Genomic DNA, 121,896 nt, shown 5'->3' on the forward strand with positions numbered 1-121,896 from the left:
AGAAAGCTGGTGCTATGCTCTCTTTGGCCTTGATGTCAGTGAGAGACCAAGTGCAGCCTTTTTCTGGTCTTGGGCCCACTTCATGGTCAATAAAGTTCATCCACACAATCATTCATCAAGTGGCTACTATGTGCACATCTCTGTGTTAGGTGCTAAAGATGCAAATAGCATCTGCTTTCATGGAGCTTACATCCTGTGGGATATAATGCATCATCATCATCACCATCACAACCATCATCACCAATGAATATTTATTAAGTACCTGCTACATTCCTTGCACTATGCTAAGCACTGTGGATACAAAAAGAGGCAAAAGACAACATGTAAAGGGGTAAGTGTATATGCCTTGGGGACATATGAATCCTTCCACACGCTCTACCCCTGACTTTTTGCTAAGCAGCCTGTAAAGGAATTATTTATATACTATACTTGTTTAAAAGAAAGGTTTTTTTGTGTGCCATTAGTGTTAATTTATTTTTTTCTGCTTATAGTATGAATGATCAATTTGGCTTTGACCTTTAATAATCAAATACTACTCCTTATTTATATAGGGAAATTACCCATATTCTTTTCAGTGTACAGGCAACAACGAGGGAATGTGTTTACCAGCATCACATATTCCATTTTAATCCTGAATTATCACTGACCAGAAATGGAAAAAGTGGGTTGGACCTTTAGTCTTGTGAGCTATGGCTCACCTTACTTTATTGGCTCTGTCCTTGGAAGTAGTTTTATATTTAGACAGTAGAGCTAATGCCACAGTCCCGTACTCTCAGCTCCAGACCACAGAGGAGATCTGTGATCAAAACTCTTAACTCTCCACCGCAGTCACCAGAATGCTGAATACATAGCAGGCCTTGTTTCCTGACTCACTGACTTGAGGGTTTATTAAGCTAAGACCTTCCCCTACCAGAAGCTCCAAATCCATTTCCTGGACCCACCAAAGGTCATTAAGGATATAAAATTGAGCCCCGGGGCAGTTCCTTGAACCTCTTGCCCATGGCTCCTCCTGTGAGTCCTTGGTCCAACCAGCTTAGCTGTAAATTTAACGAGGGAACTGGAACTCAGACAATGGATTTTATTCTCTTCTATCTTTGAGCAACACTGGTGACTAAGGAAAAAACACAGACTGAGCTGACTGCTTCCAGCTAAAAGAGCTTTTGGGAGAAAAATTGAAAACAATGAACCAAATACATGATGCCAAAAACCATGCGCTTGTTCTTATGTTAAGCCAAGGGAAGTAGAGTACTTTCCTTGATTGTATCTACGCTACACCAAAACTCCTGGGGGATTCAGCTAAACTTCTAGATGCAAGCAGTCTGCTGGTTGTTGGGGGTAAAACGCCCCAGTGATAGACTGCACTTCGCACTTTTTTGAGGGCAGACTGAATATCTCTGAATATCAAAGAGGCAAATGACAAAACCATGGTGATGCAGCTAAAAAAAGTGTCAGAGAGATCTGAGAGCAACACATCAAAAAGTACAAGATAACATAATTGTACAAAATCAAACAAAGTGCGGAGGGCACAGAGAATAGGAATTACTTGTTCTGTTTGTTCAAACCTGTGGTTTCACCCAATTAAGGAGCTATTTCTTCATGGGAGGAAACTTCATCTCCCAGTATAGATGGGTACATTTTCTGTACCTTGTATTCCTAGAGAGTTGCCCTGGAACACCAAGTCACATCGCCAATATGTATAAGAGACCAGACTTGAACCCAAGCCACCTTGACTCTAAAGTTAGATAGCGCTCCAGAAGTATTCCATACTGCCTCTCAAGACTGCGTGAGACTCATCAGGGATAATTCTCACCATCCTCTGCATTAGGGGGCCTCCCAAGGAAAGTAGAGGATCGAGTCCTCCTTCCCCTTGACAAATCCTGCCTCCTGCGCTTACTACCTGTGTGATCCTGCTAGGATTCACTTAACCTCTCTGTGCTCAGCTTCCACATCTGTAAAATGAGGAGGTTGAGACTGTTGGCCTTTAAGGTCACTTCCAGTTCAAAATCTGTGATCCTATCCTCTATTTTACAGCTGAGCCTACAAATGAAGAATTTAATTAGTCCTGAATGCTATTTAGAAAATTTGAACCAAGTGTTGCATTGTGCTAGGAAAGGAAACGTTGGTCCTAATTTGTGATTCGACTGACGTTTCAATACAAGGAGAGCGTGTAACCAAAACTTTAGGGAGGCAAGTTGACTTCTACAAATGGTCCACTCCCTGACATATATCAGCCTGTCTCCAGGTAGGATACAATACTAGGGATTTACATGGGATTTATATATAATTTGACCAAGATGTTGTCTCTGCTCCTAAGGAAACATCCCATGTCAACAGGCATGGTAACCTGATGTCCCCTTCAAGTGAAAGGAGCAAATTTCTCCAACTTAAGAATTAGAGAGGGAAGAAAAGTTCTCTCCTCCCAACAAACTGGCTAAGAGTTTCTCTGCTTGGCTTAAGGACATGTTTGGGAGCAGGACACAAACATTCTCCCAAGTGGATAGTTCCTAAACATTCTGTAGGATAATTTTTTATGTAGCTGTCAGGTTAACAAATATTTATTAGGGATTGTCTGTATGCCAGGCACTGTGCTAAGCAATGGGAATAAAATACAAGCAGAAAAACATCCCCCACTCTCAAGAACTTAACATTCTAATGGAAAAAATCACATGTAAAAGACTAGCTAGAAATCAGGGGTACTAGTCACATCTGAGCCAGTGGCTAGACAGCCTTTGCCTGACCTCTAATGAGGTCTTCATTTCCCAAAGAAGCCCATTCCTCTTTCCGATAGCTCTAATTACTAGCAAGGTTTTTTTTGTCCTTTATATCAATCCTAAATTTACTTCTTTGCAACTTGCATTAATTGCTCCTAGCTCCACCCTGTGGGGCCATGACGGCCAAGTCCAATCCCTCTGACACGACTCCCCTTCAAATATTCAAAGATGGCTATTGTGCCGCAGCTCAAACTTCTCTTCTCCAAGATAAATATCCCTAGTTTTTTTCAACTAATCCTAATATGGCAGCTTTGCAGGCTGTTTACCATCTCCTTTGCCCTCTGCTGGATGCTGAGCTCAGAAAGCCCAAGTTCAAATATCAAATCACTATTTTCTTAGACTTTTATTTTCATATATGTAAAATGAAGGGGTGAGACTAGATGATCTCTAAGTTTCATTCAATTAAACATTTACTAAGCACCTATTATGTGCAAAGCACCCTGCTAGGCACTGGGGTTTACTGCTTTTGAAGCCCTCTCTAAAGAATTTACACTGTACAGAGGTAGTTAGGTGGCAGAGTGGTTAGAATGCTTGACTTGGAATCAAGAAGTCTTTAGTTTGAATCCTATTTCAAATGCTTTGTAGTTATATGACCCTGGGCAAGTCAGTTAACTTCTTTGCCTCAGTTTCCTCATCTATGAAATGGGGATAGTAACAGCTCTTCTCACTGAGGATTGCTGTAAGGATAAAAAAAATTAATACTTGTAAAGCATTTTACAAACCTAAGATACTATGTAAATGCTAGCTATTATTATTATTAATAGATAATATATACACAGATAAATATATAAAAAAGCAATTTGACAAAAAGAGAAAATCCTAATAACTAGAAGAATTGAGACAAATTTCTGGCAGCAAATTATCAATTACTTCTCATTATTTCTTCAGTCCAAGACCTCATTCTCAATTAGACAAAATGGGGAGGATTTAACAATGACCAAGATAGAGCGAATGAGATTTATATTTTTTTTCCAAGGGCAAATGACTACGTATGTTCAAACTTCAAAGTGGTTTCCTTCCTGGGAAAGAACGTTAGAAGCTCCAGAGATATCTCTCCTTTTTTGTAATTATCAGGAAGAACAAAATGTTTCTTTTTTTAAAATGTCAGAAAGGTTTCTATGATAAAAGAAAAGAATCTGAAGAGACAGAGGGGATTCTTGTCCTGGGTCAGGAGGCAGAGGATAGAGGAACATCATAGAGAAAAACAAATTTGAGGTTAGAATCAAATGCAAGACTCTTCTCAAAGTGGAGAAAACTGAACCTCTTAAAAAGAAAGCAACTGCTTGTCCTTCAAGAAATTGCCCTATTTGTCTATAGGGGCTGTCAGGAGTGAAATCATCCAAGAGAGTTCAAAAGAAGAAGGCACTAGGTTTAGGTAGGTTGCTAACTGAAAGATGATATCATCGGTCCCCTTGAAAACAAAGGACAAACAACTGAAGGTAACTTAATAAAGAAAAAATAGAGAGGTCTGCTATTTTCCTAGGAAAGATACCTGTGACCTGATAGAGACCCTAGCAAGAATCACCAAACCAGAGCACCTTCTTCTGATGGTTCACAAGGGAACAGATGACGCTTTCAGAAGCAATTTAGGAATTGTGTCTTTCTCACCTCCTTCCACCAAAGGCAAGGGATTTATTCAGAAGAGAAAGAGCTGAAAAATGAGCACTTGGTTAAGAGGATAATGTGTTTAATGGTGGTCATCACTAAGGTGGGGAGGGGGGAGCTAAGAAAAAAAGGGAAAAAAAATTTACATGATAACTATTACATACTTAAAAGGAATATCAAGTTGTACGTAACAGATTTGCAGTTTCATGTGCAGTCATCTTTTTTATTGTACTATGTTATGGAATTGATTGTTTTATTTCATAAATTAAAAATTAAATAAATAATTTTTTTAAAAGAAGAATAGTGTTGGAGAGTGTTATTCAGATTTCTGTTTAAAATACAGAAAGGACAAATTTCTGACCTGCAATGCTGTGAACTTGACAAGAGCTGGTATGATACAGTGTGATACAGAATCTAACCAAAGGGTTTTAAACCAAAAGGGAAGACACCCTAGATAACAATTATCAAGCTAAGAAAAATAGTAGCAGTAGAGATACTCAGAAGTGTACAAAAGTCAAAAGCCAAGAAAGGAGCCTATAAAACCTATGGCCTCAGAAGATCATACACAAATTCACAAAGTGCAGCTTATAAGCAAGCTGAACTAACAAGCCAGATGCAAGGAGAGGAATATGAGCTCACCAGTTTTGCTGAGACTTGATAGGATACTATCTTTACTTTTATGCTCTAAAACATTAAGAACCCACAGTTCTTAACCAAGGGATTGTGAGCTGGTTTGGTTTTTTTTTTTTTTTTTTTGAGGTCATCAGGATTAAATGACTTGCCTAGGGTCACACAGCTAGCAAGTATCTGAGGTGGGATTTGAACTCAGGTTCTTCTGATTCCAGGGACAGTGACCTATCTGTCCACTGGACCAACTAGCTGCTCCCATGTGAGCTTATTTTAAAAAATATATTTTTTGACAACTATATTTCATTATAATTTGTTTTCTTTGTAATCCTATGTATTTTATTTTGTTCAGTTAAAAACATTTTTACTGAAGAGACATCAGAAGACTTCACACATTCCCAAAGGGAGTTCTTTCACCACCCTGGTTACTCTCCTCTGCCTACTTGCTAGCTTATCAATATACTTCCCAAAATATGATGTTCAGAACTGAACATAATACTCAGATATAGTCTGGCCAGGGCAGAATACAATGTGTTGTCTCTATAGTCCAGGACACTTCTGTCTTCTTTTTTTCTGTTTCTAAGACTTAAAGTTTCATCGGCAGCTAGGAGGCATGGTGGATAGAGTCCCTGAGTTCAAAAACTGGTTCAGGCACTTACTAGCTGTGGGACTCTGGGCACGTCACTTAACTGTGTTTGCCTCAGCTTCCTTATCTGTAAAATGAGCTAGAGAAAGAAATGGCAAACCACTTCAGAATCTTTGCCAAGAAAACCCCAAATGGGATCACAAAGACTTGGACATGATTGAAGACAACTGAACAACGACAACAAAAGTTTCATTGGTGTAGGAAACTCCGAATGAAGAGTCACACTCTCCTACTTTATATTGTCAATTGCTGGAGCCCTGAGGAGTTATGACTTGCCCAAGGCTCATAGAGCCAAGAGATGACAAAGGTAAGATATGACCTCAGGTCCAAATTCCAAGACTACCCCTATCTACCACACCAGAAGTGTCAAGCCCATGAACAACAAGTGCCAAAGGAACTAGATAAAAATGTAATTGGGAAACATTTAACAAAAGAAATAAAAATATAATTGAGCATGGATAATGTTAATATGTCATTTTCTAAGTCAATAAGCAGCTGTAGGGATGTATCATTTCTATTTGGGTTTGATATCCCTTTATACTGACTCATACTCTTTTAGTTGCAGGTTAAGAATACTTGACCTTTCTTATCTGACATAGCATCCTATTAACACATATTGAGTCCATAAAACCCTTGGGTCTTTTTTAGGCAGACTTCTCTCTGTCCACTCCTCCTTGAAGTCTGCATTTCCAGAATTCACTTTTCATGTCAGACTATGCCAAACATTCCTCTCTATCTTGCTGTGCGAAGTTAATTTTTTTTACATAAATATGACATCATTTATCCCTTTTCAATTTTATCTTTTTTGATTTGGTTCAACTTTCTAGCCTGTTGATAGCTTTAGAATCTTGCCTCTGTTAGCCAGAAATATTAGATATCCTTCCCAACTTCGTGTCATCTGCAAATCTGACAGTTTATATCTTTATGCAAGTCATCAATAAAAAATGTTAAGCACTGGTCCCTGAAGTACTGCTGTGGGAATCTCTTTCCAAGTTGACATCAAGTCCTTAATACACACACACACACACACACACACGTGTGTATGTATGTATACATTGATATGTACATGTGTTGTTTATATATTCACACATGTGTGTATATGTATGTACGTATGTGTATGTATATATGCTTGGGTCTGGCCATTTAACCAATTCAAATCCACTTAACTCTCTAGTCTATATTGCTTCATCTTGTTCATGAAAGACTTTGTTAAAAGTTTTACTAAGATCTAGGCCAATTTTATTTATAGCATTCTCTTAATCTTAAGAAATATTTCAAAAAGGAATTCATATCCTGTCATCACCTGTTTTTTTTAAAAATTAATTTATTTAACTGTTAACATTCATTTTCATAAAATTTTTGGTTCCAAATTTTCTCCCCATTTTTCCCCTCCCCCACCCCAAAACACCAAGCATTCTAATTGCCCCTATCACCAATCTGCCCTCTCTTCTATCATCCCACCCTTCCCTTGTCCCCATCTTCTCTTTTGTCCTGTAGGGCCAGATAACTTTCTATATCCCTTTACCTGTTTCTTATTTCCTAGTACCAAGAACAGTACTCGACAGCTGTTCCTAAAACTTTGAGTTCCAACTTCTCTTCATCCCTCCCTCCCCACCCATTCCCTTTGGGAAGGCAAGCAATTCAATATAGGACATATCTGTGTAGTTTTGCAAATGACTTCCATAATAGTCGTGTTGTGTAAGACTAACTATATTTCCCTCCATCCTATCCTGCCCCCCATTGCTTCTATTCTCTCTTTTGATCCTGTCCCTCCCCAAGAGTGTTGACTTCAAATTGCTCCCTCCTCCCATTACCCTCCCTTCCATCCTCCCCCCCACCCTCCTTATCCCCTTCTCCTCCACTTTCCTGTATTGTAAGATAGGTTTTCATAACCAAAATGAGTGTGCATTTTATTCCTTCCTTTAGTGGAATGTGATGAGAGTAAACTTTGTGTTTTTCTTTCACTTCCCTTCTTTTTCCCTCCACTAAAAAGTCTTTTGCTTGCCTTTTATGAGAGATAATTTTGCCCCATTCCATTTCTCCCTTTCTCCTCCCAATATATTTCTCTCTCACCCCTTAATTTCATTTTTTTAAGATATGACCCCATCCTATTCAATTCACTCTGTGCTCTCTGTCTCTGCGTGTGTGTGTGCACGTGTGCATGTGTGTGTGTGTGTGTGTGTGTAATCCCACCCTGTACCCAGATACTGAAAAGTTTCAAGAGTTACAAATATTTTCTTTCCACGTAGGAATATAAACAGTTCAACTTTACTAAGTCTCTTATGACTTTTCTTTGCTGTTTACCTTTTCTTGCTTCTCTTCATTCTTGTGTTTGAAAGTCAAATTTTCTTTTCAGCTCTGGTCTTTTCATCAAGAATGCTTGAAAATCCTCTATTTCATTGAAAGACCAATTTTTCCCCTGAAGTATTATACTCAGTTTTGCTGGGTAGGTGATTCTTGGTTTTAGTCCTAGTTCCTTTGACTTCTGTAATATCATATTCCATGCCCTTTGATCCCTCAATGTAGAAGCTGCTAGATCTTGTGTTATCCTGATTGTATTTCCACAATACTTGAATTGTTTCTTTCTAGCTGCTTGCAATATTTTCTCCTTGACCTGGGAACTCTGGAATTTGGCCACAATGTTCCTAGGAGTTTCTCTTTTTGGATCTCTTTCAGGCAGTGATCAGTGGATTCCTTGGATACTTATTTTGCCCTCTGGTTCTAGAATCTCAGGGCAGTTTTCCTTGATAATTTCATGAAAGATGATGTCTAGGCTCTTTTTTTGATCCTGGCTTTCAGGGAGTCCCATAATTTTTAAATTGTCTCTCCTGGATCTATTCTCCAGGTCAGTTGTTTTTCCAATGAGATATATCACATTATCTTCCATTTTTTCATTCTTTTGGTTTTGTTTTGTGAGTTCTTGGTTTCTCATAAAGTCACTAGCCTCCATCTGTTCCATTCTAATTTTGAAAGAACTATGTTCTTCAGTGAGCTTTTGAACCTCCTTTTCCATTTGGCTAATTCTGCTTTTGAAAGCATTCTTCTCCTCATTGGCTTTTTGAACCTCTTTTGCCAATTGAGTTAGCCTATTTTTCAAGGTGTTATTTTCTTCAGCATTTTTTTGGGTCTTCTTTAGCAGGGTGTTTACTTGTTTTTCATGCTTTCCTTGCATGTCTCTCATTTCTCTTCCCAGTTTTTCCTCCACCTCTCTAACTTGATTTTCAAGATCCTTTTTGAGCTCTTCCATGGCCTGAGCCCATTGAGTGGGCTGGGATACAGAAGCCTTGACTTCTATGTCTTTCCCTGATGGTAAGCATTGTTCTTCCTCATCAGAAAGGAAGGGAAGAAACACCTGTTCACCAAGAAAGTAACCTTCTATAGTCATTTTTTTCCCTTTTTTGGGCATTTTCCCAGCCAGTGACTTGACTTCTGAATATTCTCTTCACACCCACTTTGCCTCCAGATCCGCCCAACCAGCGCTTGGGGTCTGAGATTCAAATGCTGCTTCCCAGTCTCCGGGCTTTTGGTGGGGACGGGGCTGCTATTCAATGTGAGATTAAGTTCAGGTGCTCAGGTGGGGCCAGGGCCATCACACAGGGCTCAGTTCCCTCAGGGGGTTTATGCTGAGACCTTCAACAATGGATCCTGGCTCCTGCCTGCTTTGGGAGCCCCTGTCTGTTGCTGCCTCCCGAGGGGGCCTGAGTTATGGAGACACCCCGCTCCCCTCTCAGGGAGCCAAAAAGACTCTCTCATTCACCCATGGCACCTGTGGGTGGAGGGACCTGCTCAGCCACTGGAGATTCCGTCCCTGAAGCCTGCTTGGATCTGCTCCTCTCAGTGCTGCGAGGCCAAGGCAGGGCTGGGCTCTGCTCCAGGTCTGGGGCTTGACGGCGACGGACTTTTCGCATCAGGTTTTCAGGTCTCTCTGGAACAGAAATCTCATCTGCTCTGTTGCTCTGTGGCTTCTGCTGCTCCAGAATTTGTTGGGAGTTCTTCTTTACAGATATTTTATGGGCTATGAGTTAGGAGCTAACATATGTGTATCTTTCTACTCTGCCATTGTGGCTCCTCCCCCTCCATCACCTGTTTTTTAAAAAATGTTTTGTAGATTGCTTTTGTTTTTATATCTGTTATTTCTGGATATTAATTTATATACCACATTTTGCTCAGCTATTGTACCCTGATGGTTCCTGTTTAGTCATTTCAGTCATGTCCAGCTCTTTGCAATGAACAACTACTTTAATTCTGGCTTTTGCTACTACAAAATGTGTTGCTATGACTGTTGGGATATATATAAATATAGGCATTTTCTGTCTTTGATGTCCTTGAGACATGGACCCAGTAGTGGCATCTAAAAGTCAGAGAGTTTAGTAATTTATCTTGAATGATCCCAGTTGTTTTCCAGACTGATTGTCCAGTTCACAGCTCCACCAACGGTATATTGTTATTCAGACATTTTCAGTCAACTCCGTTTGGGGTTTTCTTGGCAAAGATACTGGAATGGTTTGCACTTCCTTCTCCAGCTTATTTTACAGATGAGAAAACTGAGGCAAACAGGGTGAAGTGACTTACTTAGAATCACACAATAGATAGTAAATGTCTGAGACTCGATTTGAACTCATGAAGAAAACTATCCATTGTGTCACCTAGCTGTCAATATATTAGTATCCTTGTTTTCCCAAAACCTTTCCACTTTTTGTCATCTTGGTCAATTTACTGGGTGTGAGGTAAAACCTCACATTGCATTTATCATGTTATTAGTATTTTATTAGTAGAAGTATTTTAAGGTCATCATTTATCTGATTGTTGATAGTTTTCTGTTCTTTATTATGATCAATAAAATGATCATTCATGATTTCAGAGGATCAACGGTGATGAAAAATACTACCTACCTCCTGACAGAGAGGTAATAGATTCAGAGTGCAGAATTTATATATATATATATATGCATGTGTGTATGTATATGTATATGTACACACACACATATATGCACATATATCTATATATACACATACATGTATGTACATGTATGTATATAAATATATGTAAATATGTGTATGTATCTATGTATACAGTAAATGAAAGCAGTTTTGCTTTACTAAGCATATTCATTACAAGGAATTTTATTTTCTTTATCTTTTTTTTTAATAGGAGAGTGGAATGGAGAGAAAGTAGATGTCTATTAATTTTTTAAAAATGTAAAGTGGTAGTGGGAATTGAGGGGAGGGTGCTACAGGTGTGGAATATTCCAGGCACTTTCAGATGAGATCACTGAATTATTAGTTTTCTTAACTGATTTTTTTTTTGCAAGAGGCCTTTCACAAAGTGGGAGTAATGTGATATGAAAATAAACACCTCAATCAAACTTTAAAAAAAACCCCAAAAAATCCTGTTGCAGTCCTTTGACTACTCCTTACCTATTTACGATGAAGTCAAGCTGTATCTTTTTTGAGCATGCTTCCTTTTTGCCTTTACTAATACATTCTAAAATCTGAGCCAGGAATGGAAATCATGCTCTCTAACCCAAGGTTTGTGGCTATAATCTCCTCTAGGAGTAGGTTACAGCCAGTTTATCACAGCTCTCAAATTTTCAGTGGGAGCATTTACACCTTAGAAATCTGCACATGCTACAAATGAGAGCTCATGGAGACTTAAGAATGTGATGGCAAATGTATTAATAACGATGATTAAACTTTAAAATGTACCCTCCAGATTTTTTTTCAAACAATTGGTTGTTAAACATTTACAAGCACATCCCTGCTCTCTTTCCTCTTAAAAATCATGGATTCCTTTTCTGTGTCATCTCTCAAACTCTCTCTGATCTTTCAAAAATGAATGACAGTGACTTAGAAATTCCATCTGTTGGTTCTTTTATTATCCTGGGATATAGTTTATTTTAACCTGATGTAATATTGAGGTTGTCTAGGTGTCCTCTTAACTAATTCCTTGCTTAACTTAGATTTCAACTCCCTTTTAGCTCCCTATTCCTTCTTTTTTCATTCCTGAGATAAACTTGCTTGGAAAAGGAAACAGAAAACTAATAATTACATGGCTCATTCTTCTCTTTATTGCCTATTACCATCATCCTCCCTTCCACATTGGTCAACAGTTCTATCTTCAATCAGTATGGTTTTAAAAAAAAAAAGACTTTAATTGTAGTTCTCCTTTCCAACCTTATTCTGAGGTTTAGTGTTTTTGGCACTATTCTTTCAATCCTATACCACACTTTTATATTCATCCTTTGTTACTTGATACTTTTTGTTTATTTTCATTTTTAAACAATATAAGTTGGACAATTAGTTCCCTGTGCACCCACATCGATTTCTTAGACAATTCCCTTTTTCCCTCTCAATGAATTTATTTCTCTTTTGTCTTCAGAGTGTTTTTTTTCTTGAAATCTTCCCATCTTTCCTGGGCATAATTCTCCTGTAGAATTTTAGTCCCTAGGATCTTGCCTCAGAATCCTTTGAAGTCTCATTCCTAAAATCTAGGATTTATGATTGATGAAGTCAAGTTTTCCTCCTCTGTGTTACAAATTCTAAGATAGAACAGCGACTTCTCCCCCAAGGTTGTAATTTTTATAATAAAATTTTGTTGATAGCTCTTATTTTTACATTTCATAAATTTCCCCCATATGTTTTCCCCTTGCTTCTTCTAGAGGTATCCAATGTGGCAAAGTTTTTTTTAAGAAAAAAAGAAAAAGAAGAAGAGGAAAAAATAAACAAAACTGATCAATATGGTGAAAAAAATTTGATAATAAACGCAATGTTTCACATCAGTGGACCTCTTATCTCTTCAAAGGAGTGGGAGGAGATGTGTTCCCATATCTTTTCTTTGAGCCAATGTTTGTTCTTTGCAATTTTGCTATATTCATTGTTATTCTTTTCATTTATATTGTGTAGTCATTTTATGTATTGTTTTCTTGGCTTCTCTCTTTACTTTGAATCAACTCATGTTTGCATCATTTCTTACAGTAAAATAATTTTTCATTACATTTATGTACCACAATTTGTTTAGTCCTTCCCAATCCATAGACATCTACTTTGTTTTTAGTGTTTTACTACCACAAAAATTGCTGTTGTAAATATTTTTCTCAATACAAAGCTTTTCTTTTTATGAATGATATCTCGGGTATGTGCCCAGTAGTGGAACCTCAGGGTCAAAAGCAATGTACATTTTAGTAATTTTATTTGCATAATTCCTAATTATTTCCCAAAATTCAAAGTTCCATCAACAATACATTAGTGTGTCCGTCTTTCCATAGCCCCTCCAATTGACCTCTCCAGTCTTTTGTCATCTTTGTCAATTTGCTGGGTGTGCAATGAAGCCTCAGCATTATTTCAATTTGCATTTCTTTTATTATTGGTGATTTAGAGTCAGATTTCCATTATTTCTGAATTTGCCACTAGCTCTTCCTTACTGGCAAGAATCACATAAAAAAATAATTCTTTGGTTCATCTACCTTTTATGGAATGACATTGTAATTCAGGCAAGCCGACAAATTATCACTTCACTGCTTTGGGTAAAAACAGAGCTCCAGTTGATATGTCAGTAATTAAAATCCCCCCTTACTACTACAATGCCCTTCAGTGCGAAGCTTGTGACTAACTTTTCAAATTTCTCCGTCTCCTTTTTGTTGTCCAAATAGTCTTTATTAACTTTTGTGACTGTATCATTTCTCTTCTACCTCAGTTGATCATCCAAATTCACTTCACCAACTCCACTCTCCTCAAATTCCTGTATTTCTTCTCTAACACCAGGTGTTGCTTTGTAGCCCTGAAACCCCACTGTCCTTAATGTGTTAGGCTCCTGAGTTACACAGAAAAACAATAGATTAGGCTCCTAGTCTGTTGGGGTGGAATGAAAGGTTCAGGTTCATATTCATTCTTTTCTTGGGATTTATTAAACATATGAATCGTTATGTCCACAATTAGAGGAAGATATAGAGATTCTCCAACAAAAGACTGGAGTCAGGATCTCAACTCTTCACTAGGAAAGGGTCTTCTGTGCATCTGCCAGAGCTATCCCTTGTACACTCATGCCATGAACCAGTGGACACAAGGAATATACATGCCTAGTCAATCATAGGAGTTTGTGAGGGTTAAAACCTATTTTGTAAAACACGTGTTTAACAGAGTAATGGAACATGCTTTAAAACAGGCTCCAATTGTATCAAGCTAAAGGTGTAGTGAATAGGGATTCAGTTTGTGATGGGCCACCATCAATCAGAGCAGTCTATACCTCTTTGGCTAACTATCCATATCTTGCATTTTTTTCCCCTCCATACCCTGGTAAGAGAAAACCTATGTTAGGTTGCTTTCCAAACTGCCATCCTAATTCACTCATTGCCAAATCATGTTGGATGCCATGAGAAAAACACTAAGCCCTCTCTTGTCTGGATGTGTTCCTGCCCTCACTTCTGGTCCCACCACCCTTCCAAAACCACGTGATTATTCCAGGACATGAGAGAAACTCCAAATCCAAGCAATCCATATGTGTCCAGGACATTTTCCCTCTCTCTAAAAGATTTATTACACCATTTTACCACCATTCCTTTCGCATAAGAAATCATATTCCAGATTCTGTCCCTCAGTCCAATGTTATTAAATCTCAGGGATATTTATGAGATCAAATGTGTTTCTTTGCTTTAAGATCTCTAGTGTTTATCTTAATAGTTTCCTATTCTGTGTAGATTTATGTATAGGCATCTGAAGCCAAAGTTTCTTTTTTTTTAGATTTTTCTCATAAATTTCAGTCACATGCAACTTTTCATGACCCTATCAGGGACTTTCTTGACAAAGGTACTGGAGTAGTTTACCATTTCCTTTTCCAGCTCATTTTACAGATGAGGAAACTGAGGCAAACAGGGTTAAGTGACTTGTCCAGGGTTGTTGAGGTCAGGGAACCTTGATGTTGAGGTTTGGGTGCTTGGGACCTCAAAATACCAACACCCCAGATGCTGTCCGAATGAATTTGACCCAAGCCTTCTTTCAGCCAAACTAAAACTAAGTTTATTAAAGATTCATCATATTGGTTTGACTCTTAAGAAGCTTCACCATTTTTGATGCTTGTATTGACAAGCAGGCCAGATAGAATCTGAGCTAGGTAGAATCTATGCACCTTCAGGGAGGTAAGACTTATATACAGAAAGACTGTGGGAGGGGTCTGGGGGTGATCTAGGAGTAGTCTAGTAGTCCAGGGTGATGGGAGGAAGGGTTTAGGGAGTGTCTTGAAGAGGAGTCCAAAGAGGATCTTAATGGGACTGGGGTGACTGATTAAGGGTGGGAAACAGATGGAGGCAATTGGGGAGGTATCAGACAATGGAGAGCTTGAGTAGGAAGCAGGTGGGGCAATCCAGAGGTAACATAATAGAGGACCAGGCTAGGTTAATGGTAATAGATCTAGGTATGAAAAGCCAGATTAAGTGGGAAGATTCAAGAAGGTTCCCAGAGTCTACACACCATTAGGGTCACACAGCTAAGTGTCTGAGGCTACATCTGAACTCAGGAAGATGAATCCTCCTGCCTCCAGGCCTGGTACTTTATCCACTGTGCCACCTAACTGCCTCTAGTTATCTCTACGGCTCTTTTTTTTTTTTTTTAATGTCCTAGTGACTCTATGATATCTCTCTAGATAGCTATACACAGGCAGTTCAGAAGAAACTTTCCTAAAATCACATAACTATTAAGTAGTAAGACTCAAATCCAAATCTCCTGACTCCATGCCCAGGGTTCTTTACTATGTTTCCCTTTTTTTTTCTTTTCCCAGTTTTCAATATAACTATGCCTAAGTCTCTGAAAAGTAAGAGGAAAGAGAATCTGACGTCTCCCAACACCTTAGTGTAAATTTTTTCCTTATTTTACACACACCCTTCTGAGAGTATTTACATAATAAAAGACAACCCAAAGGGCTACTGGAGCCAAAAGGAATTATAGAGAGGGAAGGGAAGAATGATCAACACCAACCCTCTTGTTTTACAGATGAGGATCTGAGGCAAATAGAGTTAAGTAACTTGCCCAGGGCCACACAGCTAGTAAGTGTCTGAGGTCAGATATGAACTTATAAAAATGAGTTGGCCTGGCTGCAGGCCCAGCACTCTGACCACTGACCAGCCTAGCTGCCCTAGTAAGTAAATGAAGTGGTATTGATCTCACATTTTCCTGATTCCACATGCACTGCCTCTCTTAATACCATGTTTCTTAGTGACACAAGCATGAAGAAAATAGTAGTAGATAGAAGACAAAGCCCTTACACATTCCCCTAAATCACCCTGCATAGGCTACCATATACTCTACTTAAGTATAAGACCAGATCTGGTGCTGTTTGGAAAGTCAAGTTGTAAAAGTAGGAGCAATCAGTTTATAAATGAAACCTTATAAGTGACTCTTGCAAGCTAACAAAATCCACTCATTGATCCTAATCATTGAACATTTTAGTGCAGAAATTTGGTGGTCAAGCATCAAAACATCTGCATTATCTGGAAACCAGGACTCCACATCTGTGTTCTGCAAAGGAATTCAAGCATTTCAGTGGTGGACTAGTTCTTTTCTTTAGATACAAACAATATCAGAAAACATAACAAAGCAGCAAGGGTCTGGTAGCAATTATGCAATAAATAAGGAAAAGTTGTTTCTTCTGGAATAAACTTTTCAAATACACATTATTTGGCTTAGAAATTGAAGCTTGCATACTATGTACTCCTGGCAACAGGAGAGTTCAAGGCCTGATTGATCCTGTACTGTTCCTTGGAATTGCTATGAAATGATCTGAGGCAGGGAGGAGATAATTTGGAGAAAGGCTGCTCATTTAAGACTGTCCTACTTAACCATTGGATGTCATTCTTAATTGATTTTAAAAGTTTTTCAAGGAACACTAAAACAAGCATTTATACAATAAAAAATGATGAAGCCTCCACTGTCTGTACGGCACTGATGTTATCCAGATAGACTCAACATCAACCCTGATCTCAAGGAGTTTATAATTCTTCATTCTTTCCATTTGTATCCCCGTTGCCTGGCACAAAAGCACTTACTAAGTGTTTGTTGATTTGAATGAGTGTCAGTGGGGGAAGGACTAGTAAAAAAAATAACTATAATACAGGGGAACTTGAAATAGACACAAAGCAAAGATTTAGGCAAAGGTGCTAAGCAATTGAAAGAGGTTGTGATCATTTTCAGTTGAGTAGAATGAGTAAGAGGAGAGTATGGAAAGCTTCATGGAGGATGTGGTACTTAAGCTGGATCTTGAAGGAAGAAAAGGATATCAACAGTTAGAAATGGTGGGTGCCAGGGGTAGGGACAAAGGCCAAAGTCCAACAGTTCTGTTACCTTTCCCTTTAGGGAGTTTAAGACTTATTAAAAAGCCCTAGTACCTTTTGAAAATCTAGTTTCGCCCTAGGTATAAGCAAGTGCATTTATGAAAGAGATGGTGTTCACTTAGTACTAGCTAATAATAGAGGGGTAGATCAGTGGAATAGGTTAGGTACTCAAGACACAATAGTCAATGAATATAGCAGTCTCTTGTTAGATAAACTCAAGGACCCCCAGGTTTTGAGATAAGAACTCACTGTTTGACAAAAACTGCTGGGAAAACTGAAAAATAGTGTGGTGGAAACTGGGCATACACCAGTGCCTGACACCATACACAAGCATGAAGTCTAAATGGGTACATGATCTTGGTGTAAAGGCTGATACTATAAACAAATTAGGAGAGCAAGGGATAGTATGTTTTTAAGACTTACGGAGAATAAAGAAAGTTATGACCAACCGAGAGAGAGAACATTATGGATGGATCATTTTGAGTACATGAAATTGAGAAATTTTTGCACAAACAAAGCCAATGCAACCAAGATTAGAAGGGAAGCAGAAAACTGGGAAAGAATTTTTACAAGTAATGTCTGTGATAGAAGTCTCATTTCTAAAATATATAGAGAACTGAGTCAAATGTACAAGAATACTAGTCATTCCCCAATTGATAAATGGTCAAAGGATATGAACAGGCAGTTTTCAGAGGAAAAAATTAAAGCTATCTATAGTCATATGAAAAAATGCTCTAAATCACTATGTATTAGAGAGATGCAAATCAAAACAACTCTGAGGTACCACATTACACCTATCAGATTGGCTAGCATGACAAAACAGGAAGATGAGAAATGTTGGAGAAGATGTGGGAAAGTTGGAACACTAATTCATTGTTGGTGGAGCTGTGAGATGATAGAACCATTCCAGAGAGCAATTCAGAACTACGCCCAAAGGGCTACAAAAATCTGTATATACCCTTTGACCCAGCAATATAGCTTCTAGAACTATATCCCAAATGGGAAAAGGTACCCCATGTACAAAAATATTTATATGAGATCACTTTGTAGTGGCAAAGAACTTAAAATCCAGGGAATGTCCATCAACTAGGGAATGGCTGAACGAGTTGTGGTATATGAATGTAATGGAATACTATTGTACTATAAGAAATGATGAACAGGAGGACTTCAGAAAAACCTGGAAAGACTTATATGAACTGATGCTGAGTGAAATGAACAGAACCAGAAGAATATCATACACAGTAACAGCCACAGTGTACAAGGACTATTTCTGATAGACTTAGCCCTTCACAGCAATGCAAGGACCCAAAACATTCCCAAAGGACTATTTAGGCAAAATTGCCATCCACATCCAGAGAAAGAAATATGGAAATGGAATACAGAATGAAGAAGCCTATTTTTCTCTTGTGTTATGTTTTGTTTTGTTTTGTTTTCTCACAGTTTCTCCCATTCTTTTTAATTCCTCTATGCAACAAGACTAATGTGAAAATATGTTTAATAAGAATGTATGTGTAGAAGCCATATAAGATTGCATGCAGGAGGGAGAGAAAATGTAAAACTTATGGAAGTGATTGTTGAAAATTGAAAGCAAATAAACCAATTTTGAAAAAAAAAAAAGAGAGAGAAAGAAATGGTATAAATGAGTGCTCCCTGAGAGATAAACCAAACCAATGATTGGCCATTGAACATCCTAATCCCAGACTTACAAGACAAGGAACCCAGATTCCTGTGTTACTCTGCAAATGATACAGGTAATCTAAATGAATAAAAATGCATTAAATGTGAATTAGGGATTTAGAATTTTGGACAAATGAGGCTCATGTTATAGTTCCACTAACAATTGTGCAACTTTTGGGAGGAGGTAGTAAAATCTGTATTCAAGAAACTAGATAATTCTTGAGCAGAGTAGTACAGTGGAATGAGTAGTGCTATGGAGTCAAAGGACCTGGGTTCAAATCCCACCTCCAATGGTTATTAACTGTGTGACCTTGGGTCAGTCACTTAATTTTCTGGTCTTCAGTTTCCTTATCTGTAAGGGAGGGAATTTAGAGCAGATGTCGCTTCCAGATGCTGATCTACGATCCTTTCTCAAATTTTCCTAGAGCACTTTTTTTCTGGACTTCTTCCTTTTCCTAATCACAATCTACTTTGTGTTGTACTTAATAGTGTACTTATTCTAACCCCTCCCCTCAGAAGACTGTAAGCTTTTTGAGGCCAAGGATTGTTTCATTTTTGTCTTTGTATTTCCATAGTAGGTGCTTAATAAATGCTCATTAAATAAATAAATAAATGGTTTGAGTATCCCCAAAATGGAGCAATGCCCCTCAGTTCTTCAGTGTAGCTATAACTCTGATAGCACTCCTTGACATTTAAATATTTCAATGATTCTATAATCTCAACTAGTGCTTACTAAGCACCTAACATGTGCCAGGCACTGTGTTTGATATTAGGGAACAAAGATGTAAAAATGTAAAAGATAAATGTAAAATAGTAGCTACTTTTGAGGAGTTCCCAGTTTTAGCAAGGGGCCATAATACATACATACACATATATACATGTGTGTATGTATGTGTGTATGCAACATCTAAAAATGTAGCAAATGAGTACTAGACAATATGGGGAGGGAATATGGAAAAGCCTCCTGTAGAAGGTAGCGGTTGAGTTGAACCTTGAAGGAAATAAAGGATACTAACAGGCAAAGGTGTGAAGGGAATGCATTACAGTTATGGGGGACTTCCAGTGCAAAGGTATGGAGACAGGAGATGGGATGTTTTGGATAAGGAACAGTAACATCCTTTTGGCTGAATCATTAAGCATGTAGGTTAATAATTATAATAAGTCTGGAGGAGTCTATTGGGACGAGCATATGAAGGACTTTTGGTGCCAAACAGAATTTATATTTGGTCCTGGAAGTAATGGTAGGTCAATAAACATTTAGTAATGTGCCAGGCACTGTGCTAAACACTGGGATACAAAGAAAGAGAAAAGCACAGTCTCTGGTCTCAAGAAGCTTATTGTCTAAGGGGGAGACAATATGCAAACAACTATAACCAAACAAGTTATATACAGGATAAGTTGAAGACAACAGAGGGAAAGAATTAGAAATAAAAGGGATTGGAAAAGGCATAGAAGGTGTGATTTTTTAACCAAGATTTGAAGGAAGCCAGAGAAGCCAGGAGACAAAGATGAAAAAGAGCATTTTGAGTGTGGAGAATGGTTAGCAAAAATGCCTGGAGTCAGGAGCTTAAGGGGACCAGTGTCCCAGAGTATGTGGTGCTATCTAAGGTAGAATAGTCCATTGAACAGGAGGGTGACATGATAAAACTTGTACTTTAGGAAAATCATTTTGACAATGCATAGAGAATGGACTGGAATGAGGAAAGACCCGAGGGAAGTAGATTTATGAGGAAATGATTGCTTTAGACTAGAATAGAAGTGATGAGGGAGGCCTTGAACCAGAGTGGTGGTCGAGTGAAGGTGGAGATAAGGGGACACGTGAAGGATGTCATGTAGGTAGAATCAACACGACTTGGTAATTAGTTAAATGTAAGGGATGACAGAAAGGAAAGAATCAAGGATGACTCTAAAGGTGTAAGCTTGAGTAACTATTGAACAAAATATAGGAAGCTGGTATCTTAATGGCTAAAACTGGGCTTGGAGTCAGGAAGACCTGAGTTCAAATCTAACCTCAGACAGTAACTAGCTGTGTGACCCTGGGCAAGTTACTTAATTTCCATTTGCTTCATTTTTCTTACTGTAAAATGGGGGTAATAATAGAACTTACCTCACAGAGTTGATGTGAGGATCAAATGTGATAATATTTATAGAAGTGCTGAAAGCCACGAGGCCTCATCCATAGTATGCACTGCATACTTGCTTATTGTTCTTCAACCCAACAGGAATCAGGAAATAAGGTAGCTTTGGGCTGAACAGTGAGTTCCATTTTGGATATGTTCAGTTTGAGATGTCTCTGGGACATCCAATTGGAGACATCCTATTTCAGAGGGAAGCTTGGGGTCATTAAAACGCTGTGCCATTTCCTAAAGAGAAAAGCATGTTCTCTTTCTCATCCTCTACTCTGGACCTAGTTCATTGCTCATCCCTAGTATAGCATGTCTCAAAAGTCTCAGTGTACTTTTAAGCTATTAAATATAAAAGCTTAATATATACCAATATACCACACTCTCAATATCAGTCAACAGTGTGATACAATAGCCAAGAAAGTTAGTGAGCTACACTAAGAGAAATTTAACTTCTAGGAATAAGGAGGAGACAGTTTTCCTGTACCCTTCCCTAGTCAGACTATATCTGGAATATTATAGTCAGCTCTGGGTAGTACATTTTAGAAAGGACTTTGATAAATTGGAGAGTGTCTAAAGAAGGATGTAATGTTAATGGGATATAAGATCTTCCCAGTCCATTAATAGGTTTCACATGGAGCCCTGGAGCAGAGACAATTAAGCTCTGGGCCACAGGGATTCCCACATCTTCCCAATTAAGTGCTGATTTCCAAGCTTCTCTAAGGCAATCAAGTACCCAGTCTTTGATTGGAAACAGTATATACTGTATTGCTTGGAGGGAAAAGCATGAGCAGAGAGAGAAGCAGGGAGGGAAAGATTTGGGCTGAGAGAAAAACTTGCCTAGGGGAACTTACTTGCAATGTTGGCACTCCCTGGATTGGTGATGAGTACCTTGCTAAATCTTGCCTTCTCGTATCCCAATTGGGATGTTTCAAATAAATATTTTGGTTTGTCTTGGAGGAATAGAGTTTGTTATATTTTGTGAACCAACCATGGAGATATGCATGCATATTCACAGCAGTTGCTATGGCTATCACCTTGACATTACAAAGGAGAGTCAGGATGGAGAAGGGCCTCAATTTATACCAAATAAGGTAGAGTTGAAGGTAGTGGGAATTTATTACCCTGGAGAAAAGAAGAGTACATATAGGGGTGAAAGTAGGGGATGGGGTAACTACCTTCAGGTATTACACTTATTCTGCCTGGTCCAGGAGCCTGAAGTTGGAGCATTGAGTGAAAGTTGCAAAGAGGCAGATTTGTGCTTGAGGAAAAGAAAAGCTTGTCAACAATTAGAGCCATTTCTCAGTGGAATAGGCTGCTTTGGTAGGTGGTAGGTTCCTCCCTGTTGGAGATCCATTCAGAGGATGGATGAATATTTAGGGATTTGTAGAGAGAGTTCCTACTGAGGTTTGGGTTAGACTAAATGACCACTGAAGCCCCTTCCAATTCTGTGCATTGTTCTCCAATATATTACAGGCTCACAAAATGACCCCAAATGAGTATATATGAAAGAAAGCAAATAGATTCAAAATCTATTGAAAGTCACCACAAGTCATTGACTGCTTTGAAGCTGACTGAATTGCTGCTGCCAGATACAGACTAGGCAATTTTGCATCGTTCCTATATCAGGTCTAGACTTAAGCCAGAATCTATAGCCATTCTTAGATTAGAAATCAGCTTTCTTTGCCTATATCCCCCCAAATTTGCCTAATACCTTTTCATCCCTCCCCTCTCCCTCCCCCATGACCGCTTTGGAGGAGAAAGTGAGGCTGGTGACCTTGCACAGCTCTCCCTCACTCAAATCAAAGTCAACTGCAAGTCATGTCATCATCTCCCTGATGTCATGGTCCTCTTCGAGAATGAAGGACAAACACAACCTGTGAGTGAGTAGCCTCTCCTCTCCTCTCCTCTCCTCTCCTCTCTCTCCTCTCCTTTCTTTTTCTCTCCTCTCCTCTCCTCTCTTCTCTTCTCCTCTCCTCTCCTTACCTCTCCTCTCCTCTCCTCTCCTCTCCTTTCTTCTCCTCTCAGGACAGGAGATAAGGAGTTCAAGATCAAGACTTCACATATGAGGGTAACTGTAACGACATGTTTAGTGATCACCCCAGGAGCAGATCTCATGTCATTCTGTCCATATTTGGAAAGCAAGAAGACATAACACATGGAAAATGACTGAGCCATAAATACCATGAGTTTATTTACTTAGCAACATAATGTGGTTTCTACAGACTTCCTCATACAACTTTGTTGCTGCTAACTCATCTCTTTCTTGCCAGTATCAAACAGGAAACTGAACAGTTTCCATATGGACAATTGAGATCTCTGTCCTGTCTAGGAGACAATTCATCGCTGAAGCTTGAAAAATCCTGAAGAGTCCAAAATTACATGACTGTGTTCAGAATTGTACATGGCCTTGATTTTATGGGAAACACTTAGACTTAAGGAAAAACTTCCAGACCTCTAGGACTTCCCAAAATGGAATGGACTGCCCTAGGAATATTGTGAGGTCCCAAACATCATTGAAGGTTGTCAAGTAAAGAATGAATGGGTATGTTGTAATAGGACTACTTTTTCAAATATGGGTTGAACTCAAAGGAAGTCTTTTCCAACTTGGAAATTCTGTAATTCTGTGAACTTGCACCATGCAAAACGCATTTTTGTTTAAATGTATAAATCCCTCAGAGAATTACAGACATACCTCTTCCCTTCATACAAATTGTATTAGAGACTAAGTTTTTATAAAACTATAAAGGATAGTCCTCTAGAGGCAGCTAAGTGAAACTAGTGGATAGGGTGCTGGGCCGGGAGTCAGGAAGAACTGAGTTCAAATCTAGCTTCAGACACTACTAGCTGTACAACCATAGACAAGTTACTTAACCTCTGTCTCAGTTTCCTCAACTTTAGAATAGGGTTCAAATGTCATTTATAAAGTGATTATTTCCTGTTTATTTTAGTAATATATAGGGGATAATTCATGTGTATAACTAGGTCATGATATATTACTATTGATGACTTGTGCAAGAAGTGGAATAAAAAACATCAACCAGAATAGCACTCACTTGCAAGATTGTTGTGAAGATCCAATCCAATCTAATATACACTTATTAAGCACCTAATATGTGCCTGGCACTATACACAACACACGAGGAAAGTAGGGGCAGGGGGCAGGACTGGCATGAGGGCTTCTTGTTCTGTGAAATTGAAAGCAGGTAGAGAAGCAGATGCAAAGTGGAATGATCTGAAACTGCAATCCCTGCCTTCTATAAATGAAGGCATTGGGAGGAATATTGTAATCCATTCTCCAGCCCTGCAATCAGAAGGGAGAAGAGACTAAGAGGTGGTATCCTTCAAGGTTTAGATTAGCTGTATGGTGATGAGATTAGAAGTGAAGAATTTAATCCATGGAGGAGCAATTAAAACCAAATGCAAACTACCAAATGAGATAATATTTGTAAAAGCTCTTAGCACAGTGCCTAGCACATAACAGGAAATACATTAATGCTTCTCTCCATCCCTTTGTGGATTTGTACTGCTAAAGGGGTAGGGGGAGAGGGGAGACTTATGCATCTTCTACTTACTAGGAAAATGGTAACTCTCCTTCCACATCCTATACGATATTAAGGGGCCCACATAGTCCTGGGAAATTCTCCCAGTCTGTTTCCATATCATTTTTTTTTTTTAATGCTTAACAATCACTGCCATACAATTGCGATTTTATCCCTCCCCACCCACCCCCCCATCCATATCATTTTTAAGCACAAATATCATGGTGTGCTCATAAGTATCAAGAATAGTGAATGTGTGCACAAGGTCAGAGTGAATCTTTTCCTGAACTGAATAACCAAATAGAGAATCTGGAGTGTAGATCCTTTGCAATGCATAGCCCCAAAGGAAAGGCTAGAGAACGCTCATTTTTTCTCTTTGCAAAATCTCTTCATTTTGAAGACCTAGAGGTCCTCAGAGGTAACTAGGTGGCAAAGTGGACAGAATCCTGGGCCTGGAATCAGGAAGATACTTACTGGCTGAGTACTCAACAAATTACTTAACTTCTGTTTGTCTCGATTTCCTCAGCTGTAAAACGGGGATAATAATGACATCTACCTCCCAGGGTTGTTGCATCAAAAGAGAAAATATTTATAGAAGTGCTTAGCACAGTGCCTAATACATAGTAGGAGTTTAACAAATGCTTGTTTCCTTCATCTTTCTTAGCTTCACAATCTTTTTATTTCCAGCCCCTTATTCTCTTTCCTTTGGTATTAATTTCTTCTTACCTAAGGTTTCCAGAGAATCCCATGATACTCAATACAGGTGGACCCTACACAAACTTTCAAAAAATCTAATTAAAATAGCATAATCAAACTCTGTCAAAATATCCTCAACCTCACTCTCTTGATGTAAGACCAGTTGCCTGAGACTGATATAACTCAGTCCTCATTCTGGCTCCTCCCAGTAGGATTGAGATCATTGGATAGTTTGCCCTTCTACTCCACTAGTTCAGTGTTGTCTCTAGCCAGGCAGCTTCCACCCTTCCCAGTTAGAGATCTATGGGAGGCCTATATAAACTAACCATCCCCAATAATATTATTTCACCTAACGGAATATTTTTGTGGAACCAATAAATTATGCACAATTAAGTGTGCTTATACTTTTCAAAAAATATTGATGTAGGATGAAAGACTGGGAATTACACATCCAGTGTTCAAATGTCACTCGTAAAGTGACTATTTTCTATTTATTTTTGTGAAATATAGGTGATACTTCCTGTGTATAAATAGGCTGTGGTATATTATTAGTGATGGCTTTTGTGCAAGAAATGGAAAAATATCCACCAGAAAATAGGTGATTAGAAAAAGGTGAACAAGGGATGACAGATGGCTAGCCTGCATGATGTTTATGATCTAAAGGACAATCTGCAGTGTGCTAAAGCATTTATGGAAGGACATAGTTAAGAGTCACAGGATGAGAAGGTATGCATGGAGTACCTATGTTGATGAGATCATAGATCCATTCCATTGCTCATGAACTGGGGTATGTTATGCTCCTGTATGGCTCTCTGCTTTGTCCTCCTTTGTCTGCAAAATGCTTTGCCCATATTTTCAGAAGACTAGTCTTTACCTGATGGCATAGTCTAGAAATGATTTTTAAAAATTATGTAAACAGAAGCCCCTGCAGATGCACTGATACAGAGAGAGAATTTGGTCTATGCTTTCATCACTCAAGCTTTAATATTTAACATTTAAATTGGGGATTTGGTTTTGTTTTCTAACAGTTTCATTCAAATTACTCTAACTGTAGACTTGTTTAACAATGATCTTCATTTTCAGAAAGGCAGTATGGGAAAAAGGAAAGAGTGATGGACTTTGAGTAAGGAAGAATTTTATTTTGGAATTTGAGTTTGTAAGGATAAATTTCCTGACTATTCAATCCTTCTCAAAGAAGAATAGACTGTCTTGGGGAATAGTAGGAAGTCAGTGCTCTGCAAGCAGAATTGGCAGCAAAGTTGCAGAATATTTTTGATCGTGACCAGTTTGACTAGATTCTGAGGTTCGTTGGTTGGGGAGTATGGTCCCTACCTGTGTGACCTTGAATACAGTCTCTTTTAACCTCATCAAGTTACTCATCAGTGTAATAGGGACAGTGATAATTGCATTACTTCCCTCAAGTGATTGTGAAATTCATGAGATAATATATTGCACTATCAGAAATGAGGAAATAGATGATTTCAAAAAGACATGGAAAGATTTCTATGAACTCATGCAGAGTAAAGTAAGAAAAACCAGAAGAACAATATATTTGCACTATAACATCAGTATTATAAAAATGAACAATTTTGAGAACATTTATAAACCAAAAAAGAATGAAATGGGTAAAAGCGGAACAATTTATACAATGACAACACCGTAAAGGCAAATAACTTTGGAAGCTATCAGAGCTAAAATGAGCACAATGACCATTCATGATTCCAGAAGACTGAGGATGAAATATGCTACACATGACAGAGAAATGATAGATTTAGACTGCAGAACAAGGTCTTTATTTACACATATCGACATACAGATACACATATACATATACACATATTCACACATGCACAAAAGCACAAATATACATGCATATAGCCATTAGAAGAATTGATTTTTCTTGACTATGCATATTTATTTGTTACAAGGAATTTGTTGTTGTTTTTAAATGGAGTGGAGAGGTAAGAGTAAGCAGAAATAGATTTCTGTTCATGTTTAAAAATAGAGATATGGGAAGGTGCTGCAGATGTGAAATATTGCATATTCTTTCATATGAGGTTGTAATACTAGTTTTACTTAGCTATTTTACCTTTTTACAAAAGAACTTTCACAAAGTGGAAGTATTATAAAAAATATCAATAAAACTGAAAGTGACAAAAAAGAGATACAATATGCAAAGTGCTTTGTAACCAGAAAGCACTGCAAAAAAAAAAAGATATTGTTATTATAGTCTGACTAGAAATAATTGCTCTTTGACAGGTGTGAACAGGGATTAAACAAGTCATGCACAGAGCTGCCATCCTACATCTAGATAAGGGTGACTTAGCATTTGGGTATGTTGTGACGATGGACTCGTTGGCTCCTTCTCGTTCAGTGATCAATGAGAGGATTGCTCTGTCATCTCAGAAAGTAAAAATCCTTTAGCTTTGAAGTCACACTCATGGTCATTGGAATTAAGTCAGTGATTCCAGAATCTCCAGTGTGCCCTAGAGCTAAGTCACATATGGCAAGGAACAGGAATGGCAGTTTTGGGCATGCCTGGTTCAACTCCCAGTTACCTAAGTATTAATACAGAACAGTATCCAATCCTTTCCTCTCTTAAAAGCCTCTTTCTTCACCTCGAAAACTCCTACCCATAGTGTTGAGTGACAAGCTTGGAGTGGGGAGATGGACACAATTCTGGGAAAGATAACACAAAAGCAGTACTGAGAATGCCCCACTTGTTTCCAATAGAAGGTAAACTCCTTGAGAGGAGTCTGCTTTTCATTTTGCTTTCAAATCCTCAGCACCTAGCTCAGAAAGTCACACAGTAAGCACTTAAGAAATGCTTGTTGAGTTGAATTAAAATCCATAAACACCTCAAATCCTCCCTTCCCCCACAAAAATAGTGGGGATTGAGAGAACACCTTTTTTTTTAAAAGAATTCCAGAGATGCAGTCTTGTTTACTGTCCCGTAAATCTTCAATAAATACAAGTTTTGTATCCCAGCTGTATCCTACACACAAATATTTCAGATTTATTTCCCTGGCTGTGTTTTTTGGCAGGTATTTTTGTTACATAATAGTATAAACTAAACTTTAATCATGGGTTCCCTGAACAAATTGGTGATTCAGCTCCTACCATGGCTGACAAACCAGCCATTCTCCATCTTCCATATGTCTGGGGAGCTCTAGCCAATTGAAACTTCCTTATGTAGCTAAATTCGGTTAGGTAAACCTTAAGTCAACAGTAATGCCCCTTATTTCAGCCAAATGCCCATAAAAACAGTCATTTCGGAACATGTAAGAAGAAATCTTGGTTCCCGTGAATTCTTGATGGTGTTGGAGACAGAATGTCTGTCCTTGTGCCACAAAGAAATGTTCCCTTTTCCATTTCCATCAGTGGAGAGGATCTGAACAAAATCTCTCAGAATAGAATCCCCAAGTGAGTTCCCTCTTTTATCCATTCCACCACTTTTTGGATTCATCCCTTTGTATACTGGAGGTTGTTCTAGGCTTTACAGATTTCCTACAGCTAAGCATATAGATGATAAATTTTCACCCTTTTTTGTCACAGAAAGTTCATTTTAACCTTTCTCTGGTGGCTGAATCTTTTCTGGACTGGAAATTGGTAAAACAACAGAAAAGGCTGTGTTCCAGCAAAAAAGAATCAGAGAAGTTTCACTGATAAGAATTTCCTTCAAATATAATTATGTGTTTGATATTGTAAAAGAAAGGAGTAGAGGTATAACACTTCATTTCAAGCCACAGAGTGGTGAAATGGAAAGAACATTGAATCTGAAGTTGTGAGACTTAAGTTCAAATTCTGCCTATGCTAATGACTACCTGTGTGACCTTGGGTAAATTACTTAATCCCTCTCAGATCTTGATAGTCTCCATTTCCTCAACTATAAATTACACTGCCTATCCTGGCACCCACCTCCAGGTACATTACAACCCATACCTCTCCTAGAGTTCTTAAGTACCTTTAAGGGGGTGTGGGTTATGTGTCAATACTGCCAATGACTCCAGCCCCAACAGATGACATTCCTTAAGTAAGAGGATAGGTTGTTGATTTAACAGCTAAGTTTTAGAGTAGCTTTTACAAAGGGGTATTTATTTCAAAAAGCACACTAACAAATATATAGACCTACTTCCCCAGCAAGTGGGGTTCCCTCTCTCCATCCCCCTTCCCCTACCACCAACACTATATCAATCTCTGAGGAGGAGAGTGGTTTAAGTTCATTTATTAGCTTAATTTCTATATAGCACAGTCTCAAGTTTCAAGTCCATAATGTCCTTTGGGCTAAGATCCCAGACACCAAAGTTTCTCTGGATTTCCCTGCCAGGTTGACTGACTGCAACATCCTTTATACAATCTTAGCTTGAACTACTGGGTTAAGTAGGGATCATTTTTGGCCCTTGAAACAAGGAAGGATAAATGATACAGACTAGAAACAAATACCCCCAGACCAAGAGAAATCTCGGAGCCAAGAGGTAAGAGGAAAAAGAGAAGGAAATTCTTCCCCTTTCACTGGTTCAGTTCATGGAAACTACTATGGGTGAACTGTTATCTTCATCCTTTGAATGCAGTAGGAAACATCACCCAAAAGAGAGAAACTGTCTGTTTAGTCATTTTTAAAGCCTTACCAACTACACAGACAATCAAAACAGGCTGCTTCTACCCACACGGCAGGGGATGGTAAGCATGTCCATGTTAGGTAATTTGGGTGTGCCCACGACATGCCCCTCTACATGTAAAAACATAAAAGTTGGACTACATAAGCTCTAAGATCCCTTGGAAATCTGGATTCACCATCCTATGATCACACAAAGCAAGCTTCTAGATTCTCTCTTCTCATGTTTATACTTATTACTTAGGAGCAGGAATTTCTTCCATTATCCTGGTTTTTTAAATCTCCTCTTTTTACATTCCAGTTTTCCTTTTTCTTTTTTTAAAATTAATTTTAGTTTTCAACACTCATTCCAAAAGATTTTGAGTTCCAAGTTTTCTCCCCATCTCTCCCTTCCCCCTCAGTTTTTCTTTTTCTCCTTGACTCATAGGATCATAGAACTTCAGAGCTAGAAGGGATCTTAGAGATCCTCTAATCCAATCTACAACTTTTACAGATGAGCAAACTTGAGGCCCAGAGACAAGACTTGCTCAAGTTCACTCAGGTAGTAAGTAGATGAATAGGAATTCTGACTCAAATTTTTTTAATCCAAATGTAGTGATTCCATCCAATAGCCTGTGACTAAATAAATCGGTTATTACACACATGGGATAATTTGCAGACTCCTTAGCCACAACATTTTCTTCCACCCTTCCACAGGACTTGGATAACTCTGGAAAATCTCTCTTTCAGAGTGAGTGAGGCTGAGAACCTTGTGCAACTCTGCCTCACTTAAATTCAATTCACAAACAAGTCAAGACATCATCCATGATGTCACTAGTCCCCTTCAAAAATGAATGACAAACAACAACCCTTATAGAAGTCTTAAGAGCCTTAATAGTTCTTTATTCTTTATATTCAAACTTAATTAATAATTGGTTAGTTATAAGTTACCAACTCAAAAGAACTGAGATAGAAGATGGGTTAGAAGGTTGGAAGAGAGAAAACAAGAGGAAGGGGGGTCCCCACACCGCAACAACCTCCATTTTTAAATGTATCCTTTCTCCAGTCCAGCAAGCCATCTCTTTAAAAATGACTACCACAAAGAAAGAAGGGAAAAACACAATTCAGCAAAGTTAATCAATATGTCCCAACAGAGTATAATAAGAGTTTGAGAATTGACTGACTTTCTGGGATTTGGAGTTTAGTAGGACAAGTATTTTTTATATTCTTTCTCAGTCTTTACAGTGATTTGGACTCTCTCAGTCTTCAAGCTAGAAAATAGACTTGAATCATATCTAGGAGTTTTTAAAAGAGGAACTCAGCCTTAAAGAGAAAAGGTGAGGGAGAAAGTAAAGGGAAATGATGTCCCTGAGCAGGAAGAAGAGCTGAATCATAGAAGGGAAAGGAAAAGTTGAGGTGGGCCATCAGGTCCTGGACCAAGACAAATATACTCATGCTTCAAGGACCAATGAGAAGTTCCAAAAGCTCTATTCTTTCCCCTACCCTGTGAGTCCAGTACCAGGCACAATCATACATATTCTGCCCATTTTTTTTTTATCTAGGCATTTTCTGTATCCCGATTTTCCCCCAAATGTAAAGGAACTAGCTGAAAACAAACAAAATTTAAATTAGGGCAGAAAGCCAAACTTCTGTCTGAATAATAGGAATTTTGCTAACTAGGGGCTCTAAGCTATTATAATTGTATTACTAACTTTTTTGTCTGCTCTCAACTCTGTAAGACAGAACATAGACCCGAGAGCAATTATGTTGCTCTTAGACTCTCTAAATACAGTCATTCCACCAAACAATGCCTGAACAAGAAGTGAATTATTATAAAGGAGTGTGGCTAATTAAATATTCAGTACCCTGAGCCAGAAGAGATGGAGGAGAACACCAAGTTCTGAAAGATAAAGCCAGGATGAGATTAAGCTCCACCTCTGCCAGAAGGAAGGAGGAAAAGAAAGGATCTAGTAGCTTCTGCAGGACCAGTGTTACACAAGTCTAACAAAATATTAAATATTTCATACCTACAGTCTCTCACCTCTGCAAAGAAAGAGATGTACATCTTCTTATCTCTTCTTCAGGACCAAATCTTATTATTATAATTACATAGCATTGAGTTTTGGTAAAGATATAGTCCATTATTAAATATAATTTAATAAAGCCTAATTATTGACTACTAATATCCTCATTAAAAATATTCTAATTTGCATAGAGATGATTTTCCTAAAGATTTCATATTGATGGGAGAGTAGGCCTGAGTCAAAAGGGTGAGATACTTACTGGCTGTATGACCGGACAAATCACTTGGTCTCTTTTAACCTGCTTTCTCATCTTTATAGTGGGGCTAATGATAGTACCTACTTTAGAGGATTATTGTGAAGATCAGTTATGAAAGTACATGTAAAGAGCTTGGCAAATCTTAAAGCACTGGATAAATTTTAGCTGGCATTATTATTGTTGTTGTAAATATTCTCTTGGGGTGATTTTTTCAGTATTAAGATACAAGATTTTTACACCTTTGGTTTTTTCCCCCTTGACATGCTCACAATTGTGTCATCTCCAACAAAGATCTTTTCTACATCTACTTGGCTAAATCTGACTGTTTTTCATGTTTTGTTTTCTCTTTAGTGCCATTTCTACTAACATATACAGCACTGTGAGTTTTAGGGTCCAAATGCTGTAAGTCCTCTGTCTTTCATAGAAATGTTTCCTATAATGACTTTTGCGATTCTTTCCCATGTTTCTTCTTTTTGTAATTCTCCTTCAACTTTCATCCTTGAACGCTCTTAGTGGTAACTTCCTTTAGTGGTTGGGTTTCTTTCCAACTGTTCTTTAAACTGTTTTCCCCCTCCAATATTCTCCTCTTCTTTATAGAACCATGCCGTGCACGATTTCCTCTCTTTGTACATTTTTACAAACAAGTTCACATTAGAACTGGTTGTTGCCTCTCTTAATCTGATAGCTAAGTCAAAGTCTGCTAACTGAAGGACTTTCTGGGCTCTTTTGGCTTTTTTCATTGTAGTCATTTCTTTCCATTGGTTACACATCTGGATAAAGTTATTATATTTAGTACTAATGTCATTTCTATTGTATACTTCTCATTTTTTATTTTCAATTGCTTGTTTAAAGATTCAGAGTTAAATCTCCTTAACTCTATGTCATATTCTTTTCTCATTCTGATTGTTTTTGTTTTTCTTATTAATTTTGATCTTAGATCTGAGGTATGTCTGATGGGATGACTGCAAAGGGATATGTCAGTCAATAATAAGTCTTTTCATGTTAACTAAATTGTAATCTATTTTTATGGTGCTATTTGCTGCTCAATATACCTAGTGAGTACCAATTATTTGTCAAAGAATACAGAGGCTTGAGGCTTATGTGATCTACAAGTCTTTGGTCTCTCTTATCCCTTCTTTTTGAAAGATACTTTCTCATGTTTTTCTCTCACACCTCACCTTTTTTCACCTTTGCATTTAAGTAGCTATTAGAAGCTCATTTAATTTAGAGTATCTTCACAAGTTCTGCAAGGAATTTTCCTATCATTCCATTCTCAGCAATTGACAGAGTTGCTTAAGCTGCAATTATTTTCATGATGGTCTTCTTAAAAATATTCATCATTAGCTCTGCAATGTGTGATAACTAAATATTCCACAATATAATGTTTTTTTAATATCTATTCACAGTCAGAACAGAGAACATCTTGTCTAACTCCTCATTTTTTTTTTTTTGAATGAGGAAACTATTTCTCTAACCATGTTCTACAACTTTTTTTGGGGTTTATAAGAGTGGTCTTTCTGGGTCCACTAATTTGAAACATAAGAGGTCACATTCACTCTGGATAGTCAAGAGAAACACTATCAATTCAAAGGCAAATTCTTTCCCTCTAATATGCCACTTCCCAGCTCAATACTGCCTTTTCCTTCTCTCCCATAATCCGAGAACAAGAAAGCCACTTGGTTACCTCAATGGCAGTTGAATTCAGAGTCAGAGGGAAATTCCTCACACATACTGCATAGTCAATGCATCTCCATTCACAGCAGCAGGAAGTCGTGGATTCAGACACTATACCTGATTTTTTTTTCAATGTAGATGGTTAATTTTACCACCGCTACCAGTATATTAGACTGGGCAAAATGAAATAAGAGGGATCAACTGGCATAGTTCAGGCTATACTTTCATACTTCTCAAGGGATCAGGAAAGAATTTAAACTCTTTTTCCAGTCCAGCATTAACTTTGAGGCCTGCAAACATAATCAGACAAATTATCCCTTTCTTATTACATAGAAAACAGTAATATACAGTGGAGCCACAGAGAAAAGAAAGTACTGCCTTTCAAAGCCCCTGAAATGATGGGTTATATTCTCTCCTTCTCAAGCTGATCCTCTGAAGATTTTCATTTCTGGGAGTGAGTACTGAATCTGGTAGCAGAGCCAGTCAATCCACAAACGTCTATTAAGCACCTACTATGTGCCAGATACTATGCTAAATATTGAAGATAAAAATAAAAGCAAAAATAGTCCCTCCTTCAAGGATCACACATGCAAATATGTGAGATAATATGCAAATAACTATATACATACCAGTGGAAAGTAATACCATGGAGAAGACATGGGCCAGGAGGTGTGGAGGATAGGGCCAAATCCTGAGGTCAGCCGGTGAACCTCAGAGGTAGAAGTGAGGAGGGAGCAAATGCCAGGCATGGGGGACAGCCAGCTCAAAAGTATCAAGTATGAAGACGGAATGTATGCAGTTAATGAAGAACAGGAAGCAGACCAGAGTGTGGAGGGAACTAAAGTGTAAGAAGCCTGGAAAGGTAGAAAGGACTAAGTTGTGAAGGGCTTTAAACAGGAATTTATATTGAATCCTAGAGGTAACTGAAGTTTAGGAGAGTGGCACGGTTAGACCTACACTTTAAGAAAATTGTTTTGGCATCTGAGAGGAGGATGGATTGGAGCAGAGAGATATTTGAGGAACAGAGGCTAGTTAGATGCCTATTGCAACAGCCCTAGAGAGAGGCAATGAGGGTCTGTGCTAACTAAGGTGGTAGCTCTGTGAGTCAAAAGAAAGGGCCGTATGCAAGAGATGTTGGAAAAATAGAAGCAATAAGATTTGACAATAGATCAAATATGTGAGGAGAGTAAATCAAGAGTCAAGGATGACAATGAAGTTGCAGGCCTGGGTTACTAGGAATATGGTGTTACCATCTATGATAATAGGAAAGTTGAGAAAAGGGGAAGAATTTGGGGAAAGATAAATTCTGTTTTGGATCTGTTGAAGATTTTAATCCTTTGTCAATTATATAATGCCTGTGTGGCCTTGGGTAAATAACTTAATCCCTCTAGGTCTTGGTTCCTTCATCTATAAAATGAGAATGTTGAAGGAGATGAATATAAAGACCCTTTACATCTCTAAATCCTATGATCCTAAGATAGTTGGGTCTCTGACCTACCAGACAGAGAATCAAACCAATTACATTCTTCACCTTTACTAAAACAAAAATGGATTCAGAAGGAAGGGATCAAAAATGGTACTCTTGATCTTTATGTGATCAAGAAAAATCAGGAAGCTGGGTTATTCCATATGTTAATCAACTTTTAAAATATATTCAGACTTCCATAGGGACCCCTCATAAATATCTTTTATTTTCACTTTCCTCTTAGCATTTAGAAAAACAAAGCAGAAAAAAGATGATCAAAATAAAATAAGATTCAAAATACATAGGACAATAAAAAAACACATTATTCATCTCTCCTTGAAGACTCCCTATTTCTTCCTTCCTTTATTAAAAAAAAAGTTCAGGATTTTTTTCCCCCATCATCGAGACATTGCATTGTCAGTCTTTCCGAGACTCTTTTCCATGTTGCTCTCACTATCAGAACAGGTCTGAAGCAAATGTGACAGCATGATACAATGGAAAGAGTGAAGGATGTGGAATCAAAAGATGAGGATAAAACTCCATCTCATGATGCATGATGTGTGACCTTAGACTGGAGGAGTCACCCTCTCTGAGCCTCAGTTTCCTCATTGTAAGATGAGAGGGGGTTGACCTACATGATCTCTAAGGTTCCTTCCAGCTCTAAAGCTATGATAATGGCAAGACTTCAGTCAATGCTGGCATTTTTGAGGGTATCACCATCTTTCCCACCACCCAGGCTCACAACCTAGGTGTCATCCTCAGTTCCTCACTCTTTCTCACCTCCTATAACCAATTAGCTGCCAAGTTTTGGAATTTCTACCTTTGTAACAAGTCTTATATATGCCCCCTTCTCTTTTCAAGTGTCAGCACCATGGTGCAGACCTTCATTGCCTTAGGCCTGGATTATTGCAATAATATACTGGTAAGTCTGCCTGCCTCAAGTCTCTCTCCACACCAATCCTTCCTCCACTCAGCTTTCAAATTGATTTTTCTATTGCACAGGTCTGACCATATCATACTTCCACCCTAACCCCCATTCAAAAACCTCCAATGGTTCTCCATCACCTCCAGGATAAAATTTAAATTCTCTCTTTGGCTTTCAAAGCTCTTTATAACCTGATCCCTTCGTAGCTGTACCATATGGATGTACCTTATTCCCCTTCACTTACTCTGCAGTCCAGTGATGCTGGCCTTCTTGTGGGTCCTCATCCATGAAACTCCATCTCCCAACTCCAGACATTTCTTTTCACTGTCTTCCATGCCTGAAACTCTCTCTCTCCTCATCTCTGCCTCTTAGTTTCTCTGGTTCCCTTCAAGTCTCTACTAAAATCCCACCTTCTATAAGAAATTTTTCCCAGTCCTCACTTTTAGCACCCTCCATAGGAGAATCCCCCACATTTAACCTTGCATCTATGTTTTATGCATCATGTTTGTCCTTAATCATTTGCATATTATCTCCCCCTTTAGACAGTGAGCTCTTTGAATGAAGGAATTGTCTTTTGCTCTTCTTTATATCCCCAGCACAGTGCTCACACATACTAGGTGCTTAAAAAATGCTTTTTGATTGACTGGGAGAGCCATTCAGAAAAGAAAAGGTTCATTGGGTATGAGAAGGTCTTCAAAATTGTAAATTATTAACAGCTACATGAAAGAATGCTCCAAATCACTAATAGTAATAGAATTGCAAATCAAAACAACTCTGAAGTTTCAACACACCCAGCAAATTGTCAGATATGATAAGAGATAAGAATATTTGATCTTGAAAGTCAAAGATAGGGGAAGATAGGCACACTGGTGCATTATTGGCAGAACTCTGAACCAATAAATCTTTTTGGAAAGCAATTTGGAATTATGTAAAATGACTAAAATGTCCATATCCTTTGATCTAAGGCTACAAGACTTATAACCCAAGGAGGTCATTGACAAGAAGAAAATCCTCACATACACCAAAATATTTATGGCAGCACTTTTTTTGGTAGCAAAGAATTGGAAACAAAGTAGCATGAGCTTGGACCTCATCAGCACAGTATTATGATTCTTCCCCCTCACCTCCCATGCTCCAGTAGCGTAAGAACAGGAGAAGTCAATGAAAATGGAGAGTGTTGACCAGGACTAGGGTCTGGCAAAATGGCTATATGGGAATAAACAATTTTAGGCTGCTACTAAACTCATTGGTGAAATGGTTGACCAAGGCAGCTTGCTTAGTATCAAGGTATGAAATACAGTCAGAAAAGAGCTAATAGTTGGAGAGAATAGGAAGAGATTGTTATTCTTGATCTAATAAAGTTATTATAAAGGTAAAAATCAATTTCACTTGAAGTGAGGACAAGAGAATTGGAAAGATATGATAGTGTGGTGATTGAAATAATTTTAAGAGACAGTTTCTGGGTAATTTAATCATTTTATTAATAAGGCCAGAACATTATTTATAAAAGCATGGTCATCATAGTGGCTAGCTTCTATGTTCTTTAGGAAGAGGAGTGGCAATTAATTCTGTTTGGTAAACACAATGGGAAGTGGACTATGTTAAATGAGGGGATGACGGTGATATCCCTTGGACTCTCTCTCTCTCTCTTTTCCTTCCTTCCTTCCTTCCCCCCTTCCTCCCTCCCTCCCTTCCTTCCTTCCTTCCTTCCTTCCTTCCTTCCTTCCTTCTGTAGAGTATCATACCATTAACAAAGGAATGTATATTTTGATCACTGAAACCTTTTATCCTTCAGGACCACACCTTACACCCAAATCACTCTGGCTCTCATTGAATGGCCAACAATAGGTCCCAGGCCAAACTCCACTCAGTCATTGTTTGGCCCTGATTGGCTCAGAGTGAATGTAAATAGCAAATGTTTCTGTTCTGGCCAGAAATCACCCCCACCCCCTCCACGCCACCAGGGTCTTCCACTCCCAGATAGATTTTTTTTTGACTAGGAAAAGAGGTCATTCTCTGCCTCATTTCTTACCTAGCCTTAATCACTGAATGGGTATTGCCTCAATCAAACTGAGACCTGTTAAAGACCTTAGCTTAAAAAGGCCAAGGTGTCCTATTGCTTCCAGAGCAATATTCAGTTGTTCTAACCTGTATCTCTCCCCCACCAACCCACCCAGATGGCTCCAGAAGTGAAAGTGAGGCTGGTGACTTTGCATAGCCCTCCCTCACTTAAATCCAATTCACCTGCATGTCATGGCATCACTTCCCTAAAGTAATGATCCTCTTCCAGAACAAAGGACAGAAAACCACCACAATCACATGCAAGGAAGGCCTGGTGCTTGTTGCTGGGGATACAAAGACAAACTAAAACAAATAAACAAAAAAGCAATTTCTGCCCTCATAGAGCTTATATTCTACCTATTCAGTGGGTTGGATTGAATTGAGTGGAGTGGAATACATCTATTTAAAGGCCCACATGAATTCTGATTAGATTTTGCTGCTTGTGTTTCTGATGCAGGCTAGGGTACTTTAAGGATGTTTACCCAACTCCATCTTTGCAAAGACCTCCCATAAACTATTCCATAGCCTCTAACCTACTGATGAAGAATTTAATTTAATTCTCCATATGCCTTGTGGTAAAATGTCATACCCCGTTAAGGAGGCCACGTCCTAGAGAAGAGGGTTTAAGAGGACCACTCAGAGGTTTCTATTTTAGAAAGAGGATATTCATTGGCCTCACAAAAAAAGAGGAGCCCTGTCCATCTCTGTTAATATCTGCACCCATCCAGAAGACAGGGTTGTAAATTCATTCTGGATACAGAAATGAACCCAGGAACAAGGAGACTAAGGAACAACTGCTAAGCTTACAGTTATGGTAATTTCAAGGTAGAAAGACCTCTGTAGAGGACATTTGCAGAAAACAAAAATGATGGTGAACGCAGGCTTTCTTGAAATCATGGAATTCAGTGTTTGGCTCTGCCTAATAGGCAAGACACCATTCTTTGAAAGGGATAAGGTGAGATTTCTTGTTATTGATTACCAGTCCTCATGGAGAGAGGAACAGAACAGTGGAAGAATCTTGGTGAACTGACAACAATTCGCATTGTGTGAATATCAATAGACAACATACAGGCCATCAAATACAGATGCCACTGGACTTCCCTTGGATCCGAGAGTCATTGGGTCTGTTCTAACCCTGCAAGTGTGTGTGTTCCTGTGACAATGTTCCTTCCAGTTGGAAGTTTTCACATGTTCCTTGAGACGATTCATTGTTGAGCTTATGAAAACACTATTTTAATCCTTTTTGGATTCTGGAATACTGCTCATAAATATAAGTGTTAATTTGCTCAAGCTGTCCATTTGGAAAGACATTATCAGAGAATAGGAATTTGGATGTTTTGATGGATAGTTCTCAATAAATTGTATTTAACTAAACAAAATCAGTATGGCTGTTTTGGTTCTGAAACTTCTTTGTTTCTATGATAGTCATTGATAATTCAGTCATCATTTCACTTTTGTGTATCATCATCATATTCATCATTATCATCATCTATATCTAGGTAGGTATAGATATTTAGTTCTTCTACCCCCAAACCCATGCTTTAAACTGGCACTGTGCTGAGAAGCTACCAGTTTGTGTCCAAGGCAGAACTTGAAGCTACATCTTTCCAACTCTGAGGTCAACTTTATCCACTAAGACATTTTCCCTTGTGGTAGTTTACCATAAAAAAAAAAAAGAAAAAGAAACGAGTCTGGCATAATGATACCATCAACCATCTCAACTACAATATCCTCTATGTACCCACCAGTGTCCTCACACCTTAGTGTCATCACATGCATCACCACCCAAAACTCTGGAATGGAGAAGAAAATGGAAAACCACGCTAGTATCTTTGCCAAGAAAACTTCAAATGGGGTCATGAAGAGTCAGACAGGACTGAACAACAACTACCTAGATATCTTTTGCTCACTTTTTTTTCATATCAATGCCTTCTCCTAGCACTCTTCCTAGCTAACTACTACTTCTTAATCTTCTGTGTCCCATAAGCTAAGTATATGTGTTCCCCAAGACAATGTCCTACATTTTCTTCTCTTTATATTCTCTCCCTTAGTGATCTCATATGTTCTTGTGCTTTTAATTATCCTCTTTACACATAAGACTCCAAAATATACATATGGAATTCTAATATCTCTCTTAAATACCAGGCCTGCCATCTACAGCTGTCTGTTGGCCATCCCTATCTGGATATTATACCATTAAACTGAGTGTGTCCAAAACTTCATTCAGCATCTTCTCCCCACCACAAACTTCATAAACTTCACTATCTCTGCTTATGGCACTGCTGTCCTCCCAGTAACCCAAGTTCCAAACCACAGTGTCATCTTTGGATGAGGGTAGCACAAGGAAGAGGGAAGAGCCGGTCATTTGCCAAGTTACATCAATTCTAAATTTACACCGTCTCTTGCCTATATCCACTCACAATGGCCACCACACTAGTTTAGGCCTTTGTCAGTTCTTGGTTGACCTCCCATATTTTTCACAGACTCCCAATTTTTCTCCTTCTAGTTTCTCTTCTTTTGATTCATCCTTCACACAGATTCTAAAATCATCTTGCTGAGGCAAAAGTCAACACAAACTTTCAATGGCTCTTAATTACCTATGATACAAGCTACAAAATCCTTCTTGCATTGAAGACCTCACATAATTTGGACCAACCTATCCTATTAGTCTTTGCTTACATCATCCCCTTTCCATGCCTTTTACATTCCAGTCAAACTAGACTACCAGCCATTCTTCACAACTGATGTTCTACTTCCTACATTAATAAATTTGCCCAGAATTCTTTTCTCATCTTCACCTCTCAGAGTCCTTATCTCTCAGATGCTACTTCATGGACCCTCCCAGTTATAAATGCTTTTTCCTCAAATATTTTTAGAGTATCTTGTCTGGATCTTGCTTTTGACCTTATCACTCCCATGCTTATCTATATACATGCTATTATCTCTGTTTTCAGGTAGAATATGAACTCCTCAAGGCCAGGGACTTTTTCTTTCTATCTTTGCATTCCCTATGACTTGAATCCTGGTACATACACACATACACACTCACACACACACACACACACACACACACACACACACAAGTTGCTTAATAAAGGTTTATTGAATTGAACTGTTCTTTCTTTATGGAGAAGTACCCCTTTGTAAATAAACCTTGGAAGGAGATCAAATGTAAATTACTTTATTTTTTATTTCATTGCATCAAAATCCTCTCATTTAGTCAAATAACTTGTGAAAAATATACATGCATAATGGAGTGTTTGTCAGTTAATATACAAAAACAAAGATGAATGAGCACCCTTTCAGAATTAAGCAGAATGGAACTCATTGCTGAAGGTGGTAATGGTGGTAAGAACTATAAATTGGGTGGGACAACTGAAGTTTAGCTACAGGGCACCAAAATTTAGAGATCACTTACAGCACTTAGACTTTCTTGAAGTGCAGAGAACCACTGAGTTTAATACCTACTTAGCAAGAATAATTAACTAAAATAAGAAGCTCCCAGATGATATTCCTTCCTCCACCATGGACACATCTCAAGTAAGTTCCTTCTTGGCATGACCCACTCTGCTTCCTCCCCTCCCATGGAATTCTTCCCAAAATTAGTTTCACAGTTGCCTGGGAACAGTCTCCCTACCATGGGATGTGTCTCAGAGTTTCAGTTCAAATGAAGCCTCAAGCACTTAAATTTTTGTTACAGTTCTGCTGGTGGGGAGGAGCTGACAATACTGAATACATTCTTCCTTTTTCCCCAGTCTTCATTCCTAGACTGCTTTCTACCTAGGGCAAACAACTGACAGCAGGGAGAGATGTCAATAGCACTACTAGACTGATTCATCTTTCTAAATGTGCTACTACTGCGTCAAATGTTCAGAGCTATAACTGAATCTTTTAGACTGAGGCCTTAAAAGACTGTACTGATGGCTTGTTATTTATAGCATACAGACATAAACGTGGACATAGCAACAGGTTTTGTAATGTACATCCAAAATATAGTCATTTCTAAATAATGATATTGCCTTCCATACTTGCAAGAATGAGAGGTAGCAATTTGTCAACAACAACCTTTTCATAGCTGATCTGCAATTCCCTTAAAGTCTTCCAAAGTAATATTCTTTGTAGCCCTTCCTCAAATTCCTTTCCTGATCCTAACAAGTTTATTACAATGATTTAATATTATTTTGTCCTTAGATCACAGGATTTTGAGTTGGAAGAGATCTTGCAGCTCATTTAGTATAACCGGTTGTGAGATTCTTTTTTTTTCATTTGCTTTTGTTTCAAAAGAAAAAGAAAAGGCTTTCAAGAGCTCAGCCTATTTTCCATTACTCAAGAGCCAATTTTTCCAATTTGTACATTGAGCAGACCCTTCATGCTTCCTGTCCCTTATCCATTCAATATTATTTTACATCTTCCAGAGAGAGAGAGAGGCCAAAAATAAGCTGAAGAAGCAAAAATCAACTCAGAATTTCTCACTATTCTGTTAAAATATTGGGGAGGGGGTTTCTTGGGTAAGGGGAGAAAGTTGAAATATTGAGATCCCATGTAGAATGAATTTGTGGAGGTCCTCCTGTTTTCATATTGGGTGTTGTATGTAGCAGGATAATTCAGTCCTGAGGACAGAGGTTCGTAGCTTTTTTTGTATCATGGACTGCTTTGGCAGTCTGGTGAAGCCTATAGACACCTTTTTTAATAAACAAAGGAAATGCTAACTTTCATTTAGACGTTAATAAAAATAAAGACATAATTATTTTTTCTTATCCAAGTTCATAGATTCTCTGAAATCTGTCTACAGACCTAAGTATGCCAGATTTAATGAACCATTATGCCAACTTTCTTTAAAAATGAAAGTGTTCAGTGTGTCCCTCATAAAAAGTCTACTACCTTCATCAGTAAAAATAGACAATATTTATTCCTGTGCTTGTGTGGAATGAAAACAGATGATGAAACTTTTATCTTTTCATCTGAATTAAATAACCCAACTTTGTGGTGAATTATTAAATTGTCTCAAAAAATGCTGCCTTTCAAAGTTTTCCTTAATGACTAGTAATGTATTATTGAATACTAAGAAGGAATAAAAATTAAGGTTGAAAGAGGGGATTGGTAAGAGGAGACATTACATTCAACCCATCCAGCTCAAAATCTGTTGTCCCATGATCTATTACTTTTGGGCTATCATATTCATTGTAACTTTCTGGTTACAGACCAGCTTCTTCCAGCTAGACATGTGGCAACCTCATCAGCTGGGTAAGGATGTATCTGAATTCCTAAGCTTGTCTGATCACATTCACTTTTCTAATGAGAAGGAGTAACTTTGGGCTTTATCTGGGTAGAAAAGCCTCCCTGACTATTCCCAATATGATCTAAACAAATTATTTTTCCCATGAAGTTCTAGAGTTTCCTTCTGAGATACTTATATAACACTTTCTTATGGTTTACAGATGAGTGATTTCACTTTCAAAGAACTGAATTCATGGGATGTATAGGCTTTGCCAGTGAAAAAGTGGGACAACACTGAAGTCCCTTATAGCCACAGGATGTAGTAGTGACATCCCATCACAAACCCCTTCTGAGCATTGTATCCTGAAAGATAACTGGAGAGAGGCATAGATTACCCCAGGTAACAGAATGCCCATTACTCCCTCAAGTTAGGGGCTGTCACTCTGGGAGAAAAGGTAGAGTGTGTGGTAAAGTCTGGGGACCAGTGGACAGCTTGGAGAATGTCGGGATTAAGAAAAATAAGTTTCTATTTATGCAAAATTGATCATTATCTATGTGGAATTAAAAAAACCTGTCTGACCCCTAAATATCTCCTTCATCAGCCTTCCATAGTGTCTGAAATGTCCATCATTTAATTCACTCCTGAGTTAAAGCACTATGTATAGAAAAGCCTAATAAAATTCAAATATATTCCTCAAGAAGAATAATGTCAGCATCCATTAATATGCGCTGGTTTATCAGACTATCTAGTATTCACCTAGCAGAGACCAATGGGACATCAGAGAGGTATTTTATTGGGAAAAGATTTATCAGATTGGGGTGTTTCTGAGGGAAAGAAATCCAAGTGCCATACTAGAACTTCCCCAACAGGCAAGAATAAGTAGGAGAGCCCAGATAAATGGCAATTCAACAAATGTTTGTTGAAGGAATGGATGGAAAAGGTATCAAAAGTGGGAAGACAGAACTGGCAAAGATAAAACAATATGTAACTCAAAATTTCACCTCAGACCTACCCAGTATTATCAAAGTCTTTCCATTAATAGTAGAAAAGGAGATTAGAGGGGACCATCAGTGAAATGAATACAAATATAGCAAAGTCCTGCTACAAAGAGTAATAATGGAACTCTCCTAAGCTGATGATATTTCCTGAAAGAGAAAAGCATTCAAAAATTCTTGTTTGAGTTGGATAAATACTAGGATAGTTCATAGTATCCCAGTCCTCATTGGCCACATGAGCTCTTCCATCCACTAAAGGCCTTGATAGACCTAAATGGGGAATTTTGCTATATGAACTATTTATTATTTTAGTTGTCTCATATATCATTGGGGTTATTTTCATTTCTAGATAATAATATTGCCTTTAATACCTGCAAAAGCATAAAAAGTGCTTTTTTGGAAGCAACCTTTTCATATCTGTAATTTCCAACTTATTTGATTTGGCAAAACATAAAACAATTTATTGAGGTACCAATTAAGTATGAGAAGCAGGTTTGACCTATGAGTCAATGATGTCTGGGAGCCTCATTTAAAAAGAAACTTGTGGCAGGAAAATGCACATTTTACAATCAATTTATGATTGCGACACTAACATTTATAGTTCAACATGTTATAACAAATGAAGATGTTTGTATTCATTAGTGCCATCTCATCTCCAGGACTCACAGTACTACCTATACTCTTCCATTGGCAATAGTAGAATTGTTTCCAATTCCAGATACATAGGGACAACAATTAGGGTCATGACTTCATTGTTTTAAGGATCTCCTATGTAAGGAAACTCCCTCTACCAATGTGAGTCAGCACCTTCTCTGCAATTTTTAGAAAGGTGCCTAGGGGTCTGAGCCACATGTGTTAAAGGCAGTATCTGAATCTAAGTCTTCCTGATTCTGATTCTCTATCACACTATATCACATCACCTCACAGTGCCAAATAAAACTTAAACAAAATACATTGAAGAAAAATTTGTAAAGCTTTAAAAAAAGATATACGCTATGAAATTTCAATAATGAGGTTAAACAAATTTCTTGGATGCATAAATATTCTCAATTTTTCCTTTCTAGTATTTTCTTTCATTAGTCACCTGTAAGTATTATCTTTTGATTTACCCATGGTTAATTGGCAAGCATATGGGGAAAAATGGCATCTGGAGCCATTTTTTTCCTTAAAAATCAATGGCAAGATGGTGGGCTTCTCAATCTTTCATATAGGTAGACTTTGGTAGTGTGATTATTGTATGAAAAATAAGCATTCATCAAAACATTGCACTGCTTGCTTCTATTCTTTCCCATTTCTATAGGTTTCTTTGTGTTAGGCCAATAAGACAAGTGTCAAATTAATGCATCTAAATGGCACTATGTTGTTCTGTGGGCTAAAGCTAGGAGCAAAGGCCAGAAAAGCAAAAACAGTTTCTTCAGCTATAAAATGGGGTTATTAATACATGGCTCTGCTTCTCAGGAAGTGTTTTCTTCTGACTATATCAAGATCTCTTGTAGCTATCATAGATATAGGGTTCAAAGGAATATAAGGAAGATTCCAGATCATCCTCAGCTTCTTTGATTAGTGTGTTGACATATCTGCAGTGGAATGCCATCATAACTGTGTTGGGGGACAAAGCTAGAACCCATATTAAAGCTTCTTTGCATTATAGGGAGGAGAGAAATATTCCACTACTTGTGGAGCAAAAGTGATCTAGCTTGCTACTAAAGCCACAAACTGGCAAGTACTCTATTGTAGGGCTTTATTCAGTATAGGAAATATTTGAAGATCATCAGAAAACTTTATTTTTGCCCTTTCCTACCCCCAACTGACTCCAAATTACATTACTATTCCCACGGTATTTAAAGAAGCTCTCCATCTCCTGAGGCAGACTTGAGAAGATTAGTGCACAATCTACTAGAAGAACATTAAGGCAGAAACCATTCAGGGGTGTCAGTGTCTTGATGACACTTCAGCACCATCATGTGGAACAGCGACATTACAGTGACCAAGTCTCCACTGCTAAGGTATGAGTTTTGGTTAAGAAGGGGGAAGAGGTCTTTAGAACCAGTGCCCAGAGCTGAGTCTTTGGTGAAGACAAACAATTCCGAGCTATTGGTGCTTGCAACCATCCCACATAGCCCTCTTAGAAGTCATAGGGTGACACAAAAACAGTGATCTTAGACACATGATTAGCCTGGAAGGTGCGATCCAGATACTCTGACATGTCAACGTCCACCTCTAGTGTCTGTGGTCCTTTCAGGCTCTGGACAAGGATCAGCTCCCCAGTCTGTCGATCAGAGCGCTGCATCACAAAATGCCCCCGGCTGTTGCCTCCTACAATCCCAAAGCGCAAGCTGTCAGGTCCTGACCTCCCTGGAGCGGAAGCTGTAGCCATGCGGAAGAGCGTGATGGGTGTCTTCAGGCTGGAAGGCAGTGCAAGATAGTGAAAGGAGATGGTCTTGGGAGCATGGTGACAAGATTTACTGTCCATGGGGCAGGGGTTGCGTTCACATTGGCTGTAAAACAAAGGGAGAACAAAGTCTTAAGATTCAGGGCAGGTGTGTTTTTTTTTTTTAACTATATATACACTGGGATACATTCCCAAAGTATGATCACTTAACCCTACACACACATACACACACACACACACACACACACACACACACCCTCCCTTATTTTGTCCCAATCCATCAATTTCCCAACCCCATGTGCCAGAGAATGGTTATCCAAGGGGCAATCTATAGCCATGCTTCTACCACATCTGTATAAATATGAATTGGACACAAGCATATTCAACTCACTTAAAGGAGTAGTGGGGTGAAGATGTCCCTTCAATTTCCTGTTCTACCACTGTCTTACTGAATACAAAACTTATCAGATATTATCAGGAATGATGGTATTCCATACACTTTTATATGTGTCATGCTTTCCCACAAAATATAACTTATACAAAAATATAAATGTAGCCTACACTCAGTATTATTTTTCAGTGTGTACATACATGTACACATATATACATACATACACTGGCAACATGAAATAGCTTCACAGAGCACTGAACATAAAGCCAAAAAGACCTAGGTTGAAATTTTGCTTCTGATACTAAATATATGGCTATAGACACGTCACTAAACCTTTTTGAGTCTCATGTAATTAAGGGGAACTAACATTTATAGCTAGCATTTATGGAGAGCTCTAAAGTTGGCAAAATATCTTTAACATATTGTCATTTTGTTCTCACAACAACCCTGGAAGGTAGAAGCTATTATTATTTCCATTTTACAGATAAAGAAACAGAGGCAGACTATGGTTAAGTGACTTGCCCAGTATCACAGAGCTAGTATGTACTTGAGTCCAGATTTGAACTCCAGTCTCCCTAAATTCAGGTCCAGCAGTCTATCACTGAGCCACAAGGGATAGGAAATAGACTTGTGATTTCACTGGTGTAATAGGGAATTCTCAGAGGAGGAAACTCCCTCTACTAGTGCAAGTTGGCACCTTCTCTGAAAGTTATCATCTTAGAGGGATGTCTAAATAGTTAAAAGATTAAGGGACTTGTCCAGGACACATAAAAAATATTTGTCAGAAATAGGTCTTGGACTTAGTCCTTCTTGACCTCCAAGGCTACCTTTCTGAGACTATAAGTTTAGATGGGTTGCAATCTGCCTCAGTGGATAAGATTCCTACTCTAATAAAACCACATGTCTTCAACGCACTGATATAGCATGTTTGTATATGTGTATATCTTCCTTTCAAATGTCTCCATTTTATGAACAGAACCTATACTAAATAGTGATCCATATTTGGACCACTAGAGACAGACACTTTTTCAGATAACTGAATTTACTCCTTTAAGTACCAATACATTTATTTCAACCATTTTGGATTAAAATTTAACCTAAATGTGTTCATTTTGTTTCCTTTATTAAACAGAAGAAATTTTTAGTAACAGTCTTCTTGCTAGTCTTCTGGCTTCTTTCCCCAGTCCAAGCCCCTTCTCCAAATCTAATTATATCATTCAAGTCCCGTTGGTTTCCTGTTCAACATTTTTCATTGATTCCTGTTGTCTAATAAATAAAATAGAAACTCCTTAGCCAGAACACTCATAACCTAACTCCATCTTTCACTCATTCATCTATTACATTCCCACTGTGTACAATGCATTGTGCTAGGCCTTGGAGGAGATACAAATATAATTAACCTTTCCAAGCTTACCTTGTACTATCCTCTTTTGCCCATTTCATGTCCCAGCCAAACCATATTACTTACTCCACCCATCACCCAACTTTATTCTCCCCTGTCTTTGTTTCTTTGCTCACAGAATCCCTCTTGCCTGGTGTAAACTATTCCTTACTCTCCCTCCCCCCATCCCATTTTAACCCACTAAAATCCTTCCCCTTCATCAAGACCCAGCTCAAACTCACTCTTCTCAAAGGATCCTTCACAAATTCTACCAGACTTCTTCTCTATGCCCTTCAACTTCACATCACTTTGGATTCCTAATACTCGAAATTGTAGCATGCTTATTTGTGTTCATGTCTTATCTCTTTTACTACATTGAGCTCCTTGAGATCGGGCAGGATACATACCCTAATTCATCTTTGCATTCCCAGTGTCTAGCATATAGTAAGCAGTTAACATATTCTAGTTGAGTATTTGATATTTGTATCCCCAGTACTTGTCACATAATAGGTGCCTAGGAAATGTTAGTTGGGTTGAATTGATGACTAAATCTCAAATTTACATTTTCATGATGACTCAGGATTATGACTGTGAATAACAATTACTATACTATGCTGTGATTTAAGGATGCTTTAGGAGGCTGTTTGGGTGTATACAACTATTTATCCTGATATTAAATGCTCCTAGACTTTTAGCTGGTTCTGTTATCTCCCCACCCCAATCCCCAAACCTGCTGATACCTGCCATTTCTAAAGTGCCCGAGCTTTTGCTCAACATCATTCCTTTCTTTACAGCTTTTAATCTATCTAATTTAGGATGCCAGAAAATTGTTTGTTAAATCAGTGAGCTGAATTTTACAGACAATTCTAAATCTTACCATCCTGGAAGAGTTCTCTCTTTTCTCTAAGGTGAAGGGCTTAGATTCTGTGGTAGCCATTGTCTTCTGAGACCTTTTTATCTTTGGTCTGGTTTAAACATTCAAGAATTTAGGACTTTGGAGATTATCTGGTCTAATACAATGACTATATTCTGGATACTTGTGAGTGCTAGAAGGATGACCTCTTAGATACATTAATACTAACATCTATTCTTTTGAATCTTAATATAGCTATGATAGATATATAATAAATAATGCAACTATAAAATTTGTGATCCTACGCATGTACACACACACACACACATACACACATGTATATACAATATATGTACATTTCCTCCCTGGAAAGAAAGCTTTGGGAGATGACACTAAGGCATTCTTTGGTACACTACTAAATCCTTTTTATAATACAACAATAATATCCAAAATATTATCACAAGAATCTATTGGCCAAGAGCTATTAATCTTATTTTATATTTGGGAACACTGATACTCAGGGAAGATAAGTGTCTTACTCCAGTTCACCCTTTTTGCCAATAGAGGAAATGGAACAAAAACCTAGCTGTCTTGACTTTCAGTCTCATAGGTTTTTTTTTCCCCCATTAGCAAACACTACCTCTCCTCAGCTCCACTGAAGAGTGGAGGCCACTAAAAAAGACTTTGGGCCCTATGGACTAAAGTGATCTTATGATGGAGACATTTTTGGCTTTACTTACAATGAGGATGTTTTCACATAGCTCACATTACCGCTGCTCTTTGGACACTCTGGATTGACACACTGAAAACTGCCACCTGTGTTAATACATGTGGTCCCCCGGGTGCATGTATGCTGGGAATCTGCACACTCATCAATATCTGTAACACACAGGGAAAAATATATAGCAAAAAGAAAAATATATAGCAAAAAAAAAAAAAAAAGGAAAAATCAAGCTTTCTCTCCAGTGTCTGATAAAATCTATGAGAGCTTCTTTTCCTCTTCAAGTTGTAAGGGATTAAATGGGTGGTACAGAGGAAATAAAAGATTATATTTGCTGCCAGTACTCCCAGACCTGTATCTTTTCTTTTATAATTATACCTTATTTACTTTAACATTAATTTTTTTAAATCTTGAATTCCAAATTCACTTTCTCCCTTTGGTTCTTTCCCCACACTTTGAGAAGGCAAGCAACATGATATGAATCATACATACGAAGTCATGCAAAACATATTTCCATATTAGTCATGGTATTAAAAAAAGACAAGACAAATAAAGGTGTTTCAATCTGCACTTAGACTCCATCAGTTCTCTCTCTCTGGAGGTGGATGGCATTTTTCATCATGAGTCCTTTGGAATTGTCTCAGATCATTGTATTGTTGAGAACAGGTAAATCTTGCATAATTGATCATCCAGACGCTATTGCTATTACTGTGTATAATATTCTCCTGGTTTTACTCACTTCCCTTTGCATCAGTTCATATAAGTCTTCCCAAGTTTTTCTGAAACCACCCCCTTTTTAATTTTTTATAGTACAATAGTATTCTATCACAATCATATATCATGACTTGTTGAACCATTCCCCAATTGATGGGCATCTTCTCAATTTCCAATTTTTTTGCCACCACAAAAAGAGCTTCTATAAATATTTTTGTACACATAGGTCCTTTTCTGTTTTCTTTGATCTCTTTGGGATACAGACTTGGTGGTGGTATTGCTGGATCAAAGGGCATGTGCAGTTTTATAGTCCTTTGGGCATATTTCCAAATTGTTCTCCAGAATGACTAGACCAGTTCACCACTCCATTGACAATTCATTAGTGTACCTATTTTTCCACTTTCCCTTCAGCAACTGTCATTCCCCTTTTCTGTCATGTTAATCAATCTGATAAGTGTGAGATGGTACCTCAAAATTGTTTTTATTTGCATTTCTCTAATCAATAGTGATTTATAGCATTTTTCCATATGACTTGATCATTTTGATTTTTTTCTTCTTAAAAACTCTTTGGTCATTTATCAGTTGGGGAATGACTTTTACTTTTTTATAAGTTTGACTCAGTTCCTGATATAGTTGAGAAATGAGTCTTCTATCAGAGAAACTTACTATGAAATCTTCCCAGTTTTTCTGCTTTCTTTTTTTTGATTGTACTGGTTTTGCTCAATTTCAGGTAATCAGAATTATCCTTTTTAGTACCCAAGATCTTTCTGTCTCTTATTTGGTCATAAACTCCTTTTTTATCCATAGATCTTACAGGAGATGAAATCACTTGCCTCAAAATCACACAATTATTTGGTGGCAGAGAAGGGAGTAGAACAAGTCTTATGACAGAAAGTGCAACATACTTTATATTTTATTTTGCCATCTCTTTAACCCCTTCATTTTAAACTTGAGGAAACAGGTCTAAAGAACTGAATTGACTTTTCTGAGGGCACAGAGTAAACAAACGGGCAGATCTGGTACTGAAATCTACATATCCTTGACCCTAATGTAGTGCTTTTTCTGTTACACTATGGTATATTCCACAACATTGCTGGGAATTTTGCTCTTAATATCTTTACCTTCATTATATGTTATAGCACATAATCATTTCATGTATGTACATATTATCTCACAAGTTAGATTGCAAATTCCTTGAGGATACAGGGAATGTGTTTTCTACTTCTTAGATACCCTGCTGGGGATTATAATACTTTTGGATATACAATATCGATGATATAATTATGTGATCAAACTTACAATAAACTGTTACAAACTGAAGGCTGTAGACTTAGAGATCTTAGAATTAGTCCAACACCCTCATTTTACAGGTAAGGAAACTGAGAACCAGCAAATAAAAAGACTTGCCCAAGGTAACATAGGTATTTAAGTGACAGAGATAGGGTTTGAACAGAGGTCCTCTTACTCAAGCACAGAATCATAGAATTTGAGGGTTGGAAGGGACCTCAGCAGCCATTGTCTAGTCCAATTGACACAAAAGGAATCTCCAGTGCTCAAAACAACAACAACAACAAGACAAACGGTTGTATAGTACAAAACTACTTCTTTAGGACCTCTGAGCAAAGGAATGTCCATTTTGGACAGCTCAAATTATTAGGAAACTTTTCTTGACAACAACCTAAAATTTGCCTATTTGTTTAACTTCCACCTATTATCATTTCTGCTTCTTCCCTCTGGGGCAGAACAGAAAATCTAATCCATTGTCCAAGTGATGACCCTTCAAATACTCAAACACAGCTATCACGTCCCTCCTGAGTTTTTTCTCCCCCAAGTAAAACATGCTCACTTTCCTCAACCAATTCTCATGAAACAGACTCAAGACCCATCACCATTCTGGTTACCCTCCTTTGGATACTCTCTAGTTTATCACTATCCTTCTTAAACCATGGTTCCCAAGTTTGAAAAAAGTGCTCCAGATGAGATCTGACCAAGGTGGAATATAGTAGAAAAATCTCTTCAATGTTTCTGGAAGCTATGCCCTTCTCAATGCAGTCCAAAATCGCATTAGCTTTGAATTGCGGGGGGAGGTTTAGGGACTGCCACATCACACCTCTGAATCATATAGGTTTTGCAATCCAATAAAATACCCAGATAGAACTATTATCTATTCTTTTGCCCCATTTTATGCTTGTGAAGCTGATATTTTCCATCTAAATACGATACTTTACATTTATCTCTCCTGAATTTCATTTATTAGGCTTGGCTTGGTACTCTGGCCTGTCAGGACTGGATCCTGACTGTCATCTGCTGTGTTAGCTCTCTCTCCTTCTCAGGTTTGCATCATCTGAAAATCTGATGAACCATTTCTCTTTTCATTGTTCCACATTGCTTCTGCTGGCAAGGCTGGGGCTCAGAAGACAGACTGTGAGGCCCATACCAATGAACTTCAGAATATAAATGTGATTTATATCATCATTACCATTTAGTGTTACTAGCATTCTACCCTCATCAGAATAATGAAGAAACACCTCTTCTTCGTATCCCCAAAGCACCCTACATCACTCATAAATTGCCAATATTAATTCTCCTCTTCCCAGCTACCATTTAAAAAATTTTTTTGAATTAATTTTGAGATGTTAGGGGAAAAAAACCCAAATTCCACTAGCAGTGAAGGTGTCAAGTGACAAAAAGGTATTATTGAAGTGATGTGTTCAGCCTTTTTGTTTCTACTTGGCACAAACTTTGTTCCTACTCCTAGTCTGTTTAAGAAGACAGTAAACCCATTTCACTGAGTAGCTCTGTGATGTGCAAAGTACTTTGTTACATGGTGAAGTGTGCAGAGTTTGTCCTCAGTCTCCTTTCATTCTTATTTTGGAGGGAGTATCTGAGGACATCTAGTCTAATCACCTCATTTCTCAGGGATCGGGAAATAGGTGCAAGGAGGCTAAGTGATATCATCAAAGAAATAGTTTCCCTTCTCCCCTTCAGATTATGATACCATCTCCACTGCTGTCTGGGATAATGGTCTCTAAAGTAGGGGCCAGGTCCCTCTAGCGAGATTTGTGATCAACCAATCTGAGTGGAAAGAGGGTCACATCCTACCTTCCCTGAAATAGCCAGCTATGAGGTATAATAATATGGTTATTATTATTAATTGTGGGATTTTCTCCAGTAAAATGATATCTACTCATATTCTCCACTTTATGCCCTCCTTCTGCTGTGCAGGTTTCAAACTTCTCCCTTTTGATGCAGGGATTAGCTCTGTAGAGCCGTTAGAACCTTGAAAATGGCCATATGCTTGAGAATCTTTTATACCAGATTAAAAAAAAAAGCTTTCATGAAACAACCATGTAGACTGGAATATTTTGAAGATATGTCTGTAAGACTAATCATTTTCATCCCTTTGCCTTCCCCCCTCCCTGCCTCTACCCCTTATCTCAGAACCTAGAAAGTTGAAACAAAAGAATGAGATAGAAGTGGGGGGGGGTCTTCCTTTCTGCTCTGGAGTCTCTCCCCCAACTCTCAATGACCTTTAACAGAATATAACTCACCTTCACAGTTCTTCCCATCCTCAAGAGTCCTATAACCACTTGGACAAGAGCAGAGGAAGGATCCGGGGGTATTGATGCAGTTGTGCATACAGAGCTGGTTAGCCCCCTCCAACTTATAAACCTCACACTCGTTCACATCTGTGGAGAAAAAAAATTATCCCTCCACTCCCCACGATCCACATTCATGAATCTGGGGTCAATGCAAGTTATAATGGCCTTGGTCACTCATGTGCCATCCACACAGCTATCTCCACTTCTGCCTAGTGTAGAGGTTCTTTACCTGGGGGCTGTGGACTTGGATTTTTTAAATTTATTTTGATAACTATACTTTAATATAATTGATTTTTTTGTAATCCAATACATTTTATTTTATGCACTTAAAAATAATATTCTGAGAAAGGATCTCAGATTGCTAAAGGGGCCATGACATAAAAAGAGTGAAGAAGCTTTGACCTTGGGAATGTCCTTGAATGCTGCTATTAAGCCCTTGGGGAACTTCCAGACCAGGATGTAATGATCCTTGAAGCATAGGAATCTTTCTTTGGAGGTTGAACTAACTTTCCTCAAGGAGATGTTTGGGAGGTTCCAATGAGTTGTTTTTTGCTCAGAAGCTCAGGGGACAATAGAAATGAGGGTGTGGGGCAAAGAGAATAAGAGGGGAAGGAGCCACTGGGGCTGAAGAAGAGGCCAATTCTTTCCATTCATCTATTGGTAGACAGAGCTGACTCAGTGTCCTCCCAGGCAGACTGGTGTTGACAGGCAATGAAAGCACATGCATTTCTCAGCCTGCATGCCACTGTTTGGGTGTGTCCCTGTTTTGTAGCTGACAAGTTTGGAAGTTTCAGAGAGCATATTATCTCTGTCTAACAGTCTAGTCTGGAACAAAGCAAGGTGGCCTGGGAATGAGGGACTTTGGGACCTTAAATTATTTCCATTAAAAGACTTAAGGAATTCCTACCATCAGTTATGATAGGAGAGAGAATTGATTTCAACAGTTGTGAAATGGGTGGTTTTTAAAGTCTTAAATCCAGGCAAAATCTCAAAGTATCAGCCCTTTTTCTCTTTAGAACAAATCCCTTGATTCAGCGGGGTGGAAAGGGAGATCAGCTGTCAATGAGGTACATGAGAAGGCAGTGAATGGAGCACAACATCAGAGAAGGGCAATAGGATCACCCTGCTACCATTTTCCACATCCGTGGAGACTGAGACTACATCACACACACACAGAAAGCATAATGAAAACTTAATAGATATCCCACTATTTTAATCAATGTACATCATGTGAATAATTCAATCTCTCTACCTGTACATTAGAGTCTTAGGTATAGTGCTGACTAGAAAAAATCACTGTGGAGATGACTGTCAGAATAGTGGTGCCCTGAACATAATAATGAAAAGAGGGAAAGGACTGGGCAGGGGGAAAGGGGGAAGGTAATGAGTTCTGTTTTGGACATGTTGTTTTCAAGATGTCTGCAGGAGGTATAGTTCAAGATGTTCAAAAGGAGGCAATTGCTGTTGCAAGTGACTCAGCTTCTTGCTTCATTAAGACAGCACCGCCAAAAAAAGCATGTTTCAGACACAAATGGCAACATCAGAACTCATTTACCTGATTTATTTCCCCTTCTGTCTGAGTCACTCCCTGATGGTAGCTAGGATCATGAGGATGCTTGTGTGTTCTTTCAATCCCTTATGACCCAGGTTCTTAAAAAGGGTCTTAAAAGAGTAATGAATGCCTAAAAACTCAAGTTCAACCTCCTAGTACTAGCCTTAAAGGGTGCCCTGAGCACTTACCCTGACATATACTGTTATCTGCTGTGCCTTTCATGTGGAAACCCGCCTCACAGCTACAGTGTTGAGTCCTATCCACCTTGGCACAACGTGGCTTGCGACTAAAGGCAGGGTCATTGGTCACACTCCATTCAGGTGCCACTGAAGAGACAAAAAAATCAATTTTAAGTTACTCTTAGAACATTTTACCTTGGGTCTGTGGGGAGGTGCCCTATGCTCAACTGAGTATAGACAAGGAGAGTATAGCATAGTATAGCTAAGGAAATGAGTCTGAGATTCAGCATGGAAGTGTACTAAGAGACAGTGTGCCATGGGGCAAAGAACAAGGAATTTGGGCTTAGGAAAAACCTTGGTTTGAATCTTGTCTCGGACACCAATTTGTTACTATGGTTGTCATTTACCTCTCTGAGACTCAAGTTTCTTCATCTGTAAGACAGAGACAATAATACCGATAATACCAAACAATAGGGCTAGTGTGAGGATAATATGAAATCATGTATGTAAAGCATTTTGCAAATCTAAAAGTATTATATAACTGTCAGCTGTTGCTACCATTATTATTGTTGCTGATTTTATTATCTCATTCTTCTCATCCTGTTCGGGCAGGATGACAGAGATTATGGTTTTTAATCTTGTTCGCTTTGTTGATGGAGTTTAGAGAAATAGTCCAAGAACAAGTTATTATTCTGCTTTTTTTTATGTTTAATGTTCTACGGTCAGGTAGATAAAATGACTACTTTTTATAACTGAATAAAGACATTGGAATGTAAGATCCCTGTAGGTTCACTAAAAGCATCTTCTGGCCAGCTTCAATAAGAATATGTATTTTCTCTTGGTTCCACATGGTTTTTATTCATTCCACTGGATCACTATGTTTTGAAAACTTTTCACTTTTCATAGTGGGAGAGGATGGATATTTATTGCAGTGACATCTGTTTAAAATGATATTCTTAAATTTTTATAGATCAATGTTACATCCACATGACTATGGGTAACAGTTTTGCCTCTGACAATTGTTTAGTTTCAATGCAGCCTATTTATTGAATTCTTAAGAATATTTTGAAGATGGTATTTGTAATACAGGGATTTGTTGTCAATTTTTGAAGAATAGTGAACTTACCATGTAAAATTCTGATGTAAAGCTTCTTGAGGTGCTAAATTTTTATAACTTGCAGTGATATGGTACATAGTTTCCAACATTTCCTTGTGTAATCCCTGTCAACCAATAAGTCCAGACTCCTTGAGCTTTTATATAATGTCTTATGGGAATGACCTGACCCTATATCACCATTATAAACTTCTCCATGTCTATAAACAAATCTGCTCCCCTTCACCATTTCTTCAATATTGTGGGTTGAGTTCATGTGAATATCACCCATGTAGGGTGTTTTGATTCCACTCTTGGATCTTAGCTGTTGTCATTCTCACCTTTTTAAGGGAATTCAGATAAAAATGGTCCTTGGACAAATCATTATCATGCTACTGTCCTTTTGTACTCAATATTCTGTAGACTATTATATGATAGATAAAATAATTGCTTTTATAATTGAATAAAAGTATAAGGTACAAGTTTATCTTTTATAAGCTTACTGAGAGCACCCTAGGGACATCTCTAATAGAAGTCAGGGAATTTTATTGCTTTATTATTTCATTCCTTTCATATTTTTAATAGGGTTCAGATAAAAATAGTCCTGGGGCAAGTCATTATCTTGCTATCATAATTCTATAATATAACACAACATAACTCAACATAATATAATATAATATTCTATATGGTCCATGGACTATCACAAAGGTAGATAAAATAACTGTTTTGTGATTGAATTAAAAAGGGTGTTAGGATATAAGCTTGTCTTCTTTAGGGGAGAGAACAAACATTTATTGAGCATCTACTATGTATGAGGTATGTGCTAAGCTCTTTACAAATATTATCCCATTTCATTCTCACAACAAATGTGATACAGGAGCAACCATTAAACCCATTTTAAAGTTGAGGAAACTGAAGCCGAGAGAGGCCCAAGGCCACACAACTAGGAAATGTCTGAGACTGGACTTGAACTCAGGTCTTCCTGACTTCAGGCTTAGCACTCCAACCACTTACTCACCTATCTGCCCATAGGCTTACTGAAATCATCCTCGATACACAACCATTAGCAGATACAGCAACAAGGATGATATGTGTATATATATATGTATATATATATATATATATACATATATATATATATATATATATATGTATGTATGTATGTATGTATGTATTTCATTCTCTTCCCATAAACTCTACTAAATTTCTATATTTCAAAATTTTTCATTGCATGCAATTTGGGGATTATGAATTTTTGGTATGGTGCCATCTTATTAAAATGTTCTTCAGCTTTTATGGATCAGTTATATCTGTGCAATTATATGGAATAGTTCATGGTGCAATAATAAACCAGCTGCAGGGCAATTTAGTGGTTGAGTTTCCAATATTCTTTGAGATCTGTCTTTGTGATATGGGAATTATCTGTTAGTCCATAAAAGACAATGCCCTTCTGAAATATAATTATAGGCACCAGATCATGTATTACTAGGTGTATGGTAGGTACTGAATATTTACAACCTACAGTAATGTGTTGCAGAGTTTCTACCATCCCCTTATACAATCTGCTTTGATCACTAATTCTGGGCACCTTCGGGATAATAACCTTTTCTTGGTCTCTGGTGGTGATGATCTGGTTCTGAATTGCCATCATAATACATCCATCCTTCTATTCCCATAAACAAATTCACATGACCTAGCCATTTGTTGGATGCTTGTCAGCATATCAACATGTTTTTGGCTGAGTTCTTGTGACTGTTACTCACAGAGGGCCTTTTTGATTTCATTCTTGGACCTTACTAGTTTCATGGACACCTTCCAGAGATAAATCCCTTTTGGTTACATTCAACACATGCAATGATTTGTACCTGTTATTAAGCTATTGAGTGCTCTAAGAATATCTCTTAATCCTTTGCCTTTTTGTGGCAAAGAAATATCAATATTATTTCTACAGCTGTCTCAGAATGTTAGGTCTCATATTTCAATAATTATTCAGATGATTGCATAGACTTCCCACTTTTATGTTCTAATAGAAACAGAAATATGGCTTTGGTGCTGGCCAAAAGAATGACTAAAGTGCCATTCCACAGAGGATAGACTTCTGGGAAGCATAAAGAGAAATTACCAGGAAGCACAGTGGGAGAATTCCATGCCTCCAAGCATGGGTTAGAGTATATAGGCAAATCAATGGATTGGAGCAGTAGGACTGATGCCTTCTCTTCCAATTTCTTGCTCTTGTTACCCCCTCACAAAACTCTTACCTACCTGTCTGAGCCTGGTGCTGACAGTTGTTTCCACTCCATCCTTGTGGACAAGTGCATTTGTATTGGCTGACTCCTTCCACACACGTTCCGCCATTTTGACAAGGATGGCTAGCACATTCACTGATATCTAAGGAAATAAATTATTTTAAAGTTATAATGATGTGGGGTTTGGCCCTGAAAATGACTAGATTAACATAGGACAGGTGACAGAAACCCCTATCACATGTTGATACATGGGTCAGTTTTCTTTGACATAAGTGTCAGCTGCTGCTGCCACATTCCACCTTCCTCCCCCAACAATAACATGAACTTTATCAGACTGTGAGAATTAGCTTCCAGCAAACATGCTGTGTCCTGATTTCTAGTGACTGACCAAGAAGTGGGAGCTCAACTTCCATTGCCTCATGAGTAAACTCCTTTCTCCTTCCCCCAGCTACTATTCCCAAGATCCAAAGGAAAGGCCCGAAGACTTTGACATTTCTTCTTTAAAAATTTGTCATGCTATTTTGTAAAGTCTTGATGAAGACAGCTTTCTATTTATCTTCTGTGATAGTTCCACCTCAAGTGGTATTATTCAATATCTGGTTAAGAAGAGATTTGATTAAAGATAGAGTTGTTGTTTGGGAAAGGAGAAGGTACTGCAGTGGATGGTTAGTATGAGTAACTTCCCTAACCCTATCATCCCTGAATTTGACACTTTCTGTTGAATCAAGAAGTATCAACAACTGTGTAGCTACATCTCACAGTCAGTTTTATAATACCAAAACTCAATGACTCCTGGTTAAAGGGTAATTGTACATTATTTCAGTTGGTCAGTCAATCCACATTTATTTATTAAGTGCCTCTTATGAGTCAGGGACTATGGTAAGTGCTAAGGATATAAAGAAAGGCAAAAGACAATCCCTGCTGTCAAGTCCAATGGGAGAGGCAACCTGAAAACAACTATGTACAAACTATATAAAGGAGAAATTGGAGATAACAGAGGGAAGGCACTAGCATTAATGGAGATCTGCCCAACCTGACAAGTGACCTCTAACTCTCAGTGTCAATAAAACCCACAACCAGGGATATGCTGGTAAATGTTTAATAACCAGCTATGGTTATTAAATATATTAACATTTAATATTATTATTATTAATAAATATATTAAATATATGATGGAAGGGGAATATATACATGACACAGTTTTAAGTTTAATCTGTGTTATTAACATTTGAACCATCACCTTCAGTCTAGACAGTCAAAAAACCTAGAAATCAAGCCGTGCTCTGCAGCACTTTCCAATTTCTAAGGTGTAAATGATCACGCTAAACATTTAACAATTGGCCTTCCTGAGCCTGTACAAGCTGGTTTCAGCACAACCTTGCCAATCTATTTTCCCCAAGGCTGTCCCAGGTGCAGAGAGTATGTATTCTGATTCCAATGAACTTTGATTTGGCCTCACTTTCCACAACCACATACATTTGCCAGCATATTCACAGATCCACAGACTGCGGAAGTATGTAGCAACCTGTTGGTTAGGGGAGCAGGACTTCACATGCCGGAAGACATTAACATATTCATTTTGGGTTAGAGTCTGCAATACTAAAACATAGTCCATATTAGACTCTGATAAATCCTCCTGACCTGTTTGTTAAAACCAGGTGATTCCCATCAAGTAGATTGTAAGCTCCTTCAAGGCAAGGACTGTTTTTGTTTGTTTTGTTTTGGGTTTTTGTTTCTTTTGGGTTTGGGTTTCTTTTTCTTTCTATTGTTTTGTTTTGTTTTGTTTTAGCATTTAGCACAGTTCCTGGTACATAGTAGGTACTAACTATGCTTGCTAAATTTGTTAAATCAAACTGAGAAGATAGAGACTCAGTGATTTTAGAACTGAGTACTGTGAAATATTTTAATAAATCAAGAAGAATGCAATGCACATACTATGTGCTGGGCACTGTGCTATGTAATGGGGATATATATACCAAGAATAAATCATCCCTACTGTCAAGGAGGACATTGCTAAGCTGAAGGGAGGCACCTAGGACATCGAAGGGCCTTGGAGATAACAAGGCATGATGGGAAAAGCACTTGACTTGGAGTCAGAGGATCTGGGTTTAAGTCGTGGCTCTGCTGTTTATTATCTGCATAACCTTGACCACTTGTAATACCCGTGATCCTTTAGCCATTCTTTACTATGGCTAGATCTCATGGGATCACAGATTTAGAACCAGAAGAGAACTTTGAGGTTAAACTTCTTCATTTTGAACATGGGGGAGTCATTTATAATTTATATATTATATTTATTTGTGTTTATTATTATCCAATTTCCCATGAGATCTAGCCAGGAATGATTAAAGGAACCAGGAGCATATAGCCTGGAGAAGTGAATAATTGATGGGGGAAAGGGAAAATCTATAAGTCTTTGAAAGACTATCAGGTAGAAAGGGAATTTGGGTCCAGATATAGAGCTAGGAGAAATGGACAGAAATGGCAAAAATAGGCAGATTTACGTTTTAAATAAAAATATCTGGTTAGAGCCATCCAAAATTGGAAATGCACTACCTGAGGAAGTAGTTGGCTCCCCCTCATCAGATTATTTGTGGAGTTTGTTGTGGAGGGGATTATTGTTCAGGCGTGACTTGACCTTCTCAAACCCTCTCCAACTCAGAAATTTTGTGATTTCTTTAAACAGGATAGTTTAAGAATCCAATGCTCTGATTTTTTTAGATGGGGAAACTGAGGCCCAGAAAGGCTAAGTACCTTGCCCAAGTTCATGCTAGGTACATCAGGTACTGTGAGTCCAAAGCCAAAGGTCTTTCCATTGTCCTACCCTGCCTCTTGTTGCCCAATTGTGTCCTTTCATTCTCTTTTCCTTTTTAAATCAATAAAGTTTAGCAACACTGAGCACAGTGCCTGGCATGTTGACTGAAAGTCTGTGCTCCCTCAATACACCTGTCTTAAAAGGATCATGAGGAAGAAATGGTTATCCACTGTTAACCAGTTACTAAGAAAGCCTTGATGTTTATATGGATTCAGTCAGTCAGTCAATAAGCATCTTAAGTATCTATTATGTAGCAGGCTCTGTGCTAAGCAACAGAAATTCAAAGAGTGGATGGAAGACCAGAGGATAACATGAAAACAACTGTGTATGAACACAATATGTAAAGAATAAGTTGGAGATAATAGAAGAAAATACTGGTATTAAGGTGAAATAAGAAAGGCTTCTCATAGAAGACAGATTGGTAAAAATCTAAAAGAGTGAATTAAGCTTTAAGTTTTGAAGAAAATTATGTTGATGTTTTTAATAATGGAAGAAAAAAATTCCAAAACCTGTTTTTAGCTTGGATACTCATCTTTTTGGAAAGAATGCTTTCAACTTCCTATTAACCTAAGCCCTAGCTTAATCTATTCCCTGTGCTTTATATTACCAAATCACCACCTCCAAGGAATGTCAATGAGGACAGTCAGCAAATACCACAGACTAGGAATTCCTCTTTTCCTACCCTTATACTTCCCAATAACATAGCCTAAATACTGGCCGCCTACTAGACCATGAAGATATTAACAGAAAGCCAAAGAGTATTAACCCCAATGTCCTTCAACTTGACCCCCAATAGGGACTTGGCTCCACTGTCTTTTTCTTGCTTTGACTAAAGTGAAAGCAGGGAGCCATGACCGCATCTAAATGAGGGGTCAACTGCCAGATAAATCCCAGCTCCCCATTAGAATGCAAGGTTCAACCCCTGTGCAGGTGCTTGGGGATAGAATATAATATTTCCCTCTCTGGAGTTGGTTGCCAAGAATTTTCATTTCATAAAAGTCATCATAAGTGCCCCCTTTATTCCTTATCTTACTAAGGAGTCAGGGAGGATTTAATGGCCCACTGACCTCAGTCCATAAGTCCCTCTTAGCTTCTGGCTTTTTTAGAAGATGTAATAAAATCCTTTTGTTTTTCTTACCCTCCCCACTCCCCACTCCCCACTCCCCACTCTTCTCCAGCAGCTCTAGGAAGTTCCAGATCTCTACAGTCTGGTTAAGCTATCCCATTATTGTGTCAGACAAGACAAGACTGGGATGTGGCAAAATACTGAGGAGTTTCAGAGATCTCAAGTAACTCTTTATTATTTGGATGGACAGATGAATGTTAATACCGCAGAAATCTGACCGGTTACTGAGTACTAAACTCAGTACATAACAAAGCAAAGGAGCAGTAGTCTGGTGGCATGGTTGACTTTATTGAATTATTTTATTTATTGCATCTTTTGCACTCCATTGACCAGGTTCTCCAATGCCTGGTTACCCTAGGTTTTTAAGTCTATGCCCTTGGAATCCAAGCTGTAGCAGGTATTACATAGCTGAGAGGTCATCAAACACAAGCTTGAGAACAGACTTAGTGTCTTCTGTCAGAAGACGAGTCTAGCTGAGTTTGGGAAGGTTTGACATCAGAAAACTGGGCATCAGACCATGATTTTTTTTTTTTTTTTTTGAGTTGAGAGGGAGGCGCAGAAATTCAGTATTAAGCAATGTATAAAAGTATGGAGGAGTGGCAATCTGCAGCTATAGGGGATGAAATCACAGCTCCTTGAAATGTTGAAGGAGATTCAGTGATGTTTCACTGCTGCTATTCTCATACTTTAAGAAGCTTCCTCCCTGCTCTCTTTCTCCTCCCCCCATATCCTGTTTGGACATAGCTCTTTTCATTTTGCCTTTCGCGTTAGACTGTGAGCTCCTTGCAATCAAGGACTGTGTGGCTGTCTTTTCTTAGTAATCCGCAGCACTTATTACAATTCCTGGCACATAGTAGGTACTTAAATACCTGATACACACATACCTACTCCAGTGACTGAAATAGCATCAATCAAAGGGCTTTGGTTTCCTAAAATTAAATTTCTAAAAATTAAAATTTTCACTTTGACTTCCATGAACTGATGGAAAGTGAAGAGAGCAGAACCAGGAGAATATTGTACACAGTTATCAGCAACATTAGGTGATGTTCAGCTATAAATGACTTAGCTCTTCTAAGTAAGACACTGATCCAAGACAATTCCAAAGGATTCATGATGGAAAATGCTATCCACCTCCAGAGAAAAAACTGATGGAATATAAATGCAGATCAAAGCGTACTATTTCCACTTTATTTTTTTTTCACTTTTTTAGGTCTCTTTCTTCTTTCACAACATGACCAATATGGAAATCTGTTTTATATGCTTGTACATATATAACTTATACCAAATTACTCACTCTCCTAGGGAGGGGGAAGGGAAGGGAAGGAGGGAGAAAATCTGGAACTTAAATTTTTTTTTAAATGAATGTTAAAAATTGTCTTTACATGTAATTGGAAAAATAAAATACCATTTTAAAAAATTCTCACTTTAGAGGAGGGCAGAAGTCCTAGCTCTGTGATTTTATTAGAGCAAGGAACTCTGAGTATGGAAAATCCATTCATCAAGGTAGATCAACAACCCTGCTGTAAATGAGACATTATGATTTGCAGGACTTAAACTTAAATCCTTCCTGATTCCATCTTTCTTCTATTCTTTCCTCTCCATAAAGTCAAAATAGCAGTTATTAGAGGGAGTATGCTATATCAATCAGCTGGAAGGAATATATTTGAATGAATGGAAAAGGAGTCACAAAGACGTCAGAATACATTTGGGAATGAGAAGTCCTGGGGCTTTATACCATACTGATGCCATGGTATTTAATATATATGCTTTCTCATAACAATAATAAAGTAGGTACATAATAAACATTGGCTGAGATAATGTTTAAAGAAGAAAAGGTACCCTGGGAAAGAAAACAAAAGAAGTGGGGGCTGGGGCTGGGACCAGCACTGAATTTTTAAATGAAATGACACAGTGTTATGAGATTCAGCCTGTATTTTTGGGGGGGATCTTGGTTTGTCATGTTTTCAGGGGTACAGCAGTTAGGGCTCTTTTACACCAGTTTTAGGAATTTTACAAACATAACTTTCAGAGGAACAAGAAGGAAAAATCTGTTGGACATTTAAGATGCCAAATGACTGTTCTCCATCATGGAGCCAACCTCTGCCCACTAAATTATTTTTAACAGGATATAATTATATGTAATTTTCTTCCCTGCCAAGTTGGATCAGTCATATGCTGACAGAGAGGCATCTTTCCAAATAGGTATTTGGGGGCAGGGTGAGTGTATGGCAATTTAGTATTTATGTGTCTTGTCAGTTTCTTCAATTGCATTGACATTATAGGTTATGAAATTAATTTTGATTAATTTTGAAATTATTTGATTTCACATCACTTTGCTTTCCTCCTGAAGTTCCTGAGCATAGCATTTAGGGTTAACAATACAGAAAACAAGATTAATGCAATAGTTAAATCTTGGATTCCTAGAGGCTACTTAGCAGTGAAACCCCTCCCCTCATCCTCCTATCCCTGACCATTAGGCTTAAGAATAAAATTAGAAACATAAACATTATCAGGAGAATGATAGGTAGTCAAGTATTTCTGCCTTCTTCAAAACAACAACAACAAAAAAGCAATCAAACAACAGCTCTCCACACCTTTGCAGAAGCAAGTTATTATCACAAAAATTCCGTATATTTTCACATGTGGGAAGCTTAAGTAGGGCCATGGCATGCAGGGAATCTTCTGTTTCCTGTGTTATGGGTTACCACCCCTTTCTAATCTTGGACATCAATTTATGTACTCCCTTAGAAACAGTCCATTTGGAACTGGCCTAAACCCTCACATTCTGCCCATTTGTTTCCAGGTGAGAAATAGATGTTGGGTAAGAGTCCTGTAGGTCTGTTTTGATCTGTGGGTAAGCAGGAAGGGAGTGTCCTAAGTTGGTCAGCTTTCTAACTTGGTGACTAGAAAAATTGGCAACTACTGATGAGTATTGACCCTAGACTAGAAGAATTCAAATCTTATCTAAGAGTACAACTCTGAGGATTCTTGTCTGCTGTTAATCACACTTGAGGAAGAAGACATTATCTTAATACAAACCCATCCTGCTAACCCACACCATTCCATTGTAACCATGTGACACTAACTTCTGTGTATGTGTAATGGTTATAAATTATTGCATTTTTGTTCTGTACTCCCTTGGCAGCATGGATCACTTCTCAGAATCATGTTTTTAAAGAATTGTAGGAACTACTAAATTAAAGGCAGAGGTAAGAGAAAATAAAGATGCATTTTTTTTCCCATCCATGTTTATAAATTCCTTCATGGGGTCTGTGGACCCCAGCTTAAGAACCATTGATTTAGATGTAATAAAAACTAAAATCTGCACAAGATTTTAAAAATAATAGCAAATTCCTAAATTAGGGGCTTCTGTTTGTCCCTATCTTTGAATGTAAATCCTTCATTTTAAGTAGATATTTAACTTTGATTGTGGCTGTGAATAAATTATAATGTGTTTGAATTTCTACACAATTGAATTTTAACAATTTGACTTTTGGAAAGACTGACTCAAGTCAGCTCACATTTTTGTAGATAGTGCCAGTGCTCAACTGACAAATTATTATCCCTCCCAAAAGGATAAACAGAACCTTAATTCACAAATTTACTCAATGCTATAATCCTTGTAGCTGATGTTAACTGGTTAACTCTTGCTGTCTTTAGGTGCACCATAGATACAAGTATGACCTAAGAATTTAAGATTTAGAAGGGAACTTGCAGGTTATCTAATACAACCCCTACCTGAAATTTTAAATATATCAATATGAATTAAATTTATTTACACATTCTAAATTGTTTATGAATTATTTAATTTAATCAACAATCATTTGTAACAGCTATATGTACCTATCAGCCTCACTCTACTATATTTTTTTGTAAGCTGATTTTTAAAAAATTTTATTTTTAATTTATGGAATAAAACAAACATTTCCAAAACACAGTAAAATGAAAAAGATGATTGCATATACAACTGCAAATCTACTATGAACAACTTGTTATTCCTTTCAAATATACAACAAAACTATCATGTAAATTTCTTTTTTTCTTTCCTCCCCTCCAGATGGCTACCATAAGACACAAATAGGCATATGTGTGTAAAATTATTCTATACATACTTCTATTTACCATGTTTTTCTCTGTTGAGATCATATCTAACAAACCAAAACTATGTAAGCCTTGTCATACCCAATAGTCCCCGCGGAAGAAAATTCTCTGCAAGTATTTCTTGGTGATAATGTTGGCAGACCTAATTGCTGGTCCTTTGAAAGCTAAACAGAAGGTCCATCCAAAATGGACACTCCCATTTTGAAGGTAGATTCTCCCTAGTACACTCCAAAAAAGAGTATTCTGTCTCCTTTGAGCAGAGAGGAAAGAAGAAAGAAGTTTTTCCACACCCACTTTCATATACACTTCTGGAGTCCATATGTTTTCTGCAGGGATTTACCTGCCTAAAGACATGTAGCAAATTGGTATCACAAGGCCTTGGGAATCTTCCCTCCATCCCAGGGATAATGACCATAGACAGCTAAAACTTTCTTTTATGTTTTGTCTTTTTAATGTGACCTCCTTTAGAGCATGACTGTCTCCTGTTTTTTTTCTTTATATCCTCAGAACTTGGAATAGTGCTTAATACATAGTAGGTACTTAATAAATTTTTTGTTATTCATTCATTCTTTCACAAACTGGAAATCAAATGAGCGTTTGTCTCTTATAGAAGCTCCTTGAGGGGCAGGAGTGGAAGGAAGGTGAGGAAAGGAAAAAAGAGCAAAAACATGTGTACCCCTTTCTCCTTCTATCTGCAGTCTATATAAAGCACCACAGTTTTTCAGTAGGAGGTTTGAAAGTCAAAAAAGGAATTCTATTAGCGCGTCAATTACTATCGATGCCTACTTTAGAATAGTAGGATAATCACCATACAACTTACCTTTTCTAAAGTCACATTTGAGCTTGTGAGAGAGTAACTCAGGCCTACTCAGACACCCCATCCATGAGAAGATAGAGAGCAATAAATACCTTTGCACTCCGGTTTGTCACCTGTCCAATTGCCGTTGGGCTGACAGAGAAGACTACTGGGTCCAATCAGCTGGAAGCCAGGATTACAGGCGAAATGGACCTCATGTTCCACCAAGTACTTGCTGCCAAATTTCCTCCCATTGGGTGGAGCTTCCAGTGCAGGGCAGGAGACTACAAAGGGAACAGAGATGAAGTTACTGCATTGATGATCTGTGCCCCAAGAGAAGGTAGGATAATACCAGGTCTGAAATGAGTTCTACAGATTCAAAGGAGGAATGGAAAGGTGGAGTCCTCTCTGCAAAGCTGTGGAAATTGATTTCCAAGTTAATCAGGCAAAAATGCTTTTATGGCCTTTCTAAATTATGAAGTATCAGCTAAAATCTCACCTTTCCCAATTCTCATCTGAAAAACGTGAGATTTTTAGATGGTACTTAAAGGAAGCCAGGAAAGCCCATAGTCTGAGATGAGGAATTTTAGCATGGTAGAAAGTCAGCAAAAATATCTTATTCAAGGAATAACAAGGAGACCAATGTCACTGGATCACAGAGTACATGGGGGTGGGGAGGGCATAAGGCATAAGGAGACTAGAAAGGTTAGACTTTGAAGGCCAAACAGAGGATTTTATATTTGTTCCTGGAGGTGATGGAGAGTCATTGAAATTTATTAAGTAGGGAATAGGAAGGAAGGGTAAGCTGATCAGACTTGCCTTTAGGAAGGACTCTTTGAGTCCAACACCTTCTACTGCTATCACTACTGTATCTGAAGCCCTGGCCCAGGAATCTAGGCACTTTTCTTATATTCCTTCTTCTTAATCATTTTCTTCCTTTCCCATATACCTTTCTGTTTTGAGGCTCCTACAGTACCTTCAACTGGCAGCCCCAGTGAAAACATCACCTGTATTCCAAAGATCTTCAGTTTTTTGCTCAGGACTTCATAATCTCTGGAGAGTCTATCTAGTTTTCCTTCTGCTAGTCTCCTTTGCCCCAAGGAGATCCCCAGAAGTGAGTATTAATACTCATATTTGGCAATTATACAGTAGGTTCACAGGATCACATATCTAGAAATGAAAGAAACTTTAGAGGCCATTTGGTCAAATCCCCTTCATTTTACAAATGAAGAAACAGAGGTCTGTGGCAGCTAAGTGCCTTGCCCAAGGTCACACACATACTAAGTCTTGAAAAGGTCTTCATTATATCATAGAAACAGATCCCAGGAAATGTACCTCCCCTCATTGTTCATAGCATATGACAATGTCAACAACTCTTAGCAAGGAGTCACTAACCATCATTATTTATCTCTTTTTCCGTTGACTGATAGAAGATACTCTCTCTCCAAGATGAACCTATGCATAATCCTCATCATTTTGTGGAGCAAAGGAAAATGCTTCGTTATTAGAAAATCTCCATCTATCCTCTTTGGGAAGGTAGAATTTCCAAGATAATTATATAGTTCTGATGATTTGGTGGTTTTCTCTTTTTTTCTGTGTCCCATTTTTTTGTCTTTTTAAAATAATTTTAATTAATTAATTTTTAGTTTTCAACATTCACTTTTATAAGATTTTGAGTTCCAAATTTCCCCCCTCCTTTCTCTCTCCCTTTCCCAAGACAGCAATCTGATAGAGGCTACACATGTACAATCATATTAAACATATTTCCACATCAGTCATATTGTAAAAGAAGATTTAGAACAAAAGGGAAAAAGCACGAGAAAGAAAAAACAAAGCAAAAAGGTGAAAATAGTATGCTTCAATCTGCATTCAGACTCCATAGTTCTTTCTTTGAATGTGGATAGCATTTTCCATTATGAGTCTTTTGGAATTGTCTTAGATCGTTGCATTACTGAGAAGAGCTAAGTCTATCAGAGTTGGTCATAGCACAAAGTTGCTGTTAACTGTGTACGATATTCTCCTGGTTCTGCTCATTTCACTCAGCATCAGTTCGTATAAGTCTTTGCATGTTTTTTTGAAGTCCTCCCGCTTATCATTTCTTATAGCACAATAGTATTCCATTACATTCGTATACTATAGCTTGTTCAGCCATGGCCCCAATTGATGGGTACCCCTCAAATTCCAGTTCTTTGCCACCACAAAAAGTGCTGCTATAAATATTTTTGTACATGTGGGTGCTTTTCTCTTTTTTTATGATTTCTTTGGGATAAATAGTGCTGCCAAAACCATAATACAAGTAATAAGTGCTCTTGCTGTTATCTTTGGGAATGTCTTCTGGAGAAATCCTGCTTTGATCTACATTTCTATCAGACATTATCTGTTTCCATTTTACCCCTCAGTTGGCCCTTATTATGGAAAAGAGACCCCAGGAATTATTTTTCCATAAATGTCACTTCTTTCCTTTTTGGGGGTTGGGGGGTAAAGCATTCAGGGTTAAGTGACTTGCCAGGGTCACACAGCTAATAAGTAAGTGTCTGAGGCTGGATTTGAGCTCAGGTCCTCCTGATTCCAGGGCCAGTGCTCTATCCACTGCCACATCTAGCTGCCCCAAATTTTGCTTATTTCTGAAAGATTTCAAGCTATTTTTGAAGCTTGTTAATACTGTATTACTTGATAATTGAGCCCTAGAGTAATAAAGGAGTGATCTGAGTGATGGAGTTGAAAAGCCACTAGGAAGCTGGAAATTACTTTCTTTTCCCCAAAGGGAAAAACAGCAAATGAAGTATTGGCACACATTTTAAAAATACAGAATTATCAAGAGTAGATCCCCTCTAGCATTCTCTGGCCAGGTCTTTAGAAGACAGCAAAGCAGAGAGCTGATTGCTTATCCATGAGATCTGGACAATCCTAGAGATCATTTGGGAGTGGAGATATTTCCAACCTCTTCAGTAAAGACCTAGGCAGAGAATTCAGTCAGTCTATCAGTCCTCTTCTGCAAGATTATTCTCCATCTACTCTGTCTACACACACACACACACACACACACACACACACACACACACACACACACACACACAATTTGCATGTTGTCTCTCACTTTAGAATGTGAGCTCTCTGAGTCCAGGGGCCCTGCTTTGGCCTTTCTTGGTATCCTCAGCTTTTAATACAGTGCGTGGTACATATTAAGCATTTAATAAATGTCTATTGAATGACTAACTTACTAAGCCCACCTAAAAGGATGTATTTTTGACCTGGACAATCCAATTGGCTTGTCTGTATCACTCCAGGTTGCCAGCTTATTGTTATATCTTGTCATAGCTTTTCGGGTCGAGTCTGGTCCCATCTCAGTCATGAAATCCATGACTGGAATGGACAGTAAATACCTTCCATGCTTGAAATGCACTGTGTACATCCAGAAAAACAACCAAAAAAATCCTTGATTCCATGAGGTTGGACAATACAAAGTCATGGCACTTGTATCCATTTGTTCTGGCTTTCCAGCACTGGAATCTGAAACATTTTTCCATGATGTTTTGGAGATTCCAATGTTGGGATGCGAGATTAAACAGAGACAGGTGTCATAGCTTCTGAACATTCATACTGGTAGTCATTTAGGAGCTTCATTGTATTTTTCATGATCCCCAAAGGCAAAGTACCATTTCAAGGGCTTTGCTTATAATCAGAGCCAGGGGTAAGTTGCACCTTTGCCAATCACACAATTGCTAGAGTACACAAAGATTCTATCCCCCAACATTTCTGTTTTTGAAAGGAAAAGAACTTGGTTTTGTCATGCTCTCTAAAGCTCAGATCACTTGCCTCTCTCTGGTCACTATCACGTCAGTAAGATTACTTTTTTCAGCTTAGGGAAAAAAGCCTGTTTAAAAAAAATTGATTTAATAAGCCAGAGCATCACAGGATGAGTCAATTCCTCAGGAGAGAAAATGTAGCATCATGTACCAGCACCTGCTCATAACTGAGCCAAAGGGAAAATGTGTCCCGTTGGCTTGTTTATGCTGTGGGCACATACTCCACACTGTATTACTGTTCACAAGACGCCAAGGGAAAGGGTGGGAATGGAGTTGTGACAATTCAACCACCATACAAGGGGAGGAAAGGAACTTGGAAAATGTTGCCATCCTCATATCCAAAGGGCCTTCTCTTCCCAGGATTCTTCCCATTGTGGGCCATAACCCATGATGTTGTCATTGTGACAGCAGGTCATCGAGTTCAAAGGTGTTGTTAAAATGGGGAGTTAATCCATTAGTCACAGAGCTATTGGATCATCAGATAATAGGAATTAGAACTACAAGAGACCTTCAAGATCATCTCATCTAAATGTCTCCCTTTTTACAGATTATCTTGATTTTTTTAAGCACCCACAATGTCAAGGCCTACCCTAAAATCCTCCTCTACAGTCTCAGTGGGGTGTGGGGACCCTGAGATTCAGTCACCTATACCAACAGAGCCCAAGTTCTGGAAGGTCCAAACAGATCTTCTGTTAGGAAACTCAGTCCTGGGGACAGACTGGAGTCACACAAGTATAACTCCTGTTTTGATTGCCTATCTTAACTGAGATGCAATTATTTTCTCGTTAAGAGTATTGAAATCATATGAATTGTTGCAAGAAAAGTAGTTTGTGCTGTCAGTCTCAAAGTGACAGTCAAGTAGATAACTCAATGGGAAGTACTTCTCTGTGGAATCAAGGATAAGATTGTGTTTGATCTGTGATGCATGAGGATCTGTGAGGTATCTGTGAAGACAGACAAGAAGGAGGTGAGGAGAAACTTCCTTCTTATTGTAACTACTTTAACTGGTATTGTTAGAAAAAATTATAAAGAGAACTCTACAAAGAGTCCTTGAAGAAATGACAAATACAACATATTTTAAAATATTTTTTCTATGATTACTGAAGAGAAGATGGAGAAAAAGACTAATCTTTAATAGAAATATTAAGATTCTTTAGAGACTTTTATTAGTACAGGTTAATGAATGAAGTTAAACTGAATTTCCAGACATGTCACTACTGTTATACTGAAAGCATAACTGACTGTGACATCGGTCATCATCAAAATAATATAAATAGTTATATATGTTTTTATGTTTGTTATTGCTTTTACCCATTTATAACTTTTCTATATTCAGTAATTTCAATATTTATTCAATTATAAGTAAGTATTAGGAAAAGAATTTTCTCCATTTTATGAAATAATTAATATTTAATTAACTGAACTGGAGTGCAAGCTCATTAACTGGTAAATGAGAAAGATTGCAAGGTAACTAAGAAGAAATTAATTCTTACAACAGACTCCAATTAGAGACCTTGAGAGGATAAATTAAGCTATATAATTATGAGTCAAGTAGCAGGCTGAGGGTGGTCACACCTGTTTAACCCTGCCACATATAAGGTCAAGTACATTGCTCCTTCATGCCTGCTGTACAAGAACCAGTTCTAGTTAAGTTCATAGAGGCTCATCACAGGAAGTCTAGCCTAAGGGAGATGATTTTTTTTCAGCCAGCCCAATTCATAAACATGGAGAGCTTATGATCTCCGAAGTAGAGGGAGTTTCAATAACCAAGTAAGGACCTTTGTAGTATAGTTATGTTAATAAAAGTTAATTAAAGTTAATAAAGTTAATAAAATAGCAGATAGCATTTATATATTACCTACTGTGTGCCAGGTACTATTCTACATGCTTTATAAATATTATTCCACTTGACCCTGACCACAACCCTGGGAGGGAGGTGCTATTATTATCCCCATTTTACGGTTAAGAAAACTCAAGCAAACAGAGGTTAAGTGACTTGACTATGGCCACATAGTCAGTAAGTATCAAAGGATTAGAGGTTATCTACTCCAATGACCACATACAGATAGAGATAATAAGGTCCAGAGAGGTTAAGTTAGTAATTGACAGACTGCGAATTTGAACCCAGACCTTTTGACTTTTCCACTAAACCTTGCTGTCTATAGCATAGAATCTGTGATGATAGAAACAGGACACTTCCAGATTCTAGAGTTTTTTCCTTCCCTATTTCCTACTTCTTTATTCACTTGTATTTGCTATATCAGCCAAGCATCTAGATCAGGAGTTGGTAAACTCAAGGGTCAAATCTGTCCTGCCACCTCTTTTTGTACAGACCATGATCTAAGAATAGTTTTTGACTTTTAAAATAAAGTTTTATGGTATCATATTTTGTTATATTGGATTTTATTTTTAATAATGTTTTATTGTATTTTTATATTATTCTATCATATTTCATTGTATTTACTATATAGTTTCCCAACCCCTGATCTTTCTAGATAATGATATGTTTCCATTGCTGAGGGGAACAATGGGTGTGTTCACTTCCAGGACAAGTGAGCTATTTGGATCCATTGGGAAGAAGACACCAAAGAACTGGTGTGCTAACATCTAACACCTTCCCGCAAATTAGACAAGAGGTCATACATTAGAGCTTTAAAGAATCTTAGAGATCATAGGACAACTGTTCCATTTTACAGATAAGAAAACTGAGGTCAACAGAGATTAAGTGACATGCTGGAAGGAACACAAGTAGTAAGAGAGCCAAAATTTAAACCTATGTGCTCTCTTCATTATATCATTTCTTCTTGAAGAGTTAAAGGCCTATGGAAATATAACAACGACAACAATTATCATAATATATTGGCATAACGGTTTAAGGTTTACAAAACCCTTTTCCTTACAACATCCCTACAAAACAAACAACATGAATCATATGTTTATTTTACAGATAGGGAAACAGAGGCACAGTTTTTGGTGTTTTTTCTTTTTCAATAAATCTCACATAGCTAAGAAAGAGTAAAGCTAGTATTTGAACCCAGATCTTCCTATCTTAAGATCCATTGATCTTTTTTCTATACCAGAGCTATTTGGCAGCATCTTTAAAACTGGGTCACTGTAATCAAGGACCACATAGGCTGCTTTGGGAAAGAAAAAGAAATTTAAAGTTATCGTATCAATCAACTTTATATCATAAAGTTATCATATTTAATCATAGTTAAAGTTATCATTGGAAAAAGCCACAGATGCTAGCTTCTCTGCTTTGTAGCAGCTGGTTGCTGGTTTGCCATCTTACCTGGTGGGACATCTGGAATGGCTTTGTTCACAGAATTCTGGAGCATGGTCAGCCGGTTCTTCATGTTGCGAATGCCTTCTGTAAAGCGGGTCTCTTGGCCCTTTAACAACTGTTGCATTTGACGAATAGCGGATAGGAGCTGCTGTTTATTGAGACAGTTCTGCAGAAGGAAAAACACAAGCATTTGGGTCAGTCCAATAGTCATGTGATGTATCTGTTTCTGAGTATCCCCTCAGTGATCTGGCCCTATTTGTAGCTGGTATAGCCCCAAACTACAATGACCACAACAGTTCCTGGAGGTTTGATGTTGCTCACATGTACCTGTCTTCCCTTTATACTGCTCCTGCTGGTTCCATTGTCTGTCAGAACATAATTTCTGTAAATAATTTACTTCCAATTAATCTTTCCAAAAAAAGAAATTTACCAATCTTGGGAAAGGAAATAAACAAAGCTGGTCATACAACAATATTTGGTAATTAGGAATCAATTTGAATCCAAGTTAATAAATACTTTCATATGTCAATGACACCATATTCTTTCCTTCAACCTACCCTAATATTCTGAAAATTGGATTTGAGATGAGCTTTTCCTTTCTTTCCTTTCTAGTCATTTAAAATAGTAGATTTTTTCCCCTAATGTTTGCCCTAACATGGAAAAGAGAAAAGGTGAAAGGCTTGTGGTCAATCCATGGTCTGCCATGTAGCAATTTGGCATTTCCTTAAAGTGTATCACCCAAAAGCAGTGATGTACTGGCAAATATTTAACAATGGATTCTCTGGGGGAAAAATATGCAGGACACATGTCTAAGTTTAGTCTGTATTAATTACATTTTCTCCATCACTTCCTTAAGTCTAAACAATCAACAGAACTTTAAATCAAGTCCTATCCAATTTCCAAAGTGTAAATTCTCACACTGAAATTTTAACAATCAACTTAAGGGAGCCAGAATGAACCGGCTCCAACATATTCCTGTCATAAGCTTGATATAACTGGTGGCTTTCCTAAAGCCAAAGTCCCTAGGCACCAGGACAGTCTACTAGACTATAAGCTCCATGGCCTGGTTCCATATAAATACTGATCTCCCTCAGAGCTAAGGTCAATACTATGCACGCAGTAGTTGTTTAATAAATGTTTGTTGTATTTTTCTTATTTTTATATTGTATTATATTGATAGGTTCATTAGTTCATGAGCTCACTTTGATCCTCACCTTAAAATAGTCCTGATGATGAACATAATTTTTAGACCATTCTCTATCATTTTTTACAAGTTGGTTTATGCTGTAAGTGAGCACTGTCCTTGACCACCATATTTCTCCACTGGGCAAATAGAATAAATGCTTCCTTACCCAGCACTTAGTAGTGTGCCTGGCACATACTTAATAAATGTTTCCTGACCCAATATTTCTTGACTAAAATGATGTCTTCCCTCTTCCTCATGGTGGTGATTACTTATAGTCTTATAATAAATAGTCTTTAAAAAGTAACTATGCTAAAGTAAACATCTTTGCATTTGTGGATTTCCCCATTATTTAATACCAATAGCTCATTTGAAGTAGTCAGATTGAATTTGCTGAATTACTGTTATTTATTATTTAGTATTATTATTTATCATCATCATTATTATCCTTTTCTCTTTCCATCTTATATTCAGTGGAATAAAAATAGAAATGGTCCAGGGACAAGTCACTATTATCCTTTATGTTCAATGTCACCTCATAAAACAGTAAAAAGCATTAGGGGTATAGAGGATGAGCCAGCCCCAAACTTGACATGAGGTTCAGTTAAGTCATTTCAAACCAATTTTAAAAAACTGTAAGGAAACCCACAAATGGACAGCAAATATAACCAATCTGTTCATGTGTTCATGGCAAACTATTTTCATCTTTAAAGATAGTACTTGTACTTGAAGGGTTATAAAAGTAAGTGGAAATAAGACTTAAGAAGATGAAGAATGCAATAGTAGCTCCATTTTCCATAGTACTTTAAGACCTGCAAAACACTTTATATACATCAGGCCATTTGATCTTCACAGCAGCCTTGGGAGGTGTTATTGCTGCTGCCATTTTAATGGATAAGGATAAAGAGTCTCAGCGTGTTCGTGTGACCTGTCCAGTAGAGAGTGTCTGATGTGAGATTTAAATCCATGTCCTCCTGACTTTAAAGAGCACACTATCCTATATGCCATGATGCCTCTCGGATGAATAATAGCTAGATCAGAACACAGAAGAAGTCTGTGCTAGTGGTAACATAATTTTGAAATCACTAAGGGGACAAGCTTCAAAAGAAAGAGGGAGGGAGAAAGATGGTGAGGGAGAAAGAGAAGGTCGAGAGGGAGGAGGAGGAAGAAAGGAGGGACAGAGAGAAAAGGAGGATGAGAGAAGAAAGAGGAAAATGAATAGAGAGGGAGGGAAGGAAGGAGAGAGAAAAAAAGTAAGATTTTATATGCATCTAGTTATTAGTACATCATCTCCCCACTATACAGTCAGTCAAAAAGATTTATTAAGCACCTCTTATTTTCCAGGCATTGTGCTAAGAGCTAGGGGTACAAAGAAAGGCAAAAAATAGCCCCATATTCTCAAGGAGTTCATATTCTAAAGACAGAGACAATATGTTAAAATTAAGGTACAAACAGATGGATGATAATACGGGAGAGGAAGGTACTAGTAGCAAGGTCATCTAGAAGCAGGATTTGAGCTGAGTGTCGGAAGTGTTGGAAGACATCAAGGAAATGAAAGAAAGGCAGAGGTGAAGAGGGAATGGATTCTAGGAATGGGGGGTGGCCATTTCAGAGGTTGCTAAGAGGCAAAGTATCATGTTTGAGGATTACCAAGTGGCTAGTGTAGCAGGATCATAGAATGCAGAGCATAATTATGTGTAAAAAGACTGGGAAAGTAGGAAGAGGCCAGGTTACAAAGACTTTAAATGACTGACAGAGGATGGTATGCTTGATCTTTCAGGTGACATGGAACACTGGAGCTCATTGACCAAGGGAGTGACATAGATAGACCTATTTTTTTTTTTTTTTAAGAAAAATCATCTTGGCAGGTGAGTGGAGGATAGATTGGCATGAGAAGAGACTTGAGATCAGGAGACCAGCTACAATGCTCTTGCAACAATATAGGTAAGAGTAGATCAGGACCTGAACTAGGGTGACAGTTGTAAGAACAGTAAGAAAGGAATTTACAAGAGATTGTATTAAGGTAGAAATTTCAAGATTTGACCATAGATTGGATATGTGGAATTGAGAATAATCCAGAGATTGTGAGCTGGAGTGACTTAGGAGTATAGTGGTGCTCCCAGTAGTAATAGAGAAGTTCCAAATTAAGAGTGCGTTGGGAGGGAAAGCAATTAAAATCCATTTTGGATATGTTAAGATTGAGATATCTAACAAACATAGGTTCAATGTACCCAAAAGGCAGATAGTGATGCAAGACTACAACTCAAGAGAGAGACTAGGGCTGGATCCATACATCTGGGAACCATCTTTAGAGATGATAGGTGAACCAATGGAAACTGAAGAGATTATCAAGTGAGATAATAAAGAGTGAAAGGGGAAGACAGTTGAGGGCAGAGCTTAGGGGGATACCCATGATTGATGAGCAATACATGAATAAGGAACCAACAAAGAAGGCTGAGAGAGAACTGATAGGAAAACCAGAAGAAAATGCCATAAAAACTCTAGAGAAGAGAGAGTATCCAGGAAAAGCAAGTGATCAATATTGTCAATAGCTGCAGAGAAGTCAAGAAGAGAATTGAGGGGAAAAAAAGCCATTAGATTTGGCTATTGAGAAGTAATTTTGGAAAGTGCAATTTCCGTTGAATGATGAAGTTGGAAGCCAAGTTACAAAGGATTTAGAAGAGAGTGAAAGGAGAGGGAGAGGAAGCACCAAGTGTAGATGGATTTCTCCAGGAGTTTACCCACAAAGAAGAGAGACAGGACAAGGTCTTACAGAGAGAGGAGGATCAAGTGAAGGATTTTTAAGGAGGGAAGAGATATAGGCAAGCTTATAGGCAGCTTATATAGCAACTACTAGATGGAGAAAGATTAATGATAAGGGAGGGTGGGGATGAGAGTGGGGGCAATCTGCTGAAGAAAACTGAAGAAGATGGAACCAAAGGTAAATGAAGGAGGGCAGGGAATAATTTTGTCTTCTTTTTGTATCCCTGCTACTTAGCACAGTGCTAGGTGTGTAGTAAGCACTTAATAAGTGGTTAGTAACTTGATTTCTTTATTTCTATTAAATTTTATTGATATGTTAAATTTAGAGTCAGAAGATCTGTATTCAAATCTCAAGTCTGCCACTTCACTAGAAAGTTGCCCTTGGCAAATTATTTAACCTCTCTAGGCCTCAGTTACATAATCTATGAAATAAAAGAATTGAATTAGATGGCCTCTAGTTTCTTATGATCTTTTTTGGATTCTATTATAATTTGTAACGATCTCTTTTGGATTCTATTACCCAGCGTGTTGGCTCTCCTTCCCAGCTCTGCATCACTTGCAGATTTAATAAGGATGCTACCTATGCCACTATCCAAATAATTGATATGAGTGTTGACCAGTCCCAATTATAAATAATCACAGATCTTTGCTACTTTCTGCTGCAGACCTTCTTCCAGGTTGACATTGAACCATTAATGACAAATCTTTGGATTTGACCTTTCAACACGTATCCAAAACCACCTAACTAGTGTCATTCATTCCCCATTTCTCTATCTTGTCCAGAGGGGCAGCTAGGTGGTACAGTGGATAGAACACCAGTACAGGAGTCAGGAGGACCTGAGTTCAAATCTCACCTCAGACACTTCACACTCACTAGCTGTGTGACCTTGGGCAAGTCACTTAACCCCAGTTGCCTCATCCTGAGTCATCTCCAGTCATCCCGATGAATATCTGGTCACTGGATTCAGATGGCTCTAGAGGAGAAGTGAGGCTGGTGACCTGCACAGCCCTCCCTCACTCAAAACAAAGTCAAGTGCAAGTCATGTCATCATTTCTCTGATGGTATGGTCTTCTTCAGCAATGAACGAACACACACATCTTGTCCAGAAAGAATAGTATAACACACTTTGTTAAAGGTTCTGCTAAAATCCAGGTAAATCACATCTATAAACATCGCCCTGAACTAGTAATTCTGTCAAAAAAGGAAATTAATTGAGTCTGGAGTGGCCAACTCTTGGTAAAGTCAGACCAGCTCTTTGTGATCACCATTTCCTCTTCTAGATGTTTACTAGCTATCTACATAATAATTCTAGAATTTTGCCAGATATTGATGAGCTTACTGGCTCATAGTGCTCAGAATTCTTTTTGTGACAATGAGGACAATATTTGCCTTCCTCCACTCCTGTAGCATCTCCTTTTTTCTCCGTGATCTTTCAATGATCGGAAGGTCATAGGTTTAGTTGAAAGGGACCTTAGAAACCACCAAGTCCAATTCTTCTCATTTTATAGATGAGAAAACTGAGGCATTCTGGGAAAGTTAAGTGACTTTCCCAGAATTGCACAGCTAGTAAGTATCTGAGACAGGATTAAAACCCAGGCCTTGCTGACCCCCAGTCCAGTGCCCTCTCATTTCTACTATGGTGCCTTGCTAACTGTAAACAGCTCAGCTATCACAACTGCTAATTCTTTAAGTGCCCTGGGATGAAGCTTACCTGAGGGTGACTTGAACACTTCAAGGGTAGGTACAGAGAATGAATGATAACAAAAGCTTAGGAGAAGGAATTATAGACAGCAGGATAGCTTTGAAAATCTACATGTTGAATTTATCATACTTAAAAAGGAAAGTAAGCTCTCCACAAGAAATCCACAGTTCCATTTACAATCCTAGCCTTCTGTTCTACACTATATGGGGAAATGCTCATTTTATTCTATTTGGCAAATTCAGAATGAAAATAAAAGAAAATTTTATATTTGTGTGTATATATTCCTATGGAATGTTTAAAATAAGGAATGAGGAATTGATAATGAATATTACGTAGGTGATAATATTAGCTGCCCTTGAGTTCAAGTTAATCCCATTTTTAAAAAATTCTTAAAAATAAAAGTTGGCTAATGAATTTTCTTTGTATCTACACATCTCTTTAGATATCTTCATTTTTCCTTCATCATGGAAACTATTTCTTTTGTATCTCCATAAATTCATTCTTGAAAATCTCCCATTCCTCTTGAGTTATCTTCCCCAAACTATTTAATTCTGCCCTCCCCAAACCTATGGTGCATGTCATACCATGTCCAACTTTCCTCTCCTTTGTTATCAAAAACTCTTAAGAGATAATGATCTCTTCCTCAGAAGGTTCTCATCATTTCTATCATAGGAGCCAGTTTTTTCCTGGTTTAGATTGATCATTGATTTAGAGACGAAAGGGGTCTTAGAGGTCATAAAGTCTGGAAACCAAGGCAAAGAAAATTCAAGTGACTTGCCAAGGGTCTCAAAGCTAGTATCTACAGTGGGATTTAAACACAGATCTTCCTGAATTCAAGGCTACTATCCTATCCACTAAGTCATGCTGCTGCTGGATTATCTGAGCCAGAATAGAAGTTATCTTTGCTGTTTCCTTTACCAATAAAGAATGAAATTATCACTAAGACAGGTCAAGAAATTATTAGTTTCTATTTCCAGAGCTAGAAAATATTTCTTTACATAGTTTCTTGGTTTATGTATTATATCTGAGATGCCAAGATCCTGAGAGTATTCACCAGACAGATGATGAAAGAATTTCGAAATCAAGTCAAATCCTATGATTCCCACTGGGAAAGAGAGGCACATTAATAGTCTGAGGAAAGGTTAGAGAAATACATTGCTAACAAGGTCAGGGGGTGCAAAAGTTCTGTTCCCATCTCTCTGGACATGAGTTACTCTGGTTCCATGAGCAAACCGTGCAGATCAATTGTTTAAAGAATGAACCAAAGATGCAAGTCAGCTCTGCAGAGCCCTGAGCAGGGAGGGTGCCAGTTGTCAGGGTGAGGCTGCCAGGGAAATGAGAAGGATGTGGGGGTTTCCAATGAGGAATTTTCAGATCTCTTGTGGAATGATTATTGGCAGCAGCTGTGATGAGACTTGTTACTCCTTGAGCCCAGAGAGCTTAGTGAAAATTGAAAAGTCTTGGGCAAGTTGCCACGTAACCTGAAAGAACAAAATTTGATGGGCATAAACCTCTAACCAATGTATCTGGAAGCTAGAGCCTTTTGGAAAGAAACTAAAAACACAAGCTTATATTGCAACAACTTGATTTTTATTATCAAGAACTAGGTGGTTAGGTTTGGATACCAACATGTTTTCTGAGATGTTGGGCCTCAGAGCTTATTAGTACAATAGTAAGAGCATGAGAATTGGCTTCTGAAGATCTGAGCATAAAACCCAGTTCTTCCACTGACTCCCTGTGTCATCCTGAGTAAGACAATTCACATCTCTGAACCTTGTTTTTCCTCATTTATAAATGATGTAATTGGACTAGATTGTCTGTCCTTAAACAGGCATTTCTCGTGACACAATAATCTGTGCTGTAAAAAACAATCGCACTTTGAACATTTAAGATGGAAACCCAACAGGAAAGTCAGGACATTTGCACATATGGCAGCTTCTCTTTAGTAAAAATAGCCATTTTAATTGAGTTTTTCATAAATTCAGTGTCTGACATGGTTTGAGTTTAGTGCATATGTCCAGTGGGTAAGTTTGGTACATTTTGCAAATGCTTTGACAAGCTGTATCAATGGGACAAGTCTAAGAAGAAGAAATTTAATAGGGATAAATATAAACTCCTACACCTGAGTTCAGAAAACCAATTGCTCCAGCATAATATAAAAAAGATGGGACTGGATAACAGCTCATCTGAAAAAGACCTGGAAAAGGACATTATATCCATCTTTCATTATTTAGAGAATTGTAAGGTGGATGAGGGGTCAAATTTGTCTTTGCTTAACCCCATAGAGGCTAACTAGGAACAATCCATGGAATTTGCACAAAGGCTGATTTAGAATCAATATGGGATAAAACTCCTCGACCATTTTGATCTGTACAAGAAGCCTCCAGAGACTGTGATGACTTGTAAATAATAATCATTAGAGCCAGTATTTCTACAGGTTTCCAAAGTGCTTTATAATATTATCCCATTTTATTCTCACAACAACCCTGTGAAGTGGTTACTATTATTATCTCTATTTTATAGATGAGGAAACTGAGCTACAGTCATACACCTAGAAATGTCTGCTGTTGGATTTGAATTCATGCCTTCCTGACTCCAAGTCAGGAAGTGTTCTATCCACTGTACCACCCAGCTAACAGACTATGGCACAAAGTGGTAAAAAAGCATCATCAGGATACATATTATCAGGAAAAGTAGAGGAGGGCTGTGGAGTTAGTAATCTAATCATGTGGTAAGAATGAAGTATAACAGTGAGTAGTATGTAACATGAATACTGCATTGGTATACACAAATTATTATGCACTGGGTGAATTCTCTGGTGAATAAATAGAAAGATTCGGACTCCTGTTTGGTTCAGGACTTGGTTAGTTGGTGATCATCATCTGTGATCGCTGCAAGCCAGGAACAGTTTTTCTTTCTTTCTTTCTAGACTAGTTGCTGTTGATTATGCTACCTCCAGATTATTTTTACTGTTTATGTCTTCACGTGTCTTGTGGTCTTCACAGGTGGAGGGAGAACCCAATTCAAGAGGCCAGAGGCTTCTCCTTACCATATATCAGCCTATTTGGAAAGTCAGACTTGGTCCTTTTTAAGGTACATGATTTAGAAATATGATCTTTTCAGGAACTAACTTTATGAATGTGTTTCTGTAGCTTCTGTCTCTAAGTTAGTCTGGAGAGTGAGGTCCCTAAGCATGAGGATTCTCTCCACAAGCAAGCATTAACCACAATAGAAAATGGCTTCTGCTGGCCCTCTCACATTCTTTTCTGTTGCCTAATTCAGGAATGGAAGATTTGGCATGATCTTTATCAGGGCCTCTAGCCTCCATTCATATAAATTTAAGAATGCTGCTGTGGGGAAATGTTGAAATTAGAAAAGGTATGAAACCATTTCATCCACCTGCCATCCAAATCTACTTAAATGGCTTCCATTGGGAAATTTTTTATTCTCTTTTCTAAGCCAGGAAATACTCTTTGCTTTGGGGAGGGTTCCAGGTGGCTTCCATTGAAAAGGATTTTCTGTCAGCTAAAAGCTATTTATCACACACACATACATGTACATCATGACTACTGGAACCAAGGAACAGCTATTTTTCCTTCCAGATTACCTTTGCTGTTTAACATCCTGTTGCAGCATAAGTAGATAAATGTGGCTCAAGAAAGGAAGTGTACCTATAATTTCTTCTTTGGAGATGTTAGAGCTGATGAATTAATTGACTTCAATTGTTTTGAGCTGCGGTTGGTCTGTACTAAGTATATGATCCCCTAGGGGAGGGAGAAAGAAAAGGAGGGGCCACCAGGCAAATATTCAGGAAAAATTTTCCCAGTTTATCAGTATTGGGATCCAGGTCCATGAGTGGCAGCTAAATTTCCAGCCAGGGGAGAGTTAGGGAGACCTAGTCTCAAAAAAACAACAACAACAACAACAAAACAAAAAGGAGGGGAAGCACATTTTGTTGAAATCACAGGACTTACATTTACTGTACAAAATATGAACTCTAAGATGATCACCTAACAGTACAAAGCTTTTATAAAGTCACCAAGGGACTAATTCACCAGGCTTCTGAAGCTTCCCAAGATTTTAGCATATATTGGGTTTTTCACATGACTTAGCTGAGAGATCCAAAATAATGAACTGCCTCATGATTTCCCATAGATTTCTTTCATTTTTTGTAAAAGAGCAATACTACTTCCGAGACTATAGGTAGGAGTTGTAATCACTTTGCAGCTCCTTTGTAGCATGAGTTTGTGGATCAGAGCCCACAACTCATGCTAGGCTTTTTCCAAGGCAGAACTATATTTCATTTCAGTATTTTAAAAAAATGGGAAAACAGATGTTTCGATGCCTTAGGTATTCTTTTAAAGTGCCAAACGAATTTACAAAATGTCTACCTTGAAGTCAAGGGTTTAAAGACTTTGGAGTCTGAATCATGTAAGAATTGTACATCTTTTCCCTGGAAGAGATTTTTCTTTCTTTCTTTTTTTCTTTTTATCTTCCTCCCTTTCTTTCCCCTCTTTCTCTTTCTTTCTTCCTTCCCTCTCTCCTTCCCTCCCTCCTTCCTTCCTTCCTTCCTCTCCCTCTCTTTCTTTCTTGAACTGCTAAACCAGAAATGTTATAGCACAGACATCTCCCTCTTTTCTTTTGACTTCCAGAATCCACAGAACTCCTCCATAACCCCCCACTCAAAAGAAACAGAAAAACAGACTCTTCTCTGAAAAGAAAAAGATTGACTTGTTTTCAATGGGTTGACTGAAGTGTTCACTCTTTGCCTGGGGGTCCTGCATACCACTGGTCCTGAATAGCTGTTTCAATCTTGGCGAAAAGCACACAACTGACATGTTGCCTGACAATAAAACTTAGGTGTTTATTCCATAGATTTCTCTTCATTTCTAACATCTCTTTCTCACAATACTCTCACAAAGATGATTTCCACTACCACCACCCCTTTATTTTTGTCCATTAAGATTCTGAGACCCAGAAATGGAGAGGAAATGAGGTAAAGTGGAAAGGGCTCTAGATTTGGAATCAGAAAATAACAGTTTGCATCTTGTTTCCTTATCTGTGAAATGAAGGTAGACAAGAAAATCCTCAAGAATGTGTGATGACAGGAGTAATACGGAAATACGTTTTGCATAATTACACATATATAACCTGTGTCAAGTTGTTTACCATCTCAGAGAGAGGGGAGGTGGGGGGCTGGAAAATTTGGAACTCAAAGAATTTTTAAATATCTTTATGTGTAATTGAGAAAAAATAAAATAGTTTTAAAAATGTGTTATGGTGGTACAGAAAATATTTCTGGATACATCATAACTCTAGTCAATATATTGTCCAAATGTGATTTCAAAGGACTGACAATGAAGTATGAAGCCTGGGTCTTAGCAGAGAGGGCAGAATACAGTTGCAGAATGAGCTATCCTTTTTCAGACCTGACAAATATGTTGATTTGTTTAATTTTACTGTACTTACATGTCACAAAGAAAATTTCTGCAGGGGGTTGAGGACTCATATCGGAAGTGACTGTGATGAAATAAAAAGCATTTTTTTTTAATTTAAAGAAAACTTTTCTGGGCTATATTTCAAGCTTATCTTTAAAATAATAACAAACTGTTATAAAACAAATTTCATAAATATAATTTCATATTTCAAAGAAGAAAAATACCAGATATTTAGAGATTGGTTACTTTGGGCATCTTACCTTAAAAGAGAAAAAATACCCAGGGTTTACAAACTGGCTACTCTGGAGATGTAAATATTTTTTCTCCCACCACTGAGGACCTCCCAAACGTAAGGCCTCACATGTGGTTGCTTTTTTTTTTTTTTAATTTTATTATATTTTTCATTCTGGACCTGATTTTATGAGTATAGGAAAGTCCTGATGAGGGAATCCCTCCAATTGAATTCCCCCACTCCCTCAATTTGTGTTCAGATCTTAGCCTTGCCCCTTACTTTAGCAAGTCATATATTTCTCTGAATCTCAATTTCCTTATCTTCAAATAAAGGGGACTGGAATAAATGACCTCAAAAGTCCCTTCTATCTCGAAATCTATGATCCTGACATAAAAATAAATACCTCTGTATCCTTTACAGAAAGAATTCCCTACCAATGACTAAGAGACCATGTAGACACAGTTAAATGGGCTCCCTAGCCCCCCAATCCCTTCATATCAACCAATAAAAAACAATTGGGCTTCATCTTCTGAGAACTCCAGATTTCAGAAATAGGATAGTCACTTCTGGATAGGATAGAGCAGGATTGTATAGGTTAGGATGTTTCTATAAATCAAAAACTTGAAGTGTAAAATGGAGAAAATTGCTTGGTTAATTCAAGCCAATATAGGACTTTTCTTTCCCTCACCTCTCTGGTTATCTTCAGAGTGCTGTAGACCTGAATTCTGTGGATGATTGCTTCAATTTTCTACTTAGGAAGGGAAAGTACATCCCAAGTATGGGGGACAGAAAACATCATTATCCATCATCATCATCATTATCATTATCATCACCATCATCATCGCTAACACGTAAGTAGAACTTCAAGGTTTGCAAAATGTTTTCCAAATATTCCTCACAATAACTCTGGGAGGTAGATTCTATTGTTGTCCTCATTTTACAGATGAGAAAACTAAAGCAGATAGAAGTTAAGTGACTTGCTCAGAGTCACACAGTTAGGAAATGAGAGGCAGGATTTCAATTCCGGTTTTCCTGACTCCAACTCCTACACTGCACCTCCTAGCTGTACGAAGTCATGGAAATGAGAGAGATAATCTTATACTCCACTCGTAGGAACATAGGTTTAGAACTGGGAAGGACCTTAGAGGTCATTGAATGTACTCCCTCATCTCACAGATGAGGGAACTGAGATACAGAGAGGGTAGGTGACGACCAGGATGATACCTAGTGTCTGAGGCAGGATTTGAATCCAGGTCTTCCAGATCTCAAGTCCAGTGCTCAAGAAAGCTATAGTGTCCAGAATGAGGGAAATGATAATCCTACTGTATTCTCTCCCAAACAGAACACATCTTGAGTAATGTGCAATTGGTTAATATTTGTTGAATGAATTAAGAAGGTAAATGTTCACCTAGAACATCTCTTTGGTCTATCTATTCCATCAGCATCTACTTTTCAACTTACTATTTACTAAGTTTGTTGTTTTTTTCTTGTTGCTGCAAGTCTTGTGCCAGCTCCTAAGGAATGCCTTTAGCAACAACGTCATTATCATGAGCATCTAAGCTCCTTCTAAATGATTAGTTATTAGTTATGTATCTGGCAGCACATATACATTGCAAACCAGCCACCTTTGCCTCCCTAACAGAACAGACCCAACACATGCTCCTTCTTCCCTTCCACTCTCTACCCTCTCTATATCTCAAGTCCCTAGAGAGCCGGAACTCCTGGGCCTTGGGTCTGTTTAATTTCTCTGTTTATTTGGTAGGAGCCATAGCTAACAAAGACTTGTCTGCAGTGTTGTCGCTGAGGTGTGGTTCACATGTGTAGAATGCAGCTGATAATGTGTACTCAGTAATGAGTAAATCATTTTTAAAATCATGCTGTCGTTTCTCTCTAGCCAAGAGCAACTGGAATCCTAGGAGAGCAAAGACAAGGCAATGAGCATCAGTTTGCTTTTATTTTTATTGGTTAATGTCACTGGAAGGGTTAAATTCAAGAATATTTAGGATCACAGATTTAAGGTTATAAAGAAAGTCGATCAATTAACAAGCATTAATTAATTACTAATTATATGCCTAGCACTGTGCTAAGCTCTGGGAAACACTAAGAAAGGAAACCTCCCTTTTAGAGCTATTAGGCAAGCCACCATATACTTGCAATATTTGGATAGAGAGGTAATTACATAGATTGCCTCCTATTTATACTGCAGGCAGATATATCACCTCCCATTTATACTGTGTATATGTCAAATATTATAAAAATGTATATATTTAATGTACATATATGTAGTATGTATTATGTGTGTATATATACATGTACATAGTTGCTTGCATGCTATCTCCCCATTAGAAAGGGAGTGCATACACATACACACACATACACACACATATATGAACACACATATATGGTGTATGTCTATGTATATAGACATGCACATTTGGGTATATATACATATACACACATCTACAAACATGCATGTACACACATCTATATCTACATGTATGTATACATATACGCAGAGAAAGAGAGAGAGTAAATGGGAGGTGCTGGGCACTGAATGGGAGGGAGTAGAGTGTTCTAACCAGGAAAGGCCTCTTCCAGAATGTAGGATTTGAGCTGAATAGTGAAAGAAGCCAGGGAAGTCAAGAAGCAGAGGTGGAAGTGAGAAGGGAGACTATCCCCAGTCTGGGGGGACAAGCAATGAAAATTGGGAGGTGGACTGTCATGTATAAGAAACAACAAGATGGCTAGCATTACTGGATCATAGGATACATGGAGGGGAGTAAAATATAAGAAAATTAGAAAAAAGGGTCAGTTTGTGAGAGACTTTAAGGCCATACAAAGGATTTTATATTTGATCCTGGAGGTGATAAGGATCACTTGAATTTGTTGAGAAGGGGAGTGATATAGTCAGACCTATATTTCAGGAAGATCACTTTGGCAATTGAGTAGAAGACAGATTGAAGGCAAGAGGGACTTAAGTCAAAAAGACCAACCAGAAAACTAAAAGTCATAAAATTCAGCTCTCTTATTTTACGGAAACAGAGGAAACAGACCCACAGAGAATATGGTGACCTGACTAAGGTGATACAGGTAGTAAATAGTAGAAGTATGGTGACTGGACCAATGATTTCATGAGTATAGAGAACTCCATGATGAGGAAACTCCTTCCACCAATGCAGACTGACACTTTCTAAAAATGTAGAGAATTAAAGAGTTGCCAAGAATAGGGAGAGGTTAAGTGATTTGCCCAGGGTTAGGTAGTCACTATGTCTGAGAGGGAGGACTTGTATTTAAGTCTTCACAGTTATCCCATGCTACCACCTTAATAAGTAAAAGAGCTGGAATTCATACCCAAAATGTTTGTACTCAAAATTTAGGGCCCTTTACATTACATGACTCTGCTTTTATTACGATAGAGTCCAGTTTGGAATGGAGATTATATGGAGGAGGAAGGAGTGAAATAAAGTTGGAAAAGTTAGTAAGACCCCAATGCATAGAGAACCTTAAGTACTACACTAGGGAATTTATTTTTGATTCTGTGGTTGATAAGATGATATTGATGAATAGGAGTGGGAGGAGGGAGGAAAGGAGAGATATAAGATCAGACTTTTGTATTAATAAGATTAATGGTAGCTTTGTAGTGTTGGATTAGAAAGGGAAAGAGATTGGAGGTTGGGAGCAGAGTGATGAGAGCCTGCCTGAATTACATATAGTGTGAATGGAGAGAAGATGAAGAGGAGGGAGACTGGATGGAGAATAGAACAGACTAGGCAACTGATGGATACAGAGAGGGAGAATAGTCAGATATGATGGAGGTTCTGAGTCCAAGTAACTAAAAGAATGATGGTAGTATTAACAGAAATAGTGAAGTCAAGAGAAGTGCCAGATTTTATGGTGAGATCAAGTCCCACTTTGGACATGTTGATTTTGAGGAGTCAGAGTAACACCCAAATGGAACGAACATATGAAGTTCAGCATAGGGGCCATAAAGTCAAGAGAAGCATGTGTGTTTCTTTGCTTTTTAATTTTATTTATTTTATTCTGATCATAAGAAACAAAATAAGCCTTTCCATAACATAGAAAAATAGAAAAAGAAAGATTGTACATGAAACTGTGAATTTATTATGTACAACTTGCTATTACTTTTAAATATATAATAGAATTATCATGTAATTTTTTTCCTTTTCTCCCCTTCCCCACGTAGAAAGGTTTATCATTAGAAACAAATGTGTGTACACACACACACATACACACACACACACACATACACACACACACACACAGATATGTAAATTCAAAGTTATAGTTTGAATCCCTTCTTTGACACTAGTTCTACAACTACAAACTTACCACACCTCATTTTCCAAAGCCATAGAATGAGGGTGATAATGCTCACTGTGGTACTTACTTCACAGGGTTATTATGAGGATCAACTGATTTATAAGTGAGTGAAGCACATGAAGTTTCCGATAGTATTATAGTAGTAGCTGGAAACACAGGACTGTGGCTTAAAGGGGGCTGAAAATGCAGATTTACATGACAGTGAGTGTCCTGGCTCCATATTTGGTACAATGCACCACTCAAAGTCTAAGAGTTCAAATATATGATTCCTTTAGTAAAAAACAAATTCAGTGACCCCCAGGCAAAAGCAGTCCACAGAGAAATAACATCCACTTCCAACAAAATAAAACACAATCCACAAGGAAGTCCCAAGGAGCTCCCAACAGAATTCTGAAGCTCCATCCCCAAAAGACCCACAGAAGGGTCCCAGATCAGTCTGCCTTGGGGCAAAGTTAAATTCAATCTACTCCAGTTCTGTTCTGTATCATTTTTGCTCACAACAGAACCAGTTGATGGTGTGAAAGTGTGGAGGTAACTCAAGCTAACCCTGTTCCACTAACGTTTGGGTCCACAGAAGTAAAATTTGAAGCCTTTAGAGCAGATGAGTTAGGTAACTAAGAGATTGAAGAGAGAAAAGAGAATAGGATTTCTGATCGATGTTTAGGGCATAATGAGACTAGAGGAGAGGGGCATTTGGGAGCAAATATGAACTAATGAAAAAAAGGAGTAGGAGTAAGGTGACAGAAAGGTCAAATACTACAGAAAAACCAAAAAAAAAAAAAAAAGGTCTGAGAAAAGGCCATTGGATTGATTAATTAAGGAATCATTGCTGACCTTAGAAAGAATATTAGTTGCCTAGTGGGGATTTAAAACAAATTTTAGGAGATTGAGCAGTAAGTGCATAAGAAGTAGAGATAGGGAGTTGTGAGATTCATCTGACAAATGTAACCAGGGTTTGAGTTCATTTGCATAAGACTCTCCTCATTGAAGGAAATTGATTATTCAATGCCCCTGTTACACATTGATTGAGAATACTACAAACATAAATTGAGAATGGGACAGATAATTCAGATTATTAAAATGTAGTCCCTACCCTCAAGAAACTTAATCAGTCTGGAAAGGAACAACTCGAGGAAAACAATCCCTGATCTGTAACACTTGACCACGCATTCCAGCCAAACTGGCCTGGTAGCTGTTCCTGGTATGCGACATCTGTCTTCTAGTTGAGCAGCACCCCATTCTGGTATGCAAGTCAGTCCTTACCTCCACCTCTTAGTATCTCTCATAGAAGGTCTTAGATGATCTTTCCTGTTATTAGGGCTTCTTTCCCCTTGAAATTACTTTGTATTTTGGGGTTGTATTTGTTTTTAACTTATCTGTGTGTCATATCCCTCTTCAGTAAATTGGAAGATCCCTGAGGGTGAAGACCTTTTCATTTTTGTGCCTTTATTCCTAGACTAAGCACAATACCTGACTAGTACTTGTTGTGTTGGTCTTTCATTTTCAAAGAAGACCATGACATCAGAGACACCATGACATGACTTGCACTGGACTTTGTTTTGAGTGAGGGAGGATTGTGCAGGTCACCAGCCTCACTTCTCCTCCAGAGCCATCTGAATCCAGTGACCAGATATTCATCAGGATGACTGTAAATGCATGTTGAATTGAACTAAATTCTATAGTACATTAGAAATTATACCCAAGATTATAGATTCAGAGCTGGAAGAGCCTCTACTCAACTCCCCTAATTTTACAGATAAAGAAACCGAGAGCCAGAAAAATTAAGGGACTCACTCCTCTATGACAAAATAACACAACGTCAGGGATGGGAATTTGAACCAGGGCGTTGCTAAATAAATCCAGCTCTCCGTTGTATCACTCTTCAATCAAAGCAACTCTATTAGTGTGCCCCTACTTTTTCCCACCTAAACTCAATTCCAACCTGTGAGACCTCATCCCTTTCCCCCCATCCACAGTCAATATGAAGCTGGACTTTCTCCAATCTCTCTAACTTAACTTCACCAAACTCTGATCAATATCACTCATCCTTTTTCCTAAGGATGATCAGATCAGGTCTTTTTTTTTGTGCCTAAGATTGTCAGAAAAAGGGGAGGGGAGAGGGGCTGAATCTCAAAACACCTAGAGGTACTATTGGGGAATCACTTAATCCAATCTCAACCCCCCTCCTCAACCCTTGTTTTAGGGGGAAGGAAAATGAGGCCTCACAGAGGGGAGGTTATTTAAATGCCTAACAAGTCTTGTCAATGGTAGCTGTGGGTATGGAATCCAGGTCTCCTTATTCCAATATAGTATTTTGCCCACTCTTGGGGACACCTGGATATTAGAAGTGGCACCTCTGTGTAATATAAAAAGCACTTTACTTGAAATTAGAAGCTCTGGGCTCATTTCAAGCACTTATACTTACTAATTGTATGACTTCTTCTTCCTCTTCTATAACACGTAGATGGGTACAAATAGTATCATAGAAATAATAGCTAGTTTTTACATAGCAACTTAAGGTTTGCAAACTGCTACACATCTGTTATCTCATTTGTTTCTTACAATAACCTAGGGTACTAGTACTAGTATTACCCTTATTTTACAGATAAAGAAATTGAGACCCAAAGAAGTTAAGAACTTGTTCAGGGTGAAACAGCTAGTAAATATCTGAGGAAGGATTTGAACTGAGGCCTTCCTCACTCAAAGTGAGGAAGTGTTCCTAAGTGATAGATGGAAATGAGCCTCTGGGAGAAAAAGTGTGGTATTGTTTTACAGGATATAGGGAGAAGATGAGAAGGAAGAGGTTAAGGAGAAGGAAAAGGAACTGTGAAGACTGGCAGAATGGGCAAGAAAGGACATAAAGAAAATGAATAAATAGTGTTAGACTCTGAGTCAGAGTACCTGCATTTGAATCCTGGCACCACTAGTTATTATCTGTGTGACATCAGTCAAATTGCTTCATCTTTCTTTTACCATTATTTGTAAAACAAGAGACTTGGACTCCATGTTTAAGGTCTTTCCAGTTCTAAATGGATCCTATGATCTCCAAAGGGACCTGAGTAGGCTTCACCTGTGACTGTAGGAGGCAGGGGGCCATAATGTAAACCAGGCATGATTTCATATGATCAGAAATATCTATAATATCATGAAATCCAGCCCCTTCATCTTATTTCTGAGGAAACTAAAGCCCAGAAAGTGACTTGGTCACAGTGGACAGTAAGAAATAGAACTAAAATTTAAAAGCAGGCCTTGTGAGCCCAAAGTTGACATTCTTTTTATATAGAGTACTTGGGAAGGATTCATTAGCAGGTAAGTAACCAATAATGGTAAGGAGAGTATTTTAGTTACTGTCTAGAGAGTGTGATTCAAAAAAGGAAGTTACAGGCAGAAAGAAAAGCACATAAGCTACCTGAGGTCAAATATAAATTCTTTGAGGACAAGAATTAAAAAAAAATTCCCAGTACATAGCACAGTACCTGACACATAATAGGTGCTTAATAAATTAGTGAATTGAATGGAACTGACAGGAAGCAGGTCTTAACTAAACTTTTATCTCCGCCAGTAATTAGCATGGGGAGAGATCTGAAGGGAGAAAAAGGACAAGAATGTTTGTGGGGTAAGGAGAGGGAGTAGACTTCAGGGTCTTCAAAAATTTCATGGGCCCACCAGGATGACAGTATCACTTTTCCTTCATACAGTCCTTTCTACTAGGTCAGAACATTCTTGGATCTCAATTGTCTTTATCAGTTCAATGGCCTGATATCCTGACTGCGTGATATCTCATGTGGCCCAGACCGTGCTCTTTGCTTCCAGTTCCCCTGAAAAGCAAGGAATGAGCTGCTAAAATGCTTCCCAAAATGTAGGTCTCTCTCTTCCAAGGCACTTAACCCCAAAGTCTTTCCAAACCTCAGTTCACCAAGTACCCCTCCATAAAGGATCTAAGGATGACTTCATCTCAAGAATGGAAAAATCGGATCTATCTGTATCCAACCAGATGGGTACATATTTTCCCACACACGAGGCTGAGTGCACTCAAGGAAAAAAAGATTAATTTTTTGGGATGCAGATTTTACTTATTTGGAAATGGATACATTTGGTTCCTGCCAAACCATGGGTTGTTTTTAATAAAAATGTGTTTATTTTGATGGAGTTGGGTAGTTACTCACTATTCAAAGAAGGAGAAAAGAATATCCAATGCAGGAGAATGTTTTATTCCCCAGATGCTGGTGATGAGCTAATGAGATTTCATGGCGCACTTTGTAAGCACTGTCTCAGTTTTCCAGTTTGGTATTTTTCTTTTGCTCCTGTATTTACTTAATCCTTCTCCTGCCTAGAACATTAAGACTTATGTTGGGAAAGACTATTTTATTGTCCACCCCCCCACTTCTCCTTTAAAACACACTGTTGTCAGCACTAAGTACAGAATATATAGCCACCATTTTTCTTCACCTTGTAGCCAGTGAATACTCTTATCTCTTGGCAATTTTAATAAGTGTCATCAAAGGGCTCTGATCAACCCAATACCCAAGTCTGTCTTTGTGCAGGTTACATCTATTACCTCAACCAATTGTGACTCTATGTGAACAATGTGAATCTTAATCACAAAGGGATTTATTTCCATCTATCTGACAGGTCATGCAAAAGAATCCAGAGTCCAAAGAAAGCCATAATTAACACAAGGCAAGTAGAGCTTCTATACAAGTGGAGAAGGAACAGCACTTCCTCTCTGTAGCAACCACTGTTACAACATGAGGACCTTATGGTCCTCAGCCAGCCTACAACAGCATATAATGGAATACTCTTCCCTCTTCCCCCTATGCCACCACTTAGGGGCCTTGGCTCACCTCTCTCAAGGAGAGAGGGCCTGCCTTTGATCCCATTCCCATAAGGGCCTCAGGATGCTGGGGGACAGGCAGCTTCCTCTTCTAACACAATTGTAGACTTGCTGACTTGCTTCCTTCACTGTACTGAATTTTCCCCAAGTACAAGAATCCCTATTTATCGTTTTGGCCTTCTCTGTAGGCCTTGGTAAGAATAAGTATCAAATTTCAGGTAATTTGGGGAGTACAGAAAGACCTCTCAGTTCAAGACCATCTCTCTTGTAGTACCTAAAATTAGTATTAGGAAAGTCCTAGCTCTCAAAAGTCCTATTAAAATGAAAGTGTATTAGTCTTGGTTGATACGTTGAATAATTTTGTTGACTTGCTTTTTTTCTTTCTTTTTACTTTTTGTTATAAAGGATGACTTTCTGAGCAGGGGTGGGAAATAAAGATTATATAAAACCAAAATTTATCAATTAAAATTTTTAAATAGAAGGAAAACTTGTTATTTGGTGAGGGAATATTAATTTATCATCTGTTAGTATGACTTTGTTGTTGTTGAAGTCATTTCAGTCATGTCCAATTCTCTGATTAATATTGTAGAATCATAGAATCTCAGAGGTTCCTCCCTAGGTCTCAATTTCCTCATCTGATAAAATGAGTGATTTGGACCAAAAAATCAGTAAAGATCCCTTCTAGTTCTAAATCTGTGCTCCAAGTTTACCTAGTCTTACCTGTACTTGAATGAAACATATGCTAACCTATTTATTAGCATGCTTCTAAGGATTATGATTATATGGTAAAATAATATACACATTATAGTCTATCATGAGTTTATATAGTTAAGCCAATGTTACAGAGGGCAGAGCCCAGAAAGAATATGGTATAAGGCAATTAAGTTTTGAAAGGGGAAAGAGGAAATGAGGCAGGAAAGAGTGGGTGCATGGTGGAGAGATCAGATCCAAATGGGAAATTGGATAGTGGCATTAACCAGCAGCTGAGGGAGAAGTTGAGAACATATTCCATTTATAAAAGACAATGAGATTTACTGGACTTGGAGTCAGGAAATTCAAGTTCAAAGTCCTTCTGTAGCACTAGTTATAATATATGGATGAGAACTGGACCTGTGATTTCAACTTCCTCACCTAGGAGTCCCCTAACCAATACAGGTCAGCACCTTCCCTTAAACTTAATGCAGAGTTACCTAGGCTAGAGCCCCAAGAGGCTAAGTGATTGGCCCATGCTTAGATTCCTGGCTCCAAGGCCAACCTTATATCTACTAAATCATCCTGTCTCCTTGTGACCCTGGGCAAATCATCTAACCTCTCTAAGATTCAATTTGCTTACTTAGAAGATGGACATAAATATCTCTTTTGTGGGGCAGTTTTGTGAAAAGAGCTTTGCAAACTTTAAAACCCTCAAAAATAGAAGCTCTTCCTACTTTACAACTTTGCTTAGGGTTGGTTCTGCTTATGAATCAAATCTGATGTCCAATAAAGATGCTTTTAGGGGTGAGGATATTCAGGACAGGACTGGATTTCTGGTTTGAAATAATCCAAAAAACATTTTTTTGTGTGGTTAGCATGAGAATTGGCCTGCTCTATATTTTACTTTTTCTCAACCAGCCTGTCTGGGTTTCATCCCTTCATCCTTCACCCAGCAGCATCTGTCTGAGCCAGAAATAGTCATAAGGGGAAAAGGAAGAAACTTAAAAGGATGCAAGGACACTGAGGTTCACAAAGATTTCTAGAAAAGTTCCTGTGTCCATAAAGCCAGGGCTTGCTCTCAGAAATGAGACCGAGTGTCTGGCTCCGTTTCTTCATAAGGGGAACCAGAAAGAAGCCACTGCTCAAAATTATCTCCATTGTGCATTCTACTAAGTACCAAGTTCCCCTTTTAAAGCACAGATAGGTCCTTTGAGGGTTAAGTCTATGAACCATTCATCTCTGACATCAATCAGATAAATGAGGAATGGGAGTGTTGGTTGACAAGGAGAGGAGAGAGTAGAAGGATGCTTTTGAAGCTTAGAGGATGATGTAAGAAAAAGCAGGATAATTATTGAAGATCATAAGGGCCCTTGAGATACCTGAAGGAAAGTGAAGAAGAAATAAAGTAAGGTAAGTTGTTCAGTAAATAAGCACGTATTAAGTGCTTACCATGTGTTAGGTATACAAAGAAAGGGAGAAAAAAGTCTTGCTCTCAAGGACAGTGCATTCTAATGGGGAGACCACATTGATGAAGGTGATCTTAAAGAAGATGACATTAGCAGTTAGGGGGAAGAGCCTACAGAGAGTGAGATCTGATCTGGACCTTCAAGCAAGCCAGGGAAGCTAAGTGGCATAGGTTAGGTAGTACAGCATTCTATGCAAGGGGGCAAGTCAATGCAAAAGCAACAAGAAGAAAGATGGAATACTGTGTTCAAGAAACCACCAAGAGGCCAATGTAAATGAATTATATAATTCGTGGAAGAAAACAAGGTAGGTAGAAGAGGGTTGAGTTAATGAAGATCTTGCAATACCAAACAGGGTTTTACGTTAGGTGAGGTGCTAAAATATAATGGGAAGTTCACTCAGCAGTTTGGAACTAAAAGGTGGGGATCCTGGTTTAGGTCTGTAGTACAAATGGTTTCTTCCTCATCCTCCAATCAATCAGTCAACAAGCTGTATACCAGGTAAAATTAAGACACTAGACAAAATAAAATATGCTGGACGTGGTGGTACGCCCTTATCATTCCCACTCCTGGGAAGACTGAAGCTCAAATGGATCACTTGAGATCAGGAGTTTTGAGTTGCAATGGGGCTAAAGCCTATAGGGTGTCCACATTAGGCACCAATGAGGGGAGGGAGGGAGAACCAAGTTTTCTAAGGAGGGGTGGACTGCCCTAAATTGGAAATGGAGCAAGTCAAAGCTTCTGTGCAGATTGGCAAAGGGATTAGACCCAACAATGAGTAGCTTCTCGCTGCACTTCCAGTCTTAGTCAGATAGGGAATCCCATTTTCAAAAAACAAAAGAAACAAACAAAAAAATACTCCCATTCAAGTGAAGGTGATGATACTGAATAGCCTTCCAGGAATTCCAATGCTTCATTTGTGGTGTGGAGGCAACCATGGGTTGTGCCAACAGAACACAAGCTTTGGCAATCCTGCCAATCTGGAAAGGTCCCTAGCACTGACCAGCAATCACAGCTCTTAAAAGTGAGCAAGTATCACAAATGATCCCAAGGCAAGAAGCATGAACATGAGTACTCAGTTGAGTGGGAAGACAGGGGAGAAGATGGGAGTGGGAACAAGATATGACCTCATGGCAGAAGGAAGACATAGACTAGTGCAACCTGCTTCTAGGAAGGTATAGTGTAGATAGCTGGGAAGATCACCTGAGATGCCATCTGGTAAGTTCCCATTTTAACTAATTTTTCTTGCTAGATGGTGAATATTGAGTGCTATTGTTTCTATGATGCTGAAATACCACAAATGCTGTGTACAACCTCTAAATCTAACACCTGTGGTCAAAGCTCTAGCCATCCCACCCTAGTTAAAGCTTTGCCTCAATAGTTTGTGTGTTTGTTGTTGTAGGGCTAGCCATGTTGAATTCAGGGAGTATCTTCAGCAAAAAGTTGACAAAGATATGATGAATTTTATTTTTTTTCAGCCACAGAAATTCATGCAGCTATGTCCTCAGGTATCTTGTAGTCTACACAGGAGAGGGAAAGCCTACATAAAAGAAGGTACAGATTTTTGCAAGGTGAAATGGAAGATGATTATCAGGCAGCCTGTAAACTCCCAGCTCTACCTTCTGAATTCTGGTTAACCAAAGTGACAATGTAAATCAGAAGATGCTCCTTTGTTAATCCAAACCTAATTATCAACTGGGAGTAGAAGAGAGAGTAGATAGATCTGCTACCTCGAAACTATAGTATTTGATGTCCCAAGTAATGGTAAGAAGCAAGCAGGTTCTCTGTTCTGAGGTTATAGGGCAGAGCATGTGTACCATTTCAGTTTACATGAGGCACTGGAAAGGAATTCCCATGTAGTGTATACCAAATTCTAAATACAAATACAATTCACATACAAAGAACTATACATACACTGTCTCTTTGACTCTCACCATAACCCACTTTTCCAGGTGAGGACCAGATGCCCAAGAGATCAAGTAAACAGCCCCAGGTCACCCAGCTGACAAAGCCCAGAGCTAGAACCTGAAGGCAAATAATCTGACTTTGAGTCCAATACTTTCCCCACTAGAACAGAAGTTCTTAACCCAAGAATCATGGACCCCTTTGGCTGGTGAAATCTATGAACCCATCCTCAGAATGATGTGTTTCAATGCATAAAATACATAGAATTACAAAAGAAATAGATTATATTGGAATAAAGATTCCCCCCCCAACCCCGCCAAATTTTTTTAAACTGAGTCTATAATCTTCAGGTTAAGTATCCCTCTACTATAAAAAAGGTAGAAAGAAGAGCACCATTTTTGAACATCACTCGGGTGGGGAGCATGTGAAACATGTTCAGGGCCCTCTGAGACACAACTGGCCCTTGAAGAAATTTAGAAACTCTAAATGAGGAGCAGATGTTCACTCTGCCTGGATCAAGCCTTGTTGTCTCCGAAGAAAATGACCTTAACCAAGAGTATGTTGGAGTCAGCTCCAGGAGAAAGACCTGATTGTTAAAATTGCAATGTGAGCATTTACACCTCAGAAATCAAATGCTCTAGATCTGGCTAGATTTATTATTTGTTGATTATCCAGACTTAAGAAAATGATGAAGAAAATGTTAATAATGCAAATTAAATTTTAGAGTATATCCAGAGTACTTTTACAGGGGGAGGGGGAAAAGCCAGTCATAAAACTGTAAATACCAGCACATCACTCACCTTAGTTATCTAAACTATAAAGCCAATGAGCTTAACCAATGATAACATGCCAGGCTTAGCACTGGAGTCTTCCTGTGATGGACACATAGTCAGAGTTTCAGTCTTCTAATCCAAAGAGATTATTTATTCTACCTGCCCTCATTTTACATAGGAGGAAAACCAAGACCTGATATAATAGGGGTTAAATAACATGACCAGGAGCAGAACCAGAATTTAAACCTAGGTCTTCCTCTGCCTCCAAATGCAGTGTCCTTTCCATTGCTTCAAATTGCCAGGCATTGTTTTAGCTCTAAGATTTTCCATTACATGGAGAAGGGCTTGCAAAGAGCTTCACCTGCTTGCCATTTTATTAAGAGTTCTGGATGGACAAAAACTGGCCTTGATTGTCATTTCCAATGCTGGCTTTGGGGGAGGTAGAAAAGAGGAAAAATACAACCTTTCCTGAAGTTTAACTTCCCTTTAAGGCAATTCCTGTGAGAGAAATGCCATTAAGTCTCTAGGGAAACTTCACTCTGCTTGAAGCTAAGATTCAAACCTCCTTCCCTAGGCTGTGCTATGCTTTTTTTTTTTTTTCCACACACTGGGCTATAGTAAATAAGCCAGGGATTCAAGTTTAAGGTCCAGCTAAAATGCTCATAATGACTTCTTGTGTCTTGGCCAACAGGCTATGTTTGGGGGTTAAAAAAAAAAAAAGTGGAGTGTTGTTTGCTTTCAGAAACACTGACTAGAGGCAAGGACCTGGGCTGGTCAAGAGTCAAAGATCCAAAAATACATTTTACTAACTCAGAGCTACCAATGAGGCATGATGCAAACAACCTCTTTTTAATATGACCTTCCCCTCTGTGCTTAACTATACTCTCCTTTGAATCATTGTTCACAGGAGACCATTGACTTTGGAATTAGAAAGTATAATGGTCTAAGGGTAGTCATCTCTAGCAGCAGGGGTAGGGGTGGTGAGAAGGAAAAAAAAGAAATTTACATGATAACTTTATTATGTATTTAAAAGGAATAGCAAGTTGTACATAATAGATTTGCAGCTTCATGTGTAATCATCCTTTTTAAAAAAAATTATACTGTTATAGGAATGCTTGTTTTATTGCATAAGTTAAAAATTAAATTAAAAAAATTATAAAAAGAAAGTATAGTGCCTGAAGATGAGAGAGAGAGAGAGAGAGAGAGAGAGAGAGAGAGAGAGAGAGAGAGAGAGAGAGAGAGAGAGATTGAAATGACTTGAGGTGAAGTTAGAAGAACTAAAATCCCAGGGATCTATACTCTAGCCTATGCTCTTTAATATATATTTCAATGGGATGGAGGTATAGGTGACATGTTTATAAAATTTACAGATGACACAAAGCAGAGGGAGATAGTTAACAAATTAGATAACAAAGACAACAAAGTCAGGTTACAAAATGATCTCAACAGCTTGGAGCTCTGGTTGGAATATAATTAGATAAAATTCAATAGAGGTAAATGTAAAGTCTTACACGTGGGTTCAAGTATACAACACGTGTCTTATTCATCTGTGTCTTCACAAGTATAGAATGGGAAGGCTTGGTTTGGCAGCACTTAGTCTGCAAAAGATCTAGGGGCTGAAGTGAAGTCAAGGGCAATGAGTCAGCAGGAAATGCCATTTGGGGTAGCACTGGAAAGCAGAGCTTTCAGGATTAAGAAAGTGATTGTTGGAATGCGGCCTCTTCGAGCAGAGGAAGATTGTTTCATTCTTTGTGTTTGAAGCCACAGTACCTAACACAGGAGCACTTAGTCAATGTTTCTTGACTAGCTGATGGATGGATGGAGTCAAATGCAAGCGCTCTATGAGACAAAAGCAGGGACTGCTTTTTCTTTTTCTGTGTAACCTCACCACAGGGGCCAGACACATAGTAGGCACTTAGGATTTGCTTGTTATTGGTCCTTCTGTGGTCAGACTCAGCTGATAAACTGGGGAGTATCTGGGAGAGAGGCATCTAGGATAGAGAAAGGACTTGAGGCAATGTCACATGAGGAGAATGGGAAGGAACTTGAGATGTTTAGATGGGAGAAAAGAAGATTTAGGAGGCACATGATAACTATCTTCAAGTATGTGAAGGGTTGTCATGTGTAAGAGGGATTAGATTTATAATGTGTGACCCCGGAAGACAGACCTAGGAGAAATGGGTAAAAATTTCAGATGAAGAAAGTACGACAGAAAAAAACAGACAAAAAATATCTTCCTAACAATTAGAGATGTCTCAAACTAGAAAGGGTTGCCCTGGTAGGGAGTGGAACCCTCCCTCTTGGAAATTTGCAAATAAAAGCTGGAGGACTGACCACAGGATGGGTGTGTTGTAGAGGGGAAGCCTCTATGGCATGAGATAAGCAAGACCACCACCTGTCTCTTTCAACTATGAAATTCTGTGATTCCAAGTCACAGTAAGTAGCAAAGTTCACATTTGAACACAGGTCCTTTGACTCCAACTCTAGCATTCTTGTCCTGTTTCCTCTGGCAAGATAACCATCCTTTAATCCTTAATAAACAAAATTTCTAAAAGGAAAAATAAGTCCAGAAGATCATCAGAGGACCACCTTGATAGATCCACCTGATCACCACCATGTAGATTATGTTCGCTAATGAAACACTGAAGGGCTGAAGCCCATCACACCTGAAAATGATATCTGCCTCATCTTTAGATTCATGTGAACAAATCAGGCAACAAACATTTGTTAAACACCTACTGTGTGCCCAGCATTATGCTAAAATGAAACAAACCCTCATTTACCAAACCTAGAACAAGAATGTGTGAACTACTTTAATCTCAACAAAAACCATGTGTTGCTTTCATTTATCAGTAAGGTGGGAACAGCAGTAGATGCATTCCCTACCTCCCATGTGGCACAGTGCTTTGAAAACTTTAAAGCCCTATATAGATGTTAGTTATTACAAAAAAGAAAATTAGAATATCGTTTGTCCTCTAATTTTGGGGTGCTGCCCCATTTTGCCATGATCTTTCAAAAGGCTCTGCAGTCACATTGGTTGCTTCTTTTAGTGCCCTGGGATGGAGTTCATCCAACTCAGAAGCACCCAGGGCAGCTTGTTTACCTCCTATAATCCCACTACTTATCTTTGGTTTCAAATCCATTAATATGTAAAGTTCATTGAGGTCAGATCATGTTTTTGCCTGTCTTTGTGTTTCCAATACTTAGCAGAATACCTGGCATACAGTGAGTGCTTAATAAATGCTCCTTGACTGACTGAATCCCAACTAACCATATTTTATTTGTCCTATCCAACTTTTAATATTTCTCTTCTTGGCAGAGGAGATGAATGTAAAAAAAAATTATGTAGAGTATCTCTGTCTTCTGTCAGTCTTGAAGCATTTCCACCCCATCTACTCCTAGTTCTGTCTTTTCCTTTATCCATCCTCTTCCTTTTCCCTTTTTTTAATCCTTCACTTTCCTTTCTAACCTCATCTGATCCTGAACTTTGCTGTTTCTGATGCTCTTCTCAGAAGATGGTAAGAATACTTTGTAGACTTCCTCCATTACCCATCTTTGCTTCTATCTCCAGCACATCTTTTAAAAATCTAAGCTGATCAGTGGGTTCCCTGTGCATCCACATCAACCTCTTTAGATAACACCCTTATTTCCTGCCCAATGGAATTATTCCTCTTTGTGCTTTCAGATTTTCATCCTCTCCCCAGCTTACCAACCTTTTGTCTCCGGCTTCCCCTGAAGAATTCTACACCAAGGAATCCTGCCAATCTGAGCCCTCTGAAATTTGCTCATGGTGGTAAAAGCACAGGATATATTGGGAGAAATGGGAGAAATATAGATTGTAAGGTGCATGGAATGGCATAACAAAAGATAAAACTGAAAATAGATCATGGAAAGACTTGCTGGCTGAGCTAAGGATTTCGTTCTGTCGGTGATGGAGAGTTATGTACGATTTTTAATCATGGTGGTGTCTTAATTTCAAATGCAGTTTAGAAGGATTAAGTTAAAGTCTGGTTTTTCTTCAAACTGCTCTAAGATGTTCTCCTCACTAGCACCTGGGCGTGATCACTCCACCCTGCAAACAGCTTTATTAGCTTCTTTTTAATCTTGTCTTTCTACATTAGCAGAGAGTATTATTTGTTTGCCACAACTCAACACCAAAGATCAGAACATGGTCAGAATTTGAGTAAGAATTTGGAAAAAACAAAGACAAGAACCAGATCATAACTGGGATATGAATGACAACAGCTGTTTCTAAAGGACAGATCTTGCCAGAAATATTTGAACAACAAAAAGAGAAATTATACAATTTTCAGGATAGAGTTGATATAAGGTAAATCTCTCCCTTGTTGGAAAGAATAAGAACAAATAACCTTTCTCTTCTCTAGCATCCAAATATGTATGATTCACTATCTTCATGAAGTTGTACTTGGAAATACAGATGGTTAGAAAGAAGTCATAGAAAGAGTCAGGCCAAAGGACTGGAAGGAAATGGGGCAACGGATCAAATGGGAGAGGGGTTCAGAGTTCTTATTGGCTTGGTTTGGGGGAACTGATATATGGTTTTCATTAAGCCTTCCACTTCTGGGAGATTGATTTAGTGATCCTGGAAGTCCAATGAATTACTCTGTCAGCGATGCTTTAGAAGGATGGGAGGATGGGCTAGATAACTTCTCTCAAGATAGCTTGATGATGCTATGTTTTTTCCTTTGATGGAATATTATGTAAGTAACTTATCATAATATAATTAATTTCTTAAGACATTGATATGATGGCTCAAGTGAACAGAGTCACATTCTCCAGACCTCAGTGGGTAGGTGGGGGGTCTTATGGATCATCTGTGACTGATTAAGTCCTGGAAGTAACTGTAATCACGAAACGCCTTAGCAACAAGCACAGATTTCAACTTCTCATCTTTGTTGAATTTCTGAGTGACTTTGGGAGAGGCAGTATGGAGGCTAGGGTTCTAGTCCTAGATGTCAAGATGACCTGGGTTCAAATCTCACTTCTGACTAAAATTAAGGTTACTTCGCATCTATGAGCCTCAGTCCTAATGCATAAAAAGGGGATATTAGTAATTATCTCAAAGAGCTATAGTGAGACTCAAATGAGATAATCAACAGTGATGTATTAAGTACCTACTGTGTGCCAAGGACCATAGACAGCTACAAGAAACTAAAGGAAAAACAAATAGATATATGAGGTGGCTGCTGAGAACACATACAAGAGTGAGACAGTTCCTACCCTGTTGGAACTTATATCCTGTCAGAGGAGAAAACGTAGATTAATAGATACATGGTAATTTCAGGGAGGGGAGATTTGGAGGAAACCTTAGCAATAGATGGCTCTTGAGTTAAACCCAAAGAAATCTAGGGATGCAAAGAAATTGAAATGAGAACATCCCAGACATTCTGTACAAGAGGCAAGAGGGACAATGCCATGCATGAGGAAAAGTAAGATGGTCAGTTTGGTTGGACCATCGATTTGGTGAAGGGGAGTAATGTAGAATAAAGCTGGAGAGATAGATTGGGACCAGGTGTGAAGAGTTAAAATATCAATCAGAGGAATTTCTATTTAATCCTAGTGCTGAGGAGCCACGGGGATTTATTGAGGATGGCACCAGAGCTGTATTTTAAGAAAGTTCCTTGAGCAGCTGTGTGGAGACTGGATTGAAGGGTAGATACTTGAATCTGGAAGTTGTTAAAAGGTTATTGCAGTAATCCAGGTGAGAGATGATGAAGCAGCATGGCGCCTGTGGAAGTGGAGAGGAGATATGGACAGACATGGACAGGAAAGTCAAACAAAAAGATCTGGCCACTGCTCAGATATATGGGGTGACCTTGTCAGCATGGGTGAAGTAGAAGGAGGGGGGTTTCCTGGACAGAAATAAGGCAGCTGGGGAGAGGTGTAGGTTTGGAGTTAAAGATAATGATTAATTTAGGCATGTAAATAACACATATAAAGTATGTCACATGCCTTTAAGCACTATCTCATTTATTCAGTTGTGAAAGTTTTTAGTTTTTCCATGTATCCAATGGGGAGACAAGTGACCAGGGCTTTGCTGATATTTCTTGTTGTTAGGCCTGTTCCAGGACCCTGTACTTCACCACCCCCTCTCCATGACATCTAGCTGCCTCCACATTGAGCTGGGGTCTTTCTCTCCTAGCTGTAGAATTTCCAGTCCCTTCACCCTCATCCAAGGGGTTTACTAGCCTGGAATTTCAGGCATTTCAGGGGAACATGCAAGTCCAGTCTCCACCACCACCCCCCATCACCACCACCACCCCCCGTCCACTCCTGCCTCCCATTGCAATACACATACACACACATGCCTGTTTCCATGCACTGTGCTAAGTGCTTTACAAATCTCATTTGATCCTTACAAAGACCCAGGAATTAGGTGCCATTATTATCCCTATTTTATTGATGAAGAAGACAGGGATTAAGTGACTTGCCCAGGGTCGTATGGCTAGTAAGTGTCTGAGGCTAGATTTGAGTTCAGGTCTTCATGACTCCAGGACCAGTACTCTATCCACACTTAACTGCCTGGGTGGCATTGTGCCTATTCCAGACATTAGTAGTAATGATTCGTATACATTTATCATGCTAGTAAAGAGAATGAGGGCACTGGGCATCAGTGCCATAATTGGAAATTCTGGCACAAGGAATTGGCAGGGGGAAGGAATCCTAGAACACCCTATGGCCAGTGTTGATTACTAGCACCTTAATGATGCTGTTGCTGATCCCAGGAGCCCTGGGTGAGTCTGGGCAAAAGCCATGATGGCAGTTGGACCCCTGCAGAAGAGGTGTTCTGCTGAGTAAAGGGGGAACCCCCACACTTCTTCCTCCATTTGGTGAACAGATGCCCAGGGCACCCCCACTTCTTCCTTCCTCTAGTGTTCTCTGACTCATGGCTATCAGTTGCTAACAAGATACATCAACCCAAATATTCCCCCCTTCTTCATGAACTTGTACCAAAATGGAGGGAGTGTTGGTGCATGATTTTCTGTTTGCAGATGATTGTGTACTCAATGCAGCCTCTGAAGCTGAGATGCAACAAAGTATGGATCAGTTCTCTGCTGCCTGTGCTAATTTTGACCTAATAATTAACACCAAGAAAACACAGGTGCTCCATCAGCCACCATCACACCATCTATACGTGGAACCATGGGTTACAACAAATGGAGAAGTTTTGGATGCTGTGGATAAGTTCACTTACCTTGGCAGTGTACTTTGCAGAGATGTACACATTGACAATGAGGTTGACCCATGGCCAGAGCCAGCTCAGTGTTTGGGAGGTGCCAAAGAAAAGTTTGGGAGAGAAGAGGTATTAGATTGACTACCAAACTGAAGGTCTGCAGAGCTGTTGTGCTGATCTCATTGTTGTATGCCTGCGAAATATGGACAGTCTACCAGTGCCATACCAGGAAACCGAATTGCTTCCATTTGAACTGTCTGAGGAAGATTCTGAGGATCACCTGGCAGGATAAGGTACCAGACACCGAGGTTCTTGTTTCAAACTATGCTTCAGAAAACACAACTCCAATGGGCTGACCACGTTATTCAAATGCAAAATATACGCTTGCCAAAAAGACTATTTTATGGAGAGCTCGCATGGAGCAGGTGATCCCATGGTGGCCAGAAGAAGCAATACAAAGACACTCTTAAGGTCTCTCTCAAGAACTTTGAATTTGAATGTTTGACATGGGAGACACTGGCACAGGACTGCCCAGCGTGGCATGCCCACTGAAATAAAAGTAGAATTGAAACAGCACAAAGGAAACGTAGGATGTGCAAATTTGGAGTAACCACCCCAAATGTTCACATGGACTATCTGTGCCCAAGCTGTGGTAGAGCATTCCAAGTCTGATCAGCCACAGCCATACATAATAAAGCTTCATTTTATCATGGTGATATCATTTTGGTCCTCTTCAAGAACGAAGGACAACAACCAACCAACTTGTTTGTTTTCAAATACCTGGTTTTCAAGACCTGCTTATACGGGTTACAGAATCCTGGTCCTAAGCCAAGAAATTCTCTCCCATTGCAAGAGGGCCTTTTTGGCTTTTTTTTAAGATTTTAATTGCATCTCTGCCACTTTGGTAAGTTTTCATTAGAAAAAATCTCCGTTATGGCCCACAGCACCTGCTGTGAGGTGAGGAGTGTAGACCCTGCCAGAAGGCAAAGATTTCTAGTTCCTTCAGTGTAATTTTTTCTATAGAAAGCTCTTTGTTAGAGGACTAAGTTTTGCTCAGAGGATCTTCATCCAGATCCTACCATGCAACAGCTAGGACAAGAGACTGATGCAAAACAATCAGGATTGAGCTTGATGATTAAGGGCGAGGACAGGTTCTAGAAAGAGGCTCTCTGAGGACTGAGCTGTGTGTCCCCTTGACAAGCCTAGTGGTGTGGTAGAAAGAATATGGAATTTGGTTCACATCCCAGCTCTGCTCTGTACCACCAAGGGGACCTTGGGCAAATTATTTAACTTCACTTGATCTTTTTAGCTTCCCTCATTCTCCAGACCTTTCCACCTCTTACTTCCACCTCACAGGCCCCTCTTGTAATGTGTGAGCATGTCAGATGACCTTTTTATGCTTGTATTTGTATCCCTACTCCTTTGCACAGTGCCTAGTACATACTAGGTGCTTAATAAATGCTCTCCTTCTCTCTCTCTCTCTCTCTCTCTCTCTTTCTCTCTCTCTCCTTGTCTGTCTCCCTGTCTCACTCTGTCTCTGTCTCTATCTCTGTCTTTCAATCCATCACCAAAAATTTCCCCTAATCTAAAGAGGGCTGAAGAAGTTCAAACAAATGGAACATTAAATGATCATTTTGTTATCAAGGTGGAAAGCACCCAATTTGCTACTCTGACCTGGCAGAAAAGGAAAAATGCCAGGGTGGTTCAGCAAGCATAACCCCTTGAATATAACCTCAAAATATTCAGAGAGCTGGAAAAGAAGAGATCCAGAAAGGTGGGAGGTTGAACCTAAGCAAAATTGTAAATGAGGCAAATTTTTAGCCTACAATTCTTTGCTTCCTCCTACCCCCATTTCAGTCTTCCATACACGTATCTTCAGTGTTCTGACGTTACCCGATTTCCTCTTAAATTACAAAGGAAAGTCATCTGATAAACTCCTTCATCCTAAGGTGTTACCAATTAAAGTGAGTCCTTCCTGTTTTCTCTTCCTCTTTTTTTTTTTTATTTTTGGTGATTTGTTATAAGGCGGGGGGGAAGCAAATGGGGAAAACATAGGTAATGTAAAAATAAAAGATATAAATAAAATCTATTTTCAAAAGCAATAATAATCAATAGATATGCCAGGTTCACTTCATATCCTATAGAGTACAACCTAATGTAAGCTATTATGATGAGTATTCACCTCATAAGTTAGAATCTAAAAGTTTGTCCCGCAATTCAATAGGTAGAAAACTCTGGGACTTGCTTATTTGCCCAAGGTACTGAAAGCCACTGAAATATCTCCTCCTAGACTTTAACAGTCCTCAACAGTTGGACAGCTAGGTGGTGAAGTGGATAGAGCACTAGCTTGGGAGAGAGGAGGAAGCTAAAATCTGGTCTCAGACATTTACTAGCTCTGTGACCTTGGACAAGTCTGTTAACCCTGATTGTCTCCAAACTAACAAAAAAATCAAAAAAGCCCTCAACGGCAACCTAGATCCCTGACTCTAAATCAGCCTCTGCTTCAGTTCTCTCACCCTGATTCATTGGTGACTTTCCCCATTGGCTATGAAACAGTGACTCAAAAGGACTGGAATAGAAAGGATCCCTTGGATTACTTATTTAACGACATTTGTCTCTTCCCCCTTCTTAACACTCAGCAGCTTTTTCTTTTAGCTGGTGCTATGAAAAATAGGATTGAGATAAAGATGAGAAAGCCATAACAGAGTGTTGACAAAACCTAACTGGGGCACATTTCCTACTTGCCTTGCCTTCCCCACAACCCTGGCCCCCAACCCACGCTCCCACTCTGGAACCATCCTCCTCCTCGACCCAAGTGCAACAATTCCCAGTCACAGCTCTGAGATGAGGAATACACAGGCACAAGTGGTAGAGAGTGAGCAACAGAAGACTTTAGGAAGTTCTACAAAGACAATCAATCTCAGTTCCCTAATAAAAGCAACTTCTCAATCTGAACAAAAAGAAAAGTGATTTTAGTTATTATTTCCACTTGTCACTATTGTTATGGAAAAAACTCATCAGCCCCCAAACAGAAAGCTTCTGAGGAAATTTCCCACAGTTGCTCCCTTAGGTAATTTGTTGCTAATACCAATTGGGAACCACTGGGAATATCTCCTTCAGAATATTAAATTCACAAAATTCATTACATTCTTCCTTTCTATATCCCTCTTCCCATCAGCCCCAAAGTCATCTCAAAGGCACAAACTATTTTTACTATAGCTTGAGGAAAGCAAGCTACCAGCGCTGAATAATTAGAAATGAATAAAGCAAAAGACAATTGTTTCTGTGTTTCCTACAGTTCAGCCAATGTAAGGCAATTGCCACCATAAAGAGGCAAAAATATATCAGAAATTACTTGAATTAGCAAACACTTGCTCTTTTCAAGCAAAAAAAAAGAGACAGCAAACAACTTTAGAAAGTAAACACACTTGTGAAATATTTCAAGAGAGGATTATGAGGAGTATCAACTCACAAGTCAGAGAATCAATGGGGCAATAGGGTCAGAAATTAGTTTATATAAATTTTAGCATGAAATTCAGCTAAGCCAGATCATTCCAAGAGCACTTAGAGATGAAAAAGAAAAATAACAAATACATTTTTAAAAAAGTAATGTTTTTATAACAATCTGTTTTCCACAACTTAGATGAAGTAAAGATGAGCAACTGGGTCAGATCAAATGTAAACAGAAGAAATTCTCCAGGAACTGATACAATTTTTAAAGTACTAATGAGATACAGATCTCAAAATTTCCAAAGGAAGAACCTTACCAAATGACTGAAAAAATCATAGAAAGTATCAATAATCTTTAAAATTGTTCATAAAGACATCAGTGACCTATTTTCTCATTTGACAAAATATGACTGTTCTATACATATATTGAACAAATCATTGATAAAAGTTTGAGAAAGGAACGTAGGGGCAGGTAATTCTAATAGACAGCACATTTTTACAGTCAAACAACTGAAAAGTGAAATGAATATAAGATCCCAATCTGTTTAGTCTTTGTTAAAAAAAAACAAAAGCATTTAACTTAACAGCACAAGATGTAGCTTTGAGGGTTATCCTTCAACAGGATGTTGCCCATGTGTTAAAGAAACTATTCAGTCTTCTGCATTTACCTGGTTTCACTTAAGGATGTTATTACTTGTGTGCTCATGGGGAGAATTAGACCAGGGCAGACAAGTAAATCTCACAGTCAAGTGCCTCAACCAAATGGAGTACAACTGGTCAACTTATATCTTTATAAGTGGGACAGAGAGATGAAGAACAGATTGGCAATGATTGAAAGTTGAAAGATGGATGGGGATGAGGAGGTGCAGAAAATTCTGGAAGAAGGAGGTAAAAAGTGAGGAAACCGATGAAAATAAGGATAGAGGGACAGTGACCAAAGTATAATGTAGGAACAAGTATTGAAAACTGAGTAGGTGCTTCCTCTTGTCCCACTTTTGAGGATAGTTTCCTTTCCTAAGAGAACACATACATTTTCCTATAGTTTCTTCATGTTAACAATATTTGGTCTAGTCACAGGCATCATAGTGATTCCCGGCTCTCTTGAAACATGACAAAATAAGGCAGACCTGTGGTCCTGATTCCATGCGCACTCATTATGATCATTTCAGATTCTTTGAGATAAGCAGCTGCTGGTATAATAACTTTGTTCAGTGATTCTTTGGCTGTCAATACCAAGCACAGGACAGGGAGACAGATGCTCACGAAAGGTGTTTTTTCATTGGCGTGGAACATTTTTTTGTGTAGACCATAAACAAGCAAGGTATCTCTTATTGGTGAGAAAGTTCACTGTCCATCAAACCCCATAAAATCACCAGCCTCCTCAATTAAATCTATGGTCACTCAAAAAAAGACAGCCTAACCATTCACAGAGGAAAAAGCAAATGGATGAGTAGCACCTGTTGTCCAGACTATGACATGTATGTGAACAACTAAATGTTGGCTAGGTGACACAGTGGATAGAGCACTGAGCCTGGACTTAGGAAGACCTGAGTACACATTCAGTTTCAGACATTTGCTAGCTGTGTGATCTTGGGCAAGTCACTTAACTCCTATTTACCTCAGTTTCCTCATCCATAAAATAGGAGTAATAATAGCGTCTACTTCCCAGGGTTGTTTTGAGGCTCAAACAAGACATTTGTAAAGTGCTTAGCAAGCTATTGTAATCATTTGCCAATTCATTGAGTTAATCTATTGATGCATATATATTGAATGGTTCCTGTAGTCAGACAATGATCTAGTCCCAAAATGGAATGGGAGGAAGAGAGCACACTAAGTTGCATTTAAGAATTTCCACAAGGCCTTCTACAATCCCAAGCTGCCACCTTGTGCAAAAATTCATATTTTCTAATATCAATATTTTCCCAGTGATGTTGTATGGCTGCAAAAAATGAAATATCATAATCTCTTAAGAATAAGAATAAAAATCGCAGGTTACCCACAGAGCAGTGGAGAATAGCTTGGTGAAATGCTATCTAGTTTGGAAGCACTGAGTTGAAATCCTAGTGCTAACACAAAGACAAATCACTTCAACCTTTTTGAAATCACTTTTCCAAACCATCAGCATCTCTACAATTTAATTATTAAACTTTGCCCTGATCCAGGCCAACCTGAAAATTCTTTCAAATTGAAACACAATTGGAAAAGGATGGTGGAGACAGGAGGAGGAGAGTGGAATTTTCCAGTCTTTTTTTAAATCAATTATCTTTCCTTTTCCTTAACCTCACACTAGACCCCATCCCAACCAATAAAACTCTCCTACAAGAAAGAAAAGATCCTCCTAGCCATCTCGCAACACTCTTCATTTTTATTAGATGCATTTAACTCTAAGAGATGACTTAATTGTCATGTCTATAATTCATGGCAAATAAATAACAATATAACATTAAACAATATAAAATTAATTATGCAGATTGCTGCCATCAAGACTGACAGTCATCCTTCTCTTCCTCCCTCACCCACTCACTATATAATTACCCAATGTTCTTCAGTGAGAATGGTTTAAGACCACTGCAGAAACCTTTTGCTTCTCTTATGCCCCCTATATACTCCATTAATTATAGGAATTTAATCAATAAGCATTTATTAAATACTTACTATGTGCCACACACTGAGTATGAAGACGGATTAAGGCCTGTAACTATGATTTAATTAATCTAGAAAATTCCTAGGGGATAGAACTCTCTCTATCAATGCAGGTCAGTAATTTTTCTACAACACGAGAGGCACCTAGAGCATTGAGGGGTTAAATGTCTTATGCCAGGGTCACATGACCAGTACATGTTAGAGAACAGACTTGAAACTAGGTCTTCTTGGCTGCAAGGCTGGTTCTCTAGCCTCTATACCCCCACTTCTCAAAGACAAAAACAAATCAAGCCTTTGTCCTCAAGGAGTTTACTTCTATTGGGTTAAATAAATAACCACTTGAAGACTGATCCTTTCTGGATCTCTTCTCATCCTTCCCATAATCTGGGGCAGGAAACCAGGATTCTCTGGGAGTTTCTCAGAACACCTTGCCAGTATGATCTGATAAAGTGTGCCTAGAATCTAGAGCCAAGTAGTAAAGTCTGGTTAACTTCTCCTTTTTCATCTAATAATGACTCACATTTCTCCAGCATTTCCAAAGTACTTTCCACATATAACTCCTTGAGATAGATAGTGCATATGCTATCATTCTCTTATAGATGAGAAGTGACTTACCCTGGGCCATATGACTAGTAAGTACCAGAGCTAGGATTAGCTCTAGAACCAATTACCCTGGGTCCAAGTCCTAGGTGCTGCTCCAAGACATTTTTTCCCAATTATACTAGTTTTCTTTGTAGTGCCTGGCACAAAGTCGACATTTAATAAATGCTTGCTGACTTGACTTTTTTGCTTCCTGAAAAATGAGAGAGCTCAGAGAGATTAAATGAACTAAATGAGGTCACAGGTCAGACCACTGAGGTCCTTTCCAACTCTGAAATTCTATGATCCTATTGAGTAATTCCTTGGGAACAACAGTGATTTTAGTCACCTGCCCCTCTTTTAGCACTCATCGTCCCTAAATGTTTCAAAGATGTTGATGTATCTGTCAAAACAATGTACTTAGTCTTGGCCAGCAGATCACTTACTGCAGAGATCCAGTCCAATACATAGAAAATGTTGCCAGAGTAATGACAGATGAGACACTAATATCCCTAGTATTATAACCAACACATTTGTGCAGCAATAGCCACCAGTCTCCCAAGTTCACTGAAGTCCATCATGCAAAACTCTTTAGTTCCTGAAAACTGTCCTAACTTTCCTTCCTCCTATCCCTGTAGTTGACAGCTCAGGTGCACACAAGGAAGTTCCAATCTTATCCCAATCTGTGAACCCGACTGTGCACCATCAGACCAAGAGTCAGAAGAAGAACAACAACCAGAAGGAACAAGAAGAGAAGGAGGAGGAGGAGAAAAAGAAGAAGAAGAAGAAGAAGAAGAAGAAGAAGAAGAAGAAGAAAGAGGAGGAGGAGGAGGAGGAGGAGAAGAAGAAGAAGAAGAAGAAGAAGAAGAAGAAGAAGGAGAAGAAGAAGAAGATGAAGAAGAAGAAGAAGAAGAAGAAGGAGAAGGAGAGGAAAAGAAGGAGGAGGAGGAGGAAAAGAAGAAGAAGAAAGAGAAGGAGGAGGAGGAGGAGAAGGAGAAGGAAAGAAGAAGGAGAGGAAGAAAAGGAGGAAGAGGAGAAGAAGGAGGAGGAGGAGGAAAAGAAGAAGAAGAAAGAGAAGGAGGAGGAGGAGGAGAAGGAGAAGGAGAAAAAGAAGGAGGAGGAGGAGAAGAAGAAGAAACTTTTCTTTTTTAAATATGGCATAATCATTTGGAATTATTTCAATGATCAAAAGCAGCCAGATTGGAAAATCAAAAAAGGCAAATTGTCCTTTTCTCTATGTGAAATAAAATCCAAACCTAAATTCCAAATGGCCCCATAGAAAATGTTAGTCACCTCTCTCTGATCCTTCTGGATGTGATACACAGAGACGAGATGTTATTTTGGGGAGGTAATAGGAACTAAATTTGTTTTCCTTGGTATAGGGATTACCTCCATTGGAAAATACCTTCTATCAGTACAGGTCAACACTTCCTCTGCAATTTATAGCCTTAGAAATTTGCTTAAGGCACTGGGAATTTAAGTGATTTACCCAGGGTCATATAGCCAATAAATATCAGAAGGGGGATTTGAACACAGATCTTCATGACCTTGTTCGAGACCAGTTCTCCATCCACTCTACCAAACTTACCCTCACAAGAGGAGGAAAAAGTATTCATGATAGTATTTTCAGTAGGAAACAAGCATCTGTCCAGGATAGAGAGTATTTCAAATTTAACAAGAGGACAGGATTTCTGATGAAACCTTGTAAAGGACAATGAATTATAAATCTCCAAGAAATCATCATATCTGTAGGCATTTTTCTATGCTTGTGAGAGCATTTTCCAAGTCACTTTCTTCATAGAGTTGATTGGTTAATAGTTGGCAAATAGTTCTACCCACCTTTAGGCAAGACCTATGTGCCAAATGAGAATCAGACATATTTTTGAAAAATCTAATAAAATAAACTTTTGTAAAGAAACACTCTAATAGATTATTTTTATAGCTTGCCCCATCCCCTCAGCCCCCAACCAAAGCACCAATATGGAACTGTGAAAAAAGCCCAGGGGCTTATGCATCTGGAGCTAGCATCTTCCACCTGTGAAAGGCAGGTGGACACCAGACTCTCAGCCATGAAATCCTCCAGTGGTACAATCCATGGAAAACTACCTTACCTGAGATGCGGGGGATCCTTGACAGGCAATGAAGGACAAGAGAAAAAACAAGGCACACTGAGATCCTGAAATCATCTTGCTAATTTGTGAGTTTCTTTTCAGGGAGGAAAAACACTTCTTTTTTCCCCTACCCTCCCTCAAGATTATCTTAGAAGTGTGACAAGCCCTGACAACGATTAGAATCCAGTGGTGTGCTGGCTTGGGACGCCTTTGAGAAGTCAAACTGCTTGCTAATGACGTTGAAGGCTGGGAGGCATCAGGTTGCTCCTGCTCTTACAAGTCCCCTTCTGTACACCCAGTTCTGTGGTGCTGCTGGTGCTGCTGGTGCTGCTGCTGTCCCAGATGCAGAGGCTGTGGCGGCGGCAGCTGCTGCTGCTGCTGCTGCTGCTGCTCTGAGGTCTTATGAGCTAACACCTAAGTGGCTTGGTTTGGCTCTGATTCCATCCCTCCCACTCAAATACCCAGCAAAACCTAGGCCAGTTCTCTAGTTGTAATCCAGGGGGGAAGAAGGGGTGGAGAGGACAGCACCAGCATGTGTCTCTGCCTGCCAAATTGCTGGCTGAGTCCCCAGGCCCTTTCCTGGATTGGGGGGAGGTGCAAATGGGACCTTATTGCAGCCTGCACTGGCTTCAAAGGAAGCTGAATTGCTCCTTCCCTCTTTGTCTCTTCCAAAAGAGAAGGGCTACTCCTGCAGAGAATGCCTCTGAGAGTAACCAGTGCATTCTTTAGGCCTCTGATAAAAAGAGATGATAGAAATCTCTCAGGGGAGAACGGGATACATGTCCTTCTTGGCTGTTAAAGTCATGCCAGTTGGTGATTTCTTTGGGGATATAGAAAGAACCATGATGATGACTGAAGAGTTGATCATTAGCACTGGAGAGAAAAGGTTAAATAACTGAAGTTCTGTAAAGCTCCAAGCCCCGGCATTGATTTCATAGGGGTTTTTGAGCTGTCAGTGTGGTCTTGGAGAGGTGGGAAACCTGTGACCTTGAGGCCACATGTGGCCCTCTAGGTCCTCAAGTGCAGCCCTTTGACTGAATCCAAACTTTGTGGCCTCGAGCCCTGGCATTGATTTCATAATTGAAGGGCTATTCTAAAGACAATGACAACCTGAAGAAAGAGTAAGTGATTGCAGATGTACAGGGCAGTTTGGACTGTAGGGCACAATTGTGTTTGTTAATAAGGAAAGCAGAGGAATGTCATTTTCTACTGATTCTGAAAAAAACCCCAAACAGACAGTGATTTTTCTGGGATGGTCAGGTCCTTCCTAGAGTGAAGGATGTTAAAAGCTTCTCTTTCACTCTATCTTTCTTTGGAAATATAGCATTCTTTCACTGAGATAGATATTTTCCAAAAGCACCTGGCTAGGATCCTTTTCGTAGAGTGATTAATAGAGAGTATTGTCAGTGCTCAAGAAGTTATGAGAATTAGGAATGGGCATGTATGGCTTTTAAAGCAGTGCCCTTTTAAATTAGAACGATGTAATCAAACCTGGAAGAAACAGGGATTTACTTAGCTAAGGATCATCCAGAAAATCACTTTCCCTTTTTAGTAAGAAGGATCTGGTGAATAATCAAACTTCAACTCAATTTGTAAAGCCATCACTACCTGTAGAAATCAATACCAGGGTTAGAAATACAAAAATGAAGTAGACCCTGATCTCAAAGAGCTCACATTCTATTGGAGAGGATATGACACACATAAATAAGCACAATGTAAGGGAAGAAGAACCCTCATTAAGGAGATCCTAGATCCATTGGAATATTAGAAGCAGTGTTGGCACCCAGGACAAAAAGACAACAAAATATAGATAGATAGATGATAGATGATAGATAGATAGATAGATAGATAGATAGATAGATAGATAGATAGATAGATAGATAGATAGATAGATAGATGATAGATAGAGTTAGAAGGGTAAATAGAAAGATAGATGGATATAGATGTAGGTTGCTGATTGTCCATTGTTTTCAAAGAGGACCAATGACATCACAGGACGATGTCTTGACTGGCATGTGAATTGGATTTAAGTGAGGCAGAGCTGCACAAAGTATCAGCCTCACTGTCTCTTCCAGACTCCTCAAAGTCCAAAGGCAAGACAAAAGCCAAGATGACCCAGCAGTAGCAGATATGTAGCGAATGACCTTGTTGTCTTTGACGTCTGATGAAGCTCAAACACTCTACAATGCCTACTTCAGCTGCCTTCAAGGCTGTTGGAACAATTTGTTCTTATCCACCCATTCCACAGGAAGAAGTCTTCATGTGCTTGGGGGTAGACATCCCCCTAACTCACTAACAGGTCTGGGGTCTGTCAATTACCCTCAATCTGGTTTAGACCATCTGCTAAGATGGTTTACTAGGGTGTGGCTGCTAAACATATTATAGCTTTTTGGAACCTCAAGGGAGAGGTAGGTGGAAGGTGGACACCAAAGGTGGATGAGCAGCCCTGAAAAGGCTGCCCTCCCACCAGAGGTACTAATCTCCCCTGAACACCCCATCTACCCCAGAGATACAGATGTGAATAGATGATAGACATAGATATATAGATATCTGTGTACAAGGCACATGTATACATATTCGTACATATGTATATGTACCTATATTCCTGTATATAAGTGTATATATATTCCTACATATGTATATGTATATATTCCCATATGTATGTAAATTCCTAAATAAAAATGACAATGTCAAGCAGAATATAGTGGAGAGAACTACATTGGGAATTAGGAAAACTAGATAACCTGTCAGCTCTCTGCCAATTGTGACTTTGGACAATTCCTTCCCAATCTAAGATTTAGTTTCCTCATCTATAATATGAGAGGATGATTCAAGATTAGCTTTCAAGTCTCTTTTATCTCCAGCCCCAATGATTCCAAATTTAAAGAGTCAGAAGAAAGTTATGAGGGGGGCAGGGAAGAAAAATATTCATTTTTTTATGAGGCAACATGACTGGTGGAAAGCATACTGGATCTGGAGCCAGAAGATACCTAGCCTGAAGTCTGACCTCTGACATCTGCCAGTTGTGTGGCCATGGGTAATTCATCTCACTCTTCTGAGTTTTAGCTTCCTTATCATTAAAATAAAGATAATTATACCAATATCATCAACTTCATAGAGTTGTTGGGAAGGTCAAATAAGAGAGTGCAGGTGATTCTCTTTACAAACTTCATAGCACAATATAAATGTCAGCCATTATAATTATTTGGTGGGTATTTGCTAATTCAAGAATTTGAGAGCAACATGATGATGCTCCATAGAGAAAGAATGCTATATGAATATTGGTTATACCAAGGCCTCTATTGTCCAGATCTTTGAGAGGCAGGTTGGTCTAGTGATGTCCAAGTTCTTACCTCTAAAGGTCTTGGCACTGTTAAATGGCTCAGTATCAGAAACAGATATGATCATATCAATGGAAATGACTGTAGAGAAGATACATCACTATACATTTTCCTGTTGTACCTTAACGATGAGAGTTTTCCATTTGACTTGCAACTAAAAACACTCAGATTTGTTGTCTCCCTCATTAGCATGTGAGCTTCTTAAGCACAATCCAAGTAAGGGGATGGCCTACAGAGCTACTTGGAGGTGGGAGATGGCCTATGAGACTGTCATGTTTTTCTATATACTTTCCTGATACTTAACATAGTTCTTTACACACAATAAGCACTTAATAAATGCTTTTTTTTTTTTTTAATTTGCCTCAGAGGATAGAGCACTGGGCTTGGAATCATGTTCATGAGTTCAAATCTGATCTCAGACACTTATAAGCTGTGTGACCAAATATAGCCTCTGATAAGATAGCTAGATAGTACAGTGAATAAAGCACCAGGCCTAGAGTCAGGAAGACTCCTCTTTATGGGTCCAAATCTGGCCTCAAGCACTTATTGGCTATGTGACCCTAGGGAACTCAGTTAACCCTGTTTGCCTCAGTTCCTCATGTGTAAAATGACCTGGAGAAGGACATGGCCAACCACTCAAATAAGATAATGCAGCTGATTCTCTTCACAAACTTCACAGCACAATTTAAATGTCAGCTATTATTATTATTATTATTATTATTATTATTATTATTATTACTTATATTTAGGAAAACTAGATAACCTGTCAGCTCTCTGCTCTTTTGATTTTGCCACCAAAAGGGGTCACTAAGAGTTGGACATGACTAAACAAGAACAAAAAATTCATTCATTCTTTTGTTCATTTAATCCAAACTACTGAGTTCAAGTCCTGTTTGTACTACTTACTAGCTGTGTTGCTGGACAAGCCTTTTCTCTCTAAGTCTATTTCCTCAATTGTAAAATGAGGGGTCCAAGGTCCTTTCCAACTCTAACTCCAAGGACCTTATCTATGAACTTACAGTCAAATGTCAGACATGGGGACCTAGGATTTAGTAGAAGTAGAAAGAGTTTAGTAAAATATTCATCCATTTAACAAATATTTCCTGAGTTCTTACTATGCGCAAAAGCTACCAGGCTAGATGTTTTCTTTTTTTATTCTTTTATTTTCCTTGTTTTTCCATCACATTCTTCAGTTATTGAGGTAAACAAAACTGTATTTATATTGATTGATTATTCATAATTTACCCAAAGAATATTTTTAATATGAGATTTTTATATATAAAAAATAAAATTTTGGTTTTCCCAATTACGTTAAAATAATTTTAAATTTTTTTTAAAGTTTTGAATCCAAATTCTATGACTCCCTCCCTCTCCTTCCCTATCTCTCCCTGAGATGGTAAGCAATCTAATATAGTTTATACATGTACAAACATGTAAAATATTTCCATTTAATATGAGATTTTAAAAGATACTCTACATGTTTAAGTATGTCATTCTACTTGATCCCAAAACACCTTTTCTTAGAAACATTTTCAGTCAATTTTATACTGAAAGTCAAAAAGCATAGTCTTAAATTTTTTTTTAGAATGAAAACAAACTGTTCTAATTCAACATCCTCAGAAAATAGAACTCATTCACTCAGCAGTCATTCATTGTGTCTACAATGCGCATTAGGTACTAAGGATACAAATGCTCTCCAACAATTTATATTCAAGTGAAAAGGGGAAGGCAATATGTACATAAAAAAGTAAATTTAAAAATCTATGGAAAGTAAATAGGAAATAATTTCCAGGGGGAGGTGCACTACGGACTAGGGAAATTTGATTAAGCTTCCTATAGGGTGAGACCTAACCTGAACCCTGAAGGAACCTAGCGATTCTGTGAGGAGGTTGAAAACTTTGGAGACAGCTTGCACAGGGGCAGAAGCATTGAAGATGAAATGATGTGCAAGGGAAGAACAGAAAAGAGCTGCAATAGAG

At 38.5% G+C, this 121,896-nt stretch overlaps 1 protein-coding gene across 1 annotated transcript; it reads right to left on the reverse strand.

Moving 5' to 3' along the window:
* Positions 1 to 45,943: 45,943 nt before the first annotated feature.
* FBLN7 (fibulin 7) lies at positions 45,944 to 116,745 on the reverse strand. Its single transcript, XM_072634675.1, has 8 exons — positions 116,577 to 116,745; positions 75,277 to 75,436; positions 68,292 to 68,462; positions 59,357 to 59,482; positions 56,011 to 56,148; positions 54,220 to 54,357; positions 49,974 to 50,112; positions 45,944 to 46,714 (listed from the first exon to the last, which is right to left on the reverse strand). Exons 1-8 carry the CDS (start codon positions 116,649 to 116,651, stop codon positions 46,342 to 46,344), a joined length of 1,320 nt encoding a protein of 439 aa, XP_072490776.1. The 5' UTR covers positions 116,652 to 116,745; the 3' UTR covers positions 45,944 to 46,341.
* Positions 116,746 to 121,896: the final 5,151 nt, after the last annotated feature.

Source organism: Notamacropus eugenii, chromosome 1, assembly GCF_028372415.1.
Source record: "Notamacropus eugenii isolate mMacEug1 chromosome 1, mMacEug1.pri_v2, whole genome shotgun sequence".
Lineage (NCBI taxonomy): Eukaryota > Metazoa > Chordata > Mammalia > Diprotodontia > Macropodidae > Notamacropus > Notamacropus eugenii.

Excerpts from the sequence above, each read along its gene's own strand:
- FBLN7 (XM_072634675.1), bottom strand. The coding sequence starts at position 116,651 with ATGATTTCAGGATCTCAGTGTGCCTTGTTTTTTCTCTTGTCCTTCATT. Across the intron at positions 59,483-68,291 it reads TGACAAACCGGAGTGCAAAG|ATATCAGTGAATGTGCTAGC; the intron begins GTATTTATTGCT and ends TTATTTCCTTAG. Across the intron at positions 46,715-49,973 it reads TATGTGAAAACATCCTCATT|CCAATGTGAACGCAACCCCT; the intron begins GTAAGTAAAGCC and ends TTTGTTTTACAG.